Source organism: Papio anubis, chromosome 1 (genome assembly GCF_008728515.1).
Source record: "Papio anubis isolate 15944 chromosome 1, Panubis1.0, whole genome shotgun sequence".
In the NCBI taxonomy this organism is placed as follows: Eukaryota; Metazoa; Chordata; class Mammalia; order Primates; family Cercopithecidae; genus Papio; species Papio anubis.
The window spans coordinates 212,153,813-212,297,991 of record NC_044976.1 but is presented as its reverse complement, the minus strand read 5'-3'; the positions used below and the strand labels follow the sequence as shown (position 1 = coordinate 212,297,991).

Sequence of the window (144,179 nt, the reverse complement as noted above, 5' to 3'; positions counted from 1 at the left end):
AATTCATTCAGTTATCGCACAGTCTCTCAGCCTGCTACACACTTACACGAGAAAGGGGAATGCGTGTCTTCCACTAGTAGCTCCATGGAGTGTTCTCCGTTCGGAGAATCCTCTTTGTAAAAGCATCCATTGCATTTGGAGATGGTGTCTCCCCTTGGAAAATGCAGTAGAGTTTGAAATAGACATGATCTTGCAGATATTATTAGCATGGGGCATGAGTAGGCACTAATGGCTTTTTTACACGCAATGCTGTCTTAGGTATCAGAAAGCAAGAATTATACACGGTGCTAAAACCTAAAACCTTAAATCTGAAACCTTAGGTGAACTTGGTGTATAAGATCACAGAGTAATCTCCTAAATCACTGATCACTGATAACCTCCTAAATGGCATATCCATTGACCAGCACTTCCTACAAATCCCAGAAGAGTAAGTTCTTCATGCCATATTTAGTTTACCACATTTAGTCATATGATTATCTGAGTTTTCCAACTTTAAGTTGTTGTTCATTCCTCACTGACCTGAGGTGATGTTAAAATTTGCTGCAGTATGAGTGTAGAGATACCTATACATCTATAAATCTATATCGATGTCTAGTACTTTGATTTGTGATTACAAACATCTCAAATAAATTAACATCTCCACCTCAATGAATTCATGCTCATTCTCCTTGTACTCCAACTTCTCTGCTTGTCTTTCTCTACATTTTTATTCCTGTGTAGTATTGTCATGTTATATATACTCCTGGTGTGACCTTGCATGGTGTCAAACTTCTACATTTTTGCATCAATATCCTAAGCTTCGGACCCTTATATTCAACTTCCGGTTGAACAGCTTCATTAGTATGTTTCACAGCTTCCAGAACCAGGCATGTACCAAACTAGATTTGTTACCTCTCCCTTTCCCTGACCCAAACCTATTTTGTGTTTCCAGTTTCAGTTGATCATGCCATCACCCACCTTAGTCATCCAAACCAGCGATCCGGAATCTTCTTAAATTCCATCATCTGCCTCACTCCCCACCTTCAGCCAGTCCCTGAGTCTTACTAATTCAGTGCTTTAGCTGGGAACATGATCCTTCACCTGAAGTACCCCATCAGTCTGCTGATTAAGACCTTGGACTCCACTTGTCCTTCTTATTCATTCTCTATCTGGCTGCCCAACTACAGTTCCAAAAGCAAATTGGATGATTTTTCTTCCTTACTTAAAATGCTTTAGTGACACCCCACAAAGATTTAGGATGAAAGCTCTAACTTCTTGGTCCTACCAGAGATGAGCTTTCTGCTGCAAGCATGTTGAACATTCACATCTCCAGCTTTCCCTTCCCCTGGTCTAGCCTCCCCTTTTCCTTCTCCTTTACTTCCCACAGCTTCCCATGCTTCCCTCTGATTCAAAGCAAAGCTCAGGCCTGAACATCCTTGTTCTTTGACCTTCATATGCATAATCTGCTTCAGAGTTCAAGATGTGATTCAGGCATCACTTCTTCTCAGGAGCCTTTCCTGATTCTTCTAATCTGAGTCTGACCATTATTGATCCCTCATTGTGTATCAGAAATTTTATTTAAAATATCTTATTTAGTGCTCATCAAACTCCTATAAGACAGGTTCTACTATTGTCCTTATTTTACTAAAGATGAAAGAGTGCCAAGAGATAAAGTTATTTGCATCTACTAGTAAGTGACAGAGTGGAGATTTGAATCCAGATGTCTGTGGAGGGCAAGTCTTGTGTATGAGTATTAGTGTTTAGCTAACTCTGGCTTGTGAATTGAATTAATTCTTAGGTTTGGTGCTAGACTCAATCTGAAGTAAGAAAATATATTTTGGAATTTAAAAAATACATGTTGGGGTTCTTTAGCCTTCTTCCCAAAACTCTAATTTCCTACAATGTCTCAACCCCCTCCCTCAATTCATATGAGAATAATTACCTCAGGTTTAGTGGGAACTGGTGAATTTTTACATGCTCACGCTTTCTGGCTTAAATCAGATGTAACACTGAGTGAGGGGTCTCTGGAAGCACGTTGCCCTGAGATCTAATACCTCATGCTGGGGCAAGTTGAAGACGGGTTGGATTGGGGTGTAAGCAAGGTTTGTGAAAATATTTGGGAGAGACAAAACCTTCTAGAAAGCCTCAAATCACACTTTCCTTTTTTTTTCTTTTTTTCTTTTTTTTTTTTTGAGACAGAGTCTCATTCTGTCCCCCGGGCTGGAGTGCAGTGGTGCGATCTCAGCTCACTGCAAACTTCACCTCCCAGATTCAAAAGATTATCCTACCTCAGCCTCCTGAGTAGCTGGGATTAAAGGCTCATGCCACCACGCCTGGTTGATTTTTTTGTTATTATATTTTTAGTACAGATGGGGTTTCACCATTTTGGCCAGACTGGTCTTGAACTCCTGACCTCAGGTGATCCACTCGCCTCAGCTTCCAAAAGTGGTGAGATTATGGGAGTGAGCCACCGTGCCTGGCCTCAAATCACACTTTCTGTGTGACTTTTTCCTCAGAGGTGGAAACAATTTGTTTGTTTTATACAGAATCAACCAATACGCTCAAAAAAGCACCGATATAAGTTCAAGATAAGCAAACTTCCATAATATTTAATCAGAATTTTAAAAAATCACCAATGTGTACCTGAGTGAAGCGGTATTGGCTAACCACCAGCAAAATTTTACACTCCAATTATTGTACTTATTTTTTAATCCAAGAAAGCAAATTTGTTTGTTGGATTAAAAAGAGTAAAATAATATTTTTATGTGTTTGATATACCCATTATATGGTAAAAATCACACCAATTTAATGATCGTATTGTTGATAATGATACTGTATTTATTTTTGATAACTGGCTGACTAGAAGAGTCCCATCCACTTACTCCATGTTTAATGATGGATCAAGCCTCACACCATAGAGGCATTTTAACTCCATCTGTAAACCCTGAACGTGTGACCAAATAGACTAGACTAGACTCCAGTCTAGTGCTCCTGATGTCCTGTGGCTGTACAATTACACAGTCTCAATTAGCCTTGCTCTCTTTTATTAAATCCAAATAAGTGCCTCAATATAATTAGTATGCCTAAGGTATTTGGTGGGTGCAAAAGTAATTGCGGTTTTGGCCGCTACTTTTAAAACCATAATTACTTTTCCACTGACCTAATACCTTAAAAAAAAAAAAAAAAGAAGTGGAACTGAAGCTTTTTGTTAATGAGAGAGAGACAGAGAGAGACAGAGACTCAGAGTCATCTGCTCCAACCTACCCCCATGGGTATCACTCCCCACCCAGAGCCTCTGCGACGCCATTTCTTTCCACTTTGCAGCCATTCTTCCAACCATGCCACGTTTTTCCAAAGATTTTGAATTTTTGTTTTGTTTCCCTTTGCTTGGCATTCCACATTCAGGCTGATTTGATCTTTCACCTCACCCCCTCCTCCCCGCCGGGGAAACTTCTCCTGCTCCCCACCAAAGAGGGAGGCCCTCCTGTCTCGAAAGTTTCTCAACTTCACTTTTGTCAGGCAGCTCCCTGTATTCCGATCCTCAGGGCCCTGACTGTTCCCTGTCGGAGACTATAAGCCCCGTCGAGACCAGAAGCTGAACCTTCATCTCTGCCAGCGCCTGGCAGCGGGAGTGTCCAGGATGTGCCTATGGAAGGAGTAAAGAGCCACTGGGCTTTCTCTAGAGTGTGGGTGTATGGTGCCTAACGCAAGGAGCGTTCAGGCCCTAATTCAGTATAAAGCGGAAATCCAAAGCAAGAGGGCTGCTATTATATTTCCTGTTTCACCCATTGGAGGGTTTTTAGGATGTCAGAACTAGGCCGTGCGCGGGGGCTCACGCCTGTAATCCCAGCACTTTGGGAGGCCGGGGCGGGTGGATCACAAGGTCAGGAGATCGAGACCATCCTGGCTAACCCGGTGAAACCCCGTCTCCACTAAAAAATACAAAAAACTAGCCGGGCGCGGTGGCGGGCGCCTGTAGTCCCAGCTACTCGGGAGGCTGAGGCAGGAGAATGGCGTGAACCCGGGAGGCGGAGCTTGCAGTGAGCTCAGATCCGACCACTGCACTCCAGCCCAGGTGACAGAGCGAGACTCCATCTCAAAAAACCAACCAACCAAACAAACAAACAAAAAAACAACAAAAAAAGATGTCAGAACTAGAGGAAAGGTAAAAAGTGGTATTTATTATCTGGTAATGTAATCTCTACAATGAAAAGAAACTATTTGACTCTTTGCTTCTTTGATTGAGTTATAACCTCTATTTAAATTTAAGGTTTTAGGGTGTGTGTATGTAGAGGAAATACTGTTTAAAAAAAAAATAGAATCTCAGTGTAAATACTTTTACATTTACTCAAAATGGATCATGGACTTAAATGTAAAACTATGAAACTTTTTTAAAAAAGGAGAAAAATCTTCAGGATCTAGGGCTAGGCAAAGAGATCTTAGACTTGACAACAAAAGCACGATCCATAAAAGGAAAAGTAGATAAATTGGGTCTCATTAAAACTGAAAGCTTGTTATCTGTGGAACATATGTGAAAAAGATGAAAAGACAGGTTGCAGACCGAGAGAAAATACTTTGCAAATCACATATCCATCAAAGGACTAGTATTTAGAATATAGAAAGAACCTCAAAACTCAACCTTAAGAAAAACCCAGTTAGAAAATGGGCAAGACACATAAACAGCTATTTCACCAAAGAGAATATACAGATAGAAAATAAGCACATAAAAAGAAGTTCAACATCAACAGACATCACGATAATGCAAATTAAACCACAATGAGTTGTCAATACACAGCTATTGGAATGACTAAGATTAAAAAATAGTGACAAAACCAAACCTAGCAGGGATGCAGAAAAAAATGGAGCTTTTGCATTCCTGGGAAGAATGATACAGACACTTTGGAAAACAGTTTCACAGCTCTTACCCAGCTAAAGATGCAATTACCATATGGCCCAGCAATTGTATTCTTAAGTATTTAACTCAGAGAAATAAAAACTTAGGTTCACACAAAAACCTGTACACAAATGTTCACAGCAGCTTTATTCATAATATCTAAAAACTGGAAATAGCTCAGAGGTCCTTCTATGGGTAAATGGTTAAACAACCTGTGGTACATCCATGGAATAACCCAGTAATGAAACTCAGCAATAAAAAGGAACAAACTGTTGATACACACAAGGATGGATGAATCTTTAGAGAATTATGTTGAATGAAAAAGTGAATCTGCAAATGTTTCATACTGTGTGATTCCATTTATGTAAAGCAGTCTTGAAATAACAAACCTTAGAAAGGTTAGGGGTGGGGAGGGGAGTTAGGAGGGACTTGGGTTGGGTTATAAAAGTGCAACACGAGGGATACTTGTCATGTTGGAACTTATCAGTATCTTGACTGTGCCGGTGGATGTATGAGCATACGTGTGATAAAAGTAGATAGTACCTGATTCACACACACGTGCGCGCACACGCACACACACACACAGAGTCATGAGTACAGTAGGTTTCCAGTAACATTGTTTCATTCAATGTCATTTTGTTATAACATTGATAAAAAAACAGATTGCTGGCGAGGGCCTGTCTGTGTTGAGTTTGCAGGTTCTCCGCATGCCTGTGTGGGTTTTCTCTGTGTGCCTTGGTTTCCTCCTACGTTCCAAAGCTGTGCTTGTTAGGTTCATTGGTATGTCTACATGGTTCCAGTGGTGTGAGTCAGTGTGGGTGTGTGTGAGTGCACCCTGGGATGCATCCCATCCAGGGTTGGTTCCTGCCCTGTGACCTGAGCTCCCTGGATGGGCTCCAGCCACCAATAACCCTTAACTGAAATAAGCAGGTTGGAAAATGAATGAATGCATACAAATTATCATAAAATAAAATTTCATAAAGTCTGTGATAATCATCCAAATGCATGACAATAAATTATGCCTGACAAAAGCGGCCATATAGGTAATTGCTTTTGGCCTGCAAGGTGGTGGGAGGTGCCCCAGAAAATGTTTGCTTTACAAACATTTATTCTTTGAACTCACCACCAGACAGCCACCATCATTCACAAATCCACCAAAAATTGGGTAACCAATTGTCTTACTTGTTTTTATTAATCTGTCTTAAATGTGTGTATAGTTCACATTTTTTTCCAGTGCTTAATACTAATTAGGAGTGTTTTAGGTCTTTATTTAGAAGTTTGATCATGTTTTTGGGACAAGAAATGTACCGTAGGAATTTAACTCTTGTTTGTATCAATTAGCCTAAGGTAAAATTGGTTTTATTATACTTTGTTTCACTTAAAGTTGCAGTTTTCAAGAAACTGTATGCCATGTTAAGTGAGGAGTTACTGTACAAGTAAGACTGGGACAGCTGGAAGGTCAGTGGGTTGTATCAATGCCAATATGGTTGTGATGTTATACTATAGCTCTGCAAAATTTTACCCTTGGAGGAAACTAGTTAAAGCATATGGGGGCCGGGTGCGGTGGCTCACGCCTGAATCCTGGCACTTTGGGAGGCTGAGGCAGGTGGATCACCTGAGGTCAGGAGTTTGAGATTAGCCTGGCCAACATAGCGAAACCCCAAACCCCGTCTCTACTAAAAATATAAAAATTAGCCGGGCGTGGTGGCGGGTGCCTGTAATCCCAGCTACTCCGTAGACTGAAGCACAAGAATCGCTTGAACCCGGGAGGTGGAGGTTGCAGTGAGCAGAGATCCCGCCACTGCACTCCAGCCTGGGTGACAGAGCGAGAGTCCATCTCAAAAAAAACCCTTTTAAAATAAAAATAAAAAATAAAAATAAAATAAAATAAAGTGCATATGGGATCTCTATGTATTATTTCTTCTAACTGTATGCAGATCTATTCTATAATTATCTCAGTAAAAATTTCAGTCAAGAAGGCAGGGGCTTATTTATACTCCTGGTCTTTTCCCTTCGGCAACTTCTGTTTTTTCAAAGAGAAATCCTGTCAAGGAAACTTTCAGAGAAGACTGTTTATCACAACTAAATTGGAAATCACGGCAGCTGAGGAGAATGGCACCAGTCAAAATTTGACGGAGCTAAAATACAGTACTAAGGGAATGAGGTCATCTTTCTTGTTAAAACGTCCGTTATTCGGCCGGGCGCGGTGGCTCACGCCTGACATCCCAGCACTTTGGGAGGCCAAGGTGGGCGGATCACGAGGTCAGGAGATCGAGACCATCCTGGCTAACACGGTGAAACCCCGTCTCTACTAAAAATACAAAAAACTAGCCGGGCGAGGCGGCGGGCGCCTGTAGTCCCAGCTACTCGGGAGGCTGAGGCAGGAGAATGGCGGGAACCGGGAGGCGGAGCTTGCAGTGAGCTGAGATGGCGCCGCTCACTCCAGCCTGGGCGACAGAGCGAGACTCCGTCTCAAAAACAAACAAACAAACAAAATCCTTTATCCGTGGCTTTAGATCAGTAGTACAGACTTAATCTGTTTTACGTTTGTGTTACAGGCAGGACAATTCACGGTTTTAGAAAGATTTTTAAAAGATAATTAGTTGTTCATGAGAAAAGTAGAACAATCACTGAAAGCTTAGGTTTTGTTTGAGAGAAATGTGCCACATATAGAAACACAGAACAATGAATTACCCCCCAAACTCATATTTTCCTCCAAGTTCTTTTTCTTTTCCTGATTCTATTTCCCACCTGCCCAAGTTAGACGTAATTGTGAATTTAGTGTGTATCTGGTCCATGTTTTTCTCATTTGACAATCTACAAACACACACACATAAACACAATACTGTTTTCTAAAAAAATACACGAATATTAGACCACATGTTATATTCTCCAGTTTTCATTCTTTACTAAAGATTCTGTTTTAGATATTTATTTCTGTGACATATTTGGATTCAGTTTGGTTTAACAACTATAGAATACTTCATATGAATGTACTACAGTTTATTCTTCTGTTGATGAGCATGTATTTGATCTCCAATTTTTTCCTATGCAAGTATAAAAGAAGAACTTTGTACCTGCAGCAATCCTTTCTTAGGTGATATCAAACCAAATGCTGTTTCACTGGCCGAGCAAGGTGGCTCACGCCTGTAATCCCAGCACTTAGGGAGGCCGAGGTGGGGGGATCATTTGGGGTTAGGAGTTTGAGACCAGCCTGGCCAACATGGTGAAACCCCACCTCTACTAAAAATACAAAAATTAGCCAGGCATGATGGCGCAAACCTGTAGTCCCAACTACTCTAGAGGCTGAGGCAGGAGAATCGCTTGAACCTGGGAGGCAGAAGTTGCAGTGAGCCAAGATTGCACCACTGCACTCCAGCCTGAGCAAGACTCCATCTCAAAAAGAAAAAAAAAAAAAAAAAAAAGAAAAAAGGAAAAGAAAAAGAAGTAATAAATGAACATTGGCACTGGTTTTAAATCTATTAATCAGTGATAGGTCTGTAGCTATGATATTAAATAAACAGCAGCATTGTTTTTAAATCTCTTTATTAAATCAATGACAACTCACTTCGGTGAATACAGCCTCTGAAAGCTGCCAATCAGTGACAGCCTCATGCTTTGAAAGTCCAGGAATCGGCATCAGATTCACTCCAGTTAATATGCTTCTAAGGCTGATGTCTATTCCCACATCTGTAACTAACAAAAGGCATGCTTCTGTAGCCAACATAATCCATGCTTCTTAGACTAACACCAACCCAGTCCTGCTTCTGTAACCATTACTACTCAACGCGAACTCGTCCCAAAGAACTTTCCCTATGAGATGAGAAGTTTGTTGGATGAGCTATTTGACCACCCTAGCTGTCTGCTTCTTGGTTTCAGATACTGAATGATGTTTTTCTCTTTCAACATTTACTACTAATTTATTTTAATGAACTCTGCATGGATATGTAGTCATTGTACCTTATCCATAGTGCAAGCTTCCATCTGTCATTAGCCTCCATGAATCTTCTTTTTGCCTCCCCGCTGCCACCAGAGAAATACTCAATTTGTTGACTTACCTGTCTTTTCTTATCTTGCAAGTAAATAAGTTCTTTTTTTGTCACTATAGTTGTCCTTATCTTGTTTTTTAAATACAAATAATATTGCAATGAACAATCATTTACAAGTCTTCCTATCTAGAAGTAGAACAGTGGAGTGGAGAGCAACATAGCTTTACTAGACATTGCAAGATTGATCTCCAAAATGATATTCCCAATTTATAGCCACACCATTAAAAGGGATGTTCTTACCAACATTTTGTATTCTTAGACTAAAATTGTTGCCAATCAAATGAGTATGAAATGGTAGCTTAATGTTCTCACTTTTTTTTTTCCTGATTACCCAAGTGTGGTCGAGCTCCTTTGGCTGTTTACTAGCAATTTAGTTTTTTTTTTTCCTATGTGATTTACCTGTTCTTCAAAACCATTCTTCTATTGTATCATTCATTTTCTTAGAAGTTTGTAAGAGTTCTTTGTGAATTTTAGATACTAATCTTTGCCATATATACTGCAACTATTGTCACTTGTCTCAATTTTATTTTCCTTAAATCACAGCTGACAATTTAAATTGCTGTATGTTCAATTCCAACAGTGCTGTCCTTGTAATTTGTGCTTTCTGGTCTTGTTAAGAAACCCTTCCCTATTTTGGAGCTATAAAAACATTCTTCTATATTTCTGAGTGACAAGTTTTTTCCACATTTTGTTTCTTTTCCTTTTTTTTTGAGATGTAGTTTCTCACTGTCGCCCAGGGTGAAGTGCAATGGCACGATCTCGGCTCATCGCAACCTCTGTCTCCCGGGTTCACGCCATTCTCCTGCCTCAGCCTCCTGAGTAGCTGGGATTACAGGTGCCCGCAACCACGCCCGGCTAATTTTTTGTATTTTTAGTAGAGATGGGGTTTCACTATGTGGGTCAGTCTGGTCTCGAACTCCTGATCTTGTGATCTGCCTGCCTCAGGCTCCCAAAGTGTTGGGATTACAGGCGTGAGCCACTGTGCCCGGCCCCACATTTTGTTTAAAAATATCAATCTAGAGTTTATGTTTGTGTAGGGTGTGATATTATGATATTTAAATTAATGTTTTTATATTGAAATATAATTTTTCTGTGAATTAACTGCAGCTCTGCACAACAGGAATGAATCTTACAAAGTTGATGTTGAATCAAAGGAGCAGGTCACAGAAAGTAACGGACAGAATTTGCTAATAGATTGGATTTTAAAGAACTAACAAATTAAGAGAAAAAAGAAAACATTTTGAGGGCCATATTATGCATATTACATCATATCTAAAATGGACTGTAATATGGTTATTTTAGTAACACAATCCCTGTTTATTATAATTCTTCAATTAAGGTAATGCATTACCATTTATAAAGCACTTTCACAAGAATGATAGTATTTCAAAACAAGGCTAACAGCAGTGATTCCCAAACCATGGGCCAGCAGCATCAACATCACTTGGGAGCTTGTCAGAAGTACAGAATCAAAAGCTCCAACCCAAACCTAAAGAAGCATAATCTGAAGCTTAACAAAAGTCCCCTGGGGTTGTTATACACATTAAAGTCTGAGAAGCTCTGGACTGGGGAATTTATTTGTAAGAAGCTCTCAGATGCTCTTAACAGTGAACCGGGCTTCGGGACAACTGTCCCATAGCATCTTTCTTCCAGGAGGTCCAAATATTTGGCATACATGCCATTAATCTTAATCTTCAAAACAACTTCTTCTGCCTACTTCTCTCCTTTGTAGAAAATAAGGGGGCCATATCTACACACACACAAAGAAACTGGTGACGCTGAGATGCTCAGATGAAGAGTGACCAGGTTTCTATGGTCAACTCTTGCCTTCCACTAAGTCAGCTCTCATGGTTTTGGTGGAGGGAATACCCTTAACTGGGGAAGTACATATGGAAGTCAACTTCTTTGCCAGCTGACCCACACAAAAAATCCCCAACCAAGTGTTTCAAAATGGTTAGGATGCCTCTTGATATAACATTTATAGGGTGGATTTTATTGATAAAATATATGTAGTAATAAATCTGTGTAATTTGCAACCTCTATAAAGGTCTAAATACCCACCTCTTTAGCCAGAGAGAATTTTCATTCTTGCTTTCTCTGGTAGGAAAGATTTTTGATTGACAAATGCCTTGGGGCTGGACTAAATAGAAAAAAACAAACAGCTAATGAGTATCCTTCTGCTTAGGTTTGCTTATTCATTTTGCTACAGATCAATCCTGAACTAGACTATTCTAATGTATCATTCACTGTGTTGGAAAATCATTAATTGAACAAATAAGGGCACCTCCTTATTACTAATTATTCTTCTGCCTAAAGAAGAGACCCATTATTTTCTCATCATTCCCAGGGCTGCATGTCAAAGAACATCCCATTTAACCAATTTTAAGCTATTAGCCAGAACTGATTTGCTAAAATGATGAAGCTAATGATATGTTGGGGTTGATGACTTACTGCCCATAGGAGATAGCACTTGCTTGATAATGAGGAAATGGAAATTCACTCCCTGGGCTATCACTGTGCCTAATTAATATCACATTATTTAGTGAATTGCACCTTAGAAAACAAATGCTGAATGAAAACTTGTAGTGAAATGCAAAAACCAACATTAGGTAATTAAAGAACCACTCTATTCTTATTTCTATTTTTATGATTGTCTAACCAACTCTGAATATGGGCCTTTATCCCTGTATCTAAAGCGTTTGTTAGCACATTTAGTAAGTGTCTGCTTAGTTTCTCTTATCTACCACAACCACTTAATTTCTTCTCCAAGTTTAAAGAAAATGTTTTCATCAATTAGGCAAGAAATCAAATTATTCAATGTTACCATTTTTAGAGCTTGTGCATCTTTTTTGTTTTTGACAGAGGAGAGAAATAAATGCCACATTTATAGTTTTAAAACAAAGGCTTATAGCTTCTTGCGGTCATGAGTCTGTTGGCCTAGCTCATGCAGAAAAATACAAGAAGAATTCACAAATATTGTTATGAATTGAGTTATGCCTTGGCTGCCTGAAAAGCACCTTCCTCCTTTACTGTTTACATAAATGTCTAGGAAATGAAGTGGGTGAATGCATGACTTAATTTGATGAATAAGAGATATAATGTTTCATGATTAGTAATGCATTCTTCTTATTAAAATTGCCCTAAAATGATCTTATTCTCTATCACCTCAGACAGTGTAATAAGACAGGAAACAATCAATACTTTAATATGTGAGATATAAAAGTGTGGCCATAACCTCCTGACTTACCTTTTACTGGATTATTTTTCATTCCTCAATTTAAAGTGTTTGAAGGGAAAGTGTACAAGGTAAAAAGTAAAATAGTCCTTACAACCCTTATATCTCTTCCTGGAAGAGAGAATTTAGACTCCCCTGGATCAGCAATGATTCATAAGCATCCCATAGCAACACAGATTATTACTGAGTAGAGAAGCTTAGCCTTTGGCCTGCCTTTGTGATGTACAGCCAGTGATAAGACCACTTAATGGCACTCTGGTAACATAGAGTAAAACAGCATCAGGCATTTGTACCTGCTGCCACATGGCTTTTGGGTTTGGTGCAATATTCTCTCATAGCTACACTGGAGGTTGCAACCTTGGTTTCTCTTCCAAGAGACTTAATTTAGAGATGAACCCAGAGAGACTCCTGAGTCTAATCATGTGACAGTGAGGGGCAAGGGTTGACCCAGTTATGTTTTAGGACAATATTTCCAAGGTAAGGTTCTCAAACCTCCTGCCTCAGAGTCCACAAAACTTTGAGAATGGCAGGTCTAACAGGCTCCCCATCAGACCCTAATGCATGTTAAATTTTGAGAAGCGTTGCTTCAGGAAGTAAAGTGAATAGTCAGAGATCACCAATGGCCCAGGAGAGATGGCTACCCCCACCAAGGATGTATGAAACTTACGGGCATTAGCTGCTTGACTGACAGACTCTGGATTCTGGTCACTGCCTTCTGATGATCCCATGCTATTCTTTTGGGGGTTGCAGCAGGTGCAGTTTTTGGGGCTTGGATATTTGGCAAGTTCTATGGACTGAATATTTGTGTCCCCCCAGAATTTGTATGTTGAAGCTCTAATCCCCAGTGGGATAGTATGTGTAGATGGAAACTTTGGGAGGCAATTAGGTCAGAGGGTGAACCCTCCTGGATGGGATTAGTGTACTTATTGGAAGAGATATGAGACAGATGATCTCTTTCACTGCCACATGAAGACACAACGGGAAGACAGCCTCTGTCAACCAGGAAGAGGGCTCTTGCTAGAAATCTGATCATTCCGGCACCCTGATCTCAGGCTTCCAGCTTCCAGACCTGTGAGAAATAAATTTCTGCTGTTTAAGTCTATGGTATTCTATTATAGCAGACTGAGCTGACTAAAACAGTAAGTAAACAACAAAACTGGGCAAAAGGAAAAAAAAAATCTTCGGTATGTAAGAGTGTATAGATGCAGGTAAATAAATCAATTATCTACCTATCTATTGATCTATTATCTATCAATCAATCATCTCTATCTTTCTAATATTTTTAGATAGATAGCTGTCTCTTCCTTGTAACTCTGAAAACCGAACTGTTCAGGTTAGCTTTAGATTTTAAGGCAGCTTAAGGCTCAGTGTTTTGTGATTCTCTTCACTTTCTCTCTGTAGCCTTAGAACTAGAATTGTTCTAGTCTGCTTCATCTTACGACCTAAGAAGAGTAGCTGTCTCCTCCCTGATCGATGTAAAATGACTGGAACAGACAGAAGTACAGCCCTCCTCTCTGGAGCAACTTTCTGTGTTTAGTAGAGTCTTCTCTTCTGTGGCTATGTGTCTGGAATCAGCTGTGAAATGACGAGTCTGGACTAGAGGAGACAAACTATTTTGTGAAGTTGTCACCCTGTCTGAACTTCTCAAAGGCCTTTGACTTTGGAGTCTCGTGTCTTTCTATGATCCTATCCATGTGACTGCTTTAGGTTGTCACAGAATGAGTGATTCAACATAAGACTTTCAGCAATCTGGACTCTTTTGGTATCATTTACATAGAAATACATTTAAACTCTTTAGCCACAACCATTACTGGGCCTATCAGTGGACTTGAAGCTCTAATCCCCAGTGGGATAGTATGTGTAGATGGAAACTTTGGGAGGCAATTAGGTCAGTGGCCTAATTAGGTCAATTAGACAATCAGTGGCCCTGCCCACTATTAATCAATGAGTCAACAATGCCCTCTGTGAATTGGCTCCTAAGTTGTTTGTTTCTTCACCTGAGGTTGAGACTAATTATCTCAAAAGCTTTCTGGTGCCAAACTCAAATTGTAATACATCAAATTGTTTTAAACATAACACACAACAAGCAGATTTTTAGCTGGATAGACTCTGCCTCTTTTGCACACCCCATGAAACCGATCTTCTGCTTGCCATTGATAAACTAGATCCTGTGGCCATGAGACCCCAAGCTGCTACTGCCCTTAGGAGCTCTCTGACTCAGAAACTGCCTGCTGCACTGCTAAGCAACACCATCTAGTAAGTCCCCTCTCCCGTCCCCTTTCCCCTGGGAATTCACTTGCCCTCCTCCCTGGCTGGTGGCCCCTTCGCTGTGAGTCTCAGGACAGTCTCATGCCGTGGGAGACTTTCACTCTCTTGCAATTCTGCCCAATAAAGCTTGTCATGCATTGCTCTCACATCCTTCTCCTTGATCAGTCTGGAAATCCCTTGAACCCTACACCTGGCTAGCAGGATTTGTGTTATAGGGCAACATGATCTATCCTGGGGAGCTAGGAAAAGCTTTTGTAAAGAATAGACATTTGAGCGTGATCAGGCTTTCATAAAGAATAGACATTTGAGCTGTGATCAGGCTTTCTTAAAGAATAGATATTTGAGTTGTGATCTAAGGGATGGGTAGGACTTAATCAGGTTTGGGGAGAGGAAATATTCCAGGCAGAAGATGATTTTATCCAAAGACCATGAGCTGAGAATGGCTTCTTTGCAGGAAGGTGAAGTGTGAATAGGGAAAATGTCAAAAGTCAAGGTCAGTGAGATATCTGGATTATGCAGGATCTTGTCAACAAGCGAAGAACTGTATGTGTGTGCATCTTATACTTTGAAATGAGGAGGAGGTAGCAGCATTTACCTGTTGCCTCTGGAAACCATCTGGGGGCCCAGAGTCCTGGGAGCTTGTCTGGATTGACATCGGAGAGATTATTGAAATTTGAACCTAGAGAGACATATCAAGTTCTTTGGTGAAAGGGCACAAAACCAAGTAGAGGTTGTTGTGAATTCATGGCCCATAGGGCCTAGCTGTCCCTAAGATGCATTTTGTTGAGTTATATGATATTATTAAAAAATAAATTTGAATAGCTTGCTGTCATTAAAGAATTGGGACATTTCTTATAAAATATGAATATCTGGCTTCCTTTGAAAAATTAGAAATTTAGAAATTCTAGCATGAAACCAATTTGCTGGAGATGAATAATGGCAGTCACCTTACCTGGTGCCTGCTGAATTCATTTCTCTCTAATCTCCCCGTCTCCCTTAGAACCTTACGCATGCCATCTTCTTGGCCTGGTAGGCATTTGAGTTTATTATCTCAGAATTAGAGGGCCATCATTTCCTTCTACTATTGAGGGCAGGGACCATGGTCTTAAAAAAAAATTTTAAAAACTATTTTTAGTAGAGACAGGGTTTTGCCATGTTGGCCAGGCTGGTCTTGAACTCCTGGCCTTAGAGGATCCACCCACCTCGCCTCAGCTTCTGAAAGGGCTGGGATTACAGGCATGAGCCAACGCACCCGGCAGGGAACCATGGTTTTTTGCTGTCATATTTTTGGTGTCTAGCACTGTCCTTGGCACATTATAGAATTCATTAAAACGTGTATGAAATCTAGGAAGTGAGCTAAAGATTATGTGAGTTAACAGGAGGCCTCTAATTCTCTAGCAGGCATTGGATCAAGGCCAAATTGGTGGTGCTGTCAGGCTCATCTGTAGAGCTATTCAGTTAGGACTTGAAACTCTCAGTTCTCCCACTTAGCATTAAGGTGACCTGGAAAGAAGGTCATCTTAACTGTTTTAACTGAAGATTTCAGTGCTGTAGTCAATTTACTTGTAACCTGGTAAAGAAATCTGACAGTTTTGCTGGGAAGTTACCAACATTAGTAGGGAAGGAAGGATACAGTAAGTTTAAACAGGCTCCTTGCTCCAGATATCTTCTTAGGAAGAACCAAGATGGAATTACAACAAAAGGGAATTAAAATGTAACTAACATCAGCTTATGTTTTGAGTCTGTGGAAGCAGCATCATTGGAAGTATTTAAACATACAGAACCTAATGCTGCAGTGTAAATTATACAATACAGAATGAGTATATTGGCTTTTTATGCATCTTCTTCTGTCATGTTATGTTTATGTAAATTTCCTATCCCACAGCAAAGCCAAAATATGCATTAGCTTGCTTTACAAAATGGATTGGCTTAATCTGATTTTATTTGTGAAATGTGTTCATTATGAAATTTATGGTTTTACAAAGTATAAAGAAGAAATAAAAAATGACCACACAAACCATAGTCTAATGTAAGTGGTTAAGACTCTGGAGTCAAATTTTCTGGGTTTAAATGCTGGTTCTACAATGAGATCACTTGGACACAGGAAGGGGAACATCACTCACCGGGCCCTATTGTGGGGACGGGGGAGGGGGGAAGGATAGCGTTAGGAGATATACCTAATGTAAATGACGAGTTAATGGGTACAGCACACCAACACAGCACATGTATACATATGTAACAAACCTGCACGTTGTGCACATGAACCCTAGAACTTAAAGTACAATAAAAAAAAAAATCCTGGTTCTACCATCTGATAATTGTGTGACCTTGTGCAAATCAATTAATTTGGACCTCAGTTGAGTCATCTGTAAAATGGGTATCATGGTATGTATCTCATGGAGTTGTTATAAAGATTATCTGAATTAATATCTGTAAAGTACTTATAAAAAATAGTGTCTGCCATATAGTAAATAACACATTTTTGTGAAAAAATTAGGTAGAAAAATAACAGGTAAAATTTTTGTTTACATAATTCCAGACTTCTGTGTATAAACAGATAGAATTTACATGATCACATTCTTAAATGAATATGTTTGTTCCAAATAAAATTTTGTTACCTATATATTTTTGTAAGTTTATTTATAACAGCTTTAATAGACAGTAATTTTATGATAATTTAAAACATTTTATATTATGAAATATTTTACTAAGGAATGTTTTAAATGCACATGTAAAGAATAAAAGAAAATGTAACAAAGTTAAAATTGTTTTCATAAATGCTTTACATATCTTTGGTTAGGTTTATTTCAAATTTTTTCTTGCTTTTGTGTATGACAAACTAAAAATTACATTTCCTGACTATTGATGTAGTATAGAAATGCAGTGCAGTTAACATTGATCTTTAAATTTTTAGGTTTTGTTATTAACAGTTGACTTCTGTAGTGCTGTTTAGGACTTTCTATATAAACCATAATTTAATCTGTAAAAAAATTAGTTTTGTTTATTTCTGATCTTAATATCTTTTATTTGTTTTCTTATTGTACTACTAGGTCCGTTAGCATTTTGTTGAAGAGGACGTCTTTGTCTTTTGCTTCATTTATTTATTTATTTTTGAGACAGAGTCTCACTCTGTTGCCCAGGCTGGAATGCAGTGGTATGATCCCTGCTCACTGAAACCTCTGCCCCTCAGGCTCGAGTGATTCTCTTGCCTCAGCCTCCTGAGTAGCTGGGATTACAGGTGCCCACCACCATGCCCAGCTAATTTTTGTATTTTAAGTAGAGATGGGCTTGTACCATGTAGGTCAGGCTGGTCTTGAACTCCTGACCTCAAGTGATATGCCCTCCTCGGCCTCCCAAAGTGCTGGGATTACAGGTGTGAGCCACCGCACTCAGCCTCTGCTTACGTTTTTTAATTAGTGGGACTGCTTTCAACATTTTAGCATTAAGCTGATCTTTGTTCTAGGTTTTTGGTAGATGTCCTTTATTAGGTTTAGGAATTCCCATAGATTCCTAATTTGATAAGAGTTTGTTTTCTTCTATTCCCGGCATGCGTGAATGCATGTGGAATTTGTCATATGCACAAATTTCTTTATCTGTGAGATAATCATGCCATTTTTCTCTGTCTGTTAATGTGATGGATTATATTTTTTCAAATATTAATTCTAGCTTGCATTCTAGTCAAGTAACCACACTTGATCATCATGTACTATGATTTTTGCATGTCTTTATTGTCATGTAAACACATGCAAAGATCATAATACAAAATAAAAACTAATTTTTCTTTTATATACAAATCTTGTTTTAATTAGGAATTAAGGATACATACCTGCATTGTAAAATAAATGTAAGGGAAGTCTCTCTTCATAGGTTTCTCTGAATTGTTTTTAAAGTCTGGGCACACATGTTTCTATAACCTGTTTTGTTTAACTACTTTGCACCTCTCCCATATTTGGGTATATGTTTTTAAATTTTCTTTTTAATGGAAGCATAATTACTCATTGATGGGATATCAATCTCATCGATCCCCAGTGTGAGAGATGAGATATTTCAGCTGATTTTTTTAATATTATAAACAGAAGTTCACCATTCCATGCTCTTGCTCCTCTGTTTTAGATGGTAATTTCTAAAGAATGAATCTATTTGACTTTGACCTCTCTCAACTTAGTAAATAATGTACCTTGATCCCTCTGACAGATCACTCTGATTCTGAATGTTATCAAGGCAGAATGAGTGCAGAAGTGCAATTTCTGAATTTATAATGAAAAGCCTCTGCATGAGGGAAAACCATTTATAACCTAGTATTCAAGTCCTAGCTTAGCCTATAGTCAGAGTCATTTATAACAGCCCAACCACCTCCCTGCCCTGCCAGTTGTAAGTGCTGTCATTGATGGTCTTCTGCTTACTTTCCATTTTCTAGGTTGTGTTAAATTATAGTATCATTGGTATACCTAGTTAAAGTATTTTCAGTGTTCTTCTCCTTTTCTTTTTAAATCTATATCTACAGATCTATGTATGTATGTATGTATGTATGTATGTATGTATCTATCTACCTATCTATCTATCTAACCATCCATCCATCCATCCATCCATCCATCCATCCATCCATCCTATTTTGTGTAACAGAGTAGTGGAGAAGGATGTGAAGGAGTGGAAAAAAAGCGAAATATTTCCATGTATCCTGAAATCCTATTGACAAAAGAGTTATTAAGCATAAGGAGCACCCAGTTTTAAAATGAAAAAAAAAAAAAACTTTTGGAAACTTAAAAGCTATCAGTTATTTCCACATGGGGGTAAATTAATTGCTAAGTGAATTCAGGTCCATCTGTTTTGGCCCTTACCCTAGTGTCACTGGCAGACACCAAATCATCCTTCAACATCCAGTTCAAATGCCATCTCTTCTGGGATACCACCTCTGCGCATGGAAAGACCGGGTGTTTGGTGGAGAGGAAGAAGAAATATTTGGGGAGCATGTGTACTACCTAGGGGGGGCCTGACACCATTGATGGACTCAGGTGCCTACACTGTTGAGGCCCGGTGAGAGGAGAGGAGAGAAATACAGGGGAGGAAGGGAAATCTAAAATTACAAACTTGAGCTACTCCAAAAACTTTTCTGGCATCCGCCCTGAACATGCCACTAAATCTTTGAAATCTTATGCTGCCCTTGGTAATAGCAACTAACGCCACCAAAGAGGGCTGTCAATTGAGTGTCTCTCTAAATGGTCATGGAACACAGGAAAGATTCCAATTTAGGGAAGAGGGACAGAGTAAGTGGCTCTGAAAATGATGTGGATTGAAGACTGGAGTACATTTGGTAGGACTAAAGCACTCCAGAAAATTCACTCACACTCCACTCAGAAGAGGAGCAGACTCCACTCTCCATGCTCTTCAAAGTCAAGGAAAGGCTCTGGAGGACTTGCAAGTTAATAAATATAACACACACAACTAATCAAAGAAGCTGTCCTTTTTCCTTAGTTAGAAAAATCTCTTGAACCTCAAGCCTAATGTAGTGTTTGAACTCTCAAGGTTTTTGCCATCTCGTTATAATTTGGGTTTGCCAAAGTGATGTTGGAAAGCATAATTACAGGAGGGAGGGCAGGCAAGAAAAGTTCTCTACTTTTTATTGTTGAAGGTCTCAATATCTGTGAGTGATGCCAGAAAAACAGGTAGTCATAATGTTAGAAATTGTGATTTTAAACCACATTGTTATGTTATGTTTTCCCAACATTAATGGGGCTCAGATCACTGCTAATCTTGTGTCCCCAGCCCTCAGATTATCTTAGTGCTCAAAGGGCAGGTATTAAATAGCCCCTGAAAAATCCAATCATGTTGGATTTTATACTCTTGGGTATAAAACTCAAGAAATTTACGAGCTTTTCTCATACTTGTAAGTTAAGCAAAATAAACTAGCTTTCCCTTTTATTTTTCAGAGTTGAAGAGTAAGTCAAACTGAACACATTTAGAGAGCAGTATAGTGGAATAAACTCTGCTGTGGAGAACTGTTGGGCTAAAAACAACAACAAACAGAAAACAAAAAAGAAACCCACAATTTTTAATTCATTGCGGGGCTTACAAGAAATTAAAGACATCTCTAAAGTTCCCTACTTTCCCCAACAAAAAAATGAGTTAACCAGAGAAAGAAGATATAAGCCATAAACAAAAATAAACAGTTTTTATAAAAAGATATGGGGTCTCACTATATTGCCTAGGCTGCAATACAGTCACTATTCACAGGAACAATCATAGCACAAGCTCCTGAGCTTAAGTGGTCCTCCTGCCTCCACCTCTGGGGTAGCTGAGACCACAGGTGCATGTCACCATGCCCGGCTTAAATGATGAATTATTTTAGGGATAATTTCAATGTCATCCCTGTGACTAGGAGTCTAATCTTTGGGCCAGCAGCAAAACAGGGGAGCTAAAATAGAGAATTCCACATTAACCCTGAAACCTCAGAAGGAAGCTGAAGTGATCATAACTCAGTGATGCTCTCCTAGAGCCTGGGCAGAAGAAAACACAGATCCTTTTGGAGAGAAGGCGTCTAAGGTTTCCATGGACAAAATCAACCAAATATTACCTCACAGTCATTCATCAACAAACATACAGGCAAACAGCATAAGAGGGATATAAAACATTTAGGTCTCAAAGACTTTGGATATTGGAACTAACAAACACAGAATATAAATTATGTATAAAATATCTAAAGAAATACAAGATTGCATTATGAAAATAAGCAAGAAACAAAAGGCTTTACAAAATGAGGAGGTAGATTGGAAAAATAACAAAATAAAAATTTTAAAAATATTGTTGAAGTAAGACATTCAATTACTATATTAGATACAGCCAAAAAACAATCAGTGAAATAAAAGACAGCTCTGAAGGACTTACCCAGAATGCAGCAGGGAGAGAAAAAGAAATACAAATATGAAATAGAGGTTGGCCAAGCACATGGGCTCATGCCTATAATCCCAGCACTTTGGGAGGCCAAGGCTGGTGGATCACTTGAGGTCAGGATTTTGAGACCAGCCTGGCCAACATGGTGAAACCCCATCTCTACTAAAAATGCACACACACAAAAATTAGCCAGGCATGGTGGCACGTGCCTGTAGTCCCAACTCCTCAGGAGGTTGAGGCACAGGAATCACTTGAACCCAGTAGGTGGAAGCTGCAGTGAGCCAAGATCATGTCAGTGCACTCCAGCCTCAGCAACAGAGGGAAACATTGTCTAAAAAAAGAGGTTAAGAGTTATGGAGGACAGAGTGAGAATATCTAACAGGCATCTCATCAAAGGAGGAAATAGCAAGAATGACAGAAGGGCAAAATCTGAAACGTCAATAGCTGAAAAATTTCCAGAACAATATGCACACAGGAGAATAAATAAAGAAAAGCTCGTGATTTATAATGAAACACCAAAGACAAAGAGAGGAACATAAAAGCAGATGGGGAGAAAAGACAGATAATGGAAATAGACTGCTAGAAGTGTTCTGTACAGTAACAATGGAATCTTGAAAAGAATGGATTAATATCTTCAGTGTGCTAAGTGAAAATAACTACTAATCTCAAATTACATGCCCGGGAAATCTCTTTTAGGACCTAGTGCAAAATGAAAACATTTTCAAAAATAGAAAAATGTATTGAGTTTACCACTGACAGACCCTCACTAAAGGAAATTCCAAATGATGCTTTAGGAAGAAATCAAAGAAATCAAAATTCTGAGGAAGAATTTTCTGAGATCCAAGGAGTATGGGTGCAAAGGAATTGTCAAACCTATAAGTAAATCTATACTAGCATTGTCCATATAATTTATAGAGTTTAAAAATGGAGTGAACCAATATTCCTAAAAAGAGCAGGGGAGGATATGATAATTAAAATTCAACAGGAAAGATATGAAAATTAAAAAGTTCTAAAACATTATTGTGGAAGGTGGTTAGATATTAACTTTGATCTTGCTACAAGGAAGTATTGTAAACGTTTTAAATAAAAACCATTAAAATAATAAAAACATATAAAGATACAAAATGGACATATGCTGACCAAGTAGCTGCTTTACTAGCATGGGAAGAAAATCCCCCTTTCCCAAAAGAAGCCTTCATATAGTTGTGATTTTCTATTTTTCCTCCTTAATCCCATAAAGGGAAAGGGACAAAAATTTACAAAGTGAAAGGCCAGCCCTGCTTTAATAAAGCTGAGAGATGCAGAGAGTGAGATGTGAGAAAATAATTATCTATGCAAAAAATTATACTACATTTTACAGAAAAAAATAACCATGGAATTACTTCCTAAACCATGAATTAACATTGTAAGAAGTTAACTTCTATAAACTAACTTCTATCGATCAACTTCTACAAGGGCATTCTATAATGTGCTTTATATATATAATATATATAATTATATATAATATATAATATATAATTTTATTTTATATAATATATAGTATATATTTAATATATAATATATATTTATATAATATTTAATATATAATATATATTTATATAATATTTAATATATAATATATATTTATATAATATATAATATAGTATATATTAAGCAGTTATATATACAGTTATATAATAATTATATTATTAATATAATTATATATAATACATTTTATATATACCTAAGATTTGCTTTCTTTTTAACAGTTGTGAAATATAGATTGCAAAAAGTACATAAAAGCATATATGTGGGGTTTAAAGACCAACAATAAAACAAATATCATGTGCCTGCAAACAATGTTAGAAAATGAATTATCATACTGTAGGAGCTCTCTGTGTGCATTCTTCAATTGCACTATACTTCATATCCACCAGAGGTAGTAATTAGCTGAATTTTGTTCCCTGGTTTTTTCCACTGTTGTTACTATACATTTTTATGTCCCTATACAATATATTGATTAATTCTGACTGAATTATAGAATTGCAATCAAACCTATGTAGTTTTTCTATAACTGCTTAATATGATGTTTTAAAAATTACCCATATTGTTATTTGTGCTTATAATCCATTCATTTTCATTGCTGTATGTTGTTCAGTTTATGTATATAAAAGTTTTTTATTTATTTCAACCTACAATTGGTGAGCATTTGAACCAATTGTCTTTTATTGCTGCAAATAATACTATTAACTAAAATACTTGTGCATGTTTCCTTAATGAACATGTGCAAAAATCTTTCTGATGTATGTATGAAACTGCTGTGTCATAGGGTGTATACGTGTACAACTCAATGTCTTACTGTTATCAGGATTCATTTATTAGTCATGCTACATGTTCATTGCAAGTCAGTTTGGCAGGATTCTTAATGCTGTCTTCACATAAAGACTTTTATTCCATAACTTTCACAATCTGGAAAGTTACTTGCCAACGTGGAAGCTAAAGGAAAAGTGGAAAATTACACCTTGCTTCTTAAATTTTACTATCCAGAAATAAAATATATCACTTCTTCTCACATTACATTGGCTTCAAGCAAGTTTCATGGTTACATCTGGTTTCATGGGAGCAGGGAGTTCTATTCCTATTGTTTGATTGGATGGAAGACAACTGGAAATATTGGTGGGGATCTCTAATATCTACCATAGCCTACCATTCTAGACACCAAATATTTGGCTCAATCTCCTTCACTCATACAGAATACATAAAAATCCTTCCTAAGGGAATCAACGCAAAAGTCTTGTCCAGTCATGGCACAGAGTTCAAAATTCATGATTTCTGGGTGACAGGCAACAGTGCCTATATGAGGGGTTATATTGGGGAGCAGAAGGTGGAAGGTGTTATCGGCTGAATTGTGTCCAGTAAAAAGATATGTTGAAATCCTAATCCCTGGTGCCTGTGAATGTGACCTTGTTTGGAAATAAGTTCTGTGCAGATGTAATCAAGTTGTGATGAGGCCATACTGAATTAGGGTGGTCCTAATCCAATGACTGGTGTCCGTATAAGAAGAGTAGAAGAGAGAGATACGAGGGAAGAATGTCATGTGACAATAAAAGCAGAGATTAAAGTGCTGGGGCTGCAAGCCAAGGAATGCTGAGGCTCACTGGAAAACCACCAGAGCCAGGGAGGGAGAAGGGAGGATTCTCCCTCTAAGCTTCAGAGAGCATGTGGCCCTGCTGACCCTTGATTTCAGCTGTCTGGTGTCCAGAACAGTGAGACAATACATATCTGTTGTTTTGAGTCACTCAGTTTGTGGTACTTTGTCACAGCAGCCCTAAGAAACTAACACAGGTGGGTAATAAACATTTGTTTCTATGTCAGGTCAGAGGTAATTCCTATGAACTGAAAAGATAAGCTCTCACCCCCTTCCCTGCTGCCAACACACATTTACCCACCGTGCAGTACTGGAGCAGAGACGTGACAAGGCAAGTGTGCTCTGCACAAGGAAGGAAGAACTGAGTATGTAATGACCCGTGGGGTGGAATGTGGTAGACATGACTGCTTAATTGCTATCCAGCTTCCCTTTCCTTTCAGTGCGTTAGGATTGTTTTTCATGTCTCTTTGAAGTGAGTCATAGTCATGGAACTGGTTTTAGCAAATGGGTTTGGGTGGAAATCACTGGTCCACGACTTTCCAGCCATCATGAAAACACTTTTTAAGATAAAGCCTTCATCATACTGAGTCCCAAAGTGACTCTGATAAACAGAGCTCCCTTATCTACCCGCATGAGCTGTGCAAAATGAGTGGGAAATCTTTGTTGCGTTAAGCCACTGAGATTTGGGGTTGTTAGTCACCACAGCATAACCTAGCTGATTCAGAGAGATGAAATGAGCTTGCAACTCAATGGTCTATTCTTGTAAATACAGTGGATCCTTGAACAACATGGGTTAGAACTGTGTGGGTCCACTAGCACATAGATTTTGTTCTGCCTCCGCCACCCCTGAGACAGCAAGACCAGCCACACCTCTTCCTCCTTGGCCTACTGAATGTGAAGATGATGAAGATGAAGACCTTTATGATGATCCACTTCTTCTTAATGACTAGTAAATATATTTTCTCTTCCCTCTGATTTTCTTAATAACATATTCTTTTCTTCAGCTTACTTTTTGTTAGAGTACAGTATACAATACACATAAATATAAAATGTGTATTAGTTGACTATGTTATGAGTAAGGCTTCTAGTCAACAGTAGGTGATCAGTAGCTGAGCTTTCAGGGAGTCAAAAGTTATCCATGGATTTTCAACTGCACAGGCAGTGGGTGTCCCTAACCTCTTGTTCAGGGTCAACTGTATTGCATTTTATTACAATAAAATAAATTATTATCTGAATCTGATTTCTGTTATCTAAATCATAATATTACACCATGTATTCTTCAGACTGAACTTCTTTGGTCCAAGAATGTAATGACTTCCCATCTAACTTTCTGTTCACTTCACTGGGCTCTAGTGTTATCATTATCAATTGCACCCATTCATATATTTATTGAATGCCCACTCTATGTCAGGCACTGTTTTAGACATTGTCATTTAAAGATTAAGAAGACATAGTCTCTGACTTTAAGTAATTCACTGTCTAAAGAAGTGGACAAACATGCAAGCACTTTGCATCATTACGGAATGAGAAGTTCTACATACATCTTTTTACTGTCTATCTTCCTGGGTCAATGGGTCCTGCCTGCTGTGAGCTGCCTTTGGGGGCAGATTCCTAATGTAAGAAGTCATTGTTGGGTGCAAATGGTCAGAGTCTTGGGTGGAGAACAAGTGAGGTCATAACTCATGATTCATTATAGAGACCCAATGTTAGGAAAAAAGACTGCTGTGAGAATCAAACCAAACATTCTGAGTCTTGGACAGGCAAAATCACCCTAGGAGGCACAGCCAGGTCTGAGCTAACGCTAACACAGTGGGCAGGGCAAGTTAAGTGTGGTCCAGCGAGCCACGCTGGAGAGAGGGACTGGGGACCAGCAGAGATTACTGAAGGAACCAAGGTGGGCTTGACACTTTCCCAAAGTGTTACAAAAGCTAAGAGGAAGTGAATTACTGTTTAAGGATGACTAGGGATTTCCCAGTAATCAAACAAACAGGATGTATTTCCAGATGGATAAGTGATATGGTTAGGCTGTGTCCCCAACCAAATCTCATCTTGAGTTGTAATTCTCATAATCCCCACATGTCGTGGGAGGAGCTGGTGGGAGGTAATTGAATCATGGTGGTTTCTCTCATGCTGTTGTTGTGATAGTGAGTGAATTCTCATGAGATCTGATGGTTTTATAATCGTCTGGCATCTCCCCTGCTTGTACTCATTCTCTTTCCTGCTGCCCTGTGAAGAGGTGCCTTCTGTCATGATTGTAAGTTTCCTGAGGTCTTCACAGCCATGTGGAATGTGAGTCAGTGAAACCTCTTTTCTTTATAAATTACCCAACCTCAGGTATTTCTTCATAGCAGTGTGAGAACGGGCTAATTCAATAAGGAATGTCAAAAACCATGGTGGGCAGGGGAAAGGAACATGAAATACTCCCTAAGACTGAAGTAGAGTTCGTGGGGATGGCATAGGGAGAGCTGGAGATCCAGATAACTGCAAAAAACATTGTACAAGAGGGCAAAGAGCTTGGACTTGATTTTAGAGACAATAGGAAGCCAAATGAAGTTTTTAAGCAGGTATGATCTGAGTTGTTCTTTTAGCTGGAGTAATTTCTCAGCCTCCTGGAGAAGCAGCTGGTATCTGTTCACAGGGGGTCTGTGGCAGGACAGCCGGGCAGAGGAACCCTGAAGCATCCAGGAGGGGACAGTCAGGCTGGAGCAGGCAGTGGCGCCAGCACTGGGGAAGAAAGACCAGAAAATAAATACATTGAAGATTTGATGCCTGACTGAGTGCAGGGATAAGGAAAACATTGGTAAATTATGCAGATTACCACTTCAAAAAATGATGATAAAAACCAAGGACTGGAAGTCAAATACCTCAGCTCCAACTCTAGCACAGCAATGAACTGACGGTTTGACACCAAGAAAATCACTTTACCTCTCTGAGTTTATTTATCAAAGGAAGGGGTTAGCTGGAAAAATCAAAATGTTCCTTCCAGATTGGAAATCCTATTATTTTAAGTCTTTTTCCCTTCATGATACTTAGTTCTAAAACCAGTGAGATGTGAAGCCCCTGCTATTTTTCTCTAAAGTAAACTTTATATATATATATACATATCACATTGTCTTGAAGACCCTAAGGGTCTAACATTTATTGAAAATGTTATGAGACAAACGATGAAGCCAATGACTTGCCTATGGAATTTGACCTTGATAAAACAGTGCCTCATAAACAGGCTTAAGGAGAGCAGATGAGGGGAGTTCAGAGATAAGCCAGGAAATACGAATTGGGCAAGACTGTTAAAAATTGAAAACAGTGTTTCTCGGTTGCTGTATTTGTGAGAAGCTTGTGAGTTACAGAAATATTGAACTCCAATTCTTGAACCAAACAGGTAATGAAACGAATTGGTTTTTAAGATGTTTGGTCATGCATATCTTCCTCACCATTGAGAGAACTTCTAAAAGGTTCTAGTTCTTTCTAGTGCATAGTTTATAAAAATCTTTAAATACAGGCTTCATGATCTGAGGTGAGTTCCACAGTACAGTACGGTAAGAATGGCCACAAGCTGCACATTTAATGGGAGTGATTAGCAATTAAAAAATGTAGCCCCTTCTCTTCATCACGTTGCCGGCTGATCTCCTGATGAATGTTTTATGTTAATATGTGAATGTTCTTTTTGGTCTGCCTCATTTTAGTGAAGCAGCTTGAAAATTTTTCATCCCACATTTCAAATATTTTGTTCCAAGGATACTGAATAATGAAATGTGCTCCTCAGCATCTTAAATAATAAATCCATTTATTCATGAAGCAATTAATTTTGTAAACTTTATGTAATTTAGGTTTTTCTGATTTAATGTGAGATTTTTCCAAGAAAGAGGAAGGATAGAGAGTAAATGGAATCTGACCTTTTGCTTTTTATTTTCCTAAGTGTACTGTTAAGCCCAAATACGTCTGTCACACAGACTCTTAAAATAACAAAATAAAACTGACAAATTGAGTGTTTCACCCGTAGGCCTTTAGGCTTCAGGCTTTAATATTCTTATAATCAACAATGGCCTTATGTCAGTGATCGAAGACAAATAGATATTGACTTTTGGAGAAATAGCGTTTTACCTTCAGTGTGCAAGAACACATTCTAAAGCTACGATACAGCCTTCAGGGATGTTAGGGAGAAATAGGCAAAAATTTGGAGCACATCTCCTGTGGCTCTGAGGAAAGGCAGAGAGAGAGATAGCCTGTAATTACCATTAAAAGTCACTGGGGCTCTGTCGTGGGCATACTTTTGACTTCAGCTGGAGTTTGTTTAGGGATAGGTAAGAGGACCTATGTTATGCAGTTGGGGATGGGATAATGGTAGCTGGCAAAAGTGAGGGAAGTGAGCACATTATTTACATCCATTCATTCATTCAATAAATGTTTGTTGAACCTAGTATTTTCTAGGCATTGCTGGGGATAGAGCACTAAACAATACAGACAAAAACCTTTGCCTTCAAGGAGCTTATATTTTAGTGAGAGAAGCTAGGCAATAAAGAAACAAGCAAAAGTTACAGTATGTCAGAATGTGATAAGTGTTTATGGAGAAGAATAAAGCTGGAGAATGGGATAGAGTGTGCTGGTGGGCATAAAAGTACTATTTTAAACAGCAGTGGAGGAGGTCTTCCCGATAAAATGATATTTAAGAAGAGAAGGAGGTGAGAGAGAGAGCCAGCCATCGAGGAAGAGGGCATGTGCAAGGAAAAAGGCCTCCCAAGTAAGACAAAACACAACATGAGCAAAGAAAGGCCCGGAGACAGGAGTGCACTGGCTTGTTAAAGGAACCAGATGGTTAGAGGGAGCGACCCTCGGGGAACAGCAGGAGAGCTGTGTGCCGGATGTAAGAACTGTCCAGGGTGCGACTTAGGGCCTTGTAGATTCCCACTCTGCCTAAGACCGAAGCCGCTGCAGAGTGCTGAGTTGAAGGGTTAAGGTGCTCTGACGTGGAGTTCCAGATAATCACTCTGGTTGCTATATGGAGAGTAAACTACAGGCGAAGGCGGGGGCAAGGGCAAGGGTGAAGCAGGCATGCGGATCAGTGGAATTTTCAATAATCCAGATGAGAGACGATGGTGGCTTGAACCCGGGCGACAGCAGTGGCAGTGAAGCGTGGTTGGATGCTGAGTATATTTTGAAGTGAGGACCCACAGGACTTACTGATATGGATATGTTTGACAAGATAGAGGAGTCATAAGTGAAAAAAGTAATTCTGTGAGCAGCTAGAAGGATGACGTTGCAAGATTGAGGAGACTGGGGGAAGTGTGAAGGAAAAGGTTAGGAGTTTCTGGACATGTTGAATACAAAATGACTTCAAAGCATGGAGGAAAAGCTAACACAACCTGAGCCCCCTCAGTTTTAATGTGTATTGTTTAGGAATACAGATAGGTGGGATAAAACGGCAGGGAATGATAAACACAAAATATAAGGTAGTGGCTTTATCACTGTGAGAAGAAAAGGCAGAGTGATGGGGTAGAGAAGGAACACACAGGTTAATGCAATGAAATTGGTGGTGTTCCAAGTTTTAAGTGGAGTAGAAGCTTCATTGGTGTTCATTTTATTATTATGCTTCATCATTCACAGGTATCCTCTTGCATTAATCAAATGTTACATGGTAAGAATTTAAGAAGGGAATGAGAGCAGTTAAAAACATGGAGTGTGGACAGCTATTTTGAGGGGTGTTTCTGTGAAAGGAAGTAGAATTTTTTTTTTTTTTAAGATGGAGTCTCACTCTGTTGCCCAGGCTGGCGTACAGTGGTGCAACCTTGGCTCACTGCAACCTCTGCCTCCCAGGTTCAAGTGATTCTCCTGCCTCAGCCTCCTGAGTAGCTGGGATTACAGATGTCCATCACCACACCTGGCTAATTTTTGTATTTTTAGTAGAGACGGGGTTTCATCATATTGCCCAGGCTGGTCTCGAACTCCTGACCTTGTGATCTGCCCGCCTCAACCTCCCAAAGTGCTGGGATTACAGGCGTGAGCCACTGCACCTGGCAGGGAAGTAGAAATATTGAGTTGAAGTGGGGTCAAGAAAGGGTGTTTTAAAATCGGAACAAATGAGAGGATGTGCATCTGCTGATGGGAATGACCCAGTAGTGAAGGTGACATTGATGGCACAGGAGGGAAAGTGTTTTCTTGCTACAGAGACATCACTGAGTAGGAGACAGGGTGTAGGGGGTTTCCGTTCTCTTCTTGCTCATTTGAAGGAGTTCCCTTTCTATTCTAGACACCATTACTGGGTTTAGAAATTGAAAATATCTTCTCCCACGGTCACCATCTTTAGCATCCTCCATTAAACAGAAATTCCTATTTTGGATGTTATCAATTTATTTCATATTTTGTTCAAGGTATGGTTTCTGAATTTTGTTTAAATAAGTTTCTCCCTGCTCGTAAGTCATGGGGGTAGTCTTTTATGTTTTATTATATCAACATTATAGCTTTACTTTTCAATTTTAGGCCTTTAATTCTTCTAGCGTCTCCCCTTATTTGTAGCATTAGGCAGTGATCCAACTTCAAATTCTCAAAATGGTAAACCAGTTTTTCCAATACAGTCTACCAAACAATCTACCTTTTCCCTAGTGGTTTATGGAAAAACAATTGCTTGCAAGGTTGTTGTTTTTTCCCCCTGAGTATTTGTTTTCTCCAAATTTCCTTTTTATTCTTGGTACGTTTTGACTCCTGCTATTTTCTTATTACAAATTATGCCTCAGCATCTGGTGAGCCTCCCTGTGCGTTCGTATGTTTTAAAATTGTCACGCTAAAAAGCTGATACAGGTGGGGTGGTTGCCCATTTGCAGGCACGTTGTAGGATGGGCTGGGAGGTGGGGAGTCTGTTTCTTTAGGGAATTCTCAATCTCAGTATCTTAATTTTTGCATTTAAGAGAAGACTCTTCTAATGTCTTGTCTGAAAGATACCCATTTAGCTCCTTGCTGTTAGAAAGGGTGAGGAAAGCCTTGGGGTAAGGGATCGTGTTGAGGGAGATTTTCAAGGTAGAATATACAGATTGTTTGCTGAAACCGCCTGTGTTCATTGGCACAGCCCTGGCTTACACCATGCCTGGGTGATTCTAATCCAAGAGCCTCTGTTTGATGCTATCAGAGAATAACATCCACTCTTCTGTCTGGGTTCAGATAGGGGCAGCAGTTTGGCTAACGGGGCTTGAGTGAAATATCTGTGGTTCTAGGTTTTTGCTGAAACATGTGTGCCCAGTCTTCTTTAGGCAAAGACTTCTAGGCATACTCCGAGCCTCTGATTCCTGAGACTCAGGAGCCCACGTGACATCAGTCCTGTGGCTTCCTGGCTTGGACCTCTGCCGGCCGGGATTCAGCTTCCCTATGACCATGAGAAAGGCATTTGCCATTCCGTTGTCTATTTCCCAGATTCCAGAATTGTGATGCACTTGCTGCTGCTTCTTTTCTGTCTTTTGTGAGGCTGGAGACTTTCCACTCCCTCCTGTTCATCTTTCTTGGGAGAAGGTGCCATTTCTTCTCTCCTCGAAGACTAGGCATCTGACATGGAGTACCACCAGCCTCTTCAGCTGAGCACCCTGAGCGACTTGATATTTACATGATGTTCCACCTGATAAGAGGAACTAAATTCACCTGTTGATGAAGAAAAACAGAACAAAAACCCCTAGTGCCCAGAAACTTACCATGATAGGGCTCCCCACTCCCTTCCACTCTGCCTCCTCTCTCCATCTCTTTCCCAGTCCCTCAAAGGTCTTTTTAGTTTGATGCAAACTGAGCCAACTCCTCTTTGAATTGAGACTTGGTGAAGGTGGCAAATGTTATTATGTCCAAATGACCTTTTCTTAAAGGGGACACAAACCCCTGGATGTTCTAAAATAGAGAAACCAGGGAGTCCAGCCACGCAGCACCAAGCTGTGTGACACGCTGTTTTGTAGAACTCTAACAGACCTGCCGGCAAATGCAGCTGGTTAGAAAACAAAAGGGCTTTGTCTCCCTTGTGTGCAATTGCACCCAGCATCCTGGCCAGGAAACAGGTGGCTGTACGTTCAGTGCTTTCTTTTGAGAAAGGAGAAACAAGATATTTAGATCTCTGCTGAGAGGCAGCTGTTCTCCTCTGGCTTTGTGCTGAGACTTCAGCACTTTCTTCCTAGGACTAGAAGATGCTTTCCAGGTTTGTATCATTTTTCTTCCAAAGAGCTTCAAAACATGTGCAAACACAGATTTCCATCCCATCCCCACCCCCAGTTGGTAAATGTAGAACCAGAGAGACATCGAAATGAAGCAACCTGCCCACTCTAGCGCCACAAGTCAGAGACAGGACCCGGAACAAAGTGTAAGTCATTTGTCTTTGTTGACTATTACAGATACCCTCATTCTGCTGGGATGATAATATAAGCGAGCAGATAATTTTCAAGATGTTTTAACTGTCGGTTGGAATTGTCAATGTTTGTTTATTAAAATTTTTGACTTAAGGCCATGATGATGATTTCCAGGGTATTTTTTTTAATTAAAAAAATTAAAAACATAAACAAGGCACTGAACATTTCATTGGCAAAACTGAACCTGAACAAGCTCAAAAACAGTTGGAGTATCACCCGGGTGCAGTGGCTTATGCCTGTAATCCCAGCACTCTGGGAGGCCAAGGCGTGTGGATCACGAGGTCAGGAGTTCGAGACCAGCCTGGCCAATATGGTGAAACCCTGTCTCTACTAACAAATACAAAAATCAGCCAGGCATAGTAGTGCATGTCTGTAGTCCCAGCTACTTGGGAGGGTGAGGCAAGAAAATCACTTGAACCCGGGAGGTGGAGGTTGCAGTGAGCTGAGATCATGCCACTGCACTCCAGCCTGGGCGACAGAGACTCCATCTCAAAAAAGGAAAAAAAAAAAACAAAAAAAAACGTTGGAGTATAATCTGTCATAAAGTGGCAATTTGGATGATGAATTAATAATGAACTAATAATATTAAAGTCCTTGGATGGAAATGAGATCCATTGCAGGTGTGCAGAGAAGGCTGGGCAGGTGAATTAATCTATGATGTATGATCTCACACAGAATTCTAGATAGTCAATTTGATTCCTATGGTTCCAACAAAACGAAACACCTAACCACTATATCAAAGATGCCTTAAAAATGTGACAGATGCAGTACAGTCACTGTAGATTGCCCCCAGATGATCATATTTTGCAAAAGGAGAGATGCAAGCACAGAACACTCACAACTGGGACAGTCACTGCCTAATGAGGACCCATAGTATTGATGATGATGTATTCCAATCTCATGGCTCCTATTTCTGGTTTTTCTAAACCACTATTTATTAGGTTAGGTTTTTATTCCGCTAGCCAAAGATATCCTTTGAAGCTGTGATGCTGAAACGACTGTCTTTCTCTGGATCAGCAAATACCAAGAGAAAATGGGAGCTGATATAATTACTGACATGTGATAGACTGGACTATTAGTCACAACAACATTCCCCACCCCTGTAGCGTCGCTACACGTTCACAATCTTAGCCCCATAAAGGGTGGAGTGTATTTCTCCATCCCTTGGCTTTGGGCTCAACCATGTTGTTGGCTTTGATCAATGGAATGTTTAGGCTGGCTCACTCTCTCTCTGCCACTGTCGTGGGGAGAGGATGCACAGATAGCCCAGTGGACCCGGGATATTGAGATGCACGTGGTAAAGGGGTGTCCCAGCCAATCCTAGACGTGCCCAAGAAACACATGGTTATTTTTATAAGCCGCTGAGCTTTGGAGGTTGTGTGTCTCATAGAACTATTGTGGCTATAAATGACAGATACATTAACATTTTATTTGCCAAAGAAGAACAACAAAGGACAGAAAACCTTACTGTTGCTATCATTTCATAACAGACAGGACATTTTGTTACTAAAAAACAGAATGAACATAATGTAGAATAAAAGTCACTCCTTTAAATTGAAATAGTTAACTATGAAAAACACATCACTGAATTCTCATTTCCCTCCCTTTTCAATGGGAACCTAGGAAAAGGCGGTCATTGGTTTGTAGCTGTCTGGGGAATAACTCTAAGGAATCTTCTCCACACAGGAGAAGAATCTAGGGACAGGTCAACGATCTGTCTGGTCTCCCCAGCCACAGACGAATCAACGTTCCTGCGGATTTATTCTCTTGTGTCTCAGGATACTATTTTGGTGTTGTATATCTTTTTTTTTTTTTTTTTTTGAGACAGAGTCTCGCTCTGTCACCCAGGCTGGAGTGCAGTGGCCGGATCTCTGCTCGCTGCAAGCTCCGCCTCCCGGGTTTACGCCATTCTCCTGCCTCAGCCTCCCGAGTAGCTGGGACTACAGGCGCCGCCACCACGCCCGGCTAATTTTTTGTACTTTTTAGTAGAGACGGGGTTTCACCGTGTTAGCCAGGATGGTCTCGATCTCCTGACCTTGTGATCCGCCCGTCTCGGCCTCCCAAAGTGCTAGGATTACAGGCTTGAGCCACCGCGCCCGGCCCTTTTTTTTTTTTTTTTTGAGACGGAGTTTCACTCTTGGTGCCCAGGCTGGAGTGCAATGGTGTGATCTCGGCTTACTGCAACCTCCGCCTCTGGGTTCAAACGATTCTCCTGCCCCAGCCTCCCGAGTAGCTGAGATTACAGGCATGTGCCACCACACCCAGCTAATTTTGTATTTTTAGTAGAGATGGGATTTCTCCGTGTTGGCCAGGCTGGTCTCGAACTCCCGACCTCAGGTGATCTGCCCACCTCGGCCTCCCAAAGTGCTGGGATTATAGGCGTGAGCCATCGTGCCCAGCCAGTGTTGCGTATCTTTAATAAAAATCTTCTTTCTTTAACTCTTCAAGAGGCAAGCAACACCCCTTGCATTTAAAGTATGCTCTTTCTGAGAGGCCAAGATGGCTGAAATAGCCTGGCGGAGGTCATGGGGCTGGGGGGATGTGTCTCACAATGGAGCAAATCCTTTGCTTGCTTTGTCTGGTGATTCTGACAGCAGATGCCCATGGTGCCTCCGACCATGGGTCCTTGACGAAAGCTGCCTGGTTAGCATGGCTGAGACAGGGTGAGGTTGGATTTCTTTTCTCTACGGGACTTTGTTTTCTTATTTTGAGCACCACTGCTCACAAAGAAAGCGAAGAGATTGCATATCGAATTGTGGATTGCAGATTATAAATTGCAGCCCAAGCAAAGGAATTGGACTCATCTTCTTGTTACAAAGCATGAAAGTGGCTGTTCACACAGGAAATTATAGTCTAGGGACAATAAAAACAAAGGCCATTCAAGTGGATGACCTTCCTCAGGCTGTGGAAAGCTAATTGAGATCTTTAGGCTAGAGCAAACCCCAAATCTGTGGGTTTCCACCAGTTCTGCTGTTCATAGCCTGTAACTTTGGCCAGGTTTGAGTGAATTATCAATTCCATGGCAGATCGAGCAGTGATTAGGTGTGGCTATGGCGGGCTCTGCATTGCAAAGTTCTCAGACATTTTGTTTTCGAAATTTAAAAAAATCGCACAACTATATATAACTATATAAATGAACCAATGTAAAAATGGTGAAAACTGAATGAGATCTGTAGTCTTGTTATCAATACTGTACCAACATCAGTTTCCTGGTTTTTACATTATCTTAGGGTTGCCAGGTTCAGCAAATAAAAATACAGCACACCTAGTTAAATTTAGCTTTAAATAAACAACAAGTAATATCAGGACACATTTCTACTAAATAGTTATTTGTTATCTGAAATTCAAATTTAACTGTATATCTTATATTTTATCTGGCAATCCTAATTATACTACGGTTATTTGCAATGTCACTATTAGGGGAAGTTGGATGAAGAAGGCATGAGATTCCATGTACTATTTTTGCAACTTCCTATAAGTCTATAATTATTTCAAAATAAAAAGTTCTAAAACATCATATCCTCCTGTATTCATCCCACATATAAAAATATAGGCATCCTCAGATAACCTGGAAATGAAATGGACTGTCTGCCTTACTGGTTTATATGTTATTTATTGAGCTACAAGGGGTTTGAAGAGGCTGGGTACTCGTCTCTTAGCTGTGGAAAAAAACAGTGAAGACAATTGGCAAAGATAGATTGTGTGTGGCAAGCTTCTCTTCAGATCCTGTTAAAGTCTTGAATGCACCTCCTCTGCTGGCAGTTGGGCAGCAAATAGCATTTTCACCCTGATGTGTTGTAAGTGAACTCTCTTTGATGTCCTGCATCTCAAGTGACAAACTGTCATGGCTTCCAAAGTGATTTGGCTGAACTTCCTGGCCAAAGACTAGGCTAAACTGAAATTACCAGCTCAATTTCTTTTATCTTTTATTATTATTATTATTATTATTATTATTATTATACTTTAAGTTCAAGGGTACATGTGCACAACGTGCAGGTTTGTTACATATGTATACATGTGCCATGTTGGTGTGCTGCACCCATTAGCTCGTCATTTACATTAGGTATATCTCCTAATGCTATCCCTCCCCCCGTCCTCTCCACACAATAGGCCCCAGTGTGTGATGTTCCCCTTCCTGAGTCCAAGTGTTCTCATTTTTCAATTCCCACCTAGGAGTGAGAACATGCGGTGTTTGGTTTTCTGTTCTTGCGATAGTTTGCTGAGAATGCTGGTTTCCAGCTGCATCCATGTCCCTACAAAGGACACAAACTCATCCTTTTTTATGGCTAGCAGCTCGATTTCTATTTCTTTTTCTAGAGGAATGGCCTTCAGGACTACTAAATACATTAGGATGTACTGAGCATCAATATGATTGGATTCCTGAATTCAAAGGGCCCAATGCCAAGGTGACATTCACAGGAAATGTACACTCTTCACCTGCTTCAGTAGCTGGCCCTGTGTTCTTGGTGTTCTTTTAGGCCAATGCGGTCTGAGGTTCCCTCTTGCCCCTCTGTTGTGATACCAAGACAAAGAACCTGGGTTCTTGGCTCCTTTATCATAGAACCATTTGCCAGTCATGGCAGTCTAAATGTTAGCACTCAAAATGTAAGTGGAAAAATGAGTCAGATTTGGAAAAAGAGGACCGAACCTCCTTGCCCAAAGCAGCACTGTTTGAATTCCCTACTCCACATTTTCCTGTCCTAGTATTCAGAGATGATATTCAAATATTCAGCGACATGACTATCTAATGCCTGATACACCTCTAATATTTCTTTCCCGTATTTTTAATCTGTATTCTCTGTGATTACCTCTTTGTAGGACAATTTTCTAGTATTTTTACAGAGAGAATACAAAGATAGTCTAGTCTTTCCTGTGGCAAGTCTAATTTTAAAGTTTTAAAGTTGTATTAATAATTTAGAAAATGTTCTTTCAGATTCACAGCTCATTCTTGGCAATGTTTTGCAAATTTTTTAGAATTATTAAAATGTTTTTTAGAATTATATAGAATTCTTTTCATATATGAGCAGTAAGATTTCAGAGACTTTCCATTTCTTTTTCAATGACTTCTTAAATGATCTGAATTGGTGACACTCAACTGACCAGGTATCAAAGTATCTGTGTCAAGATATGGGTGAGTTGCCCCAGAGGCCTTAGTTGTATCCCAGGGAATGAACCACACCAGAAAAGGTTTAGCAGGAAAACTTACCTATACCAGAAAGTGATTGCAAAGAGCATAAATATATTCTACCCAAAGCAAATTGGATATATTCCCAGTTTAACTTTTTTATAATGTTTGTCAAATGTATGTGAACATGATTATCATTTTTATTTGTACTTTGAGTCTTATTGAGACTAAAGCTATCTTCATCGGCTTTTGGCCTTTTCCTTTTCTTTTCTTTTCTTTTGTGAATTGCCATTTTAGATTTTTTTTTTGAGATGGAGTCTTGCTCTGTCACCCAGGCTGGAGTGCAGGGGCATGATCTCAGCTTACTGCAGCCTCCATCTCTGGGGTTCAAGCGATTCTCCTGCCTCGGCCTCCCGAGTAGCTGGGATTACAGGCATGCACCACCACCACGCCCAGCTAATTCTTGTACTTTTAGTAGAGATGGGGTTTCACCATGCTGGCCAGGGTGGTCTTGAACTCCTAATCTCAAGTGATCTATTCACCTTGGCCTCCCAAAGTGCTGTGATTACAGGTGTGAGCCACCACACTCAGCTGCCATTTTAGATCTTTTGTCCATTTTTCTCTTTACATTTTATCTTTTTTCTATTAATTTGTATGACTTTAAAAATATATATCTAAGATAGTAGACTTCATGTTTTGCATGTGTCACAGATTTTTTTCTGTGAATTAACCTTGTTTATGATGCTCTTTGCTATATAGGAAGTTTAAATTTTTATAATTAAATCTACAACTCTTATCTTTTACAAGCTCTGTTTTTAATCTTATTTTTAGTAAATCCTTTTTCATTGCAAGACCTAACAATATTGACCAAATAATAGTAGTAATAATGGGAGTAATAACAATAATTACAACTGTTATATCTATTTATTTAGTACATGTTATTTGCCAGAGATCTCACCAGACATTGAAATTATGGAATTATATTTCATTCAATTATTAGTCCAGCAACCTGGGTGACCTTATCTTGCAAATGAGGAAATTGAGGCTCATAGAGGTTTATATCAGTTTAACTTTGCCCAAGGTCACTGTTATCTGCTTGACTTGGCAGGACTGAGGGACAGGTGCTGAGTCCGGAGGGCGGGCGAGACAGGTGGGCTGGAAAGCCAACTGGGATGGGAGAGCATATGTAGCTCCTTTCCCTGTGGTAGTAGAAATTCCTAGTCATTACTCTGGAGAAGAAGTGCATTTTATTGACTAATCTTCCAAACAAGCTTTAGGCTCATTTTGTCAATTTCAAGTGAAAAATCCTTTTGGAAATTTGACATTAAAAATAAAATCTTCACACCCAAGATCATGCAATGTCTCATTTATTTAGGTTTTCTCTCACACTCTAAAGTAATATTTTATAGTTTTTTAAATATGTTCTTGCACATCTCATAAGGAGAGTATATTATGAATGGGATATTTTTTTAAAAAATTATATTTCTAATTGGTTATTTCTAATATATTGTAAAACTTCTGATTTTTATATGTAGACCTATCTGGCCACCTTACTTGATTCTCTTCTTTGTTCTAAAACAATTTTCCAGTTGATCATCTTGTAGTTCTTTGGTAGACTGACCCAGGTTTATAACATTTATATTATCTTGCCACTTATTTTGACAGGAAGTGTAATTTATCTATTGTGTGTAGAATTGATCTGGTTTTCTGGCTTGCTAGTTAGCAGCAAAAACATTTAAAAGTTAACATTAAACAGTCAGTGTCAGTCATGCACGGTGGCTCACACCTGAAATTCCAGCACTTTGGGAGGCCGAGGTGGGTGGATCACTTGAGGTCAGGAGTGCGAGACCGACCTGGCAAATATGGTGAAACCCCATCCCTCTCTACTAAAAATACAAAAATTAGCCAAGCGTGCTGGCTGGCTCCTGTAATCCCAGCTACTTGGGAGGCTGAGGCAGGAGAATCGCTTGAACGCGGGAGGTGGAGGTTGCAGTGAGCCGAGCTCGTGCCATTGCACTCCAGCCTGGGTGACAGAGTAAGACTGTGTCTCAAAAACAAACAAACAAACAACAACAACAACACAACAGTCAGTGTCATTTATTTCAATCTAACAATTGAAGTAGTCTCTTTAGTGTGTTCTCAGTCTCTCCAGGGAAAGAAAAAAAAAAAAAGCACAGTTGTTTTGGAGAGCTGGCCCGTTCCCTTTTAATTTCACCAAGATAGGGTCAGGGTATATGAGGAAAATTGCCCTGTCTTAGTGGCGGTGATGAGAAGGAGGATTTAGATGGGTGTAATGCTCTTATTCTGTCTTCTCTGTGGTGACGTCTTTGCTCTGATGGACTTCAGTACTGTAGTTTCTGGATGCTGAATTTACAGCTCTTTTTTTTTTTTCTTCACTTTATTAATGCTTCTGGATGCAGTGGTCATACTCACCCCTCCCCACAGGCCCCAGTCCCTCTGCCCCTGACCTCTCAACATGCGATTCCCTCAGTTCTTTCTGGCTGCACCCCTGAGTCTCAGCCTCATTCTCTGCCTGACCCTCTGGCTTGATAGTCCCTCCCAGCCTCTGCTCTCAGCTCTCAGGTTCCCAGCCTCTGAATCTAGTGTCCTACCGGATAGGAATTGATGGTGGCCTGTGAAAACTAACTGTCAATGCCTCACTCTGCATGTATCTCCAATTCACTTTAATGTGTTTTAATCCCATTATGGTTTTGGGTAATGATATGGTTTGGATCTGTGTCATTTCTATCTCATGTTCAATTATAATCCCTAATATTGGAGGCGGGGTCTGGTGGGGAGTGATTCGATAATGGGAGCAGATTTCTCTTGAATGGTTTAGTACTAGCTCTTGGTACTAGCCTCATGACAGCGAGTTATCGCGAGATCTGGGTGTTTAAAAGTGTGTGGCGCCTCCCCCTCTTCTTCCTCTTGCTCCTTCCTGCTTTAGCCCTAAAACATGCCAGCTCCACCTTCATCTTGTGCCATGATTGTAGGTTTCCTGAAGCCTCCCCAGAAGCTGAACAGACAGTGGCTCCAGGCTTTCTATAAAGCCTGTAGAACCATGAGCCAATTAAACCTCTCTTCTTTATAAATTACCCAGTCTCAGGCATTTCTTTATAGCAATGTGAGAATGGCCTCATACAGGTAACCTATGAATTGGACTCCGCCTAGAGCCCCAGATGGGAAATAGGAGACATAAGACCTCTCTGTCCTCAATTTTATCCTCATTTATCTTATATATCTGTCTCTTTTCTTGCTCAAAAGGGAAAATTGGGATGACATTTGCCAGCTTCGCTTTCTTGCATCCCTTTCTTCTGAAACCCCCGAAAAAGAAAAACTTCCTTTGAAACTTACCTTTCACCATTTTTTTTTCCATCATGGCTTTGCAGTCATAGAAAGACTTGGTATCTTTTCTGGTTCCCTCCAAAATTAATCTTATTTGCAAATAAAATATTACTGCATTTTTTTCTTTTTGTAAAATCAAATGATAATCTCTATCCCTATCTGCCCCTCAACAATTAGGGTAAAGATCATGTACTAAATGATTCTGAAGACATTACTTTAGTTACAAGGTTATTAAAAGAATTGCAGATAATTTTGTTTCTGTCTTGATTTTTCTTACCTCAGTGGCACCTAGAGGCTCTGGCCAGGGCCTCTAGGACAATGTTGAGTAGTAGGACTGATAGAAGGTAGCTGCCTTATCCTGACTTTCATGAAGTTACTTTAAATGTCACCACCAAGTTATGATGTTTTCTGGCAAATATCCTTAAGTTAAGGAAAACGCCTTCTAGTTTTAGTTTACTAAGAGTTTTCTTTTTTAAAGATGAAGCATTAAACGTTAGTGCTTTTTTTTTGCTTCTATTGGTATTGCATAATTTTTCTACCAGGTTAATATACCCAGGTGGGTAAAACGCTATTCTGCCCAGGTAAGTAAATCGCTATTTCTAGCTATTCTAATCATTTGAATTGAATTTCTCTAGTGGCAAATAATGACTAATAGCATTTAATAACAATAAAAGAGGAGTGTGTTGAAAATATAGTGGGGATATTTTGAAGAAACAAAGAGCTGAACAATGGAAGCGCAAGGAGAACCAAGACTGCTTGGAGGAGCCGAGCAGCAGAAACTAGCAGATCGCGTTGCTCCTACGACACCATCATATCATATTCCTCCAATTACCTTTATTACCTTATGATGTTTTCTTCTTCTTTTTTTACTTTTAAAATGGTTTCATTTTATGTCCAAATAATGAACAGAATGTTGTAGCCATAAATTCTACTTTCCAAAAACAATTAGGAGCTTTTTAAAAGAAAACCACATAATAAAGTTTTAAAAGGCACTGGGATTCATCTGCTTCTAGATCATTGCTAGGCTAGAAAAATAAAGTTTGTTCTACCAGGAATCACAGGTTAGAACCGAGGATTCTCTGAAGTGGAAATTCTAGAGTGTAATGCCATTCTGGGCAAAGATTATTCAGTTCTCATCCCCAGCATCCACAACTACCTATCAGAAGGGTTAAACCAGGTCAAAACAGTCCAGCATAATTAGGCTTCATCAAGCAATGTCATTATGCTCTTCTAAGATGCAAATAAACCAAAACAGGAAATTCTAAAATCACAATAATATTTGACGCTGTCATACAAATTGTTAGTTCCTTGTTTTATCCCCCCTTCTGTAACATTAATAAAGGGAATATTTTACTGCAAAGAATATTTTATTTTACACATCACTGGCCATGAATTTTTGCCATTCATTATTATACAAATGCTGCCTACTACCATTATCCAAATGGCATAACCATTTAACATCCACAATTCACTTCTATAGTTATAAGTAGAATTTTCACGTGAAATCTTCACTGATAGATGTACTTATGTAAATCAATGTCCTTTGGAGACTTGGAACTACTAAATTATTGGCTTATTTTTTACATAAGGTCACTTAAATGAAAAGTGATTAAAATATATCTTTCCTACATTACTATCTGCAAAACATCAGATATTACGGATGTTAGATTCCAAGTCTCCAAAGGACATTTTCAAAAGTACATCAAGAAATGGTTATAGAGATGTTTAAGAAGCATCTTCATGTCCACATCCGGTTGTAACTGCTGTACCATTTTCTCTTCCAGCTGCTTCCCTTTGCCTGCAAGAGGGACTCGGATAAGATGGATGTTTTGCTTGACTTCTTTGATATCCTGGACTTTCTGTAGCTCTTTATTTTTCTTCAATCTGTTCATTATAAATTTAACTTGGCGTTTCTGTTTGATCTCTTCAACTCTCTTCATTGCATCAATGGTTTTATTCCATAGCTCTCACTGAATTTGATAGGTTCATTTCTACGTTTTTCAAATTCAAATGAATTATCCACTGTAAGCTCTTTACCAGCTGCTTTCCGGAATGCCTTGGTCTGCCTAACTTTGCAAGGATTGTGCTTCTTTTTTAACTTTGTTATGCCGTTTAGATTTACAAAATCTGTACACCTTGCAATCGTTGCGGACAAACATCATGCCGTGGCCAGGGTAGATGGGCCCCAAACAGAAATAATACTTCTTGATACGCGTGTCGAACCTGTGTGGGTCCCCACCAGCCAAACGCCAAGCTTGAGAAGAAGTGACCACCTTATGATGTTTTCAAGAACTAAATTTCAAGCAGAGAGAATCTTATTCGTCTGGTTTAGGTCACATGTCTACTCCATGGTTGAGCAGAAGTAGTGTGGGCTCTTCCAGAATAGGGGAAGAACAATTCCTTAAAGAAAGTAGCATTACAGAAAGAAGTTTAGGGGTTGGTGGTGAGAAAGAAATGTGTTCGGCAGGAAAAACACTGTCATAGTACATGCTAGAGTGGATGTGCTAATTTTTAAAATATTTTTTGCATCTATATTGTGCATATATATTTGCATCTCAAAGATGGAATTAGTTTATCTTGTGCTTGTTTGAAGTTTTCTATCCCTTTTGGTATATTTTTAACAAAGTTTCATTAATAGAAAAACTTCTTTTCCTAGATTGATTGGTAGAACCTGCCTGATTCTGGTGTATAATTACTATTTGTTTGGTTCTAAATATGTATTTTTGGCTAATTTATTATCTCTTCCATGAATAATGGTGAACTTGGGTTTCCTTGCCTCTTGAGTAAATTTTGACAATTTATACTTTCATAGAAAATGGTTTATTTCATGTAAATTGTCAAATCTATTGCTATACATTTGTATCCAATATTTTCCTGTATTTTAAGCATTTCTTCCTACTAGTAGTTCAGGCATTTTTCCCATTCTTATCCTGCTTATTTATGTTTTCTCTTTTTTTCTGAAACAGCTCTATTTTATTGGACTTTTCAAAGAAACTGCTTGTGCTTTTATCATGTGTTCTTTAATTAAATGTACTCATTTGACTCTTCTATTTCCATTGATTCCTTCCACTTTTTACATGTTATTTCGTTGTTAACTTTCTTGCTTCTTGAGTTGAATGCCAGTGTATACATTTTTATTACATTTTCTGAAAAGTTCATTATGTGGTTATAAATATTCCTGTGAATGCTGCTTTGGCTGCTCCTCATAGGTTTTTCTAAATACAGTTGATCCTTGAACAATGCAAGGATTAGGGGAACTGACCCCTGCACAGTTGAAAATTCACATATAACTTTTTACTCCCCCCAAAGAACTAATAGCCTACTGTTGGCTGGAAGCCTTAGCAATGACATAAATAGTCATCAACACATATTTTGTATGTCATTTGTATTCTATACTGTATTCTTAAGACAAAGTGAGCTAGAGAAAAGAAAATGTTATTAAGAAAACTATAAAGAAAATATATTTCCTATTTATTAAGTGGGAGTGGATCATCATAAAATTCTTCATCCTTGTCCTCATGTTGAGTAGGCTGAGGAGGAGGAGGGATTGATCTTGCTGTCTCAGGGGTGGCAGAGACAGAAGAAAATCTGCGTATAAATGAATCTGTGTAGTTCAAACTTACGTGGTTCAAGGGTCAACTGTAGTTCGTAATTTCTCTTTTTATTTCTTATTTAGGCAGTATTTTAAAATTTCCAAGTAGATTAGTTCCCCCTCTAAGCTTTTTTATTACTGAACTTCAGTGTCATTGCACAGCAGTAAGAGAATGTGACCTGTGTGTTTTCTATTTTTGGTTTGTTTGTTTTTTGAGACTGAGTCTCACTCTGTCACCCAGGTTGGAGTGCAGTGGTGTGATCTCGGCTCACTGCAACCTCTGCCTCCAAGGTTTAGGCAATTCTTCTGCCTTAGCCTCCCTAGTAGCTGGGACTATAGGCATACACCACCACACCCAGCTAATTTTTCTATTTTTAGTAGAGATGGGGTTTCACCATGTTGGCCAGGCTGGTGTTGACCTCCTGACCTCAGGTGATCCACCTGCCTTGACCTCCCAAAGTGCTGGAATTACAGGCATGAGCATATTTTCTGATATTGAGAGGCATAGTGTGGTAAGAGAATATCCAAATAACACAAGCAGGGGCAGATAAAACAAATCCCTAGTTATGATTATGACTGAGAGACTTTAAAGAATATTAATGTCTACTATTAAATGTTATTTTGTGTTGTTTGTATATTTTTATTATTATTATTGTTTTCTTGTTGTACCATTTCACTCTCCCCCCATCCCTGGCCCATTAACTGAAACCTGAAAATCATGCTACACACAGACACACACACACACACACACACACACGCACTAGTTGATGGTACTTTGGACCATAAGGTGATTGCAACAATGGCCTGTGGCGGTGTCTGGTATGTCAATGTGGTGTGAAGAGAAGTTGCACATGCAAGAGGCACACAATAGTGCTCAGATCAGGCACTCAGAGAGAGCTGGGAGTGGTGGTATATTAGTCAAGGTCCACCAGAGAAATAGAACAATAGAATGTTCACATGGAGAGAGATACTTCGTTTAAGGAATTGGCTCGTGTGATTGTTGGGGCCGGCAAGTTCAAAATGTACAGGGCAGGTTGGAGACCCAGGGAAGAGCTGATGTCACAACTTGAGTCTAAAGGCAATGTAGAGGCAGATTTTCTTCTTCTTAAGCAGATATCAGTCTTTTTAATCTCAATGCCTTCAACTGATTGGACAAGGCCCACTCACATTATGGAGAGTAATTGGTTTGACTCAAAGTCTGCTCATATAAATATTTATCTTATAAAAAAATATCTTAACATCATCTACACTGATGTTTGACCAAATATCTGGGTACCATAGTCTAGCCAAGTTGACATAAAAAATTAATCATCACACCACTTGTTGACTTGGCACCTATATACATTTCCTTAAATCATAATCTTCAAATAAAATAACAAAATCATATTTCAGTCTAACAACTGTCCTGCATACAACTGAAAGTGTACTAACCCATTCCCCAAAAAAGGATGCAGGTTACTCAGAGATGCTTGCTGTCCTTGATATCCTTGCTCTCCTTGATATCCTCCTTGATATCCTGTAATTAGAGGTATTTGGAAACAACTTCTACCTCTCAGTTTTCCACCTTCCCAGCATCTTGCAGATATTGGGAAAGATGCTGAGTTTAAGCCACATTTTTCTTGGAAATAAAAGACAAAGTCCCCAGGAGCTGATTTCTGAGCTTCATAGACTTCACCTGTTTCACAGTTTTGACAAGCATTGTCAGCCGTTCTCTGACCCTAATGCCTATGCTGTACATCAAGGCCAGGAAATGGGTGCAGAAATGAGGGGGATCTCAACCCTCTTCAGCATTAGTTTCATTCTTTTGCCATAATTTTTCTTATTTGTAACTGAGTAATTGATCAGTCAATAAATTCTAGAGTTGGGATGACTCTTATAGTCTACCTCTTCCGTTGATCTATAAACCATGGTCTATCCTTACTATTTCACTGAGAAGGTTTTATATGAAGGGGTTTTGCTGTCATAAGGATATCTGGGGGAATTCTTGGTCTACCCCAACCCCTCTGGCTCCTGGCTCTTCCCTTCATCATTCCCTCAAGTATTAGTCCCCAGGGAAGGAGCTTACACCCTCCTGGGACATCCCAATCCATCCTTGAATGACTCTGAATGATCATTTATTTATATGGATCAGACATCACTCCAACTGGTCTATAACTTAACCTATTGCAGGCATTGGTTCTTCCCTGGCTACTCAAACACAGCTGAATCTTAGCATTCATTGATTTAACATTGGCTATTTCACCATGGTCCTCAAAGGTTCATAAAATGACCCAACTCATAATTTTGCTAGGGCATTAACTTGAGAAATGTTTTCTGCCAGGCCAGTGTGTAGAACTGAGTTGCCAACTAGTAAGTGGACCTTCCCAGAATGTTAGCATTCACTTTTGACTGTTTTCTGATTTTCATGGTCATAGTAAGTCTCATGAAAGGAATAAATAGTCTTATGAATGAGTTTGGTCCCATATTTATTACTTGTAAAGGATTGCTTAGGTTTTTCAGCTACATATTATTACATTTTAGGAGAAAGTATATGCTCTAGTGGTATTTATGTATTTGGGATATTTGAAGGGCTTGGGAAACATTCCTAATGAATGCCAATGGTCTATGGTGTAATCTGTTTCCATAGGACATTTCTCCAAACAGTTCTGAGAATTGCTTTAGCATTGCTTTATTACTAGGAAGAACGTGGGAAGGAAGAGATACAATGAAGCTCATAAAGATTTTGACATGTCAAAATCAAATAGCATTTTAAAGGGAAATAAGGGATACCACCTTGATTAGCATTTGTAGGGAGCAAGCCAGTGTGTGCTACAACCAACTTATGCCTCAATTCATTTCATGGAAATCCCCAAGATGAATATCTGTGCACAAAATTTACATGAGGGAAACTCAAAATTTAGTAACTTTTCTTCACAAAATGAAACTATATTATTTTATTTATACTCCCTTTTGTTCAGAACTGATTTGAATTGGTGTATAAGGCAATTGAATTATTTTATAATGTAATATGAGTAAAAACGTGGTGATAATATGGGTGACTATCTAAAGTGTGTTTTACAGGCAAAAAAGAAAAATGCATTCAAAGAAACTACTAATGGATATACCAGGGGTCAGCAAAATATGGCCCGTGGGCCAAATCTGGCCCTATTTACGTACATCTTGCAAGCTAAGAAGAGTTTAAAAAAATGTATTTTTAACTTTTTTTTTTTTTTTTTTTTTTTTGAGAAGGAGTCTCACTCTGTCACCCAGGCTGGAGTGCAGTGGCACGATCTCAGCTCACTGCAATCTCCACCTCCCGGGTTCAGGTGATTCTTCTGCCTCAGCCTCCTGAGTAGCTGAGACTACAGGCATGCGCCACCATGCCCGGCTAATTTTTTGTATTTTTAGTAGAGACGGAGTTGCACCATACTGGGTAGGCTGGTCTTAAACTCCTGACCTCGTGATCCACCAGGCTTGGCCTCCCAAAGTGCCGGGATTACAGGCATGTAATGTCGAGCCACCACGCCCGATCTTTTAAATGGCTTTAAGTGAGAAAAAGAAAAAGAATATTGTGTGCAATTGTTTGAAATTCAAATTTTAAATTCCATAATAAAGTTTTATTGGAATACAGCCATGCTTATTGATACACATCATCTCATATGTAACACTCATGCCATAATGCTAGAGTCAAGAAGTTGTGACAGAGACTGGATGGCATGAAAACCTTGAAATTCTTACTGTGTGGCTCTTCACAAGTCAAAGTTCATTGACACTTGATGTAGATCGTTTCGAAATATCTCCTGCCGGAGGAAAGATTTGAGTAAGGAGGACTTGCATGACAACCTGACCTGCTTTCTTGCAACCCCATGACAGCTTAACTCTAACCGATTCATTGTGATGGGATGGCGGCACCGTGGCAGTCAAGGTTTAGCTGCTTAATTAAAAGAAGGGACAAGGAAGGTGGAGGAGCAGGGTCCACGGTCGTTGGTCCTGAAGCTTCATGAGTGTCTATCAAGGTCCAGCAATATGATGAACTCAGAAGACTTTACCTGGAGTGCTACTGGTAAGCCTACAGAATGAACAGGGGAGAACTAAGAGCCAAAGAGAGAAACATGAATGGGAGACAGCAAGTATGGGATTAGGAAGAAAGGAGAGGAATAATGAAGGGAGCCATTGAGTCTGGTTAGGTTTTCTTAATCACCACTACATTGACTGGGGAAAGGATGGTTAGAGTAAAGAGGAGGAAAATATGCAATGCTTACAAAGATGATTGTATATCAGTCACTATATGTTTAGGCTCGCCTCTTCAAATGATCAAATATCATGCAGTCAAATGAACTGAGCATAATTTTGGAGGTAATAGTAGAGTTTTCAAAATGTTTCGTGATGCTGAGATTAGAGACCCCAAAATGCCCAAACCTTGGCCAGCTAGCAATTGTTGTTCCACCCCCACTCCCACTCCACCTATTTCACTCTGGCTGTAAACCCCCTTGTCTTAGGAGGTACACTCAAGACAGCTGCCAAATGAGAATCAAGGTGCTAAGACTGCACCCAATATTTCTGGTAAAAGCTGGGTTAGGAGATGAAGTTTAAGCTGGGGTCCTAAGTGGGCACCATCTACATTGCTGTACTCCTAAGTGGAAACTTTGGGAACTTACTGCCTTCAAGACGATCCGTGGTGGAGGAGGCTGTTACACACCAGTAGTCAGGTGTGCATTCAGGCCACACCGCCCAAAAGTAGAGAGTAGTTCCAAATTCATTAACAAATAGCCTCATCCGAAAGAAGGAAGGAAGAGATAGTCTCTGGATCTTCCCCATTGGGCCAGGCCTTGTATAATTTACCTACCAAGGTATATAGAAGAGGCAGGCGGTAGAATAGTTCACAGTGACCTCTAATGACCTTGGCCATTAGTGGATAGTGGCAGCATGCGTCAGAGAAAGGACCACATCAATGACTTAGACTCTTGATCAATTAAATTTGCAGCTTTTCCTTTGTTTGTGGGTTTGGAGGAGCTCAAAGTAAAGCAGGGAGAAAGTAGTCAAAATTCTCCTTATAATAACTATTCCTTAGTTTTTTTTAACTTGTAAAATAAAGATGAACTAAGTGATTTGTAAGGCACCTTATTGCTTTAAAATTCTATATTCATAGATTTACAAAAGAAGTCTTTAAAACATTCTACGTCTTACTATTCTGCTAAAGAGTCTCTCCCAAAAATGCTGCTGATAAAAAGTTTGAAACAGACCAATGTGGCCCCAAATTATCTTATCCATCTTACTCTGATGAGTTCCAAAATGGCATACCTCACGTGCATTTAGCGATGCTGACATGTTGCAATATTTGCAATTCAAAATCTCAAGGTATGGCTTTAAAATACATTTTATAAAAGTGTACATTTTCTCAGATTCTCACTTGGAGGATCAAAAAAATAATGGTGGGCCCTATTATCACCTTTTCCCATGGCTTTGGAAATGATCATGTCAATGAAGGTTGTGTTTAGCTGCATAAAAATAGTAACAGATATTTAAATAAGTTAGAAGTGTATTTCTCTTTCACACAGCAGAAATCTTGTGGGTAGACACTTCAGACTGAAATGGTGGCTCAGCTCCCACAGTCATCAGGGATGACTAGTCTGCAGGGACCCTAGTGCTGTTCTGTCATCCTCAGCACATCATTTCATCCTTAAACTCCCCTCATTTTCTTACACAGCTGCTGGTCATCATGCCTGCATTTTAGGACAAAAGGGACCTCTTCCTAGCTGAGTCAGCTCTCTTTAAGCAGATTCCTGGGAATGCTCATGTATCACTTTCACTTATACCTCACTGGTCATGGTGAGATATAAGTGAAATACATATCTCACTTGTATATATTTCACCATTTTATATATATATATATAGTATATATATTTCACTGAAATATATATCTCACTTATATATATTTCACTGTTATATATATATCACTGTTTTTCTCTGGGAGCCAGAGAAAAGCAGATTTTCCATGAATCCATTGTTTTTTTAATGGTAGTCTTATCTTGAAGACAGGGAGAAGGAATACTAGAGAGGAAATAGCGGCCTCTGCCACAGTGATGAAGAAACCAAGTTGCATTGATATCTGCTTCTGGATCAGACACTGAAGATGCTTAGGATGAGTTTTTTCAGTTTAGTAGATACTTTGGAAGCATAGGCTCCTTTGGCATCCCAGGTATCCTCTCTTTAGAGCTCAGGTCATTAGAAAGAGTGGTGGAGAAGACTTCAGTGTGAACTTGGCCTCCACTTATTATGAGGGATGTGTACTTGGGCAAATCACACCCCCTCTGAGTATATTTCATTACTTAAAAATTGAGAATTTTATCTGATACCCGTCCTACTTGTTTTCTAAGATTGATATAAGACTCAAATATGCAATAAATGAATATTTAATGTATGTATTTACTATATTATATATTTTAGTATAATATTTATTTGCTATATCCCATTCTGGGATATAGATGTTCTCCATACAGGATTTAATTTTGTCGAGAGCTTGCATTCACACTCAAGATTTTACTAAGCATTTATTAAGTGTCTACTATGTGAAGGATATTAGGATTCAGTGGTAAATAAGACAGTGTTCTTACCCTCCTGGGATTTCATTCTGTCAGTGAGTCACACATTAACCAACACATTACAGAATGCATTGCTTCATGACAAATATTCTAAGTGGTGTGAAAGCTAAGCATGGGGTCCTGTGAGCACTAAAGGAGGAACTGTGACTTACTGTGGAGGGTCAGGAAAGGCTTCCTTGGAAAGAGACATGGACCTGATTCTGGAGGAGGATTAGGAATTGGGGAAATTGGTGAAAGGTTTCCACAGATGAGACATTACATATGAAAAACCACTAATAAAAGGATTAAAAATACAGTGATTCATTTTAAGAAGGAAGGGTTGTAAAGAATGAGTTTGGAAGAGGAGAAAGAAATGTTCTGAATTTCTCGTTTCTCCTGTTTCCTCGAGTGCCTACATGTGTGTGTTCTTCTTCACACAGAGAAGAAAATTGAGCTAAAAGTCTTAATTTTACTGTAATTATTTTTAATCAAAAAACTGTATTTCTTTAACTTTATTTGATCTTATCCTGCCAAAATCTCACTGAAGTTGGACTAATAGATAATTTGAGAAATAACACCTTGTACCATTTACCCACACAGGTAATGTGGGTAATGTGGGAGGCTGTGATGCTTGCTGTAATTTTGTGAATTTCAATGATACCCAAGACCAGGGTTCTCCTCAATTCTCTCTCTTACTCATGAGACCAGGGCTCAGCAAACACCTTCGTCAAGAGACACATAAGAGCTGCCAGTTGGTCATTTTCATTATCAGCAAACTTACATGGTTGGCTCTCACAAAATTGTCATAGTCAAGAAAAGGTGGGAAGACAGTATTGAAACAGAGTGGGAAGTCAATCAAAATACCAACATCATTTACTCATGATTCTATGGCAGATTTGAGAGAAAATGACTTACCTTGAGCTTTTTTTCCCTGGGGATTAAAAGCTTTTCCAGTGCATGTACAGGCCCTGCAGTGGCTCTTCAAGATCTGTAACACACTTGGTATCAAGTCCTTTCATGTGGCTTTTCTCCAGTCTTCATCTCTAACAAAATGGACAAAAAGTTACTACATCCACTTTTATTTTTATTCTATTTAATTTATTTTTTGTTTTAAATTTTATTATTATTTAAATTGATGAATACAATTATTATATATTGTATACAACATGATAGTTTGAATTATATATACTTATGGAATGACTAAATTTAGCTAATCAACATATGCATTACCTCACATACGTTACCATTTCTGTGGTGAGAACACTTCATATTCACTCTCCTAGCATTTTTCAAAAATACAATATATTGTTAACTGTAGTCATCATGTGGTACAATAGATATCTTGAGATTACTCCTCCTATCTAACTGAAATGTTGTATCCTTGGGTCAACATTCCCCCTCCTTCTCTGCCAACTTCTTCAGACTTTGGTAACCACTATTCTCTGCTTCTAGGAGATCAGCTTTTTTAGATTCCACATGAGTGAGACCACGTGGTATTTGTCTTTCTGTGCCTGGCTTATTTCTCTTGACATAACATCCTCCAGGTTCATTCACGTTGTTGCAAATGACAGAATTTCCTTCTTTTTATGGCTGAATAAATAAGGAAAAAAATAAAGAAGGAAATAAAGAATAAGGAAGGAAAAAATATGTGTATATATACCATGTTTTCTCTATCCAGTCATCCTTTGATGGACACTTAGGTGGACAACATTTCTTGGCTATTATGAATAATGCTTCAATAAACATAGCAGTAGAGAAATAGGCACACTAATTTCATTTTCTTTGGATGTATTTACTATACCTAATAGTGGGATTGCTAGATATGGTAGTTCTATTTTTCATTTTTTGAGGAAGCTCTACACAGTTTTCCATAATGGCTGCATTAATTTACATTCCTACCAATAATGTGTGAGGGTTCCCTTTTCTCTACATCCTCTCCAACACTTGTTATCTTTTGTCTTTTTGATAAAGATGATTAGCGATGTTGAGCATTTTTTCCATAAACCCATTGGATATTTGTATGTCTTATTTTGAGAAATGTGTATTCAGGTTATTTGCCCAATTTTTAATTGGGTTATTTGTTTTATTGCTATTAAGTTGTTTGAGTTCCTTGTAAATTTTGGACACTAACCCTTCATCAGATGTATGCTCTGAAAATATTTTCTCCCATTCCGTAGGTTGTTTCTTCAATCTGTTGATTAATTCCTTTACTGTGTAGAAGCCTTTTAGTTTTATGTTATCTCATTTATCTATTTTTGCTTTTGTTGCCCAGTCTTTTGGGGTTATATTCAAAAAATCACTGCCCAGACCAATATCAAGGAGCTATTCTCCTATGTTTTCTTCTAGTAGTTTCATAGTTCAGATCTTACATTGAAGTCTTTAATCCATTTGAGTTGATATTTGTATATGTTGTGAGATAAGAGTCTAATTTCATTCTTCTGCATATAGATATTTAGTTGTTCCAACACCATTTATTGAAGAGACTGTTCTTTTCCCATTGTGTTCTTGGCACCTTTGTTGAAAATCAACTGACCATCGGTGCAAGGATTTATTTTTGGGCTCTGTATTCTGTTTCATTGGTCTATGTATCTATTTGTAAACCAGTATCATACTGCTTTGGTTACTGTACGTTTGTGATATATTTTGAAGTCAGGTAGTGTGATGCCTCCAGCTTTGTCCTTTTTGCTCAAGATTGCTTTGACTATTTGGGATCTTTTGTGGTTCTACACTGATTTTAGGATTGTTTTTCCTATTTCTGTGAGTCAATCTCCTTACTCATTATTAATGTGTTAATATTGTCCGTTTCTACATAATACAGTCTTGGTAGGTTGTCAAGGAATTTATCCATTTCTTCTATGTTATTCGATTTGTATGTAATTGTTCACAGTAGTCTCTTTTGATCCTTTGTCTTTTGTATCCTTTATTTTTTGTAATGTAGTGTAATGTCTGTTTTATTTTTACATTATTTTTTGTAATGTGTCCCTCCTCTCACCTCCCCCCCTCCCCCCTCCCTCCCTCCCTCCCTCCCTTCCTTCCAACCTTCCTTCCTTCCTTCCTTCCTTCCTTCCTTCCTTCCTTCCTTCCTTCCTTCCTTCCTTCCTTCCTTCCTCTCTTTCTCTCTCTCTCTCTTTTTTTCCTTTTGACATGGAGTCTTGCTGTGTCACCCAGGCTGGAGTGCAGTGTTGCAATCTCGACTCACTGCAACCTCTGCCTTCCAGGTTCAAGCAATTCTCCTGCCTCATCCTCCCGATTAGCTGGGAGCCACCACACAAGGCTAATTTTTGTATTTTTAATAGAGATGGGATTTTGCCATGTTGGCCAGGCAGATCTCAAACTCCTGACCTCAGGTGATCCACCCACCTCGGCCTCCCAAAGTGTTGGGATTACAGGCATGAGCCACTGCACCTGGCCTACTGTTTAATCAAACTTTCAGCCCCTTTATCTTTTTCTTCTCCTTCTTTAACTTCTATGACTGAGAATTGCTCTTTTGATCCTGTTCCATATATACTATATATTTATTCATTCCTTTTCATTCTTTTTTTATCTTTTTTCCTTTGAATGTGTATTTTCAAATAACCTGTCTTTGAGTTCACACATTCTTTATTTTGCTTGATTGATTATGCTGTTGATGGTGTCCATTTCATTTTGATCAGTGTATTTTTTACTTCCAGGATTTCTGTTTGATTTTTAAATTACTATTATTTCAATCTTTCTATTAAATTTCTTATTCTGATCACCCAGGTTTCCTTATTTTGTTGAACTGTGTCTCTACATTTTCTTGATGTTTGCTGAACTTTGTTAGTTATTTTTAATTTTTAATCAGGCATTTGTACATCCTCATTTCTTTAAGGTCAGTCACTGGCACTTTATTTCATCCCTTTGGTGATATCATGTTTCCCTGATTGTTCTTGATCCCTGTGGTCATGTGTCATTGTCTGCAGATTTGAAGAAGTAGGTACTAATTCCAGTCACAGACTGACTTTGTCTCAGAAAATGCAACAGTCAGCCTGTTCCGAGATTCTGGGCAGACTGTATTGTGTGATCCACAGGACTTGGGCTGCTGTGGTAAATGTGGCACTGGGTTATCCCAGAAGCTCAGGGCCACTGTGGTGGGCAGCACTGGGGTGGAACCAAAGCCCAGGTTCCCCGGAGGCCAGTGTAGTGCTGGGGCACACTAGAAGCCTAAGGTCCACCTCAGGCCCACTGTGCACCTGAAGCCCAGGGCTGCTGAGGCCTCCCAAAGCCTGGGACTGCTGAAGTAGGCCCAGTGGTGGTATGGGCCTGGAATCAAGTCTGTTATGCAAGCCTGAAGCCTGGGGCTGCATGGTCCTGATTGGCACCAGGGCAGGTCTGCAGGCTTAGTCTGTGGGTACTGGCCTGGAGTGTGTGGCTATCGGTGTCTTCCTGGTGCTGAGTTTTACTGTCATGGACCCAGTGTTGGGGTCCAAGGCAAAGTTCTGTGCTCACTTTCCTCTTTTTTTCCCCAAGTGGACAGTGTTTCTCTCCACACTGTGCTGACCAGGGTTGGGGAAGAGTGATGCAAGTAATGTGAAACTGTCCTTTCTATTCTCCTCAATGTGTATTTTTTAATTATTATTTTGCTGCAACCAGGAACTGTGATCTTTCATCTGGTTTCCTTAGCTCTTATGGATCTATTTTCCCTTGTGGATACTTGTTCAAATTGATGTTTCTGCAGGGGGACAGTTACTGAAGTTGATCTATTCTGCCATCTTGCTCTACCCCTTCACATATATCTGATTCTAATTTTTCAAAGAAAAAGGTATTACCTTCTTAGTACTACCTTTCAGTTCTTTTAACAAATCTATATATCTCACTTTAACCTTTCAGAGGGAAAGGTGGTACCTTCTAAGTGCTGTCTCATCTCGGTAACATAGAGGTCTATATCTGTGACATATTAGAGAATGACCAATAACAGTGCCTCAACTAACAAAGATATTTGAATCTGTAACATAACAAGATGGCTAGAGTTGGTGGTTCCAAGGGTGGTTCAGAAGCTCAAGGTCATCGTTGAGGACTCACTGACATTTCTTCAAACACTGTGCTCTAAGATCCCAGTGTGTTGGGTCTTCCTCATACTTGCTCCTTGATGGTTATAAGAGAGAAAGCTCAGTTGCTGACATCAAACCCTGACAGCACATGGAAGGCAGAGCCTTCACTAGCAGACTCTTCTTGCAGGCTTGTCTTTCTTATTAAAAGAAAATATTTCTCAGAAACCTCTTGGCCGATTTCCAGTTATGTCCTCTTTGATGAGACCTGTGTCATATGGCCACTCTTAGCTGCAGGGAAGACTGAAAACAAGTGTCTGTCAAATGTCATTGTTGTTACTGTCATTGTTTGATCTGAACAAATGGTTCTGATCACTACAATTTAGTCCCTGGGTTCCAATCAGACCTTTATTTTTCTGCCCAACTGTTTCGGTGGCAAAATAAAAAGGGAGAAGAAAATAAAAAATTTGTATACTCTTTCAAAAAGTGTCCCTGATTGTTTATTTCAAATAGCTTTTCCTTCTATAACCTAACCATCTAAGACAGTGATGGGGAAATATTTTGGACTTAAGAACCCTTTATGCTTTTAAAAATTATCAAGAACTCAAAGAGCCTTTGTTTATATGTGTTTCATCAGTCAGTGTTTAATTTTGAATAGTTACCAAATTTGAGTATTATTTTCACAGATTTTTCAAATACTCTGCTGTTAGGCGCAAATACGTTTAGAATTTACCATATTTGAAATTAAAATGAAAAAGTTTAAAAAGTATTTATTATTTTAAAAATAGCAATAATAAGCATACTCCATGTTAAACAAAAATTAAAAGTTTTAATAAGTAACCATTTTGCAAAAAGAAAAAATTAGTAAGAATTGGTATTGTCTTACAGTTTGGAAACTTCTTTAATGTCTGGGTTAATAGAAGTCAGCCAAATTCTCATGTCTGCCTCTGCATTTAATCTATTGCAATATGCTAGTTTCATTTAAATTGTGAAGCTGTGCAGTAGGAAAAGGAAGGATTATTTTAGTAGCTTTTTCATTTTTGTGAATATTCTTCTTTGATACCATATAGAAACTTGAGAAGTGGTAATTTCTTAAAGGTTAGTTGCAATGTGGAATCTGAAACCATACTAATGAACCTTTTATGCTGTTACTGAAAATTTACTATTGTAGCTGAAATTTGCGTGGATCTTTCACCCATGCATTATTCTGTAACCTCATGTATTGGTAGATTGGGAAACAGTGGCTCACTCAGCTATGCAGATCTTCCAAATATGTGTTATATCTCACTAGTCTCAAAACAGGCTTTTTTTTTTTTTCTTTTCAAGTATTTGGAAACTGTCATGCTCATGATGATGGAAACAAGTTTTACAAAATTCTAATTTTTAGTCAAGAACTTTAATTTTATCACTGGCAACAAATACTGTCAGTTGTTTTCCTCGAAGTCCCTGTCTCACTTTGCTTATTTTCAAGAAAATGTCTGTCAAATATCCAAGTCTGGAAAACCATGGTTCTTGTGTTGTCTGTCAGCTGTTCTTTCAAATCAAAATAGTATTCAAGGAGAAAAGTGACTAGATCAGCTCACAGCTCCAGCAATTGCTATGGTGCTTTTTGTTGAGACAACTGTGGAACTTCAGTACATAGCTGTACTTTATGGGTTGTTTTCATTCATCACACTGAATATTAGAAAGAGGTACTCATGAACAAATCAAATGAACACTTTTTATTGCTTCTTTGTGGATATTTGTGAGGGAAACAACTTTCTTTTTCTTTTCGTGCATAGGAGTGAAGAATACAATGACTGCCAATTCAGTTTGGTGCTATGGTCTTGATTCATGCAAACACACCAGCAGTTTTACCCACCATCGCTGTTGCACTATCAATACAAAGGCCAGTACAGTGGAAAAGGTAAATAGTGTTTTTTCTCTTATTATAAAATAGTTTCAACCTTACAAGCCTCCTGAAGAATTGTGGGGATCACCAGCTGCTTGTGGACCATGCTTCAAAAACTGCTGTTCTAAGTGTTTAGTTGTTGCAGTCTTTTTAAAAAGTTTAGTCTCACTCCTATTCTTTTCAAATAATGAGATGCTTTTGGTGATGTATATTTGTCAAGTACAAAATTCCAACTTTTTATAATTTGGTTCCATAAAAGTTAAGGTACCTCACTCTTTCTTCAAGGAAGTAATATCTTAGATTATACTGGAGTTTGATTATAAAACACATGTAAAGAAAACACAAGGTAGATGTCATTAAACTTACCATTACAAGTACCATTTTACAGTGAGGAAGCTGAGGCACAGAGAGGTGAAGAACTTGCTCAAAGACACGCAGCTAGTAGGAGTGGGGCCAAGACTTAAACCCATGTATTCTGACTTTGGTGCTCACACACTTAGCCACTACTGTCCTGTTCAGTGTGTTGGTGCAAGGAACAGCAACATGAATTGTACTTTGAAGGGGAAATCCTAACATGTACTTGACCACTTAAATACTACGATTTTACTGGACATGTAAGCTCCTAAATTTTTAGAAAATTATCTCATACCTTTTGGCATGTGATTTACTAGGGTATTTTAGGTTCCTGCTACTTTTTATTTTCCAGGTTTTATGATACCACTGATGTAATAAAATGTTAAGATCCCTAAGTACCAAATCAAGTCTCAGTAGAGGGTAAACAGAACTCTGAGTCTAGGTAGTGAAGGTGTACTTACAGCCTTACTAGGTAAAAACAGCTTCTGGATATTTGCCTATTGGTGTATGAACTCTCCAACTATAAATGTGGATTTCTCTATTTCTACTTTCAGTTATGTCGGTTTTTGCTTTATGTATTTTGATACTCTGTTGTTAGGTGCATATATATTTCGAATTAATAAATGTTCTTAGGGAAACAACTCCATTATTATGTAATATCATTCTTTACCTCTAATAATATTCCTTCCCCTGAAGTCTATTTTTTTCTTATATTTCAGCTTTATTTGATTAGACTTTGCATGGCATGTCTTTTTCTATCTTTTTACTTTAGCCAATCTATATCTTTATAGTTTAAGTGAGTTTCTTATAGACAGCATACGGTTAAGTCATGCTTTCTATAAAAACATCCAACATAATAATCTTTTGATTGGTGTTTTTAGACTATTTATATTTAGTATAATTATTTTGTCATTAGATATACCATCTTGCTATGTTTTTATAAAAATATATTTTTTTCTTTTTGGCCTTTTTGGGGTTAAGGGAACATTCTTTATGATACGTTATGATTGCATTTAAAATAAAGTAAAGTATTATTTATATTTCTCCTTAAAGATTTTTCAGTGTTTGCCATAGGCTTTATAATCTACACCTTTATCAGCATCTGTCTTCAAATATTGTTGTGCTGCTTCATGCGTAGTTAAGGACCTTATAATAGTGTATTCCCAATTTCTCTCTCCCATCCATGTGTTTTTTCATATATTTTGCTTTTTTGTATTTTATAAAAACACAGCACATTGCTACTATTATTGCTTTAAATGTTATTTTTGGAGAAATAAAAATATGGAAAATAAAATTTATTTGAATCTTAATTTACCTCATTTCTGACACGACTTCTTTGTGTGAATCCAAATTTTTTTTTCTTGGTATCATCTGCTTTAGAACCTTTTAAAAACTTTTTTGTAGTGCAGATTTGATGGCAGTGAATTTTCTCAGGTTTTGTCTGAGAAAAATCTTTATTTCTCCTTTAGTTTTGAAATATATAGGTTCCTGCATATAGAATTGTGGCTTTCAAATTCCAGTATTTTATACCATTGTAGGATGACTATAGTTAATAATACATAGCTTCAAATGGCTAGACAGAGGATATTGAATATTCCCAACAAAAAGAAATAATGAATGTTTGAGATGATGGATATGGTAATTACATGTATCTGGTCACTACACATTGTATATATCCAGACATCACCATGTACTCCATAAATATGCACGATTATTATATATGAATTAAAAATATATTTTTTATTATACTTTAAGTTCTAGGGTACATGTGCACAACATGCAGGTTTGTTAAATATGTATACATGTGCCATGTTGGCGTGCTGCACCCATTAACTCGTCGTTTACATTAGGTATATCTCCTAATGCTATCCGTCCCCCTTCCCCATAATAGGAAAATAAAATTTAAGAAAGAATTCTGAGTTGGGAGGTTTTTTCCTTTTCTTTAAGTGCTGTAAAGATGTTGCTCCGTTGTCTTGTGGGTTTCATGGTTTCTGACAAGGTCCCTTGTAATTCTTCTCTTTGTTTTTCTTTAGATAACGTGTTTTTTCTTTGGTTGCCTTGAAGATTTTCTCTCTTATTTTTTTTTAGCACTTTGAATATAGAGTGGTTTTAAACATATATATAATCTTTTTGTATGCTCTGAGCTTCTTAGATCTGTGATTTGGTATCTGTCATTATTTTTAGTTTTGTTAACAATTCTATCCAAATAATTCTCACCAATCTTCAGTTGTGTCTTCCTCAAGTAAGCAAATGTGTATTTTTCATCTCTCCCTTGAAGCACATGTCTTTTTTTTTTTTTTTTTTTTAATAGTTCATACTGTTTGGTTGCCTTGCAACCTCAGATTCCTTATAGATTGTCATAAACTTACTGTTTGTCAGACTTTGTGTGTGTGTGTTTTTAAAGATGAGAGTGATGTTTGTATTAGGCTGTTTTTGCATTGCTATGAAGAAATACTCGAGGCTGGGTAATTCATATAGAAAAGAGGTTTAATTGGCTCATGGTTCTGCAGGCTGTACAGGAAGCATGGTGCTGCCATCTGCTTCTGGTGAGGCCTCCTCAAGGAGCCAGCATGTCACATGGTGAGAGTGGGAGCAAGAGAGAGTGGGGAGAGGTGCCACTCACTTTCAGACAACAAGATCTTTCTCATGTGAACTAGTGCAAGAACTCACTATCACCAAGGGGATGCTGCTAAACCATTCATGAAGGATCTGCCTCCAAGATCCAATTACCTCCCAGCAGGTCCCACCTCCAACACTGAGAATTATATTTCAGCATGAGATTTGGAAGGGACAAACATGCAAACCATATGAATGTTCTTTCCAGATCTCTACATACCAAGCAGAGCTCCTAACTTTTTCTCCATGGAACTAATTTTGCAGAGAAAAAAATAATGCATCAGGCTGATGCATGCAGATTTCATGGATCTTACCAGGCACATTTTCCATATAAACAACTGTCCTTAGTAAAATTATAATGACTTTTTGAAATTTCAGTAAATGCTGAACAAGAGATTCTTTTTAGAGTTGGGGAACTATCCTCCAAGATCTAGTATGTTCAGTTTTAGTGGCCAATACAGTGTCTGATTTTTTCTGTAGCCAGAATACAAGGGTTGTGCAGCCAAGGGATAAACATTACAGTGGTACTTCATACTATTTTTTTTTTTTTCTGAGATGGTCTTGCTTTGTTGCTCAGGATGGAGTACAGTGGCATGATCTCAGCTCACTGCAACCTCCGCCTCCCGGGTTCAAGCAATTCTCTTGCCTCAGCCTCCCAAGTAGCTGGGATTACAGGCGTGCACCACCACACCCGACTAATTTTTGTGTTTTTAGTAGAGACAGGGTTTCACCATGTTGGCCAGGCTGGTCTCAAACTCCTGACCTTGTGATCCACCTGCCTCGGCCTCCAAAAGGCACTTCATACTATTCTTGAAAAACTTTTACTTCCTTTTCCTGAGCACCTTGGGAGTTTGCTGGTTTAGAGATCTTAGTTTCTAAGGGATAAATGTTGTCACCGTGTATTATCACAAACATTCCATTAAATTCAATGTTGAAAACTGCTACCTGTCCATATAGGGCTCCTATGATGCACCAGGAATATAGAATATATGAGGTTGCCATGTTAATTGCACTAATTCATTGTGATTATCAAGGAGAAATAGGGTTGCCCCTACACAATGGCAGCAAGCAGAACATGACAGGAGAAGAGGCGATCCTCTGGGCGATTCTTAGTGTTGCTAAGTACGGAGGAAAAGTTAATTGATGTCTAACAAAACCCAGGAAGGACCATCAAGGGGCTCAGAAATTCTGGAAATAAAGTGTTAGTTCTCCCTACCAGATATAAAACCCTGACCTTCTTTGCTGTTGGCTGAGGGCAATGGGAACTTAGAATAGAAAATAGGGGAAGAAAAGCATTAAACCAATTACAGCCTGGGAGACAGCTGCAGAAATAGGGATATAACATTTATTTATACTTTATCTCTTGCTTGGCCATGTATATATTCAAAATTTTTATCTAGTTTTATTATTTTTTTCTATTCCCTTTCCCCACTTTTATGTTGTTGTTGTTGTTGTTGTTGCTTTGAGATGGAGTTTTGCTCTTGTTGCCCAGGCTGGAGTGCAGTGGCATGATCTTGGCTCACTGCAACCTCCGCCTCCCAGGTTCAAGTGATTCTCCTGCCTCAACCTCCTGAGTAGCTGGGATTATAGGTGCCCACTACCACACCCAGCTAATTTTTGTATTTTAAGTAGAAATGGGGTTTCGCCATGCTGGCCAGTCTGGTCTCGAACTCCTGACCTCAGGTGATCCATCCGCCTCAGCCTCCCAAAGTGCTGGGATTATAGGCATGAGCCACAGCATTCAACCCCCACTTTTAAAATATAGGATATGTTGTGATAATTTACTTTATAATTTCATTAATAAGTTACACGATATCAAGATGAATCACAGAAAAACAATATGTTTTGTCGGTTAGTGGGGCTCGTGAACACAGGCTTAGGGATTGTTAGTGGGAGTGATTCTTAGTCTCTGATCCTCCAGGTTTGTGGTTAAAAGGTTGGTGGCAGAGAGCGTAATGCTCACCATATTTCTATGTCCTCCCCTTCATTTCCAAATCTTCTTGCACTTGAGTCCATCCTGTATGACTAACCCTAGCTAATGATCAGTGTATGAAAATGACATGGGTCATTTATGGACCGAGGCAGTTTAGAGCCATGTGCCCCTTTCAGTGCTTTCTTCCTCTGCCACTGAAATCTTGGAGGCCATGTGTCCAAGCTGGTGCAGTTACAAGATGAAGGCTGCACAATCTGGATATTAATTTGGTAAGTGATAAATCTTTATTGTGTTCAATTGCTGAGTTTTGGATTTATTTGTTATCACATATAACCTATGTAACCTGTTCTGGTATGACTAATATAAGATTACAGGATTGATGGCTATATATATACACAGAAAAAGAGTTATATTTTATGGTATAATTAGAATCATACTTTGCTTGATATTCTTGGTATTTAAATAGGAAGTTGTGAGCAAACCTCTTATGCATTTCTTATTTGCTACCATGTGAACCCAGAAATCTCCACGTCTCTGTGCTATAGATTTATATATATCCATGGACAGAGAGATTTATATATATCCAGAGTCGGGGGGAAGAGAGAGAAGACAGTAGTTAGTTTGCTTGAATCAATGATTGGAAATCAGAATAAGATAGCATAACAAATCCTTCCATTGCTATCACTGAGGCACTTGGTTTCTTAAGCAAAATGCAAAGTCATGTTACACCTTGAATCAGCTTGATTCGGAGCCTGAATCAAATCCGAATAACCCATCGGAAGGCTGAGACTCATGTGACCTGTGTGTCAGTGTGCTCTAAAATGCCTAGGAAAAACAAGTATTTAACATTAATAGTCCGTTTTGTTATGATTTTCTCTATGCAAAATAGAATGTTGGTTGAGACACAATGATTTTTTGTACTTATTTTTTTTTTCTGTAAGGATATGTAGGACTTTTATCTTCCCTGTCTGTTTTTTCTCTAAGAAGTTTAAAACAGGACATACAAATTTTATGTGTGTATTTCTGTTGAAAGGTCAGAAGACTGGTACAGGTCTAAAATATTTTGCTGGTTACCTCATTTGTGAAATGAGAACAGCTGGACCAGGTAATCTCTGAGGTTCTTTTCTGCTCTAAAATTCCGTGATCCTGCAGTTGAAAAAAATGCAATTTTTGGAGAGTGTATCCAAGGTTAATTTAATTTGTGGTGACCTTCACGATCTTTAGATTTTTCCAAGTGAGGTAATAGAACATGTTATTCTCTGGAGCAGAGAAGCAGCCGTGAGGGTACAGGAGAGAGGAGTCTGGTGTAACCACCATTTCTCTTCACTATTGGTACCTGGATGCAGACGTACCACATGGCAGCAGGGATACTTTTGAGGTTCACTAGAGCTGGCTCCCAGGGTGATAGGGACTCTGTTGAAAAGCCTGTTTGTCTAGAAACACTTCTTCCCAGCCCTATTCCAAGGTCCCAGTGTCCTCCAATATGCAGGGCTATGCTCCATTACAATGGGGCATGCTGTGTTAGGCTGCTAACTTGATCGCAACAACCACCACCACCACCAAGAACCTGTTATTCGGTGCTACCCTAAATAAAATGGGAAAGTCAGGGAAATCAGTTGTTTACCAGCAGGCACTAACCCCTGTCATTTTCTTCACTTTTACTATCTGAGGACTGTCCCTTCAGTTGGGGAAAAGATCTGGCAAACTCATCCTCCTCTCGTTGTGAGGAACTTAGCGTATTGTCTCTCACAAGATAATTATGTTTTCTAACAGACCTAATGGGAAAAGATAGACTCCAACACAAACAAATGAAGATGTAATGCAACTAATTTCATACATCAGGAGGGGAAAAGATGGGCATAGGGCTTCTTAGCAGTCCTTGTCTTTTGAAGTAGGAAGACTCTTTCTGACCTGCCTAAGTCTGACTCAGTCATGCCATTTGGGTCTAATCGCATGTAACTTACTCTCTGAGCAAATTCCTTAGACCAGTCCCTACTTCCAGGCACTTTCTGACATCTCTGAAGACTGCATGTAAGCCAGATGCATCACTAAGCAGATCAACTCTTATGGATGAGATTTTGTGATCCTGGGTTAATGTCTTTTCCCTGCTTTGCCTCATGTTTTAATGATCAACAATCATCTTCACCCCTGGCAAAGAGACAGATAAAATCAGTCCTCTATCTTAATAGCTGTCTTCATTACCTTGGCAAAATCCATCAACCAGGATCTGAACCTCATCTAAAACCTGGGCACTCTCTTCCTGAGACGTCCATCCCAGACAGAGCAGGCCTCATAATTAAGTCTCTGAGCCCTGGATGGTTGGATCTGTGTGAAGTCCCTTTTCACAGTTGAACATGAAGGACCTTATCGTAATATACAAATCCTAAAACCTAGCAATAAAACTGCACCATCTCTCAATCTTAACCTATCTGGGTGAAACCAGAGAAGAATGTAATTTTAGGTTAGTCTTCTGATGCAGGCTCTTTGATATAAACAGATAGTAAATAGGAAGCATTTTAGTGGGAAAAAACAAAACAAACCAAACAGAGGCTTGAGATTTGGAGCCAGAAATTCATGGTTTGCATCCTGTCAATTTAGTGGTTATGTGGCCTGGAATAATTAACAAGCTGTCTGAACATCTATGTATTTACCAGCTAAAACAAGAGTCATAAGAAGGACAGCAAATGGAATAATGCCGATCTCATATTGTGCTTGTGTGAATTAATTGCAAGGAGTAGAAAAATGCCTGCCGCGGTGCCTGTTTCTGACAGTACAAGTCAGCTTCCTTTCTTGTGCCCTAATACCTTGCCCTGTGTTTTTTCTTTGAGAAAATATAGGACCAAAGTTTTATCCCTCAGCAGACAGCATTTACAAGTGCAGTCTTGATGGATTAACAAGATATTTACTAAGCCCCCGTTTTTTTTGTTGTTGTTGTTGTAAATTTATGATGTACAGGTGCAATTTGATCCATACATAGATTATGTAGTGCTCAAGTCAGGACTTTTAGTGTATCCATCACCCAAATAACGTACAATGTACCCATTAAGTAATTTCTTATCATCTACTCCCCTCCCACCTCCTCACTCTTCCAAGTCTCCATTGTCTATCATCCCAAGCTCTAAGTGAAGGTATACACATTTTGTGGCACTCACTTATGAGTGAGAACATGCAGTATTTGACTTTCAGTGTCTGGCTGGTTTCACTCAAGATGATGGCCTACATTTCCATCCATGTTGCTGCACATAATTTTGTTCTTTTTTATGACTGAATAGTAGTCCATTGTGCAAATATACCACATTTTCTTTGTCCAATCATCCATTGATGACCACTTGGATTGATTCCATATCTCTGCTATTGAGCACACAGAATGTTAAAAGTGGTTTTCTAGGATACAAAGAAACATGAGCTTGAACTCATGATATTTAGAAATTACAGCTTAAATATTTAAGCTGCTTCATTTCATAGGAAAAGACTGTACATGAAAATTTTCTAAATTAAAGGTATGAGTAGCACATGATTTTAAAGCCCCCTGGTGGTCTGCCCCTGTTTCAATGTGGTAGGATAAAGCAGAAACGTTTCATTCTTCTGCATTCGGACAAAAACATCTTTTTTTCTCCATGATAAAAATTTCCAAAGTTGGATGGGCTTCTGTGTATGTAGAATCAATTGACATATGGTGACAACCATTTCGCTGGAAACATGAGTAACTTACACTTTCTTCCTACTGATTCTGTACATTGCATAACCTCCAGTGGCTGCCAACACCTCCACATCGCTCAGCCCATGACTGTCTTCGAGTCTTGTTGGCTGTCAGAGTGCTCAAGTTATGGCCTATTTTTCAGGTGAACTAGCACAATTATGATAATTATGCCATCTAAGTTCAATATACATGGAAGATTTGGGGTTAAGTTTAGTTAACTTTTCCTCAGGAAACATTAAAATATCAAAAATTAGGTTTATGCTGGATTTAGTATCCTCGAAATGGGTAGGTATTTTTTTTTAAATGGCTATGTGTTTGATTAAGAATGATGTGAGATTTAGAAAGCCTGTCTGCCCATCCACAGAGGGTGTACGAAACATGTGGGAGGAAATGGAAATTCAATAGTCCCTGCAAAAGCCATTGGCTTCTGCGACTCGAGTGCTCCTCCTCGTGTGGGCTGCTGTGGAGCCTTCCCGCAACACATGGCACATCCATCTTGGAGAAAGATCATTCTTTAAATGAAGTATTTTGTAAGCAACTTTTAAATTTTAGGATGAAAAAGGTTTCCTTTCTGAGAAAGTCACTCTTAAGTTTTTAACCCTTAAACGACATTGGCATTTTAACAGAAATATTGGATTTCCTTTTGGAGCAGCCACTGTCTTTGATCAAAGGATGAAATGCTAACGGATTGACCATTTTTTAACCACAACCTTGGTTAAAAAAAACATTCAAGACCGTGTGTGGTGTCTCACACCTGTAATCCCAGCACTTTGCAAGGCCGAGGTGGGCAGATCATGAGGTCAGGAGTTCAAGACCAGCCTGGCCAACATGGTGAAACTCCATCTCTACTAAAAATACAAAAATTAGCCAGGCGTGGTGGCATGCACTTGTAGTCCCAGCTACTCAGGAGGCTGAGGCAGAAGAATCGCTTGAACCCAGGAGGCAGAGGTTGCAGTGAGCCAAGACTGCACCACTGCACTCCAGCCTGGGCGACAGAGCAAGACTCTGTTTCAACAACAACAACAAAAAAACACAAAAACCAAACAAACAAAAATAAAACGGATAAACTCGAAATTAGTTTTCTTTTGTATTGTGAAATATTTGATACAAAAGGAAGATGATATGGATATGCATATAGGTGAAAATTCACCAAGCCATCCACTTAACATTTGTATAGTCTACTATAAATTATACCTAAAAGTAAATAACAAGCAACGTAATACACATTGCAATTATAAAGCATGATAGTTTAACAGAAAATTCTGTTCCCATCACACAACTTGAGAGAGAAAACATTACTAATAATGTGGAAGGCCCTTTCTTTTCTGGCATAAATGAATCCCTTTCTCTGCCTTTCCAGAGGTAGCTGCCTCCTGAATTTTATGTTTATTGTTCACTTCCATTTCTTTATATTTTCTAACATATATTATTATGCCAAACAGCATCATTTATTTTGCCTGATTTTGATCTGTATGTAATGGCATCAAGCACATCATATATAAGTTGATTGTATTACAGTCAGAGTGTAGTTCCAGAGTCCTTGTCTCATACTTACAGTATAAGTCCCTTGAGGGCAGGATCATGTTCTTCTTCTTCTCCACATTATCTACAGTACATGCCCAACACAGGGTAGGTGGTCATACTTTTTTTTTTTTTTGAGATGGAGTCTCGCTCTGTCGTCCAGGCTAGAGTGCAGTGGTGTGGTCTCGGCTCACACCTCTGCCTCCTGAGTTCAAGTGATTCTCCTGCCTCAGTCTCCCGAGTAGTTGGGATTACCGGCATATGCCACCATGCCCAGCTAATTTTGTATTTTTAGGAGAGACAGGGTTTCTCCATCTTGGTCAGGCTGGTCTCGAACTCCCAACCTCAGGTGATTCGCTCACCTTGGCCTCCCAAAGTGCTGGATTACAGGCATGAGTCACTGTGTCCGGCCACTTTTTTAAATAAATAAATCTCCAGTATACCTCCCCCTGGTCCCAGTAGAAAGGGTTTCAGAGAATGGGAAGTCCTGGCCTCTGGAGGTTTAGTCTCCCTCTCCTCCTCTTCTAATGGTACAGGATTTTCCATTCAAAACTGGCTTGGTAATAGGGTTGCCAGATTTAGCAAATAAAAATACAGGATGTCTATTAAATTTGAATTTTGATAAACAACTAATTTTTATTTTAAGTACATCTCATGCAGTATCTGGGAGCATACTGATACTAAAGAATTCTGTTATTTATTTGCAATTCAAATTTAACTCATCATCCTGTATAATAAAAAAACTCTACATGGGGATCTCTTGGAAAGAACATATTGCTCCTTCTGAAGCGATTCTGATCCATCGCTTCCAGTTACTCCCTGTCCTTTTTTCTTTCGCACAGAATATGAAAATGGTAACCCTGAGCAAAATTTGTCCTGTCTTCTTACACTGCCACTCTCTTCAATCAATAGCTGAGTCCATTCTTCTGTTTTGATTGATTAAAAACACATACCACAAGTGACTACGAATTATAGATGTGTTTTATAATTACCTAGCTAGTTCTACTCAGTTATCCAAAAATGACTTTGTGCTTTCACAGTGTTAGTAATATTCATTATCAGATACATTTTTCTATTCTAAAGCCTTAAAATGATAAATTACTTACCAAAGAACATCTAAAAGTAAAAAAGAAAACATAGAGACATGAAAATGTAAAGGAGATAAAATGATGATCTTTGCTTCCTTTATTCAGAGACAACCATTGTTAAGATTGGTTTTTAATCTACTTTTGATCATTTAAAAATGTACATTTATACACTCTAATTCATATTTTTTGAACATTTGTCTCACTTAGACAAAGCCTGAGATTTAACCAAACTTTTAAGTTGTTTCCAATTTTATATAGTTACAAATAGCTTCAATAAACACCTCATTTAAAATCCACTTCTGGTATTCATGTATGTGACAGTCATTATTCTATGCTCTGGGGCTGTTACAGTAAATACAACAAGGTCGCTACTCTCATACAATTAACAAGGAAGACAGAAAATTACCAGATATATAAGGAAATATATAACATATGAGTTAATGATAAGTGTTGTGAAAGAAAATGAGAGAATAAATTTGGAAGGAAGATAAGGTGCTGGCATTTAAAAAGAAAGATGAAGGGAGGTCAATCCCAGGAGATGGCGTTTAAGCAGATACCTGGGTGAGTGGCGAGTGAACAGTAAGGCATGTGGGGACAAGCATTCAGCAAGTGCACATCCCACGAGGCAGGAGGATGCTCCGTATTCTTTCCTATTCAAGGCACAGGGGAAAGATCAGTATTGTCATACTGTGGGGAGTTGGGGAAGAGTGGTGCAAGGTGAGGTCAGAAGGTAGGGAGGAGCAGGGTGTGGGTTTTATTTCTAATCACAGTGGGAAGCCATTTGTACCTTATGCCTGGGAATGACCCTTTAAGAATGTCATTCTGGCTTCTATATGAGAGGATATGAGTAGAAACAGGACTGCCAGTAAGGATGCTACTGCAGCAGCCTGAGAATGGTGGCCTGGGTTGAATTTGTAGTGATGGAGATGTGAGAAATTGGTTCAAGATACATTTGGAATTGATATTGATAGGATAGATTGATGTGGGAAGTGAAGAAAAAGTGGAATCAAGGATTTTAATTTTAGATTTTTTGGCCACGTGTGAATAGTAGAGACATTCTCTGAGATACAAAAGACTAGAAAACTAGGAGTTGTGTGTGTGCATGTGCATGTGCCAGTGTGTGCGTGTGTGTGCCTATGTGTGCATGTGTGTTTATGTGTGTACGTGGGTGCATGTATGTGCACATGTGTGTGCATGTGTGTGTGCCTGTGTGCATGCATGTGGTTGTGTGTGCCCGTGTGTACCGGTGTGCATATGTGTACATGCATGCATGCATGCGTGTGTCTTGTGTACGTGTGTGCGTGTGTGTGCATGTGTGTCTGTGTGCATGTGTGTATCTGTGTGTGTACCAGCATGTACGTGTGTGTGCATGTATGTGTGCATGTTGGGCGTGGTAGTGGGGAAGAATCAGTAGCTGTTTTTAACATGTCAAGTTTGAGATGTCATTGAAAGATGCTCGGTAAGCTTTCTAGTGGACAGTGGGATTCCCAATACTGTAGCTCAAAGGACAGGACAGAGCACAGTTCCATACTGGGGCCTGAGGCAGAAGGAAAAACCAATAATATCTATCTGTCTTTTCTAAAATGCAGGTATTTTGTTAATGATGCATTTTTGGGTTTTCATTGTCTTTCTACAAATATTGCATTGAAATATTATTTATCAATTATATAATAGTGATTATTAAATTTTTTGATACCCCTGAAATTTTAAGTTTGAGCCTAGTGCCTCACTTGCCTAACCCTGGCCCAGGCCCTTTTAGGACTCAATGCTATATATTGACAGTATTTAAAACCATGAGCCTATATGAGATCCTTTAGAGAGGGAGTGTGGATAGAGAAGTCAGGAAGAGAATGTGCAGCCAAGGAGACAGAGAAGAAACAGCCAGTGAGTTGGGAAGAAAACAGGGATAGAGAACGTGCATTTATCATTATTAACAGTAATCACTACCACCGTAGCAAATGCATTGATTTATCATCCCATTAAACATTACAACAACTATACAGAGATAAGTACTTTATTATCCTTATTTTGTAGATGAGGAAATAGAAACTTAGGTTAAGTTGCCTGATTTCATTATGATCCCAGAACCCACTATATATGCTCCTGACCACTGTATTCTCTCACACCCTTTTGTTTATACCCATGAACCCCCCCCCCCCACTTTATTATGGTGTTTTCTTTAATTTTTGACACAATAATAGTAAAAGTAGAAAAATGCTTACTAAGTTGAATTAGATGAGAAGATGGACAATTGTTTGGTGGACTCTAAGTCGTCGAGTTACAGCTAACAATAAGAATACTTGCTGGATTAAAAAATCTGGAATATATTTTGTTCACCTTTCATCTATTTAAAAAACCCTTCTCTTTCATAAATGGCATTCTGTTTATGCTTCTTGGTCTTGCTGAATTCCAGCTCAAACACATTCTTTTCTTGAAGTCTTAGATAAACCATTTATTTATACTTCTTTGTTTTTCACATGTTAATGTACCATGCTGATGTTAAATTTGCTGTGATGTGCTTGGGATTAATTTGTGAGAGTGTTACTAAACTGAACAATAAACTCATAATACTTAGCATTTGTTCAACATTTACTATGAGTCTGGTTCTAGGCTAAGAGCGTATTATGTATTACCTCATTAAATTCTTCTTTTTTTTCTTTTTCTTTCTTTTTTTTTTGAGACAAAGTCTCACTCTGCCATCAGACTGGAGTGCAGTGGTGCAACCTTGGCTCACTGCAACCTCTGCCTTCTGGGTTCAAGCGATTCTCCTACCTCAGCCTCCCAAGTAGCTGGGACTACAGGCGCGCGCCCTCACATCTGGCTAATTTTTGTATCGTTAGTAGAGATGGGGTTTCACCATATTGGCCAGGCTGGTCTCAAACTCCTGACCTCGTGATCCACCTGCCTCTGACTCCCAAAGTGCTGGGATTACAGGCATGAGCCACCACGCCCAGCCTATCTCATTAAATTCTTAATACAAACTTATGGGCTGAATACGATGATTATCAACCTTCTTTTGATAAGAAAATGAGACATAAAGTTAATGTCTATTATAAAGCAAGTTATAAAGCAAGGAAGTTTCAGGGACTGAAATGAACTTAGAAACTAAGAGTTCTTCACCACTTACTGTTGCCTTCCTTGTTCAGTCCCCTATTATCACTGAAAAAGTTTGGGCACTGGCCACAGTTAGAGAAAATGTGAGTGTGGTCCCATCTCCAAATGGCTTATTCACTTTTCTTTTGTGTCTCTCATGTTATCTCATCCTTCTGGAATTTTGTACGCCTATTCATAGTAGCCCCAAATGGCCAATATTGATAACTCCAGGGTTAATGCATTCCTGCAGTGGCAACACCTGTGTATTTCTTTCAAGCCCTGCTGGCATGCTGCTTTCCTCTTTTAGACACTATTAAGTCAGCACTCTGCACCAAACAATTTTCTCAAATTGACCTGGCCCTTCTGATAAACTGGCAGTTCTTTTTTAAGTGTATCGTTAGAGTCAGGAAAAAAAAATTATTTTCCAACCTCAACTCTGGCAGAGAGCGAAAAGCTGCCTATATTCTGTTTTCTCAATGTCCTGTATAGGCATTCACACCCAATAATAAGCCCAGTGTAAGGCAGAACAGCCACAGGCATGGCACAGGTTTCATGACATCTGAATATGGAGGGAGGAAATTACTTCATAGAGAGGAAAATATTTTTTTTTTTTGAGATGAAATTTTTTTTTTTTTTTTTTTTTTCTTTTTTTTTTTTTTTTTTTTAATTTATTTATTATTATTATACTGTAAGTTGTAGAATTTACATGTGCATAGCGATGCAGGTTTGTTATATGTATACTTACATTATGTTGGTGTGCTGCCATCAACTCGTCATTTACATCAGGTATAACGGTAATCCCTCCCCTCCCCTCCCATGAGGCCCGATTGTGTGATGTTCCCCTTCCGAGTCCAGTGATCTCATTGTTTAGTTCCACCTATGAGTGAGAACTGTCACGGTGTTTGGTTTTCTGTTCTTGTGATAGTTTGCTAAGAATGATGGATTCCAGCTGCATCCATGTCCTAAAGGACACAAACTCATCCTTTTTATGGCTGCATAGTATTCCATGGTGTATATGTGCCACATTTTTCTTATCCAATCTGTCACCTGATGGACATTTGGGTTGATTCAAGTCTTTACTGTGTGAATAGTGCTGCAATAAACATCGTGTGCATGTCTTTAGAACAGCATAATTTATAATCCTTTGGGTATATACCCAGTAATGGGATGGCTGGGTCATATGGTACATCTAGTTCTAGATCATGAGGAATGCATGTAACCATAATGGTTGAACTAGTTTACAATCCCGCAACAGTGTAAAAGTGTTCCTATTTCTCCCACATCCTCTCCAGCACCTGTCCTGACTTTTTAATGATGCGCCATTCTAACTGGTGAGATGGTATCTCATTGTGGTTTTTGATTTGCATTTCTCCTGATGGCCAGTGATGATGGAGCATTACCTCAAAATAATAAGAGCTGTTATGACAAACCCACATCATACTGGTGGGCAAAAACTGGAAAAATTCCCTTTGAAAACTGGCACAAGACAGGGATGCCTCTCTCACCACTCCTATTCAACATGGTGTTGGAAGTTCTGGCTAGAGCAATTAGGCAAAGAGAAAGAAATCAGGGGGTATTCAGTTAGGAAAAGAAAGAAGTCAAATTGTCTGTTTGCGAGATGACATGATTGTATATTTAGAAAACCCCATTGTCTCAGCCCAAAATCTCCTTAGCTGATAAAAAGCTGGCAGCAAAGAATCTCAGGATACAAAATTAATGTGCGAAAATCACAAGCATTCTTATACACCAGTAACAGACAAACAGAGAGCCAAATCATGAATGAACTTCCATTCACAATTGCTTCAAAGAGAATCAAGCCCTAGGAATCCAACTTACAAAGGGATGTGAGACCTCTTCAAGGAGAACTACAAAACCACTGCTCAGTGAAATAAAGGAGACCTGGGCTCAGGAAGAACATGAATGCTCATGGATAGGAAGAATCAATAAATTGAAATGGCCATACTGCCCAAAGGTAATTTATGGGTCATGCCATCCCAAATGTTAAGCCTGTGAGTTTCTTCGTTGGAAAAACTGCTTTAAAGTTCATGTGGAACAAAAAAAGAGCCCGCATCTCAAGACAATCCTAAGTCAAAAGAGCTCGCTGGAGGCATCAAGCTACCTGACTTCAAACTATGCCTACAGAGCTACAGTAACAAAAACAGCATGGTACTGGTACCAAAACAGAATATAGACAATGGGGCAGAACAGGTCCTCAGAAATAATACCACACATCATACAGCCATCTGATCTTTGACAAACCTGAGAAACAAGAAATGGGAAAAGGATTCCTATTTAATAAATGGTGCTGGGAAGAATTGGCTAGCCATAAGTGAAAGCTGAAACTGGATCCTTTCCTTACTCATATCTGAAATTAATTCAAGGATGGATTAAGGAGACTTAAATGTTAGACCTAATACCATAAAAATCCTGAGGAAAACCTAGGTAGTACCATTCAGGACATAGGCATGGGCAAAGACTGTGTCTAAAACACCAAAAGCAACATTGTAAAACCAAAATTGACAAATGGGATCTCATTAAACTAAGAGCTTCTGCACAGCAAAAGAAACTACCATCAGAGTGAACAGGCAACCTACAGAATGGGAGAAAATTTTACCAATCTACTCATCTGACAAAGGGCTAATATCCAGAACCTACAAAGAACTCAAACAAATTTACAAGAAAAAAAAACAAACAACCCCATCAAAAGTGGGCAAGGATATGAATAGACATTTCTCAAAAGGCATTCATACAATAACAAACACATGAGAGAATATTGATCTTTAACCGACACTAAAATTTCAGCCTGAACAAAATCCCAATGCCCATTGAGATATTTTCACTCCTGTGTAATATTTTTGAAGTGGTGTCTACGTGGTAATTTTCCTCTCCATCCAATGTGTCTGGGCAAATCGTTTAATATATTTTTCTTATCCATTGTTCTGATTTTTTCTCTCCATTCCTGAAGAGATGTATGTGCTCCAGTATCCTTATTTCCAGAGAAGTCCATCCCCAAGGGTTTGCCTTGAAATTAATGAGCCGGCCAGCAAATATGTCCCTTTCCTCAAGTCCCACCTCTTCTCTGAATGCTTTTTCAGCATCTGAGCCCTATGTGATGATACTCTTTTATGGGCACTCCCGTATTTACCTCTCATTGGTTCCCAAATGCCTTTCTTGGGACAGATGGTATCACAATCACTGTGGTCACTCATGAGAAACATAGATCATCAGGCCATACCCCAGATCTGCAGAATCATATACTCTAAGGTTTGGTTCAAGAATCTCTGTTTTAAATAGTCTCTCAAGGCAAGCTGCCTTGACTTCAAGCATCCTCCTCTCTGACTGCTACCCCTTAACTACTCTGCTCACATCCTCTAGAATCCCTGCCCCAGACATCTTTCAAGCACAGAGACCTCCAGCCCACTGACCCACTGATTCTTCCCCTCCCCTCTCACCCTTCATCTCCTCACTTTGCTTCTTACCCATATTAACTATCATGACTTAGCAACATAGATTCTCTAGTCCCTGGTCTCTTTCTCCTTTCTTGTAACTTGCTTAGAAACATTCCAGCTCTGGGTTTGTCTAACCATCTCCCTACTCTGTTGCCTGCACCTGCACTCTAAATATGTCAGAAGAAAACCACAAAACCAGGCCAACTGGTCAAATTTAAATATATCATCATAAATTCACATGGATGGCCCATGCTGATGGAAAAATCCCACCATCCCTCCTCCCTGTCACTATTTCACACTTTTTTTTCCTTTCTCCTTAAGTCTCTAAGCCTCTTCTTCAATTCTCAGAATAGAAGCATTCAGATGAGAAATCCTTCATCTTGCCACCAAAGGTACCGGCAGCCCACCTTGCACCTGCACCCTAGAGCTTTGTTTTCCCACACGCTGTGCTGGGAGCTGCATTCTGCTTCTATGGAAAGCCAGCACCTGCTCTTTTACTTTGGGCCCTGTTTACCCTCCCATCTTCAATAATTTTATCTCTACAATTTCCTTTAGTTTCTCTCCTGTATCATAAGTTTTTTCTCTTTTCCTGATTCTGCCATCAGACAGACATGTCTTCCATATCTTCCATTAAAAAATACTTCTTTGTGCCTGGCACAGTGGCTCATGCCTGTAATCCCTGCACTTTGAGAGGCCGAGGTGGGCGGATCACCTGAGGTCAGGAGTTTGATACCAGCCAGGCCAACATGGTGAAACCCCGTCTCTACTAAAAATACAAAAACACTAGCCAGGAGTATTGGCACATGCCTGTAATTCCAGCTACTTGGGAGTCTGAGGCAGGAGAATTGCTTGAACCAGGGAGGCAGAGGTTGCAGTGAGCCAAGATCACGCCACTGCACTGCAGCCTGGGTGACAGAGACTCTGCCTCAAAAAAACAAACAAAGCTTCTTTGGTCTCGTGTTTTACTCACTCACTACCCCATTTTTTCTGCTTATCTTACAGAAAAACTTTTTGTGAGATTTGACTGAATTGCTGTCTCACTTTTTATATTCCTGTCTCATGCCACTTCAATAGAACTGTTGACTCCAACCACTCTATCCTTGAAACATCATTGACAAAGGTCTCCAATTAGTTTCATCTTAATAGACTGCAAGACCACATCTCTGTTCTTTTACTTACTGCACATGTCATTGACGTGGCTGCAGGGGCCTTTGAAAACAGTATGCTGAGAATAGATAGGGCTCAAGGACAGTATCTCCAACTGAACTTTTAATGAACTCTGTAGGCCCAAGAAGGCGGTAAATAAGAAAAATATGGTAGAAACAAGGTACTGAGTAGAAGGTTACATGTGGGAAAAGAAAAGTTTGTTTTGCATTGCATTCTTTCTGCTGGCGTGAGGTTTATGGAGTATAATAAAGTGAGGCGGAGGCCTCCGGGAGGGCCATGTTCTCTGTGTGTCTTGTCTTTGTGTGTGTTCTTTCATTCTCCACTACCCCCGTATGCCCCCAACAAGTGGCGCAGCGAAGCAGGGTCAGCACGGTGAGTAGGGGAGAACAAGAAGGGGAACCCCTAGAGCCGGGTAAGGCTCAGATATTGTTAAGGGGAACCTTCTTAAGCTTTCATTATGGGAATCGCATCTCTTGGCCCTTGTGAATATTTATGGCTGATGTTTCCAAGGACTGTTGCTGTCTATGGAGTAGAAGTGAAAGAAAAGACTTTGAAGCATTGTTTGCCCATGTTGAACAACATTGTTACTGCCTCAGTATCAGACTAAGTGCAGCCGAAACTTGCAGAATGGTTGGTAGTAAAAACTCTGCTTACAGCCTCCAGTTAGGGGATATTATGCCTCTAAAATTGTGTGGGACCTTGTGTAACTCTATCAATTGTGACATTAGAGTTACTTGAGACTGATCTCGAGTGTGGTAATGTAGCCACAGGAGGAAAGGTATCTGAGGATTTGAAAATAAAATAAAATAAAATAAATCTGAAATGGAGCCCATTTGTGCCAGGGTAGCAAAAGGGGAGAAGAGAAAGCCAGCCTTTCCTTCTTCTAAGGGAAATTCTGACATGCAGTGTATTATGGAAATGCTTCAACAAATATTACAGATATATTCTTCTAATTCACCTTTGCGAAGCTTTCCTGTTTCTTTTCTTTCTCTGCCCTGTTAAAAGAGGATTTTCCAGAGCCTCTAATCCCCCTCAAGCTTCTTTATCTTTGCCTTTACTTGGCAAAGTTGAAGCCTGTTCACATCAGACATACTTTTCTAAATTTATACTAAACACCTGTTTAATATGTTAAAACCAGTGTATATGTATATCTTATTGTTTGTTAAAATATTATGAGTATTTCCAATAGTCAATAAATAAACACATTAATATTAACTATTAATATTAATATAGTATTAATAACCCCAGCTAGGAAATTGTTATGTTATAGGCAGTATAGGTTCCACCAATTTACACTCCAAACAGAAGTTGAGTATTCGAGTTGCTTAACACATTAACTATCTCTTTGATATTTTCTGTGTTTTTAAATTTAACCATTGTATTGTGTATGTAATGATTCTCAATTTGGTATTAATATACATATTTCCTAGTGAGTAATGATGTTAGACATATAGGTTTATTGTCATTTCTTTGTTCTGCTACTTTTGGTTGGGTTATTTTATTCTTTTCTTATTAATATGTTGAGATTCTTTATATTTGGGATATGAGTACATATATATTATATATACTTTTTAATTTAAAAAAAATTTAAGGAGCTGGATCTGCTTCCACTATTTGTGCTTTGCTCCTAATGCTTAGTTTTCTAATGGTGGGTACAATGTCCAATTTAATGCCTTACAAATAATTTAAAAGAAATGAAAGCTGCCATTTCTAACTATGGATCTCAATCTCCTTTTATCCTTGGTCTTCTTTGATGTTTTTCATCAGAAAATTTGATGATTCCTTTATAGACTGGAAGACTTTGGGGAAGGCTTTCTCTTGATCGTTCTCAGTGGTTACAATTGCACAGCTGGTAAAATGAACAAGGCACATGTATAGGCTAGGAAAATATTATGTGTGATCCCCCTGGACCCACTGAGGAACAACTCACAGGCACGGGCCAATATGCTACCTAATGCTCAGGCTGGTTTAGATGATGTTGCCTTTACCTCAAATCAAGACTTTGTTTTAAGGGCCTAAAATAAGGTGGTAGATAACAGGAAAATCTTCCCTTTCCTCCAGGAAGATGTTAATAAGCACAAAATGAACAATATTCAGATTTCTCAGGCCCTTCAGGATGCTGTCTTGAAAATTGGGGTGCTGACCTTGCTTCAAAAAATTTTGTTACAACTTTGTCTTTTAAAAATGCTATGCTGACTGTCAAAAATTGTTAAATCGTTAAAGGCCATTGGGGCCAATTCTAGATAAATATATTAAACTTGTGTTAGTGTTGAGGGGCTATTTATAATGCTCACTATTTGCTGGAGCTTTTGTCTAAAGCCTTAAAGGAAATAAACAAGGGTGTTTGCTTTCAGTGTGGTAAACCTAGACATTTCAAAAAGAATGTCAAAAAATTGAACACTTTTATCCCTCAAGGCAGAAAGCTGCCTCAGAGGTGTACAAATGTTGTGGTAGCTACTCCACATTGACAAATAAATGTCATTTCAAACTGGATAAAAAGTGGAAATTTACTGTCTCCCCTCTCCTGGGAATAGGAGCCGGGGCCCACAGGCTTGGGGCCCCAACAATTTATGCTCACCAGGTCTGAAAGTGTAGTTGGTTTATCAGCTTTACAAAATGAGAAATATAAGAAAGGAAAAGAAACCATTGTAAACTAACTAGGTTTCTTGTAATAAATCACTAAACCAGTCAAAAGGACCAAAAAATACAAGATCAGCATGACTCTGAAGGATGTGAGATTATGGTTCTGCACTCTGTTACATTAAAGAGCTAAAATTAATAGACGTAATATTAACAATAATAACAGTAATACAATAGCCATAGTATACTGAGTACTTACTATGTGTCTATCACTTCTGTGAAAAAATCTTCACTTGCATTTAGTTCTTCCAACATCCCTTTTTAAGACTGACAATTTTTATAATTATTACCATTTTGTAGACAGGAAAACAGAGTTAAGACAGTTTTATAAATGTATCCAAGGTCATATAGCTATTATATTTTGAAAATATGACTTTCTGTCCCTCAGAGCTACATGCTTAACCCTTTCCTCTAGACTGCTCTAGAGCAAAGTACAAAATGGTAGTCATCCCTCCTGGAATAATCGGAGGAAAGAAAAATCAATAACTAAGTAAAGTTGTATCTCAGCACCAGATCCAATCCCCCAATTTCAAGTATCCATTTAGCCTTGGATAGCATCACTGTGTTTTGAAACCAAAACTGCTGAGTATTTTGTGGTCCACCATTTTTACAAAGCAGATACTCTATTGAATAGTGTTACTTAACTGAATTTCTGTACCTGTAATCACCTTATTTGTTTACAAATATTTGTTATTGACTAAATCTGCATACAATACCCAGTGAGCAATGGTCAACATTAAGGAATAAATTCAAGTCCTCCTTAAGGATCTCACACCTACCCAGTTTTCAGCTTTCTTATGTGGCAACTAGCAGAGCCACCGCTGCTGACTTAGTTATTACTCAGCCTTATACTTTTGTCTCCTAATAGAGGAGTATATAAATTAGCTATTAGAGAGTGTGGCCCTTTGGCCAAAAGGACACACATGATGTTACCACAAAATTCCCATTATGGTTCAAGTCTCACAATTTATATGCCTAGAGGCAAGGGAACGATTCTCATTAGGGTTTGGTAGCACAGAAAACTGGTTTTGGGAAACTCTTAGTTTCTTAATCAAAAGCCCTTATGTTCATTGCACACACGAAATAGTTTTAAAGGGTTAATTGATACGTGGTGAATATGTCTATTATTTGTTTAAATTAGAGGCCTATACAATAGGAAAAAAAAAAGACAAGTTGCAGTTATACTCACTGGCTTGGGTGCTGCTTCTGTGGGTTATCAAGACGCAGGAACCTTTTAACCTGTGTTATCCTAAAAGGTTAACAAGGTCAAGTGTTTTTTATTTTTATATTGTTCCTATCAATATTAATTTTGGGAACAAGATCTTTCACAACAATTTGCCAAGCTTTTTAAACATTCCTCATATTTCCTCAGCTGCCAAAAATATGATGTTCAGTACAAGCAATCCTTAAACTCATAGCCACCACTCCTATTTATGTGAAACAGTGACCATTATTTAAAGAAATACTTAGGACTCTAAAAGAGTAAGTCAAAAAAGAAAATGTAATGAGAGGAATATAAAGCCACGATTTTGCATGGAATTCCTGTCTTTGTCTTGTCTTAAAACTATAAATGTTTACATTAAACCTAGGGAAAGTTTACAGCCTGGTCTTCCTAATCCTGCCCTTATCCCACAAAGTTAAAAATTAATGGTCATAGATCTCAAAAATTGTTTTTCTCTATTCAGTTACAACATCTTTTTTCTATTCTAGAAGGAGAGATAGTCACTTGGACAGCTTCCACGTCATTAATCCCTTTGGCTTTACAGGAATCCCAGCTTGTGGAAGAGCAACTTCGTGCTGCTCATTTACATTATATCCTTCCGATGTTCCCTCTTTCCCTTTGTTTATTTCATAATTTTACATTCTCCGGCCAGGAATGATTCATCAGGACCAATCAGCGGCTAAAATGGATCTTTTTGTCCAATAAAACATCTAAACACTTGGCTACTTATATCTATCGCTTAGCTGAACTGATCATCAAAGGACGTATCAACTGTCACAACTTTGGGGAGGAGATCCTTCCTACTCATTCTCACCACTCATAGTCAGATCATTTATCTTCTTGCAACTTGATTCTTGGCAAGAAGCTTCATCAATCTTGAGTTACAGTTTATCCTTATCCCTCGTGCAACAGGGAGAATTGTTTGCTTGCCCTGATGATCTTAATTTTGATTTCCCCTACTACTGGCGTTGTAACATTGTTAGTGATTCCTCAATACAATCGCTTTATGTTACTTATATTTCAGGCCACTTTACCCTCTTGTGCTACTTCTTCTTCTTCAGAAATTCCTTTTCTTTTACATTCTTACTTTGAGCCAACGCCGAAGCTCCTTTATTCATCACTCATCTTCATTCTCATTCTCAACTGCCCGACCATTAGTTCATGGAAATTCACTGATTCACTTAATTCACACTTGTGGTATTGCAGAACAAGAACATGCTCTACATCACACTAATTTGGCCTTCAACGACGGTTTCCTCTCGATGAACTCAGAATAAGTCCTCTTTCTCTTATTCGAGCTTGTCCTTTCTGTGCCTCTTTGAGCATTCCATCCTTCCATCCTGGAGTTAACCCGAGGTACTCGTTAATCAAATTTGGCAAATGGATGTTATACATATTCCTTTCTTTTGGACGCATTAAAGTATGTTCATCATACCATTGATACTTTTTTCTCATTTTCAATGGGCCACCCGCTGCCATCTTGGAGAGCTGATTCTGTTATTACACATCTCTTAGCTTGTTTTGCCATTATGGGTATTCCTTTATACTAAAACTGATAATGCCCCTGCCTATGTCTCTCTATAAATTACAAGTTTTCTTACAGCAATACAATATTCAACATATCACTGGATCCCGGCAACAGTCAAGGCCGCTTACATCATTGAGCACTAAATTTAACTTAAAACTCAACTATTAAAACAAAAAGGGGAATGAGCCCCCAAAACCAGATTTTTTTGAAGGTTAAATCCCTTTCTACCTTAATTTTTTGATTTTGAAGGTTCTTTACCTTAATTATTTTTAACTCAATGGAGACAATTGTAAGACTCTGCTGTCGAACTCATCTTTCCTCAACCCTCGGGTGATAGTCCCTGCTGACAGTTTAAAGGTTTGCATCCCAATGAAGAAGGTAAGCATGTTCAAGGGCAAGTTCTAAAACAGGGACGGGCTATGCTCTTGTCCTTACAGGAGTGGACCTGAGTGGTTTCCTACAAGATGATTGAAACCCTGTTGAAAAGAAAACTGGATTCAGCATGCATGTCTTCTCTCCTTTGTTAGATGTGCCTTGGCTGGGGACTTATTTCTTTTAGTGAGGCTTTGTATGAATATTGACTTATATTCCCTTTCCACCCTTTGTATCAGGAGTCGCTTCTGGGAGAGGCGGAAATTAAGGTTTTCACCAATGACAATACTTGAATGCCATCCCCCTATATAGACAAGGACAATATAGAACGAAACGGAAATTATAAACAACACATACCAATTTGGAGTGGAAGAACTTCCAATATGCATGGGAAATAGTTCTCATTGTCTCCAAAAATCCAGATGAAGCCTGGGCTATTCGCTATAATCATGTTATGTGGCTAAGCAATACTGTTATTATAATCATACTGTATATAGTAATGAAACTATTCCTAGTTCTTTACCTTTTGTCCCATTCCAGAGGTTTCTCCTAATATTGAGGTGCTGGAGTAACTATGTCGTCGGGGAAATAAAACCCGATTTTATTTAGAATACAATGGGATGCAAATAACTGATTGAAGTGTGTACCTGTGATTCTCGTAAATAAAATTTAGTCACATATCTTGAAAATGGCACTGCAAATAAAAGCATTGCTGCTAACAATAATGAAACCTTGGTATGGTGTGAAGGGAGGCCTAACTACAGAGTCATCTTTTGAAGTTGTTAGCTGCAGGCTTATGCCATTAGCACTTTTGTGGGGGGAATATTCTTAATCTTCTAACCCAACTAATTCCTTTCATATTCAGTTATATCGAATACCAATATATTATTGCTTAGAAGTCCTGTAAGCCCCACTCTATTATTAGCAGAGAATTTGATATGGGATAATAATGGGTAAATTGTTAATTGTACAAATACTGCACATTTTTGTCTTGCCTCAATCATTCTTGGTGGCACAACTTTGTTGGGGATATTTATATCCTCAGGCTCATATGAAATTTGGCTACCCGTTAATCTTACGCTTTAATTTCATGTAAAGCACTGGCCTCCTTGTTCCATATTTGGACTTCTTCAGCTGAACCCGCTTGTGCCCTTTGGACTTATAATTGCCTCGTGATGAGTCTCCTTTGTTGCCATTGCCTCCACTGCTGTAGCAGGGCTCGCTTCTTCATCAAAGCATACAAAATGCTGAATTTGTGCAGCAATGGCATGAACAATCTCACCGGGTTATGGTCAACAACGAAACATTGATTCTCAACTTGCTGAAAGATTGGACAACATGGAGCAAGCTGCTGACATGGCTTGGAGATCAGCTCACTGTACTCAGTACTCGGGTAACATTACAATGTGGGTTGGAGTTCCACTCAATTTTGTGTAACTTCTGTGCCTTTTAACATCTCTCAAAAATTGGACTGTAATCCGAAAATTATTAGTAGGCCATAAAAATATTAGTTTGGACATCCAAGAGCTCACTCAGAACATTTCCAAAGCATTTCAACAACAATTACATGTGTTGTCCAACCCTTCAGGAGCTGGGCCAGCCTTGCTGCCTTTAACTCATGGACCCAGATGAAGACACATGGATTTCTACACCCTCTGGAAGTATATTGCTTTGGGCACTTGGTTTGGTTCACTTCTTTGGTGACGATGTCCCCCTCCGCCGCCACCCGCCAAAAACAAAAGAAAAACACAGGAATAAATATGGCTACCTTTTAGGATTGAGGCAAACAAAATTAAAAGGGGAAATGCAGGGCCTTTGAAAACAGTATGCTGGAGAATAGATAGGGCTCAAGGACAGTATCTCCAACTGAACTTTTAATGAACTCCCGTGATGCCAAGAAGGCGGTAAATAAGAAAAAATATAGAAACAAGTGTACTATGAAGGTTACATGTGGGAAAAGAAAGTTTGTTTTGCATTGCATTCTTTCTGCTGATGTGAGGTTTATGGAGTATAAATAAAGTGAGGCGGAGGCTCTGAGTGCGGCCGCCATGTTCTCTGTGTGTCTTTGTCTTTGTGTGTGTTCTTTCATTCTCCACCACCCCCGGTGCGGCCCCCAACATGTGGCTGATACAGTTGGTCATTCTCATCTTCCTTAAAATACTTCCTTTTTTAGACTTCTCAGTTTTCTGGTTTCCCTCCCATGTTACAGATTTCTCCCCATTAATCTTTTGTCATAAATTGAGGAATCATCTTTGATTTCATTCTTTTCTTTATATCCAATATCTAAACTATCAGTACCTTTGGTCAGCATTAAACATTCATCCTAAATCTAACGACTTCTCACCATCCATATTGCTACAGTCCTAGGTGAAGTCACTACCATCTCTTATCTGGACTACTAAAATAGACCTGTTTACTCACTCCAAGCCTTGACCCCTTCAAACCATTCTCCACAAAACAACCACAGTAACCTTGTTTAAAGCATAAATATAATACTATCATTTTCCTACCTAGTTAGAATTCTACTTGGCTTTCTATTTAAATTTTAATTAAATTTAAATTTAAAAACTATTTATTTAAATAGTTAAACTATTAACTAGTTTAGCAAACATCCTACTATGTTCTGTAGGGCTGTCTGTTTACTCATCATTCAGTAAAATCTACTGAGTAGCTAATATGAGCCAGATGTAGTTTTAGATGTTGAATAAACATTACTGAACAAAATTAAATTTTTTCCCTTATGTGGTTCTATATGGAAGACAAATAACTTATAAAAGCTTTTTTTTCTTTTTGAGATGGAGTTTAGCTCTTGTCTCCCAGGCTGGAGTGTAATGGCACGATCTCAGCTCAACGCAACCTCCGCCTTGTGTGTTCAAGCGATTTTCCTGCCTCAGCCTCCTGAGTAGTTGGGATTACAGGCGCCCACCACCACACCCAGCTAATTTTTGTATTTTTCGTAGAGATGGGGTTTCACCACGTTGGCCAGGCTGGTCTTGAACTCCTAACCTTGTGATCCGCCTGCCTTGGCCTCCACTTACAAAGTGCTAGGATTACAGGCATGAGCCACTGTGCCCAGCCTACAAAAACTTTTAATAAGTAATATATATGGGATATTGAATGGTGATATGTGCTCTAAAAAGAAGGAAAGCAGGAAAGACAGCAGGGACTTTGGGGCATAATGGTGGTGCAATTTAAAATAAGGTGACGCAGGAAGACCTTCCTGAGAAGGTGGATGGCAACACTTGGAAAAGCCTCGAAGGAGAAGAGGGGAGAATGGGAATGTCTTGGGGAAGAAAGCTGCAGAAGGAGGCACATCCAGTGGAAGGGTCCCATATGGGGTGAGCCTGTGTTGAGTCAAGACATGGCAGGGAGGCCCGTGATCTCCCACAGTGGGAGCAAGGGAGGTGATTGGAGGACAGAAAGTGGGAGTGGTAACTGAGCAGGCGAGGGTTGGAAGATAGAAAATGTGGGACATTGTCAGCCATGTTGAAAGTCTTGGCTTTAACCTGAGTGAGATCAAAAGCTATTAGAACGTTTTGAACAGAAATGACTAATGTTTAACAGGATCACTCTCAGACCTTACATTAATAGAAGGGGCAAGGTCTAGGTACCACTTAGAAGGCTATTGCAGTAATCCCCTTGAGAAGTGATGATGGCTTCCATCAAGATAGTATCAGTGGAGGTGGAGAGAAATGCTCAGATGCTGGGCACATTTTGAAAGTGGAGTCATAGGGTTTTCTGACAGATTGAATGGAAGGTATAAGAAGAAGGGAAGAGTCAAGGGTGACTCTAACATTTTTAGTCTGAGTGATTGGAAGAGCTGAGTCATCATTAACTATATTGGGGAAGATAGAGAAAGAGCCATTTATTTGGGGAGAGCAGAAATTGTATTTCAGCCATGTTATATTAGGGATACATAGCTACATGATCTAGCTTCTGTCCAACTCCCTGATGAGACCACAGCCCTGGTGACAACTTCCTTGCAGCCTTGTGGGGCCTGCAATAGGAGATACAGCTAAGCAGTGTCCTGATTCCTGACCTACAGAAACTATGAGATAAATTGTTTTGTTCTAAGCCACCTAGAATTATGGTATCATTATACAAAAGAGATAACTAATATAGTGAGTGTGTTGTGTGATTGGTTTGATTTACCAAAGGATTTAATTGTTTTAAAGAGTGATCTCTCCAGTACATTGAAAATTTGATTTTATTTATCAAAATTAAATTTAAAATTTATAAAAATAATACATGGTATAAGATGAGATACACTTGTTTTAGTATCTAAACTTCAGGATTTAGAGAGCTTTTGAAAATATTTTTTCTTTGGAAATCTCCATTGTGTTCATTTTTTTCATGATACTTTTTAGAAAGAATATGCAGTTCTTTAAGTCTGATTCTTTAATCCTGCACATCTCATACTAGTTCACCTAAGGGTAACTAAAAGTACCAGGATAGATGTGGTATATAGTCCTGGAAAATTAATTTTACCTGACAATTTGGGGAAATGCAGATCTGAATTCTTATGACATTAAGATATTTTGAAACATGCATGTGCAAGTAAATTGAGAAGATGGTAACTTATACATGTTAGATAATTCATGAGGAATGAGTGGAAATGTTGGCTGTTTTGAATTATTAGGAAATCTGGTGCTCTTAACCCTCCTGGTAACCAAAGGGGTATGAGGACGAATGATACTTGGCTGGTGTGGGCTGCTATGTGGCACGCTAGAACAGGGACTGCAGTATCAACATTCACAGACACTGGCAGAGGTAGAGTTTGGTTTTTGCTTTTTTTTTGTTGAATGCACTTTTCACTATATAATCAAGTGACTTTTAAAGCATATAATTAGACCAGAAAGCCATTGGCCAACTTTAATCAGCCCAACTCTCTTGTCTTGACTATAATAAGCTGTTTAGTTGACAAGCTTGCAACTGTACTTCAATCTATTTCTTATTGCACTGATTTTGTCCAAATCATAATGTCCTCTTACCAGCAAATTTTGCTTTTTTTTCTTCTTCACAAATTGGTGTCATTCTTTACCTTTTAAAAGGGAAATAACATTCAAAATTCTATTTTCAAATGAAGACAGTAAGTTATGGCTAAAAACAGGGAGTTGGAAGCCTTCACTTGAACCCAGAGGTAATGCCGAAGATCAGACTGGATCAGAGGTCATCAAAGGCGCCACAGCTCACCGGACAGTGCAGATGGGAGCACCTCTCAACCACGCCTGCAAAATCAGTCATCATGGTGGCAGCTGATGCCAAAGTGGAGGGTGTGCTTTGATGCTTATTTAAAATGCTGTTTTAAATTTTGGTGAAAGACTAAGACACATGAGAAAGTCTATATCATTAGCTACATAACACCCATAATGTAAAAATGAGTAATGTTAATTTTGAATAAAATGCTTGTAAACTGAAGAGAGATGAGTCTCCATGAGGACCATACAATGAGAAGTACCGTGAAATAAACAACTTTTAAAAGCGTATTCAGCTTAACTTCCTATAAGGTTAGTTACAGCAATTCTCTCTTAGGCTCCTCTCATTAAAATGAGACCATGGGATGAAATCTTGAATCTGTTTTGGGTCTCAAATGGCTGCTAAGCTGAAAGAAGACAATTGTTAAAGAACCCTTTCATATGACGCACTTTACATGCTCAACAGACATATTTAAACAGCTGGTTGAGAGACTGGCGGTGACCTGGTTCCTTCTATTACAGATGGCTGGAGGCAAGGGCATGAATAATATGCTTGCTTTATTCATCTCAGGTTATCAGATCTATAATGATGTTGTCTGTGAAGATGCTAACTTAAAAAGAACTTTTGGCAACATAACTGGTGAAGACATTCTCAACAAGATGTATGAGATATTTAGCAGGCACTGTATCAATTACAAAAAAAAAAAAATGTACGGCCATGTGCACAGATGGAGCTAAATCTGGAAAGGCACAGCTGAGAAGAGGAATACCTCACACCAAGGCTGTGAGCACATCCAGGAAAAGACCAGCCGCCGCCAGATCTCTTCCCAAGACACCTCACCTCAGGAAGTTTGTCACTATCTCAATGTGTCTGACTGGGGGTGCCGGGACACACAATGATGACTTTTCTTTAAAAATTGCTTAAAATTCTCATTTTTAAAAAACATTTGTCAGAAAACCAGAAATGTCTTTGAAAGCTGACTGGAATGCACAGATGTAATCTGGCTTAGCCAAAGGAAAGTGTTCGTCAGAATTTATTTTTCCTAAATGGACATCAGGAGTGTAATATTGATGACTCATCAGCGTGCTTCATGTCACATTATCATCTTTAATTTACCATAAACCATTTTTATGTTGTTTATTTAAATAAATATATATTGAAGTACATGTATCTTTATTTACATCTATATATTTCCTTTTTTTTTTTTTTTTTTTTGAGACGGACTCACTTGGCCACCCAGGCTGGAGGATAGTGACTCAATCTCAGCTCACTGCAACCTCCACCTCCCGGGTTCAAGAAATCCTCCCACCTCAGCCTCCCAAGGAGCTGGGATGACAGGCGTGCGCTATCATGCCTGGCTAATTTTTGTGTTTTTAGTAGAGATGGGGTCTCACCATGTTGGCCAGGCTGGTCTCAAACTCCTGACCTCGAGTGATCTGCCGGCTGTGGCCTCCCAAAGTTCTGGGATCACAGACGTGAGCCACCGCGCCCAGTCTGTTTTTTGTTTGGAGATGAGGTCTTGCGATGGTGCCCAGGATGATCTCCAACTCCTGGGCTCAAGCCACCTTCCCACCTCAGCCAGAAAATGTATTTTAATAATGTGATGAACAGCTGTGAACTCACTATCCAACCCAAGAATGCAACAAGAATAACCCATAGCTACCAATCAGCTTTTCTCGATCCCATTACTCTGCCTCCCCTTCAGCATCAAAAATTTTGTTGATTCTCTGCTTTAACAAAGCACACATTTAACAAATGCATAAATATGCATATCTAAAGCACAGCATTTGGTTTTGGTTGTAAAATTTATAAAACTTGTTTTATATGTAGTCTTCTCAGTACTTCCTTTATTCACTCAATGTTGCACTGAGCATCTTCTATTTCTTTCAGGTAGCTGTAGCTCATTTTCACTATGATATGATATTTTGTTGTGTGAACATACTGTGATTTATTATTCATTTTCCTCTCAATATGCTTTTCGGACTAGGTATTTGGCTATTATAAATGTTCTTGACCGGGCGTGGTAGCTCACACCTGTAATCCCAGCACTTTGGGAGGCCGAGACGGGTGGATCACGAGGTCAGGAGATTGAGACCATCCTGGCTAACACGGTGAAACCCAGTCTCTACTAAAAATACAAAAAATTAGCCGGGTCTAGTAGCGGGTACCTGCAGTCCCAGCTACTCGGGAGGCTGAGGCAGGAGAATGGTGTGAACCTGGGAGGCAGAGAATGCAGTGAGCCAAGATCTCGCCACTGCACTCCAGCCTGGGTGACAGAGCGAGACTCTGTCTCTCAACAAACAAAAAAACAAACAAACAAATAAATAAATAAATGTTCTTATACATGTCACCTGGTGTTCATGTGAAAGGTTTTCTTCTGGGTTAAACTGGGGTTGCGGGGTGTTAAGGTGTTTAGCCGAACAAAACAATGACAAACCGTTTTCAAAAGTGATTGTGTCAGTTTACCTCCCCACCAGCCATGTGGATCATGTTGATCCATGTCCTCTTCAAATCTTTGTATAAGGAAACTCATTAATTTTTTGCCAGCCTGCTGGATGCAACCTGACATCTCACTGTGGTTTCAATTTTTGTTTCTCTGATTTCTGATGAGACTGAATATCTCTTCATATATTTTTTTGGTCACGGGTTCCAAAAATTATCAATTTATTGCCTCTAAGTTCCAAATTCATTCTTCATTGCCTACTTTGTGACAATGGAGTCAGAATTTACTTTTCTTACATTTTTTAAATGCTTATTAATTTATTTTTTTCCTAAACAATTTACTTTTCCTGGACCCTGTAAACTTTCTGTTCTGTCTTACCAGTATTTCTGTACTCCAAGATCAGAAAATATTCACTTCTGAATATTGGTAAATATTCTTTACCAATATTGTGTTTCAATTTTTTTCTCTCCCATATGATTAACATTTTTTTCCTAATTTCTTTTATTTAAATGTTTCTCTTATATATATGGGAGAAATACATATTCATATATGTGTATATATATTATGTATATATACACACACAAAGTTCTATATTCATGGTAATACTTCTGAGTTTTTAATGTGTTTCATTGGTCAATTTGTTTATTTCTGTAGTTTTATTATATTTTATAGCTTTTAAAATATTTTCACCAAGGAGTAACATTCATCTGCTGCACAAGATGCAGTAATCTAAAATGTACAGTTTAATGACTTTAACATTTGCTTTCACTCATGTAACCACCACTCATATTAAGTTATGAAACATTTCTATTAATTCATAAGGCTTCTTTTAGCCCCTTCCAGGTTTATATTCCTTCTCTCAGATATAACTACTATCCTGACAGTTTTCATCATAGATAAAATTTTCTGTTTTTAAATTTCATATAAATGGGAGCATACAATATATTCCCTTTTAAGTCTGCCTTCACTCACTCATTGTTGTAACATGCAGCCGTAGCTTATTATCTTTTATTGAGTAATGTAGTTCATTGTACAAATATTCCACAATTTGTTTATTTGTTCTCCTGTTGCTAGACATTTTGGCTGTTTTCAGTTTGGGACTGGTGTGATAAAAAGGCTGCAGTGAGTGATAATGTACATTTCTATTAGAGGACACATGCACACATTTCTCTTTGATACATACCTAGGAGTGGAATTGCTGTATCTAAGACTATTTGACAGTTTCTACTAATGTTAAATGTACATTTATGGAAATGTTTCTACTAATGTTTAACAGTAGAAACTGTCAAACGGTCCTATAGAAATAGTCTTATAGTCAAATATAAAATGTTTCGCTAATGTCTAACATTAGTAGAAACTGTCAAATAGTCTTCCAAAGTGGTTGTATCATTTTATACTTATATATGGAATGTACGAGGGGTCCAGTTTCTGCAAATCCTCAGTAATACTTGATATTGTATATCTTTTAAATTTTAGTTATTCTGGTGCTTAGGTAGTAGTATCTGATAGTGATAGCTACTTACTAAGTCCTGATATTTGGCAAGACAGATCCGTAACTTGGCTTCTTTATTCTTCTCCTACAAAACAGTCATGATTATTTTGGACCTCTGCTCTTCTGTATACATTTGAGATTTGGCATATTTAATCCCACAAAAAGACTTGTGGAATTTTTACTGTAGTTACGTTGACTCTATACATTATTTTATGAACAAAATATATTTATATGATACCTTGTCTTTCTTTTCATGAACATGTGGTATCTCTCCATTTGTTAAAATTTTTTTCAATAAAGTTTTATAATTGTATACATATGGGTCTTCCATTTATATTACTTTATCTTCTTAGGTACTTTGTAATTTTTGTTGCTATTGTGAATGATGATGCCCTTTTTAAAAAGTAATTTGCCGGTTGACTGTTACTAGCTCATGAACTTTGCATTTTTATATTAATCATATATCCAGTCACTTTGCTAAGGCATCCTATTATTTCTAATAATATGCCTGTAAATTATTTTGGGCTTTCGGTGTAGACCATCATGTCTGTAAGTAATTAAATAATTTAAGCTTTACTTCCTCTCTTCCCATCCTTAAGCTTTTAATTCTAAATTTTAAATTAATTTCTGGTCTTATTTTACTAGTTAGGACTTCTCATTCAAGACTGAAATGTGATAGTGGGCATTTTGTTCTTGTTTCTAATTTTAAACAGAAGACTCTAAAATTTCCCTGTTGAGTATATACTTTATCATAGAGTTTTGCAGATATACTTTATCTTATTAGATCAGTAATTGTCAGTTTTTCATTATTGTCCCCCTAAAGAACCTTCATAGACTTTTCCCCCCAATTGCCCCCTTCATGACATTTTAATGCCACTAATATAGTTTACCTCTTTCTTTATATACTATATCTGTGCTTTATATATTAAAAGAGCAAGGTTTTTTCACTCCAGTATCCCAAAACGACTCTTTTTTTTGCACTTACAGATGATGTCATCCCTTCAATTCTCGCCTTACAGGCATTTCTTTTTACTTCTAGCATATTAAGATTTCTTTAAACTTTAATTGATGTTAAAGTGTATCAAATGTATTTCCAGTATGTTATAAATTTCATTTGTTTTTCTACTTTAACATGGTAAATACATTGCATAGATTTTCTAACAATAATGCTCAAGTTCATGGGTGTAACAACTTCTTTATATACCACTGGATTTAGTTTATTAATATATATTTGTGAGTTAAACATGCCAGTGACTTTCTTTTCTAGGCTACCTCTGTCTTTTTTTTTAATTTTTAATTTTTTTTATTTTTTATTTTTTTCTGAGATAGAGTCTCACTCTGTTGCCCAGGCTGGAATGCAGTGCTGGGATCTCGGCTCACTGCACCCTCCGCCTCTCAGGTTCAAGACATTCTACCACCTCAGCCTCCTGAGTAGCTGGGACTACAGGCGCCCACCACCACGCCGAGCTAATTTTTTGTATTTTTAGTAGAGAAGACATTTCACCGTGTTAGCCAGGATGGTCTCCAACTCCTGACCTCAAGTGATCTACCTGCTTCTGCCTCCCAAATCTGTCTAGTTTTGATATCAAAGTAATGAAATGAGTTGGAGAGTATCCCTTCTTTTAAAAAATTAAAGCTTTTGTTTGAGATCATTGTAGATTCACATGTAAGACATAAAACAGAGAGGTCTCCTATACTCTTTGTCCAGTTTCCCTCAATGATAACATCTTGCAAAACTATGCTACAGTATCACAACCAGAATTTTGACATTGATACAGTCAAAATACAGAACATTTCCGTCACCAAGGGGATTCCTTAGGTTGCCCTTTCATAACCAAATCTACCACTCTCCCACCCCCTTCCCCTAACCCTAACCTCTGGCTACCACTAATCTTTATTCCATATTTATGATTTTGTCATTTTGAGAGTGTTATATGTAATTCGCTGGACATTCATTCAGATCATTGAATCTATCAATATTTCTTTCCTTTTTATTGCTGAAGAGTATCCACAGTTTGTATGTATTACCATTTGTTTAATTAGTCATCCATTGAAAGACATTTGGATTGTCTCCAGTTTTCCACTATTAGGAATAAACGTGTTGTAAACATTTGTTTTCAGCCTTTTGTGTGAGCATAAGTTTTCATTTCTCTAGGATAAATATTCAGGAGTGCAATTGCTGGGTCATGTAGCAGTTACCTTCTAAGTTTTTATTTTTTTTAAATTTGTTTTAAATTTTGAGGCAGAATCTCACTCTGTCCCGCAGGCTGGAGTGCAGTGGTGCAATCTCGGCTCACTGCAATCTCCACCTCCCGGGTTCAAGCAATTCTCCCACCTCAGCCTCCCGAGTAGCTGGGATTACAGCCACACGCCGTCATGCCCTGCTGACTTTTGTATTTTTGTAGAGACGGGGTTTCACCATGTTGGCCAGGCTGGTCTTGAACTCCTGACCTCAGGTGATCTGGCTGCCTCAGCCTCCCAAAGTGCTGGGATTACATGCGTGAGCCACCACGCCCAGCCTAAGTTTTTAAAGCAACTGCTCAAATGTTTTCTAGAGTAACATTTTGTACTCCCATGAGCAATGAATGAGTGATATGTAGTTTCTCCACACCCTTGACAGCATTTTTGGCTGTAAATTTTGCATTTTGTAAATATTTATTTTACTAAATAATATATAGCAAATTTTATTGATAATACATTAGTAATATTTTATTTATAATATGTAAATAAATATTTTATGTATTTTAGCTATTGTGATAGGTATGTAGCAATATCTCATGGTAATTTTAATTTGATTTTCCTAATAGTTACTAATGTTAAATATATTGTTATATGTTTCTTTACCATCTGTTTAGTCTTGTCAGCAAAATGTCTGTTCACGTCTTTTGCTCATTTCCTATTAGAATTGTCTATGTTTTTACTAGTAGTATGACAGTTCTTTAGATATTCTCAACATTAGTCCTTTGTTGGATATGTGATTTGGAAATGTTTTCTTCCCTTGTTTAGTTGTCTATCTTTTTAACAAGATCTTTAATGTAGCAAAAGTTTTGCTGGAGTATAATTTATCAATTTTTTTCTTTTTTGGGGTCATGCTCTTTGATATCAAGTCTAAGTATGCTTTGCCTAGCTCTACATTCTGAATAATTTCTCATACAGTTTTTTTCTAAAAGTCTTAGAGTTTTACATTTTACAGTCCATCATCTATTTTGAGTTACTTTTTGTGTAAGTTGTGATGTTTAGATTAAGTTTCATTTTCTTTACTCATGAATGTCCAAATGCTCCAGCAGTGTTGAAAAGGTTGTCTTCCCTTCCATTGAAAGACTTTATTTCTGGGTTCTGCATTTAGTTCCATTGACGCAAGTGTCCATTCCTCTGCCAATGTCACACCCTGAATTAGTGTAGCTATCTAACAAGACTTGAAATTGTACAGTATTTATTCTCATTTTCTTCTCATTTTTCAAAATTGTCTTAGCTATTTTAGTTTCCTTAACTTTTCAATATATACTTTAGAATAATCTCACTATACCTGTAACATATTTTGCTGGAATGTGATTGGTTTATTTTATTTATTTATTTATTTATTTTGCCACATTTGGGAAGTATTTCTTCTTTATTTTTTGAGCACTTTTCCAGCCCTGCTCCCCATCTCCTCTCTTTGCTGGACACTGCTGACACAAATGTCAGATCTTTTGTTGTAGTCCCACAGGTCACTTGGGCTCTATTCCTTTTTTTTTTTTTTTTTTTTTTGTTGAGACGGAGTCTCGCTCTGTCGCCCAGTCTGGAGTGCAGTGGCGCGATCTCGGCTCACCACAACCTCTGCCTCCTGGGTTCAAGTGATTCTCCTGCCCCAGCCTCCCAAGTAGCTAAGATTACAGGCATGCACCACCATGCCCAGCTAATTTTGTATTTTTAGTAGAGATGAGGTTTCTCCATGTTGGTCAGGCTGGTCTCAAACTCCCAACCTCAGATGGTCCGCCTGCCTTGGCCTCCCAAAGTGCTGGGATTACAGGCATGAGCCACCATGCCCAGCCTCTATTCATTGTCTTTTTCAGTCTATTTTCATTTTTTTGTTCAGATTGGGTAATATCTATTATTCTGTCTTCAAGTTCACTGACTGTTTGCTGTCTTCCCTCCATTCTGCTGTTGAATTCATCCATTGAGTCTTGTGTTTTAGCTATAGTATTTTTAAATTTTAAAATATCCATGGGTTCTTCTTTATATCTTATGTTTCTTTTGTTTCTTGCATTCTTGTAATCACTGGTTGAAGCAGTTGTATGATGATGGCTTTAAAATCCTTGTCAGATCATTCTCACATTTCTATCATCTCAGTGTTGACATCTATTGATGGTCTTTTGAGATTTAGTTGAGATCTTCCTGGTCCTTGATGTGATAAATTATTTCCCATTGAAACCTGGATATTTGAGTATTATACAATGAAATATTATTTAAACTTTCTGTTTTAGCTGTTTTCTGCTCTGGCCGGGAAAGGAGGGACACTTCTTTCGGACTACAGATGCAGGTAAAAGTTCAAATTCCCGTTCAGGATTCACTGAGTCACTAAGGGTGGTGTTCAGTGTTTCTGTAGGGTGGGATGGTTGTTCCACCCTCCCACTAGGTCCTATCTGACACCACTCCAGTGAGGTGGGGGCTGGTATCACCTCATGACTCTTAGGTGGTAATCCAGGCTCCTCACAGTCTCCACTGACATCATGAGGGGGGATTTTGTTACCAGCTGGAGAGGATGAAAGTCTTGGCTGCATACTGGGCCTCCTCTGACACCACCTGGAGGGAGAACTGGAGAGCCTATTTACAGCCTCAAAAGAGTGGAAGTCTAGGCTAGCCACCCAAACTTTGCTGGAATGGGTAGGGAGAGGGCCACAGTTGTTCCTGTGGTTTTGGCTGAAATAGAGCAGTTATCCTCTAAAGCGTATTTGGTTTGCTATATTGCACCCTTCCTGCTTTTTTAAAGAGCACAAGCTTTTGTTGAGGCGATTTTTTCTGTGTCCATTGGCATTTTCAGGTTTCCAGCTTTTTCAGCTCCAAATATTGTCAATAAAAGGCAAAAAGATACCCAGGGACTCCTCACCACTATGCTGTTCTTTTGGTACTGATATCCCTCACTGTCTCAGAACCTTCTAGTTTGTTTTGTCTGTAAAATTCTAGTTGTACTTAGCAGAAAAAAAATACAGAAAAACACATCATCTCCATCTTCTTTTTAAAAATTGATTTCTACTTTTCCAGAAAATAGGAGAGGTAGGAACATATCCCAAATCATTTTATGAGACCAGTATTACCCTGATAGCAAAACCAAAGACATCACAAGAAAAGAAAGAGACCAATATTCATTATGAATATAGATGAAAAATCCTCAGCAAAATACTAACAAACTACATCCAACAATATAAAAAATTGATTATGCACCATGACCAAGTGGAATTTATCCTAGCAATGTAAGGCTGTTGCAACATCTGAAAATCAATCCCTGTAATATACCATATTAATAGCAGAAAGGGCAAAAGCCACATGCTCATCTCAATAGGCACAGAAAAAGCGTTGGACAAAATCCAATACACTTTCACATTAAAATTATCAAAATAGTAGGAATAGAAGGGAACTTTCTTGTCTGATAGAGGGTATCTCTGAAAAAGCTGCTGCTAACATACTTAATGGTGAAGAACTGACCACTCTCCCTGTAATATCAGGAATAAGACAAGGATGTTTACTATTGCCACTTCTAGTGCACACTTAACAGAGTTTCTAACAAGCACATTTTGGCAATAAAATGAAATAAAAAACTCCAAAATTCGAAAGAAAAAAGTAAAACTGTATTTTTAGAAGACATGATCTCATATATAGAAAACCCTAAACAATCCACTAAAAACTATTCATATAACAAGTAAGTTCAGCAAAGTTGCAGGGATTCAAGTTTAATGTATAAAAGTAAATTCTATTTCTATGTACTGGAAATAAATAATCCAAAAATGAAATTAGAAAATAATTCCTTGTATAATAGTATCAAAATAATAAAATATACAGGAATAAATTCAGCAAAAAAGAGAAATACTTAAACACTAGATATAAAACATGAAAAGAAGTTGAAGAAGACCTAAACAAATGGAAAGACATCTCATGTTTATGGATTGGAAGACTTAATATTATGAAAAAGGAAAAGTTCCTCGAGTTGATATATAGATTGAACATAATTCCTATCAAAATCCTAGCTGTCTTTTTTTTTTTTTTGGCAGAAATTGACAAGCTGATCCTAAAAATCATATGAAAATGTAAAGAATCCAGCAATCTCTTAGAAAAGAAGCCAAAACGATATTGAAGAAGAAAAATAAAGTGGGAAAACTCACACTTCCTGATATCATAATGTAATACAAAGCTACAGTAATTAAGGCTATCTGATTATCTGGTATAAAGATGGACATATACATCAATGGAACAGAGTTTAGAATTCAGGAATAAACCCATGTATCTATGGATAATTAATTATCAACAAACACAACAAGACAATTGGGGAAGCAATAGGTTTTTCAACAAATGGTGTTAGGACAATTGGATCACCACATTTAAAGAATGAATGTATTAACACCATACACAAAACTGACTTACACTTGATCAAAAACTAAATATAAGAGCTAAAGCTATAAAACCATTAAAAGAAAAAAATGTGTAAATCTTTGTGACCTTGGATTGGGCAACAGTTTCTTGAATATGACATGAATGATACAAGCAAACAGAGAAAAAAATAGTTAAATTGAACTTCATCAAAATTAAGTACTTTTTGTATTTCCAAAGACACTAATGAGAAATTGAAAAGATTTTCTACAGAATGGGAGAAAATATTTGGAAATCATGTATCTGACAAGAGTTTAGTGTATGGTCTACATAAAAACTCTTACAACTCATAGATAAAAAGACAAAGAACCCAATTAAAGTATGGGCAAAGGATTTGAATAGATATGTCTCCAACGAAGGCACAAAAATAGCTGATTAGCACATAAAAAATGTTCGGTATCATTAGTCATTAGAGAGATGCAAATCAAAACCCCAATGAGTTACACCTCACACTCACTACGATGCCTGAAATTTAAAAAGTCTGACAATGGGAAGTGTTGGCGAGGATGTAGAGAAATTAGAACCTTTCTACATTGTTGGTGGGAATGTAAAATGATTCAGCCACTGTAGAAAACAGTTTGGCAGGTCCTCAAAAAGTTAAAGTTACCAAATGACCCAGCAATTTCACTTCCTAGGTATATAGCCAAGAGAACTGAAAACATCTCCACACAAAAACCTGTACACCAACATTCAAAGCATCATTATTCATAATAGTCAAAAAGTGGGGACAACCCAAATTTCCATCAGCAGATGAATGGCAAACAAAATGTGGTAGGTCTCTACAATAGAATATTACTCAGCTATACAAAGGAATGTGGAACTAATATATGCTGTAAGATGAATGAACCTTGAAAACATAAGGCTAAGTGAAAGAAGCCAGACACAAAAGGCCACATACTGTATGATTCTATTCATGTAACATGTGCAGAATGGGAAACTCATAAACAGAAAGTAGGTTAGTGGTTGTCAGGGACTTGGAGAGGGGAAAACAGGGAGTGGCTGCTAATGATATAGGTTTTGGGGATGATGAAAACATTCTGGAATTAGATCGTGGTGATGGTTGTAAAATTTTTGAATATGCTAAACACTACTGAATTGTACACTTTGATGAGGTGACTTCTATGGTATATTAACTATATCTCAAAATATCATGAGGGAAAAAAGTTGGTCTCTATAGTTTTAACCTTTTACATATTGGCATACTCTCATGTCCGTTGGTTTCCATCCTTCCCCTTGGTTTGAAGAAATTGTCTAGACTTTTAATTTGGGATTTTTATGGATTCATTTTGCTTTTTACTTTTTGAAGTCTTCATCCTATTCCCCATATGCGTATTTTGCTAGATATAATGCCAGGAAAGAACTCAGGATTAGCCCTAATGTGTAAGTTTGTGCTATCTCAGGTTACTTTAAGGAGAGGAATCTCTAGGGGTGAAAGCCACATGCACCAAAACCCAGTTATCACCCCCATTTACTCTCACCGCATCATGCAACTCTTCAAGTCAGAGCTTCAAATTTTTTTTTTTTTTGAGATTTTGAGACAGAGTTTCGCTCTTGTTGCCCAGGCTGGAGTGCAATGGCATGATCTCGGCTCACCACAACCTCTGCCTCCCAGGTTCAAAAAATTCTCCTGCCTCAACCTCCAGAGTAGCTGGGATTACAGGCATGCACCACCACATCCGGCTAATTTTGTATTTTTAGTAGAGACGAGGTTTCTTCATGTTGGTCAGGCTGGTCTTGAGCTCCCAACCTCAGGTGATCCGCCACCTTGGCCTCCCAAAGTGCTGGGATTCCAGGCGTGAGTCACCGCGCCCAGTCAGAACTGCATCGTTAAAGTCCCAATGAGCTGTGCATTGCAAGGGCAGTCTCCCTAGGTTGAACTCTGGGAGCGTCAAGTAGAGCGGGTGAAGAAGTGAATGCTCAAAACCTATCAGACCCAACCTATTATTAACTCTTAATCCTAAGGGGCTTTTAAAGGAGTGAAGAAAATGCTGTGACTTGTGCCAAACTCTCAAAATCTTTTAACATCAAGTCATTTTTTTTTTTTTTTTTTTGAGATGGAAGTTTGCTGTGTCACCCAGCCTGGAGTGCAGTGGTGTGATCTCAGCTCACTGCAAGCTCCGCCTCCCAGGCTCACGCCATTCTCCTGCCTCAGCCTCCCGAGTAGCTGGGACTACAGGCGCCCGCCACCTCGCCCGGCTAATTTTTGTATTTTTAGTAGAGACGGGGTTTCACCGTGTTAGCCAGGATGGTCTCGATCTCCTGACCTCGTGATCTACCCGCCCCGGCCTCCCAAAGTGAGTCAGAGATATTTTTACCATTATGCAGATGTCGGGCTCTTGAATGCAGTCCCATTACTTGAGTTCGATTGATCCAGTATCTCGGAATTTTTTGCTACTAAACAATGAGCCTTGAAGAAACCTGCTTGTTTTCCCTACTGGTAATTGAAAATACTATTATCGTGTGAAGCAACATGGATATATTATGAAATACGGTGCAAAAATTGTGAATTTAGAAGATAGAACATCTAAATTGCAGTAAGCCATTTTAGTCTAAACTGACACTAGACCTGTTAAGGTCATTTCCTCTTGGCTTGAAAATATATTTTTAGTAGAACTATTTGACAAGTGGGGTCCTAGTTCAACAACCTACCATTCCTAGCTTGACATTGTAGCTGAAGCTGAGTGTTATCATGTGTTAGCAAGATGTTAAGCTCCTGTACACTAATTCCTGAAAACACCATTGTATTTTTGGAACCGCACTGTGGTTTAGCTTGATTTAACTTGATGTTCTTTCTCAGTGAGTAATTTTTATGGTTCCTGTTAAAAAACTAAACAAAACAAAAAAAAACCAAGTTGTCTCATTTGCTATGGCCACTTGATTGTAGTTCCTGATGCAATCTCTAGCACAAAAGTCTCATTGAAGAATTTATTTTGGTTTCTATATGTGGGTCAATCACAAAATGTAGTTTACAGTGTGAATTTTGAAGAATTCCAGTCCTTCTAATAGTGCTTGGAAATATGAGTACAAATATTTGGCTTTAATGCATTGAAAGGTGTTGTAGGAGGCAAACAACATAGAAATTAGGGTTTTGACATATTTTTCAAGGAAGGGGCTAGAAGGAGGAGGTGCAGTGGCAGGCGTCTCTGGAGAACACCACTGACTAAAATAATAATAAAAAAATTGTTCTCCAAGTTTCCCATCTGTTACATACTGGATTTTCCAGGATATTTCCTGTAAATATCAAGTTTAATGAAACATACATCCTGAATACATTGAAGGGGAAGTAACAATCACCAGCTCCTGCCTGGTTAAATGTTGACTCTAGTAAATGAGTTGCCTGCACAGTGGCTCAATTTTATAATTTCTCATGGTGGCTAGTTCCTCATTTCCATCTTTGAAATGCTTTATGAAAATCCTGGAAAGAACATTTAGTTTTTAAATTGAGAAGATTAGCGATAATCTCATTAGCAATCTGGATGGTAATTTTCATTTAGTTGGTGCCTTCTCTATGAATCTTGGGAAATTCTGAGAATTCATTGTCACTAAACTTTTTGCTAAAAATATCCTTCCTAAATGGAAAAGTCTGTGTCATGCATGCTAGTGTGAATGTGGGCTCTTGAAGGAACTGGCAGCCTGGATAGATACCCTGAGAGTGATGAGGTGGTATGTATCAGTCAGTGTTTACCACAGTAATGCTGCATAACAAACCACCCCCAAAGTCTGAACCATACAATGAAAGCATTTATTTCTAGCCATATGAGTCAGCTTGTCTAGGCTCAACTAGATTTGGCTCCAGGCCTTGAGTTCAATTTAGTTCTGTTTCAAGCATCTTATTTTTCTGAGTCAAGCAGGCAACTCTGCAAGGCATGTTCTCATGTTAATGTCAGGGTGCAAGAGGACAAGCCTAATCATGCCAGTGCATTATATCATACCCCATTGGCCAAGGCAGACATGTGGCTAAACCCAAAGGTTAGCCAAATTCTGCCTATAGTGGGAGGAACTGCAAAAACCACAGGACAAAATGTATGGATAGTAGAAAGGTCAAAGAATTGGAGTGAAAAATTCCATCGACCACATGCAGCTTCCCTTGGAATGCATCCAGTGATAATCAAATAAATTTTAAAATTGCTTATCACGAAGTTATAGCATGTACACACCCTCTTGTCCTTCATGCAGTGATAAAATCTACTGGCTATGGTGTAGTAGTAATTTTTAACTATTCCATCCTTTTTACTTTTTAAAGCAGGAGAACTTTGTTTTAAAACAATTTTATATAGACCACAATTTATGAAATGAATAACGGTGAAGCTGTACCAGTGGGAGGGCCAAGAGAGGGGGGAGTTGGTGATATGGTGGTCAGGCAAAATACAGGATGCCCAGTTGAATTTGAATTTCAGTCAATGAATAATTTTCTAGTACAGGTGTGTCCCATGATGTCCTTTTTTTTTTCTTTTCCCTACTCCTTCTCCTCCTCCTTCTGCTAAATCTGGCAGCCGTAAATGGGAGCAACACATAACTTGTCCATTCCCCCTCCTCCTTTTCTGTTTTTTTAAGACAGAGTCTCACTCTGTTGCCCAGGCTGGAGTGCAGTGGCATGATCTCAGCTCACGGCAACCTCCGCCTCCTGGGTTCAGGTGATTCTCCTGCCTCAGCCTCCCAAGCAGCTGGGATTACAGGTGCGTGCCACCATGCCTGGCTTATTTTTGTGTTTTTAGTAGAGATGGGGTTTCACCATGTTGGCCAGGCTGGTCTTAGACTTTTGACCCCAGGTGATCCACCTGCCTTGGCCTCCCAAAGTGCTGGAGTTATAGGCGTGAGCCACTGCACCTGGCCACACCTCCTCCTTTACTACCTCCTCTTGTCACATGCACCCGATGCCCCTGACCTGCCCAGATACGGCCATGCGCCTCTCCTTCTCTGGACTGTGGAGACTGCAGGTTTCTAGATCCTAACTTGTCTTCCTCTGGCTCTCCCATGGAAAACACAGTTCAGAAATTTATTTCTTCCTTCTGGTCCTATCCTGTAGTTTCTTCAGAAAAACTGACCCTGGACTGAAGACTGACTCCGGAATAGCAAACCAGAGACTGTTGGAGACTCTGCCAGGGCTAGATCATGGAGTACGCTCTGCAAAAGAAGCCACATAAAATCGTTTGCAAGAAGAGTTCTTATGCTTAAAAAAACAATTACAGGAAGGAATGATTGAAAATTTCATGCCATAATGGTTTCTGATCAGTGTAGTGATTGATTTCTCATGGAGCACCTGAAAGATTCATTTTTGCTCAAGGTAGAGGCATAACAGACAGAGGCTTCTGCTGCCCCAGCACCCCAATCCCCCTCCACTGGACTCCGCTCTGCAGCAGTCCTGCCGTCACGGAGTTCATATACTGAGGTTCTTGATGACCTTGTTGGATCGTCGAGTTCTTTGTGGACCAGGCAAGCACTTGAGGTAGCTCTCCTTGCCCTTTAGAAGCTTGGTTTCTCTGACTCTCTGTCCACACTATCTATGCAGAACCATGAGCGCCCTACATTTGGACAGGGAAAGTCAGCACTGTTAAAACTGATGTGATTGATTCTGTTCCTTCAACACAGGGATTTAAATTCTGGGAAGTCCAGGGAAAACCTCAGGCCATACTGAAATGGAAGTCACTTTAGATTTATGTCTTTGCAAAGCATAAACAGATGGGTACATAAAAGCCTATAGATTGTTGTATTAAAACATGACTCCTTCAACGCATGCAAGGCTTCCTGAAGAGTTGAATGAGTGGGGCCTATTTAATCTGCTCTCATGCTGACATCAGCAGTGAGCTCAAAAGTTCTGAGAAAATGCAGTTAAGTGCTTGAGCTTTTGTGGATTTAATTTTCCATATTCAAAGGAAGTCCAGAATGTAGAAGTCTCAGGAAGACATGGGTGAAGGCCTTGCTGTAGTTAGTTCTGGTGCTGGGGGACAGAGAAGGAAGAAGGGAAGCTCTGACTGCCCTCGCTTGTTTGGCAGGAGCAGGCTGAAGCCACAGGCACCGGGCTGTTCTTTGGCTTGCTGTGTATCCATCCAAATGCTAAATAATGCAGTGACTTTATTCCTTTACTTCAAACAGCAACTGCGAAGGAAAAAAGCAAAAATCCTTTTCATGTCTCAGAAATGACAGAAAGCTCTATCAGCTGTGGAAATAAAAGCCTGCACAATAAATGGAAATACTTGAGCAGAGTAAGACTTTAATGAGAAACTAGAAAACTCAATCCACAGTGAAAATAAATAGTGTGACAACTGCCACTTTAAATGCTTATTGGAAAAAAAAAAAAAACAAACCCAAAATGGTTGTTCATCTTAGTGTCTTGCCTTTTAGGATCAGTTCTTATTTTATTCACTTTAGGAGCCACAGCAACGCGGTGTTGTTATCAAGTGGCAAAGGTGGGGTCTTTGTTTTGCAGAAGATCACAAAGCACCAGGGGCCATCGGCTGGCAATTTGTATAACCTTGTTAGGTGGCCCTGATATTTTCTGCGAGAAAAGAAGTTGTAGACATGCCTGAAAAGGGCTTTGCGCACATGAAACGCTTTGGAGAGAGGCAAAGCTCACTTACCATTGCGTGTTCATCAGCGTGGTGTCCTCTCTGGATGAAGACAAAAGCTCAAAGCTCTGCTGCCTGGAAACCAAACAGTCCTCAGTAGCAGAATACAATTTCATTTCATGACTTAGGTGAAAGATGCTCGGGAGATTCTGTTGTAAAAGTAGTTTGGAACTGCAGTTACAACATTCAGGTTGTGAACATTTTATCCTCTTGCAACCTATTTGACACATTGGATGCTTCTAATTATTATAAGCACCGCAAGGCTAATGTAGGACAAATTGTGCTCTCTGCAAGGTGACAAATCTGACAAATGCACAATGGTCATGGGGAAGGAATGAGAGAGAGAGAACAAGAGAGAGGGAGATATCATGGACATTTTTATGGATTGCTTATCATAGCACTGCTCCTGGCAGCTTAGCAATGCTCTTGTGTAGCTTTTATAGGCAGAATAGACACGCTTTCATATTCGATCACTCACCGGAGAGACCAATGATGAATAGGTGTTTGTCAAAGTGGGAGACAGAACTAATCTAATCTGCTCACTTTCTGCACATACATTATTTAATATAAATTTGCCCGTAGGTACTTTTACACGACCCCCACATTTTGCCAGAATTTGTTTTGCCCAAAGGCCCCTAGCTAAAAAATGAACAAGCTTGGACCTGAATGCAGATCTATCTGAATAGAAAACCCTCTCTCAATTCCACTACATGGTCACCAAGGAAAGAATGGCCTTAATCTCCATGTACACAAACGTTTACCAGAGCGTCTGTAAAACATGGTAAATCGCCTTTTATAAGCCCAGTTTTAAAAAATGTTTTCCAGTGCAATGACACAGTCATGGTTTAGTTGTGACCACATGTGTATACTTCCGGTGGTGCTTTACTCATTCTCTTTTGACCCTGAATCAAAGAAATATTTCCTTTAAAATTAATAGTTTTGCAGAATCTTACCAAATAATGGAATACTGTGATATCCACTGGGAAAAGCCCCATGTGAGGTATCTGGGGACTCAGGTTCTGGGCCTGCTTTGCCATTACCTAACATGCAACTTTTAACAACTGATTCCTCTGCTCTAACTTCCTTGTTGTAAAATGAGGGCAATAAGTGGAGTCCAGTGAAGAACCCCCGCCCCTAGGTCAGCATCTCCAGGAGTGGATGAGGAGCCAAGGCCGGGGCAGAGGGCAGGGGCAGGGCCTGTGCTGGGGTCCCACGGGTTTACGGGATGCAGCCTGTTTTAGGAAGGCCTTTCAGATGCTCATGGGCCTTCCCTGCTGGCTAAAGTCAGGCTGTTCTCTGAGCAAACTTTAGGGCAATGCTTCTAACTAGAGCCACGTAAAGCGTCATGAGAGGGAGCATTCTGTCCATTCGGCTCCTGGTGTGATAATTCCCCTGTGTAATGTATCTGCCTGATGATAAGTGTTCCTATTAGTGACTCTCTGAAGGTCCAGTTTGATCAAAGTTGCCCTGAATTTTTGTGATTGTATTTGTACTAATCGTTGGGGAAGAAAAGAGAGGTTCAAATTCTACCAGGTGTCACAGATATCACTGGGGTTATAACTGAGTGTGTGTGTGTGTGTGTGTGTGTATGTATATTTTCCAGAGTAAATTTTCAAGTAAAAAGAAAAGAGTCTTGTGTTTGTGAGTGTATGTGTCCGAGTGTGTGTGCGTGTGTGTGTGTGTGTATGTATATTTTCTGGAGTAAATTTTCAAGTAAAAAGAAAAGAGTCTTGTGTGTGTTTGTGAGTGTATGTGTCTGAGTGTGTGCATTTGTGTGTGCATGTGTGTGCATGTGTCACACAGAGAGACAAGAAAAGAGAGAGAAAAAGACATAAAATGAGCAAGCCTTGGTAGAGGCCTCTCTCTGCCCTGGATTCAAACAAAAGATTTCCCGAAATCCCTGGAAACCATTTGGAGTAAAGCAGAGGCCAGGCTGCTCTCTAAGGATGCTCCGTACTTGCCGATTTGTCTCCAAATATACGAGTAGAGCGATGGGATGTGTGGTTTAACATCTGACTGTGTGAGGCCATCCAAAGCAGTGCTGTCTGGTAGAACGTTCTGGGAGGACTGAAACGTCCCGTGCGGTAACCACCAGCCAAATGTGGCTACTGAGCTCTTGAGATGTGGCTAGTATGACTGAAGAATTGAAGTGTTAAAAAATTTCATTTATGTTAACCGAAGTTTAAATCTAAATGGCCACAAAGATCTAGCGACTACCGTATAAAACAGCACAAAGGAAAAGGGACATGTATAGATAACTGAAAGTGCTGCTAGTTGAGGCCTCCTTGCCCTTATCCAACCAGGCGAACTTGCAGTTTCCGTCTACCCTCTGTTTTCTCAGGTGGACTGTAAGAGGACATCTAGTCTGAAACCCATTCAATTGCAGAAGCCTAAAAGTAGAGTAGAAGACTGAAGACTGGAGAAGAAAAATTTGATAAATCTTTGTTGCATCTCATCTTTTCTTTTTGTTTTCTTTCTTTTTTGTTTTTTTTGAGATGGAGTCTCGCTCTGTCACCCAGGCTGAAGTTCAGTGGTATAATCTGGGCTCACTGCAAGCTCCGCCTCCTGGGTTCAAGCGATAGTCCTGCCTCAGCCTCCCTGTAATCCCTCCCAAGTAGCTGGGATCACAGGCGTGCATCACCACGCCCAACTAATTTTTGTATTTTTAGTAGAGACGGGGTTTCACCATGTTGGCCAGGCTGGTCTCGAACTCCTGTCCTCAGGTGATCCACCCACCTTGGCCTCCCAAAGTACTGGGATTACAGGCGTGAGCCACCATGCCTGGCCTGAGACTGGGTAATTTATAAAGAAAAAGAGGTTTAATGGACTTACAGTTCCATGTGGCCAAGGAGGCCTCACAGTCATGGCAGAAGGCAAAAGGCACATCTTACATGGTGGCAGATGAGAGAATGAGAGCCAAGTGAGAAGGAAAACCCCTCATAAAACCATCAGATCTCCTGAGACTTATTCACGACCATGAGAACAATATTGAGGAAACTGACTCCGTGATTCAGTTATCTCCCACTAGGTCCCTCCCACAACATGTGGGAATTATGGGAGCTACAATTCGAGATGAAATTTGACTGGGGACACAGTGAAACCATATCATCACCTGTCTGCTTCCCAAAAAGGATCCACTTTCTGGCCTTTGGTTATCCACATGCTGGCCCCGCAGCCTGGAACACTTCTTACTATTTCCATCCTTCTCTTTAATGCTCCAGCCCCTGTCCTCCCATAGCAGTGTAGCAGCCACACCCGCTGTCACTTTCCTGGGGCCCTAGGAGGTTGTGGAGCACAGTGGTTCAGAGCACAGGTTCTGCAGTGAGACGACTGTAAGCCCATTACTATCATCTACCTTCGCCAGTCCAGTGGTTTTTCCTTTGTGCTCTGGTGGTTCACTGGCTGTGACCTTTTAATAACTCCTCCAAATTACATTGTAGTAACCTGTTTTCCTTTCTGTCGCCTCCACTAGCCCAGGTATTATTAGACTGCAAATCATAAAATCAACTTAGAGGTTGTGATTAGCATTTAAAAAAATGAGTAAAGTAGAATGGAAGATACCAGAATTCATTTTATGGCTCTTTTATTGTTTTGTGAAATCATAATTGTTTTATTTTACACACATAAATACATATACATATATTTGTGTGTGTGCGTGAGTCATAATGTAAAATTATTTATTATTGTGAATTGGGATTCTAAAAGACTTTCAAAAGCACTGCATTAGGCTAAAATTTCTGGAACATGGGGACAGAGGCATATTCACGGCTTGTATCTCTAGTACAATAATGGTGGAAGCACTAACACAATGTGTACACCACTGACCTGAGTGAATTCATGCTGAGGTGGGCAGGGTGAGGGAGGCAGGATGAAGGCCAGGGGAAGGCCGGCAGCCTGCCAGCAGGGGTCACGGGACCGGGAGCTTTGCCAGTGAGCCCAGCCCAGGTAAGCACTATTTCCAGAGGCTTCAGGACTAACGGTGAAGATCATGTTGGTGTTGATCGAGGAGGGTCAGTGGAAACAGATGGGCTGAGCAGTGTTCAAAGTGAGTGCTGAGGGTGAAGTCAAAGTTAGAATCAAGCTAGATTGGGGGCTCAGAGATTCACGTTTGCCTCAACGAAGACAAAGCCATGATTTGAGTGTCAGGACTCAGGTTCTGCCTTGTCACTTCTGACCATACCTTGTCCTAGAGGTACCTGGTGGCTTCTCTCCATATGACCCTCTCTCCTATCCCTTTCTTCTCTTCGGTACCCTCATTTGTAGACTCCTTCTCAGTGCCTCTCTCTTGTCAAGCCAATTCTGAGTTAGGCCCCCAGGTAGGAAAAAGTCTTCAGTTATTTTCTGAATCCCGTTATTTGTCAGTTACAGGACCCATTTCCTAAAGCCCAGGGTCACGTTTCCCCAGGTCAGTCTGAGTCCTGCTTCCTGTCTTAGTGTGCTAGCCCTGTGCCAATCCCTCCCTCCCCATCTTTCGTTGGCCAAGGGAGGTCTTTCACTAGAATCTCAAAGTATGGCAGGCAAGCAGGGGGAGAATTCAGCCCCAGAAGCTGGCAGACAGACATCCTTTCCAGGGTAGCAGAGCACAGCCACACATTCCCACCTCTACCAAGAGAATCCTCTGCACAACAGAACGTTGTGAACTTTTCGTATGCATCGTTCCTTTGCTGCTCATATCGTTATAAAATTTACACACAGATGGCCATGGCTGGTGATTCCAAGAGAGGGGCTTTTTACGGCAAGCATGTTTATACTCAGTATTTGTTCTTTTGATGCAGCACTTATTTAGGAGGGAATCCCAGGTGTTGTCTTTTAGGTGAATGAACTGCCTGACGCTGGTCAAGAATGCTAACATGTGGGCTCTTCCTGGGACAATGGCTGAGCTGGCTCTGGTGATAAGGCTGTAAACAAGCAGCCACTTCTCTGGTAGTGAATGCAGAAGAAATGAAATAAAGACCAAGCTGAAGTTCCTGAAATCTTTTCAAGATATCACTATCTTTTTTTTTTTTCTTTTTCTTGAGACGAAGTCTTGCTCTGTCGCCCAGGCTAGGGTGCAACGGCGCAATTTCGGCTCTCTGCAACCTCCGCCTCCTAGGTTCAAGTGATTCTCCTGCCTCAGCCTCCCAAGCAGCTGGGATTACAGGCGCCCACCACCACGCCCGACTAATTTTTGTATTTTTAGTAGAGGCAGGGTTTCAGCATGTTGGCTAGGCTGGTCTCGAACTCCTGACCTCAGGTGATCTGCCCGCCTCGGCCTCCCAGAGTGCTGGGATGACAGGCATGAGCCACTGCGCCTGGCCGATATCATCATCCTTTTTAAGCTCTTACTCTGCATGGGAGCTATGATATACATGATCCAAATGACAGGCAATCCTCACATCGTCAGCATTGGGACTTGGAATGTTTGCTGCTCTTTTGGATGTGGGTTTGTCTGTCTTCTGCATCCACAAAGGAAAAGCTAGGAACTAATATTTCCTGGGTATCTGCTATGTTCCAAGTGTTGTAGTTAGTTGGCAAGTAACATAACTCAATTCCCTTGCTTCTCCTCTTTCTTCATGCAGTCAACTTTTCAAGTCCTTTCCTGTCCTCCAGGCTGTAATAGACAACAATACCTGTGAATCAGATGCAGAAACATAATGTAAAGCACAGCAGACCAGTCCTAGATAAGTGGAAGTTAAATATTTGCTTAAAGGACTTTTTCTCTTCTAATTGCTGATCACAATGGATCTCAAACTTTTTAAAAGTATAGAACACTTTTTGTCAATAAATAAATGATGAAATTAAAATTTTAGCAAAGCAGAGATGCTATTCTGGTCGAAGGGGTTTCTGAGTGCAGCCTGGATCCCCAACCCCCACGACCTCCAGGAACATTCTCACGGGTCCTGAGAGATTTGGGGATATTCTGTGGATCAAAAAAAAAATTAGTAGCAGCCACCTCTACCAAGGGAATTCTCTGCATAACAGAATGTTATTAACTTTTCATATGTATCATCATTTTGACACTCATATTATTATAAGATTTATCATTGTTATTATTAGTTTCAGTATTAATATCAGCATTATCATTCCCCTTCTGCAGAAGAGCACACAAAGGCTGAAAAAGTTTAAACATCTTCCATAGGTAGTAGAGCCTGATTTTAACTCTAATTAATTTGACTCTGAAGCCAACATTCTTAACCATCATTTATCCCTTCATTCAACAAATATTTACTGGGTACTGTCTATAGGTTGAGCATGCTCTGTGTAGACAAAACAAGCAAAAATTTCTCCCTTTGTGGAGCTGACAGTTTAGTTTGGGAAAGTGAATGGGTAGGATATAGACCATAAATCAAACAAGTCAGTAAGAAATAGTATGTTAAGCCGGGTGCAGTGGCTCATGCCTATAATCCCAGCACTTTGGGAGGCCGAGGCGGGTGGATCACCTGAGGTTGGGAGTTCGAGACCAGCCTGGCTAACATGGTGGAACCCCGTCTTTACTAAAAATACAAAAATTAGCTGGGTGTGGTGGTGCGCACCTGTAATCCCAGCTACTTGGGTGGCTGGGCTGGGAGAATCACTTGAATTCTGGAGGTGGTGTTTGCAGTGAGCCGAGATTGTACTATTGCACTCCAGCCTGGGCAACAGAGTGAGACTCCATCTCAAAAGAAAAGAAACAGTACGTTAGATAGTGATAAGTGCTCTGAAGGACAATAAGGTAGAAAAGGATAATAGAGAAGATTGGGTAGGTTTAAAAATATAAATAGAGGCATCAGAGGCCTCATTAAGAAGGTGAGTAGTATGTCATTTTAGCTAACTTCGAAAAGTAAAACAACCTTGGGTCAAATAAAGGAAGATACCCTTAAACCTTATTCAATACTACTAGGTAAATGGTAAGGTGAACACAGTCTTGAAAAGCCTTTCAGTGGGTCAAACTGACAGGCAATAGTTACATTAACCGTTAAATAAGACTTAAGATGCATTAAAAAAATGTATTCCCCATATCTGGCATCTTTGTCTAGAGAATAGAAATTCTTTGCTGTGGGAGAAAATTCACCCCCAGACACGCACTCAGGGTGTTTTGCAGAAGCTGTGGACGTCAGGCATTCCATTTGTCAGCAGCAATCACCCAGGGTGTGCTCGTTTTCACCGTGACTGCTGGTTTTGATGAGGAAGGATTTCCTTGCTGATTTCATCTGAACGTTGGTGCATTCTGTTCCTTCACAGTTTGCTTGGCAGCTGTTCTATTGCAAATCCAGGCGAGATCTGATAAATTTAGCGCTGATTAAAAACTGAATCCTTGAGCTATAAGACGGGTTAAGGTACAATTGCTTAGCACAACTGTTTTCTCTTCCTCTTAGGGAAATAGCTTACTAGGGAAACCTGGTGCAAAACATACAATTTGATCTCAAACTTCTTAATTGCCTATTAACTTAGGCAATTACTTGCTCTCTGAAAAAGTCTACGCTTTTTGTGAGACCTAGTTGTTGTCTGCAAGTCACCTGTAATAAAACCACAGTAACAGACCACAAAGTCTTCAGCAAAAGAGAAGGAAGACCGAATTTGCACCTGACTGTTAGGCTGGCTGTGAAGTTACAGTTTTGTAAGCGACAAGGGTAGAAGCAATCAATTAGAAAGCCTCATGGACTTGACGACTGAATTATTACACAGAGCAGGCGTTGCGTGTGGGCAAAACAGAGCTTCCCACACACTCCAGTTCAACAAGCTCTTATTGAACAACTGCCATGTGCCAGGCTTTGGACAAGGTGCTGAGTTTGCAGTGATTCGTAGTGGTGGTAGGGTAATTATAGGGTGGCTAAGCCACACTATAAGTGAGTCAAAATGTTGACTTCGGTGGACGGACAAGAATGCCACCTGTCCGCCACTGGGATCATTTCTTTGAACTAGAATATTTTCTCCTGAAAGTCCTCATCTAATGCAAATGTATTGCCTGGAAAAGGGTAAGGCGTTAACCATTATGTGTGTTGGCAGAGCTTAGACTTCCCACGGAATGGGCAATTCACTTATTTAGAGAATACTTATTGAGTGCCTACTATGGGGCAGGCACTGTTTGAGTGAAGCAGACATTAAATTCCTGCTCTCAAAATTTACAAATTTGATGAAAAGAGAGAGAAGAACCGATGAACACATACTTAATATTTATTTATTTTTGGAGTCAGGGTCTTGCTCCGTTGCCCAGGCTGGAGTGCAGTGGGTGGAGTAATTGTAACTTACTGCAGCCTCCAACTCCTGGGCTCAAGCAATCCTCCCACCTCGGACTCCCAATTAACTAGAACTACAGGCATGGATCACCATACCTGGTTAATTTTTTAATCTTTTTCTAGAGATAGGGTCTGTCTCTGTTGCCCAGGCTGGTCTCAAACTCCTGGGCTAAAGCGATCCTCCCACCTCAGCCTCCCAAAGTGCTGGGATTATAGGCATGAGCCACCACACCCAGCCAAATATATATTTAGATGGTGTGTCAGATAGTGAAAAATACAGCTGGGTAAAGGAATAGGAAGAGAGATGAGGCTGGGGCATGACTACTTCTACATTGGGTTTTCAGGAAAGAGCTCTTTAAGAAAGTAGCATTTGGACAGACTGAAAAGAAGTAAGGGAGAGAGTCAAGCATCTAAGCAGAAGGGCCAGGGAGTGCCAAGGCTGAGAGGAGGAGGGGCTCTTGATGTGACCCAGGAATATGTCACGGAGTCCAGTGTGGCTGGAGCAGAGAGGTCCAGGGAGTCATAGCAACAGAGGAAGTTTGAGAGGTAGCGTAGGGGAGATCACATAGGAAAATACACCAGTAGATATAGACGCGAGGGTAGACCCTGGTGCAACTAGCCGGTAGGCACTGGATAGAGGACGTGAGAGAGGTGGGCAAATGAAAAGGAAAAGCAACACTGGAAGAGAGAAATCACAGTGTCCAAGCAGCACTTTATCCTCTCTCAGACTTTTCTGTTGAGGACTGGTCCCTCGCTGTGCATCATGATTTCCCTTCATGTCATACACTCAACCTTGCCTATGGGATTGACTCACAGCTGGCCCCAAATCCATCTGCTTTTGCTAATGTTTTCCTTGCCTCCTTCTCCTGGGCCAGCTTCTTGGAAAACTAACTAAACTGGACCGAGAATCAGCAGACGTGGTTTCTAGCCCCATCTCTGCCACTGGCAGACATGTGGCTTGGGGCATGTCCTCATTTTATGAGTGAGGGATCTCAGGACCGGAGAGAGGAAGTTCAACCTCAGCTTCTTAGAATGCATAAGCACCTGGTCCCAACACAATTTTGACTCTATTCATACTTTTAGTCTTACTCTAGTTTTCTGTATTGATGCACATGCTCTTTGACGTTCTAGTCAAGTAAATGCCCAGTAGAGGCTTCAGTGGAAACTTAAAGTATCACAGTTTGCGGATGAGGCACTTGGTTTCACTAGAAACACATGCCCTCAAATCCATGATTTCCTGTTTTAGCTCTCTACAAATCACCTGAAAACTTGCTTAAATGCAGACTTCTAGAAAACATCCACAGATTTTGGATTCAATAAGTTTGGGGTGAGGCACAGGATGCTATCATTTTAATAAGGGCCCCAGAAAATCCTGAGTCAGATGGAGATGGGCCATTGTTTGAGAAAGGCTGAGATGCATGGCAGTAATCACTGTAATGTTGTAATTGTAATTATTGTAATGTTGTGGTGGTGTACGTGGTGGTGGCAGCGGTGATAATGCTAGTGCTTACAGATAGTAGAAGTGGAGGTGGTCATAGCAGTGGTGATGTCAGTGGTAGTAGTGGTGATGGTGATAGTGGCTGCATTGCTATTGATGGTTCTGGTGGTAGTAGGAATGATGGTATTGGTTGCAGATAGTAAAAGCAGTAATAGTGGTGTTGGTGATAGTGGTAGTGATGGTGGCTGTGGTAGCAGAGTTGGCAATGATCTTTTTCAGGTGCAGTGGCATCGTTGCTATTGCTTAGTTTCCCTGGAGATCCATTAGACCTGATGAGAAAGAGTGCACAACATCCAGTGTAGCTCAGCTTCTGTTTCTCCAGATACCTGGACCTCTAATGGCGTCACCTTTTCCTGAAAAACAACTATGTAGAGCTGATATTATAAACTGACTGCCGGGGTTGTTCTTCCAAATGACTTCAGGCATTATTCCTTATCTCCAGCTAAATAGCTCATGTTTTCTGAGTGCTTATTATGTGCTAAGCATTCTACTTGGATTTTCTCATGAAGTACTTAACATGGCCTTATAAAATAGATGCTATTATTATACCTGATTGAAAGGTGGGGAAACTGAAGGTTAGGAGATTTAAATGATAGCCAGGAAGTGGTCGAGTCATACTTAAGCAAAGCAAACTTTTGATGAATTCTGGAGTTAGGTTGTCTGGGCTATTCAATTAGTTTCTATGTGTCTGACACATGGCAGAAACTTATTAAATGCTTGAATGAATACATAAAGCAAGATGACAGTTTAAGAATGAACCAGGTAATTCAAAGTACTGAATCCATATTAAATTTATTTTAGTCTACACAGAAGTGAAGTAACACTAAAATCCGAGCATTTACCAGGTGATGGCAAGTATTCATTTCCATCATCTAGCCCGTTACCTGGCACATAGTCAATGCCCTATGTAAATGCTTATCACAGCAATCAATCAATGAAATGTTTTTCTCATAGAGTTTGGTGAATAACTCATGACAGTATACTCACAGAGGATTCAAAGAGTATTTGACTTGTATATATTGTTTTAAACAGTTGGAACCTGATAATGCGGTTTTCTAAAATACAGTGAAAGGGCTTGTCCTAAAGGGCATGTCAGGATATGTGTGAGTAAGGATGAATTTGTCCTGTGAAGACAACCTTGCATTAGCTCTAGCAGAATGAGCCATTGCCTACCTGGGCTGGGGAAGGCGGCTCCTCAGTACCTCCTTCACCTTCTCCGTGGCACTTTAAATCCCTCTGTGAAGAGGTCAGTTGTAATTCTCAGTAAGATTGAAGGTTTCAAAAGCAACTGACCCCTGGGGAGGAATGGATTTGGCTTAAGTTTGCTCTGAAAGGAAGGTGGCCGGGGTCTGGCTCTCCTGAGATTACACCGGGATTGGTGAGGGTGAATGGGGGACGGGCGGGGAGGTGTCTAAAAGAACATTGTAGGGATAAAGGGCTGCTGTGGTTTCACCAACTTTGAGTGCTTGCATAGGTTCTTCCTGGGTTCTGACATCTTTTCCCCTCTCATATTTTTGACTGCTCCTCCCTCTCCCTATTAAATGCCATTTTTGCTCCAAGAGAAGTGTAAATCTGTTCAGGACTGAACAGCGTCCTGTCTTGTCTTTGGGGAGACAGGACCCGTGTGGCTTCCACTACCCTATACCTGATGAATGGACGAGCCCATAGACTGAGGACTCTACCCCTGGCTGTGTGAGGCTCTCAAATTCATGCCCTCTGGTCTTACAGCAGTAAGACTGCCCAGGTTCTCAGCTTTCTCTATGCATTTCTTTGTAGCTTCCCCCTTGAGTCCAGAAACTCCTTTTAGCTGGAAATTTTAAAAGCAAGCAAGAAATAAAGCTTTTCTGCAGGAACAGGGGCCTCAGAGAAAAGCAATTACAGTCTTTGGTTATGAAAGAGCATTCTTAAGAGAATTATGTTCTAATATTCCAGCCCCGTGTCCCTCTGCCTTTCCTACAAGAAGGTTTTCTCATCAATAGCAGAAGAATGAGACAGGCCCGAGCCGGCCTGAGAGGACTAGCTCTAGCTAAACTCCACGGTCTAGATAAATGGATGGTGCTATGTTTTCAGCTTTGATTTGGTCTGATAGAGCATTTTAAAGAAATGTTCCACTAACTCCAAAGCGTTTCGGTCTGCAAGCCGTTTGAGAAAATGTAAGCTGGACTTCATACACAGTCATCATTTTTCTCCAGGGTGATATTCTTGAGAGCCTTCGCAGTGCTAACAGTTTGCCAGTCACACAATAAATTTCCCAAGGACCTGGCAGGGATGTCCAGTTACAGAACTCAGCAGGGAACTTTGTACATTGTTGCCAATTCTCAGTGTGGGTTAAAAGAGAAGCCCTGATTGGAAAGGGTGGTGTCATGTTAGTGGATAGCTTGAGATGGCTACTTTGCTTTTTTGTGGGAGAAGTAACAGTAATGAACTTGACTTGCCTCATTGTCTCACAGATGAGTGTTTACACCAGTGCAAATGTCATTTTCTACCAATGTGTTAATTCTGGCCCTATTTCAGCTCTCTGTAGGGTGAGAGGGTAAAAGTGTGAACAAAGCAAAATCCCTTCCTTTAGGGCCATCATTTGTTAGTAGGAAAGACAGAAATATAAGCAAATAATTACCATAGTTTAAATGCAATAATAGAGCCATGATGTGGATGTTAGCTGGTCCTCTGGTGAACAAGGGAAGATTGACTTAACCACTTCTCACTTCTCCAGTTTCATCCACATGGATCCCCAAAGTCTTCCTCTACTATACTTCTGCTTCAGAGTCTCAAATTCTCCTCCTGATTTCACATCAAGGAGTCCCACCACAGTCTTTGTGGCTTGGGAGCCAGCGGACACCTACGCCTTCAGGAATGCTGTTCGTATTAAGATAAGTTCTTCACTTGAATTCTAAAGTAGATACCAGGAAAGGAAAGAATGTGATTCACTCCTCTTGTGGATCATGAAAGACTTCACACAGAATAATGATTGATCCGGATCTTGAAGACTCAGTAAGAGCTTTGTAAATGTCAAATGCTGTGCCTGAGAAGCGCACGATACCATCCTCCGCAGAAGCGGCAATGCTTTGCCACCCTTCCCTCAGATGGGTTGTTAAGACCGGCAGTCCTTAATACTCTGGTTCTCAGCCACAAATGAACTTGCCTTTCTCTAAGCACCCTGCTACTCTGTAACTTGACAACAAACATTCCTTGAGTGCTACTGTAAGAATGGAGATGTCTTGGAGGGGTGTGTGTGTGCGCGCGTGTGTGTGCCTGTGTGTAAAGTAAGATGACAGAGTCTGTATTATATTAATCGAGATTCTGTATTTTAAGGGACAGGTCAGGTGAAAGTAAATTAGTGTGAGTGCTCTACTATCCAGTAGAATGTAGGCCAACAAAATTGATCATGTTTTCTTTATTACAAAACACACAAAGAGAGGAAGAGTTTCAATAAAAGTCTTGCAGTGCTCCTAAGTGTTAGGCTAACGCAGCCCTAAAATCCCAGCTGGGCATAAATAAGACAAGAGCCTGCAGTGGTCACATCGCCAATGGCAAATCAGAGGGCCCTGGCTCACATGTTAAAAACACGATTTCCATCAATCACTTCCTAATCTACACTTAGGCAGTTCGTGAATAGAAAGGAGTTGGGCATGTTTCTCTTTTCCTCTTCTCTCAGTGGTTTTAGAGGTGAAGATAATGAGGGCTGAGAGGGGAAGGCCATATGCAGAGCACTGTATTGGATATCTGTCTGCTTTAAAGGTTTCTAACCCATGAGCTATACTCCGTCTTCTACTCTGAGCAGATCTCTCAGAGGCACACAGCGGGGACTCTATGCTGAGGACCCTGTCCATGCCCAAAGTACCCAGTAGGACCATTAACTTCATTGATCCCTCTTATGATGATCAAAGGAGGTCATAGGGAGGAAGGGGCCAGGAGAGAGACATTACAAAGCTCTGTTTCTGAGTGGTGTACTGTCTGTTTCTTTCCTCCAGAGAGGTGGTAAGTAGAGACATGATCACTGCTTGAGTTAACAGTATGTACTGAGCTCCCAACTGAGAGGTCAAGAGCTCTGGCGTAGGAGTCCCACAGACTGGGTTTGAATCCCAGCTCTTCTGCAGCTTACCAGGCACGGGGCGAAGGCAAGATGCCCAGCCCGTGCCTCAGTTTTTCCTCTGAGAAATTATAAACCTACCTCAAAGCAATACTCTAAAGAACAAGAAAGTTAATGTACTGCAAGCCCACAATGTAGTAAACACACAGCAATCAATAGCAGTAGTGTGACACTTTAAGCGACATGAAATAATCAATGAATATTTTTTCCAAAAAGATCATATTCAAAGCAGCAAATTAATTCGTTTCTCTTAGAAAACAAGATATTTAGCTCACCTATTTTGAATTTTAGTGGTTCTAATGGGAAAAGTCAGATTATAAAACTTTATTGAAAAACTGAATGGAAAAACATTGGCCAGGTGCTGTGGCTCACACCTGTAATCCCAGCACTTTGGGAGGCCAAGGTGGGCAGATCACCTGAGGTCAGGAGTTTGAGACCAGCCTGCCAAACATGGTAAAACCCCATCTGTACCAAAAATACAAAAATTAGCCGGGCGTGGTGGCACGTGCTTGTAATCCCAGCTACTCAGGAGGCTGAGGCAGGAGAGTCGCTTGAGCCCAGGAGGTGGAGCTTGCAGTGAGCCGAGATCACGCAACTGCACTCGAGCCTGGGCAACAGAGCAAGACTCCATCTCAAAAATAATAAATAGAATAATATTTAGACGTTTTCTACAATTTAGTATGGAGAGAAGCTAAAACGGAAGAAAAATGTTAAAACCGATGAGAGTGTGAGCAAAGAAAGGGAAGAGATTTTAGTAAGGCAGCAAGAAGGTGGAAAGGACAGGGGAAAAGAAGAAAAGAGAGATGCGTTACGGCGTTGAAGGGTGTGTTAGCTAGAGGGCTTGCTTCTGAATATCAGGGCTCATTCTTTCTGCCTTTTCAAATATTTATTAACTCATTAACCACTGTTCACAATACTTAGTTGCCTTTGAAATAATGATAGGGCATGAAAGTAGACAACCAGTTGATGAAAATGCAGAGCAAGAGATGAGGTTTAAACTGGAAAGAGAGAATAGGAAATCATAAACACAGAGGGGGAAGACAAAATACCAAGGACAAATTCTTCTAAAGGAGAGAGGCAAAAAGGGCCAGGAAGTAACCTTTGGAAAAAGTGTGTAGTTGAGCACAGGGAAAAGACGGAGGAGGATGGGCTGAGCAGGGCAATGCGCAGAAAGATGAGGCAGAATAGAATTTTATGAAAGAGGAGGTGGCTGACAGTATCAAATATCATAAAGGTCAAATGGGATAAGGGCTATAAACATTCAAATCTGCCTTGAATAAGATTGACCTTTGGTGTGGTAATAGTGAGATGATCTTTCTGGAGAGGAGTTCGGTAACATGTTTTAGTATCTTTAAAATGTTTACATCCTTTGACCCAGCATTTCTACTTCTAGGAACTTATCTCTAGAAAATAGTCAAAGATTTAGTTTAGAAAAGTAAAACATGAGAGTTTTAAAAATATTTAAATATTTTTAAGAGCAAAATATAACAAACGTCTTTAGTGAACAAGAGAAAATGAATTAAACAAACTGAATATCCATAGGGTCAAATACTACATAATTCTGAAAAATCATGTTTTTAAGTAAACCTTTCAAAATGGAAATGTAACATTCACACAGAAAAGTGTTCAAATCCTAAGTGTGCTGTTCTATGAATTTTTACCAAGTGATCACACTCCGTAACCACCACCCAGATCAAGAAATAGAACAATTGTCAGCATCTCAGGAATTTCTTTGGTGAGCCCCTCTGATCATTACCCCTCCAAAGGTAATCATTATTTTGTCATCTATCATCATCATAGGCTAGTTTTAGCATATTTGGGAACTATATATATAGATGGAATTGTCCAGTATATACTCTATGGTGTGTGTTCTTTTGCTCAAATAAACTGTGTTCATGAACTCTTTACATGCGGTAGCATGTAACAACAGCTTATTTTCATTGCTATATTTACCCCGTTATACAAGTATATCACAAAGTATTTATCTATTTTATTGTTGATGAAATTTGGGCTGCCTCAAACGATCCTCCCGCCCTGCAAAGGACATGATCTTGTTTCTTTTTATAGCTGATTAATATTCCATGATGTATATGTACTATGTTTTCTTTATTCAGTTTATCATTGATGACATTTGGGTTGATTCCATGTCTTTGTTTTTGTGAATAATGCTGCAATAAACATAGGTGTGCATGTGTCTTTATAGTAGCATGATTTATATTCCTTTGGGTATATACCCAGTAATGGGATTGCTGGGTCAAATAGTATTTCTGGTTCTAGATCCTTGAGGAATTGCCACACTGTCTTCCACAATGGTTGAACTAATTTACATTCCCATCAACAGTGTAAAAGCGTTCCTATTTATTCACAACCTCTCCAGCATTTGTTGTTTCTTGACTTTTAATAATCACCATTCTGAGCGGCATGAGATGGTATCTTATTGTGGTTTTGATTTGCATTTCTCTAATAATCAGTAATGTTGAGCTTTTTTTTCATATGTTCGTTGGCCACATGAATGTCTTCTTTTGAGAAGTGTCTGTTCATGTCCTTTGCCCACTTTTGAATGAGGTTTTTTTTTCTTGTACATTTAAGTTCCTTGTAGATTCTTGATATTAGACCTATGTCAGATGGATAGATTGTAAAATTTTCTCCCATTCTGTAGGTTGTCTGTTCACTCTGGTGATAGTTTCTTTTGTTGTGCAGAAGCTCTTTAGTTTAATTAGGTCCCATTTGTCAAATTTTGCTTTTGTTGCAATTGCTTTTGATGTGTTTGTTATGAAATCTTGGCCCGTGCTTATGTCCTGAATAGTATTGCCTAGATTTTCTTCTAGGGTTTTTATAGTTTTGGGTGTTACATTTAAGTCTTTATTCCATCTTGAGTTAATTTTTATATAAGGTATAAGGAAGAGATCCAGTTTCTGGGACTAGCCAGTTCTCCCAGCACCATTTATTCGATAGGGAATCCTTTGCCCATTGCTGTTTTTGTAAGGTTTGTTGAAGATCAGATGGTTATAGATGTGAGAGATCTCTATTCTGTTCCATTGTGTCTGCTTTGGTACCAGTACCATGCTGTTTTGGTTGCTGTAGCCTTGTAGTATAGTTTGAAGTTGGGTAGTGTGATGCCTCCAGCTTTGCCCTTTTTGCTTAGGATTGTCTTGGCTATACAGGCCATTTTTCGGTTCTATATGCATTTTAAAGTAGATTTTTCTAATTCTATGAAGAATGTCAATGGTAGTTTGATGGGAATAGCATTGAATCTATAAATTACTTTGGGCAATATGGCCATTTTCCTATCTACAAGCATGGAAAGCTTTTCCATTTGTTCATGTTCTCTTAATTTCTTGAGCAGTGGTTAGTAGTCTTCCTTGAAGAGGTCCTTCACATCCCTTGTTAGCTGTATTCCTAGGTATTTTATTCTCTTTGTAGCAATTGTGAATGGGAGTTCTTCATGATTTGGCTCTCTGCTTGCCTATTGTAGGTGTATAAGAATGTTTGTGATTTTTGCACATTGATTTTGTGTCCTGAGACTTTGCTGAAGTTGCTTATCAGCTTAAGGAGCTTTTGGGCTGGGGTTTTCTAGACATAGGATCATGTCATCTGGAAACAGAGACAATTTGACTTTCTCTCTTCCTATTTAAACATGCTTTATTTCTTTCTCTTGCCTGATTGCCCTGGCCAGCACTCCTAATACTTTGCTGAATAGGAGTGATGAGAGAGGATATCCTTGTCTTGTGCTGGTTTTCAAGAGAAACGCTTCCAGCTTTTGCCCATTCAGTATGATACTGGCTCTGGGTTTGTCATATACGGCTCTTACTATTTTGAGATATATTCCTTCCATACTTTATTACTAGTTTATTGAGAGTTTTTAACATAAAGTGATGTTGAATTTTGTCGAAGGCTAAAATACAGGATCACAACCCATTTTTATTTAGTTTTTGTTTGTCAGAAAATGTTTTAATTGAACCTAAATTTATTAAGAATATTTTCTCTAAACAGTAAATTTGAAGAAAGCAGTCTTTCTGTCAGTACCGTAATTTGACTTTCTCTCTTCCTATTTAAACATGCTTTATTCTTTTAAATTTAAAATCAAGATTTCTTCTTGATTCGATTTTTTAAAGAATCCAGTCTCAATATTATTGTTGTTGTTTGTACAAATATGTTGTTTTTTTTCTGGCTGATTCTAAATTTTCCTTTATTGTTCAGTTTCAGTAGTGCTGCTATAAAGCACCTTGGTCTGGCTTCCTTTAGGCCACTGCGCCCGGCCCCTTTCTTTTTTCTTAACCCCTGAAGATTTTCATCTCCCTGCTTGGCCTGTATGCTGTGAAGTGCTTATGGATTAATAAATACCTTAAGGGGAAATATAGGGGAAATATTGATCTTACAGCAATGCATTTCCCTTCTCTCTGGGATACTGGCCCCTCAAGGCCTGGTTGCTTTGGTTGTTCTCCAATGCCTTTTTATAGGTGTATTTCTGATATTTTATCCAGCCTCTATAATTACTGTCTGCCAAAGATTAATTTTATTACTACTCTATTACAGCCTGAAGAAGTTCCTAAAAAATAATGTTTACAAAGTTTCATCATATAGAAATGTACTCCCCATGTACTACTAAATTTAAAAAATTGCATTAAATAATGTAGTCACAATTTTGATTCCTAAACATATGAAACAAATTGTATAGATATTATATATATAGTATAAAGTTGGAATTATGCACATACAAACATACGAAAGATATATACTATAGTGGTTGATTCTAGGAAATGAGATTCTACTGTTCCTTAATAACTTTTACTATTTTCCAAATTTTCACAATGTTTTACTTTAGCCGTATAAAAAAGGCCTTTTATTTTAAAAATAAGTGCTTTAGTAAAGTCTATTTAATAGCTTAAGAGAAAGTTAAGTTGCTAGACATTTTTATTCTCAGAAGAAGGCCTAGGGCCAGAGAAGGTTTAGTTTGGATTGGGCTAAAGACAATTGGCTGACTCCTGAGGGAGAGGTCAGCTTTCAGTATCTTATGCCACTGGCACAGGTGCAGACTGTATGTGTAAGCAGTGTGGAAGGATAACAAGGATCATATTGGCCTTTTCAGCAAGTTTGGTGTGCGCTTTGGGAGTCAGATGAAATGGAACTTGCTTTAAGTGGACTTTATTGAGCCATGCTGTTATCTTGGCTTCCCTTGTCTGGGGCACAGACCCTTGCATAGTTTTCCTTCCTGTAAATATACTACCCCCTCAGGGATGGGTTGGCGTATTTGAGGAAATAACTGTGATCTAATCTGTATATTTTTTTTCTCTTTTCCAGAGAAAAGAAGGACTATTATCACAATATCTGAAGCATGAGAACTTTTTGGAATTGTCTAACATCTCAAAAGTATTCAATTCACAAAAATGATTCTCATTCTGAAGTATTCCCCTAGTAGAACAGTGCCTTGTGGCTTGCTTATTCTGGTGCTCTCTGCTCCCATTATTCTAAATTAAATTGGTACTAGTATTATGGAATTACTCCATGGCTTCTCCGCCACTGACTTTAATTTATCTTCGTAGGCAAATGTAGCACAGCATGAAATAGTGATAGTGATTAAGTGCCCAGGCCCTGGGACAAACAGTTTAGGTTCCAACCCCAGTGCATGTGTTTATTCATTAAAAAGTTTTTTTTTTTTTTTAGTTTTTGTGATGAGTTGCAATCAGCTTTTGAAGAAGTATGACTTGTTAGTGGTATTATCTTAGACAATTAACTCAATCTTTATCTGGCTCAGTTAGAACAATAGCAAGAGAAGTTTAAATTTGACTCACGATTTATAGTTTGTAATTTCATATATCTTACATCATTTGATCCTTAGAAGGTAGTTAAGTTGTCAGGACAGGTCTTATTATAGCGATTGTTTCATAAAGAAGAAGGTGTTTTTTTAGAACTTTTAATGATATCCAATTCTCCCTACTAGTTTTACAGACAATAAAACTGGATTTAAGTAACATTTTCGTAGTCATAAAGTTAATAGTACTGATGGAAGTAAATCCAGATATTAATTGATTTCAGATAAAACATACTCCTATGCTATTTTTTTAAGCATCACAAATAGAAAGACGTTAAAACAGAAATAATCAAGTTCATTTTTATTTTGATTTTGAATTTGAATAGTCAAATTTCCTATAACCTGATGTGAATGTAGAGGAAAAAAGTGTCTGGGAGGTCAAACATTTTAGCCTTTCCCCTTCACTCTTCCTGCCCTCATTTTATCTGAATCAGAAACTTGGGTCCCTAGTTCAGTGTAATTCTTACCATATAGCTCAGTTTATAGGAATACTTCATTGAAGACTTCAGAAGTAGATTTTATTGTGCATATTTGGGTTGTGCAACATGATGGTACAGGATACATGTAGATGTAAAATGATTGCTATAGTGAAGAAGATTAACATATTTTTGTCTCACATAGTTACTTTTTTGTGGCAAGAGCAGCTAAGATCTACTTACTTCATAAAAATCCCTAATATACTCGGGCGTGGTGGCTCACGCCTGTAATCCCAGCACTTTGGGAGGCTGAGGTGGGTGGATCACAGGGTCAGCAGTTGAAGACCAGCCTGGTCAAGATGGTGAAACCCCATCTCTACTGAAAATACAAAAAAGTAGCCAGGTGGGGTAGCAGGCACCTGTAATCCCAGCTGCTCGGGAGGCTGAGTCAGGAGAATCGCTTGAACCTGGGGGGCGGAGGTTGCAGTGAGCTGAGATGGCGCCACTGCACTCCAGCTTGGGGGACAGAGTGAGACTCCATCTCAAAAAAAAAAAAAATCCCTAATACAATAAAATTGTATTAACTTTAGTCCTCATGTTGTATGTCAGTTCTCTAGACTTGTTCATCCTACATATGTGCTACCTTATATGCTTTGACCTCCACCTTCCTATTCCCCCCCATTGTAACCACGGTTTCATTCTCTATTTCTATATATTTAACCTTTTAAGAAAAGATTCTAAATATTTGTGAGATCATGCAACTTTTCCTATCTGTGTCTAGCTTCTATCACTTAGCATGATGTCCTCTGTGCCCAAAATGTGGTGGCAAATGTCAGCATCCCCCTTTTTAAAGGCTGAGCAATATTCCATGTGTATATTCCATATATTCCATTGTATATATTCCAATATACCACCTTTCCTTTATCCTTTCGTTCATTAAAAGGCACTTAGGTTGTTTACATATCTTGGCTATTGTGAATAATGCTGCGTAAACCTGAGAGTTCAGATATCTTTAGGAGGTGGTGATTTCCTCTCCCTTGGGTGCATATCCAGAAAAGGGATTACTGGGTCATATAGTAGTTCTGTTTTTAATTTCTGTAGGAATCTCCATAATGTCTTTCATAATGGCTATACCAGTCTACATTCCCACCAAGAGTGTACAAGTCTTCCCTTTCCTCCACAACCTCATCAACATTTGTTAACCTCTTATCTTTTCGATCATAGCCATCCAATAGCCTCTCATTCAATAGGGTGTGAGGTGGCTGCAGACTGTTATTGACTATGGCAAGCAATCGACTTAGTTTTGACAATAACCCTAAGGAGAAGTAAGAATGAGAAGAACTCCAAGTCCCTTCCGAAACAACTGAACTGTAAGTTACCTCATTTTGACCAATTTAAAATTGAGCTAAGTGTCATGTTCTGAATAGATCTCTTCACTTTGCTTTTCAGATGTCAGTTATTATGGATGCCTGTAATTTAAGGAATTGGTATGTATCTGGGCATTATTGATAGAATCCAGGTAAGATTATGTTGTTTTCACAGAAGCAAATGTTAGAACAGTAAATTTGAAGTTTAATTTTAGGTTGGCAAATTCATACAAGGAGATCTCTCATGTGGTCATGTTACCTTTGAGGGGATCTTCCAGCTTAAGTTTCGTTTCCACCCAGAATTTATTCATTTCCTTTCTGACCTGCAATGCAAGGTGCATGAGTCAGAGGTATACGCTTAATTAGATGACTGTTTTCACAAAGGACTGTCAGGGGAAATATCAACAGATAAATTAACTTTAAATATTGGATGAGGCATAAAATTGCTCATTTAAAAGAATAGTTTTAAATAATGTTTGCTAAATAAACACTGATCTTTTGGATCACATGACTTCTACCACCATTTTATTTCTGAATTCAAATGGTTAAAAATCAAAGGGCAAAATTCTAAGGACTAGTGGAAAATAATGAAAAAGAGCTTTTGAATGAAATTTGAGAGAAAATGGGAAATCAAGGAGCTGATAGATTGTTCTGAGGGTGGGAAACCAGTCATGATTAGATGCTTAAGATCTACAGATTGGGAGCTTGTCAATAGTGTTTTAAAGGAAGACAGAGAAGTTCATAGGAAGAGCATTCATTTATACACGGGAAATTCAGGGGAAGCCTATTCTTTTCCTTAGGTGTGCATGTATATGTAAATGTACATGCACAGTGCATATGTAATATGCATCAGAATTAACATTCATTCAGTTCTCACTATGCCTCAGGCTCTGTTAACCCCTATGTATGTGTTTTCCTATTTAGTTCCCATGACTGCCGTGTGGTATGGCTACTTTTATTTTCATTTTACAGTACAGTTAAGCAGTTAAGAAATAAGGTCAATGTCACACAGCTAGAAAGTGGCAACATTTGGATTGTGTATGTGTGTGTGCGTGAACATATATTTCCAAAAATTTGGCCTCTTAAATCCTTAACATCATATAAAATTGGGAGAATTCACCTGGGATGTTCTCAAAGAGAGTGAGATATGGGCTCAAGAAAAATAAGGATCCAGTGCAAGTAAAATGACAAGGAGCAGCTGATGGTATCAGGAAGGCTTCTCGTGTCAATGTCTAAGCAGAGGTTTAACATGTGGTCACAGGAGGAAAGAGACAAAAAAGAAAGGTGCAAATGTTTGAATGTCTACACTCTTTTTAAAATTAAAATCAGGTTAATCAAAAATAATTTATTCATATTTTAGGTTATTTCTATTTATAATGCTAAAAAGAGAGCATAAATGTGTATATTATCAGAAAGCAATTAAGATCTAAATCTCATATATACCTTAGAGAGATTTCAGGGCCCCTCTCCGTGATTTTCCACTTATCTCCAGAAATAATCACAAAAGTCTCAAAACAAATCTAAAGACCAAAAAGAAAATACACATTTACCATATAGCAAATGTGATAAAGTAGAAAAAGTCTTGTATTTGGAGTCTGGACCTGATTCGCCATTTATAGTGTGTGACTGGAACATTCTTCTGAACTTCTTGCTAACTGGAACCTCCAATAACACCATTTTGTCTATGGTTTTCTCCACTGGAGGCTGTTTTTATTTTCATACCTTAAACATTTTTCTAAGTTTTAGTCCTCCTGTGATGGTTAATATTCAGTGTCAACTTGATTGGATTGAAGGATTCAAAGTGTTATTGCTGGGTGCGTCTGTGAGGATGTTGCTAAAGGAGATTAACATTTGAGTCAGTGGACTGGGAGAGGTAGACCCACCCTCAATCTGCTGCCAGTCTAAGTAGCTGCCAGTACAGCTAGAATAACGCAGGCAGAGGAATGCGGAAGGACTAGACTGGCTGAGTCTTCCGGCCTCCATCTTTCTCCCGTGCCGAATGCTTCCTGCCCTCAAACATCAGACTCCAAATTCTTCAGCTTTTGGACTCTTGGGCTTACCCCAGTGCTTTGCTAGGGGCTCTGGGGCCTTCCACCACAGACTGAAGGCTGCACTGTCAGCTTCCCTACTTTTGAGGCTTTGGGACTCCGACTGAGCCACTACTGGCTTCCTTGCTCCTCAGCTTGCAGATGGCTTATGGTGAAACTTCACCTTGTGATCGTGTGAGTCCATTCTCCTTAATAGACTCCCTTTCGTATATATATCTATGCTGTTAGTCCTGTTCCTCTAGAGAACCCAGACTAATACACCTCCTTTCTCCAAAACCCTCAGTTTCCTCGTGACTCATGCAGCCTCTTGTTAAGATCATCTTCTGGTTTCCTGATCATTCCTTTTCATCTGAAGAGAATGACTTCAGTTCTTGGCTCACAGTGACCCACTCCATCCCTATGTCTGCTGTCAGTCCTGGTGAATTTGACACCCACACAGGGTGACCCCAGTCTACCAGCCCCTTGATTTTCCCACCTCCATTTACTTTTTTCTCTCCATTTCCCAACTCAGCACCTACTCCCTCGGACTGTGTCATCATCGTTAAGTGCACTAACTCTGTCCTGAGCGTCCCGTTTTCTGAGCCTTCCCCCTCTTTGTCCAGCACAGTACTTTGTAATTGCTTCTGCAACAATTGTTTCGCCCCACTGAGCTCATGCTTCCAATCACTTCTCCATTTTTCACCCACCCATCTCTCCTTTTCTATACTTTCCTCTTTACTTCACTTACATTCTTCAATCTCCCGAGTAGCTGGGATTACAGGCACCCACCACCACTCCTGGCTAATGTTTGTATTCTTAGCAGAAACGGGGTTTCACCTTGTTGGCCAGGCTGGTCTCGAACTCCCGACCTCAGGTAATCCACCGGCCTCAGCCTCCCAAAGTGGTGGGATTACAGGCGTGAGTCACCAAGCCCAGCCAGAAGATGTTTAAACTATCTTTCTACCACTAATTATAAAAGGTGTTCACTCATATATACATCTTTATTTCTCCTTCTGATAGTGTGGAAGAAGAGTCTTCCTCTTGGATTCTGGAACTTATCCCTGATTGCCTTCAAAGGGTCTTTGATCAATGATTCCAAATGTCTCTGCATCAACCAGTCCTTGTACTGGGTCATCTCTTTTAGGATATAAATATCAGCCAGTAATCTTGTGGTTTCACATCATTTTTCCCTGATGACCTTCTGAACAGAACTTCCTGAGGTAGTTGACTAGACTATGAGTCCCCATCTGTTTACTTCCTGTTCTTTCTTCAACTCATTCCAGTCTGGTTTCTGTCCCCACTACTCAACTAAAATTGTGCTTTGGAAAGTTTCCAGTGATTCTCATGTTGCTGAATCCAGTGGACACCTTATCTACCCACCCCCCTCAGCAGTATTTTACACAGTTAAGCATTTGCTTATTTTTGAAAAACTACTCTGGTTTTGAGCCATCACACTCGCTTAATTTTCTTCTTGCCATTTTGGCTGAATCTGTCTTTTATGCTGACTCTGCCTCCTTTACCTGACCTCTAACTACTGGATCCTCTCACAGCTCAATCCTGGATACTCTTGGCTACCTATACTTTCTTTCTAGACCCATTGCTTTAAAAACAACCTATGGGGCATGATTCCCAAATTGAAGTTCTATCCCTAACTTCTGTCCAAAGCTCCAGACTCACATGTCTAACTGCCTATGTGATATCAGCATTTGGATGTTTAGTAGGCATCTCAAACTTACTATTTCCAAAACGGCGTAATTAATTCAGCCTGGACTCCACTAACTTGTATTCCCTCTTCCCTCACCTGTTTTCCCCAACCTCAGCAAATGTCACTATTACATAACCAATGGCTCAAGCCCTAAACATACCAACAGACAGAATTACCCTTCATTTCTCGCCTTTCCTTCTCACATTTGATTCATCACCTATGACTCTCTAACATTCTCTAGATCTTACTTATTGATCTCAAGAGGTTTGGGTTTGTTTTGTGCCTTGCTCAAAGAGTGTCTAACGTAGTAGACATGCAATAAACGTTTGCTGTGTGAACATCCCTGCTCGTCAGCATGTCGTAGCCTGAAGGCTGTAAGATTTGACCACATTTGTGCACTCAAGGCAAAGAGCCAGGCAAACAACATGTACAATGATAGTTCTGTTAAATTTCAAAATTATTGATGTCTTAATAGCATTTTTTCCTTATTTGTCTTTTTATGAAAGAAATGGAGCAAGGAGCTAACAAGGGTGGTAAATAAGGAAAAAAGCCCATAACACAATAGCTTAGTTTTTCATCCAAAGACTTTTAAGTATTATGGAGCTCTAGCTCTAACACCTCTGTTATAGATAAGTAATCAAGGTTCAGAGTGGTTAAGTAATTTTCCAAGGTCACAACTAGTTAGTGGTACAACCGAGATGACAACCAGATTTTTTTTTTTTAATTTCTGGACTGCAGTGTTGGTACGTGGAGTCATTCATATATTCCGGACTACAGAATCTGGCCTGTGTCTTTTTTTTTGACACATCTAATCAGGTGAATTTGTACACAGTGTGTTGTCACATCACTTTGTAAATGACTATTGACTCTTAGAATCCGTTCCTAGAGAAAGAATCAATCCACATACAAAGTGCCATATGTGTGCGAAAGAATTTGACCTCACAGTAGGTAGAGATTCAAGAGAGGGAGTTTTCAGATTAACGGCACGCTTCAGAGACTGGCCGAGGATTAATAGGCATGTGGTTGAACTGTGGGAGCTTCTGGAAATAAAGTCATTTAAGACATTTCCCTGTTGAGTTTGACAGTGGCTCATATATACTTTAGGGGAGTAAAACATAAATGTCTTCCTGATTCATCCATGTGTAGTCACTGTATATTTGTATCAGAATTTTATTCAAAAATCAGATTTTAGTAAAAATGAGTACATGTTGAAAAATGAAGGCTTCTGTATAGGCATTCCGTTCTAAATTTATGAATCTAGAAACAGAATTTTAAAATGCTGGTGATCTCTCCTGTCCTTTCGATATGAACCCCTACAGTAGGACAGGTTGTTGAAAACTGTTCTACTGGAAGGAATCCAAGAGCCTATTGATTGGGTCTCACTCTTTATGTATCAGAATCTTTAGTTTAAAACCATAAGGAAACAAATAAGTGGACATATAGCCGAAGCTTCCACCTTAATAAACATGTACAGAAGCAAAAATATGTTATTTAAAAATATGCTGACCGCACAGAAAGACAGTTTTATGGCTAAACTATTTAATATAACAAATTGACAGTGGAGAATTGAAGTTTACTAGGGTTTTCTAGCAGTCATCTATCATTTATGTAGAAACACTTGACTACATCCTGACGGCTGGGCTCAGGAAGACACCAGATGAGACATGAAAGAGATGCTTGTTCTGTGTTGACCAGCAATTCAACAACGTGTCAAGATCACCCATCATATTATTAATAGTACAGAGACATTCTTTTCCTCTGGAAAAATTCGTATTTCAGCATAACTTTCACTTTTCCAAGAAAAAGGTTTCTGATCCTTTAGACTAGAGCCTTTTAGAAACTTGTGCTTCCCATAGAATTTTGTCTTTATCTCTTCAAACTACTTGTCATACTATATTGAAATTATTTATTTTCTTTCCTGACTTGCCTATTGAGGGTAAATATGGACTCTTATTTTGTATCATGCCATCAGCATTGTATATAATAAGTATTCAGGCCAGGTGCCGTGACTCATGCCTGTAGTCCCAGCACTTTCGGAGGCCGAGGTGGGTGGATCACCTGAGGTCAGGAGCTCGAGACCAGCCTGGCCAACATGGTGAAACCCCATCTCTACTAAAAATACAAAAATTAGCCGGGTGTGGTGGTGGGTGTCTGTAATCCCAGCTACTTGTGAGGCTGAGACAGGAGAATCGCTTGAACCTGGGAGGCGGAGGTTGCAGTGAGCCAAGATCGCACCATTGCACTCCAGCCTGGGCGACAAGAGTGAAACTCCATCTCAAAAAAATGTAACAATAATAAGTATTCAAAAATATTTGTGGATGAAATAAATGAATGAATGGAATATATATGTGTGTATATATACATATATATGCACGCATAGACATAGACACACATGTATCAGAACACACAATACTGAGAGAGGAATGTGATGGTGGCTAGAGAAACAAGGCATGCTCGGGGAGTGCTGACGAAGGTGTTAATAGTGACGTCTGGGTGGTCTAGGAAGGTTGGGGAAAGGAAGCGGGGCCCTTGCTGGGCCTTGAGAGATGAGTGGCAGGATTTTGATAATGATTAGGCAAAAGGAGAAAAGCACCAGGCTAGGGACAGAAATGGGATAAAAGTCAACCCCGAAGCTTAGTCCTGGGTTGTAGCGATTGGGTCATACCTTAGGAATGTTAACCTTTACTCGAATCTTCCTTCTGATCTTCCTTGTCTTGTCTCATCTTTGCAAACATCACGGGCTCTCTCTTGAATGTTTCCAGAAGCCTTTCTTTCCCAGGCCGTCACAACCGTACTCTTCTGCTTCAAGTGCATTATCCTTTCTGTGGATTTTGCCCCAAAGAGGATTTCATTCATCTCATCACCTCAGTGGCATCACCTCATTTTGAAACAATTTAAAATATTTTCTCCATCTACACTAGTTGGGTTTTCTTTGCTCTATTACCCACTTCCAGTAATTGCATTCCTCAAAGGAAAGACAACCTTGATAGCATAGAAAAATGCTAGGAATTAAAACTGCATGATCACTGTATTCCTTCCTCTCTTCGTGTTACTGAGTAGAGAGAGAAGAGATCTCAAAATAAATGCCTGATAATAAATAACTGCACTAGTAGCTGCACTGCCACCCTGGAGCGTATGAAAGAGACAGAATGCCTTGGAGAGTTTTCTGTGCCATACCTGGTGGGTGCCTGCCTCACCAGTGGAAAGTGGAAAATGAAATCTTGGCAAGGGACCTGGTTTTCAGTGCAAGACGTTATTGTCTACAGCCCTGAGATAAAGCAGGAGAAGTTGGTGAAGAGAGGGTTTGGAGTGAATGGTCATATGGAAGAAGTGAATGGGATCCCGTCCCCTGCGTTATGAGAAACTCTTAACCTCTTAGGGAGGTGAGTCAGTGTAATAAATCAGGGTGGAATCCTACGCTGTTAGTTGCCAGGGCTATATTTCAGAGTGTATTAATTAGTGCACTCTTATTTATTCTCCCTTCCCATAGGCTAAGCTTAATATAGTAACTCACATGAGTTATATAAAACCATTAATGAGACTGTATTCTTGCTATTTTTTAAGCATCAGCAAGTTGAGGGGGAAATGCAAATATGAAGATCTGAATATGTTCTGTTTCTGCTCCTCATCACAGCCAGGGTCCCAGAAGGAGCTGAAAATGAAGAAAGTTTGGTGATAAACTAAAATAACTCTCTCTCTTTAACCATCCTGTAAACTCCATGCAAGACAAAGGTAGGGAGGGGGAGGAAGTTTGTGTCTAGACCCTGGCATTACTTGGGACTAGGATCTTGGGTAGTAAACTGGACTTACCTTTCTGTGGCTTTCTTCTATGATTATCTCTTCCCTTCAAAGAGGTATATGAGCACAAGATTCAGCAAAACTTTAGAAACTAAGGTCTGGCCGGGCGTGGTGGCTCACACCTGTAATCCCAACACTTGGGAGGCCAAGGTGGGCGAATCATGAGGTCGGTAGATCGAGACCATCCTGGCTAACACGGTGAAAGCCCGTCTCTACTAAAACTACAAAAAATTAGCCAGGTGTGGTGGCGGGTGCCTCTAGTCCCAGCTACTCGGGAGGCTGAGGCAGGAGGGAGAATGGTGTGAACCCAGGAGGTGGAGCTTGTGGTGAGCCAAGATGGTGACACTGCACTCCAGCCTGGGCAATACAGCGAGACTCCATCTCCAAAAAAAAAAAAAAAAAAGAAAAGAAAAGAAAAGAAACTAAGGTCTAATACAAATCACATGGGGCTGTTACTTAGATTGCATTTACTCAGCAGCCCAAACCATTCAAAATCTGAAATAAGATTGGTTGACACAAACCCAGTTTTTGTATGAAAGCCAACACATCTTGGCAATTAGGTTCAGAGGAAGCAAATACACTTTGAAATTTTTTTTTGCAAAAGTGCTAGCTCATTTATTAATGCATTGATTTAAGCCAAAACGTAAATAATTCTAAGGGTATGGGGCTTGAGGTAAAGAAAATTTTTCTATTTTAAAATTTCCATTAATTCAGTAATGTCTTCCTTTGATTGTTCTTGTTTGGTGCTTACTCTTTGTCTGTGAGTGTTTTTGTGGTGTGTGTGTGTGTGTGTGTGTGTGTGTCTAAACAGAGCAGAAATGACTTGCCAGTGGGGAAATGAGCAGGCCGATAGCATTCGGCAGGCACGTGAGGAAAGGAACACTCTGGTACTCACTTCGAATCCACTGATCTTGAACTTGGCCTGCCCCTCCAGGACCCTAGTCACTTTCACGTTACCCCTTGCAGGGAGCTACCAGGTTTGTGCCAAACAATGTCACTATTTGCCCAGCTAAGGTGTGTATGGCAGGTGGATTTCGTCTGAAGATGTCCTGTTGCTGCGGTCCAGCGAGTACAAATCAATGAGTGATGCTGCTCCGCTGCACATGGAGGCCCTCCTGCCTGATGAACGCCTAGGCTTAGAATTTTTTTCTGAGGTGGAGTGTGTCCAGATGGCAGCTTCTGAAGAACCAAGTCCAGCACCTGAATCAGCTCTGGGTTTTTTTTTTTTTTTTTTTTTGCTCAGAATGCTTGGTGCCAGGGCCTTTCTGTCAGATGCTAAGACGAGGGAGCTCAGCAACTGCTGGCTGTGAGCCCACCTGCAGGTCCAGCCCGCTGGGCTTCGTGCTGGGACACAAAAGAGAACAAAAAGAGAATTGGGCTTTTGGTAACTCCAGGGAAAATATTCTGCTGGCCTCAGGCTTGGGAGAAGATGTACAGGCTATTTTAAGGGGTTCAACAGAGCCCATAGAGTCCGAATTGAGTAACTGGACCCACAGCTGTTATTTCTGAATAAGCTTGTGGTTTCATAATTACGTCCCCCTCACACTGGGCTCTGAGAATACCCTCGGGTGGGTCTGAACAGATTGAAGTGCTTTAGCTACCACAGAAGTGGGAAGCTTAACCCCACTGGTGAACACAGACGAATGGATCCCATCATTCACTCAGCAAGGACGCTGAGCACGGCTGCACGCCAGGCTCTGTGCTCTGGGATCCTCCAGGACTGTGCTGACAACAGAGAAGCCGTAGAATTATGAAACAAGACAGCCTGTGCTTTGACTAGGTAAACAGCGGGACTGTCTCAGGAAGTTCAGAGGAAGGGCCTTTAGTCTAAGACGTCCTTGAAACAAGCCTTCCCAAAAGATGAGACCTGTAGGCTGTGACCGGAAAAAGATAAGAGCCAACTGGAGGGGAGAGAGAGAGCAGAGGAGAAGCCTTTGACTCGCAAGGCAAACCTAAGCTTGCCTTATGCTAAGAGTATGCTTCTTCCTTTCCCTCGTTCCACTGCCTCTGAAGGCTGCCGATATGAGTTGACAGTATCAGAGACGTGTAGTGGGTTAGCTTTAGGGGCACAGTTTTGTCAGTAAGGCGGAGTCTCATTAGTCTTGTGATTCTATTGCAACCTTGAGTATTTCCGCATCTCAGACATAAATGCTACAGCTATTTCTGTTCTGTGCCAGGTAACTCTCCGGGTCCAAGGGAACTTAGAAGAAAGTCTTGGGCTATGAGACATTCCTGGTTTGGGTGAAACTATGAAGAAAATAGTGTTTCAGGAGATCAGAACTTAAATCCTGGCTCTGATAATTACTAGCACTAATTTCCCAGTGTGCTTCTTACCATCCGTGAAACGGACTTCATATACTGTGTCTCTCACAGTAATGAGATCAAAATGAAATGATCTATTTCATAGTGCTTTGTAAACTGTAAAGAGGCATACAAAAGTGCAATTATTATACCTAATCATGTGAATATATCTAACGCCACAGAGCTGAACACTTAAAAATAATTAAAACGGTAAATTTTATGTTATTTATATTTTACTACAATAAAAGTTTATTTAAAAAAAGAGTATAATTTTTATCGTCTTTTATAGGATTGAGCACTGAGTAGGAAAGGAAGTGTTCCTACTGAAGTCTCCAAACTTTTGTGATTGCAAACCTCTAGTGGTAAAATATATATATATATATATATATAATATATGTATATATGCACATTTGTTTCTAAATTATTGACATTGCTGTTCTTCTGATATGTGATATGCATTATAAAACACTATTGTAAAGGATGAGATAAAAAATAAAATATTTAAATATCTAATTTATTGATTATTGATTTTATTTATTATTAATTACATTTTTTTTTGAAACAGTCTTGCTCTGTCACCCAGACTGGAGTGCAGTGGCACGGTCTCAGCTCACTGCAACCTCCGCCTCACAGGTTCAAGCAATTCTCCTGCCTCAGCCTCCCGAGTAGCTGGGATTACAGGCATGCGCCACCACTCCCAGATAATTTTTGTGTTTTTAGTAGAGATGGGATTTCACCATGTTGGCCAGGCTGGTCTCAAACTCCTGACCTCTAGTGAGCTGCCCACACTGGCTTCCCAAAGTGCTGGGATTACAGGGTGAACCATTGCACCTGGCCTAATTACACTTTTAAGGAAAGGAATGTGATTTCAGTTTGCTATTAACATCTTGTTTAGAACATTTTGTTATACAGCAATCTGAAGATGTTTTGTAAGTTCACTTTATTTCATTGTTCAGTATTCAGTATTAACAGCAGGAGAAGGCATCTCACAAATTTCTAGATTCAAATGGAAGCCAGATATTGTTGGATGAATGTACTAAATTGTAATACTTATTTTCAGTGAAATTCTCTGATTGAACCTATGTTTCTCTTGAAATTATCTTAGTAAATTTCCAACTTCCTGATGTCACTCAATTGTTCAGACGAGCAAATCACAAAGTGTTGCATTCTAATATTTTAACAAATCAATTCAAAACTCACTAAATGGCCTCATTTGGAATATTGCTTTTAACAGGTCAGACAATTTGGATTTCAAGTGTGTGGAAATGAGAGGTATTGTAATAGACATGCATTGTTTTGGTAATAAAATTTTAACAACAGAAATGTTTTCAAATATTGGTTTTTCAATTTTTTTTTAAATGCTAGCACAAGTTTTTTCTCTTGAAAATTAGTTTTTCTCTCTCATTTCTCAAAAATCATCTTTATCATGAAGGGACAATTTAACTGCATTTGTTTTGTACGAGTTTTTCTCAGATAACAATTTTAGAACACTAAACTTGTCATTACCAAATGGCCAAATATTTAATATTCTTGGGTTTTGGTAGAAGAAAAATATGTCAATTCATATATAAAATGTTAGCAAGGCTTAATTTTGGGTAATTTTTGGATATTACCTAAATATACAAAAGTTCCATCATTTCTTCCTGTGCCCTAATGAATCGTAAGGGTTGTGCACAGCCTATTTTACAGCCACGGCACTAATAGTTGAGAAAAGTACAACTTTCCCTACCTGTTGGGAAGCCAGGAGATTTCTACGAATAAGACAGCATGCAACGGCCAGGTTTGGATCCTCTTTTCTCCCTTTGATGAGGACAGTATGTCATAAAAGATGATGGGTACTCAACCTTCTCTCTCCAGCCTGCGTTTCTCTCACCTGTCACTGAAACACCCAAACTCCAGTCCGCAATGAGGTCATTTCCTTCTTACTTGTCTACCACCCTTACTCCCATCCTATCCCCTCCCCTTCCCTGCGCCTTGCCCCTCAACCCCCAAATCTACTTAGGTTCCCAAGATCTCAATGCTTTGGAAATAGCTTCCCAAACTTTCATTTACTCTTCACATTCCTTTCTAATTAGCAGCACAAGTCACACAATTTTGTGAGTCTAAGTTTTCTCATCTGTAGAGAGGATCAAACTATATTTCAAATGCCTCTTCTGTCTTTAAGACTGACTAAACAAGTATAATCAACAAGGAGAAAAACAACAACAAACAAGAATCTGACTAAATACTCTGACTCTCCCTGAGCTAAGATGTATGAGTTCGTAATTAACTTGAATGCTCGCATTAGTTTCTCTATATTCTCAATATAAGTATTTAATGCATGTAAGTTAATGTTATAATTATTTGCCGAAAATATTTATTGGCATTTAGTAGTCTCAACAACTTTCATCATGCATTCTTAGATTTGGAACAGTTTAATATGTGTTACTCGTGCAGAATGGCGTTTCAATAAATTCAAACCCATTATTATTGACCTTGCATATCATTGATTTGACATTTAATATTTATAAATTGAAATTGCAATTATTTGAATGCATAGAACTATCACAGCTGCTAACATGAATTCTCCTTAGGTTCTGGCAGGAAAAGAGTTTAATAACAATAGCAAAGTATGATAACAAAATGTCAATAATAACAATTTGCCTTGGCTTAGATTCATACCCTTTGGAGTAGAAGTGGGTGCATTCATTGTAGATATGATTGGTTGTATTGACAGAAAATGAAGTGTGCTTCTGGAAAGCATAACAAAAAAATAACATATATTTGTTGGGTATCTACTGCAAGGCACCAAACTAGAAAATATTTCTTATATCAGTTTAGGTACTTGGAATATTCTATTAATGTTTCAGTAGAGATACAGTTAATCTACAGTATAAGCTTCAGTACTAACCCGGAGAGCCAAGCCTCTCTAGGTAGACTTGAACTTCTCCGAGTGAAAATTTGCATCCAACTTTCTAAATGGTCTTCCAGGATCATGACAATTCAGGATCAGGTCAGAGGCCTCCAGCTGCTGTGTCTGGAATTACAGAAATCAGACGATATACCTCCTGGGAAGTGGCATGGATTGGATGTGATCAGACTTAACCACCTTCTTTTGTTTCAGCACGGAAATCCCTGCATCCAGGGGAGCTCCTCTACCTCTGACAAACCGAAATGCTCAGTCACTGCAGGCCTAACTGGGTTTCTGGGAATGAGAAGAAGGTAAACATTGATTTTGTTGAATAGTTAGCAGCTTCTGCTAAACCAGCTTAGATTTCGCCATCTAGCATTACAACTCTTCCTTGTGAACTAGTTCTTTTCTTGCCCACCATCATATTCACTTGGCAAAACTCCAAACTTAGATGAGCCCAACAACTGCATATTTCTACCTGGGTACCTAGAGGTTGCTGAAGACAATCACATAACTTTTCTCACTCTTCTTACATATCTCAAATGGGCATTTATATTCCCATCTAGTTCTCTTGTAGCTTCACTTTCTTACTGTTTCAGAAGCCTGTTGCACACCTCTATCTTACCTTCCAATCTTCAAAACCCATTTTCAGCCCACTGCCAGTTGATAACCAAGCACGAATTCATTGAAGAAAAATAGATGCAACCATGGGTCAATAATCTCATCATCGAACTGCAAAACCCAACAGCTCTATACCGAACTTTGCCTTCTCTCTTATTGCAATGCAAATTGCATCTTTGTTCCCATGAGGGGTTAACCCTTATACTTTTGCTAGGATTCCATCTTTTCTTTTGTCCTGCAATTTGTTTTTTTTTTGTTTGTTTGTTTTTGTTTTTGTTTTTGCTTCTATGTTGTTTCATCATTTTTTCGCTTTCTACTGGCTCATTCTTAACATTCCAATACTAATAAACGTATAAACAAATGCTCCTCCTTTAAGCCTCTTCAGCTAAAGCCATTTCTCTGTTTCCATTAAGGGAAGAATAACTAACTCTACACATTTTTATCTTCTCATCTTTCATCATCTTCTCAACTCACCCCTTTAACATCTGCTTCCACACATCCGCTGAAACAGCTCCTGCTGAGATTACCGGTAAGATCTCAGTAAGAAACTGAGATCACTTTCTTCTTGCCAAATTCAATAGTCCAATTTTTTTCTCGTTTTATTTGACTTCTCGATCGCACTTGACATAATTATACCCACTATCATCTCAGGACATCTTTCTTTTAAATGTTTTTTTCATTCATCTTTTTTAGTTTTGTTTTCCTGTAGATTTTCTAAACGCCATACCTTTTTGGATTTCTCCCTATCTTGGTGCTGCCCCTTCTGAGTTTTCGTTACTGCCTGTCCCCTCTAAGGAAAAAATGTTCTGGAGTTCTGGATTGGTTCTTCCCTATCTACACTTTGTCCGTAAGTAATCACACCATGCTCTGTGGCCTTGAACGCCTTCCATAGGCAGTTGATCCCAAATATGTATGTTTAAGCCGTGATCTCCAACTAAGCTTAAAAAAAAAATCTCCAATTGTATGTTTAATAAATACTTCAAAGCTAATAGTTAAATAAAATATGTTTTAGTGTTTCCCTACAAACTAGATCCTTTTTGTGAATGGCAACATCTTCCATCCAGTTGCTCAAGTTCAAAACTAGGAATAAGCCGCGACCCCACTACTTCTTTTACCCCTACCTTCATCTAATAAGTCCTATCAGCTCTGTCTTGAAATATAGTCTAATCCCAAGAGCTCATCATCTCTTATCATCTCTATTGCCCCAGCCCAGGTTTGAACCACTATCCTCTCTTGCCTGAACCATGACAATAGCCCTAAACTCAATTTTCGGACACACTCTCGATCCCCTTACAGTCCATTCCCCACATAGCTTTCTGGGATATATATATATACACACATATATATATATATATATATATATATATATATATGTATGTATCTTTAATATAAACTAAAATGCAATACAAATATCATTTGCCTAAAAACTTCCAATGGCTCCCTTACACATAACTTCAATGAACACTCCATACGTATTTCTGTCTCAAGGCTTTTGTGGTCCTGGCATATAGAATTCTTTATTCCCAAATTAGCTTGTGTGTTTACCTTCACATTATATAGATTTCAGCTCAAATGTCACTTTTTGAGAGAAGACTTCATGGACCATCAACAGTTTATTGTGCTTTTAATTACATTTTGTTGATGAGCGCTAATGTTGAGCATTTTTTCACGTACTTTTTGGCCATTTGTGTATGTTCTTTGGTAAAGTGTTCAATTTTTTTCCATTTTTATTGGTTAGTCTTATTATTGAGTTGTAGAACTTCTTTATATCATCCTGATGCAAATCTTTGTCAGACATGTATTGCAAATATTTTCTCCAGCCTGTGCTTGCCCTTTCTTTTCTTTTCTTTTTTCTTTTTTTCTTATTTATTTTATTTATTCAGGAGAAAGAGTCTCCGCTCCAGGCTGGAGTGCAGGGCGGGATCCCAGCTCACTGCAACCTCTACCTCCTGGGTTCAAACGATTCTCCTGCCTCAACCTCCTGAGTAGCTGGGATTACAGGCACACGCCACCACACTTGGCTTATTTTTGTATTTTTAGTAGAGATGGGGTTTCACCCTGTTGGCCAGGCTGGCCTCGAACTCCTGGCCTCAGGTGATCCTCCTACCTCAGCCTCCCAAAGTGCTGGGATTACAGGCATAAGCCACTATGCTCGGCCTCTTTCATTATTTAAATAATAATTTTTAAGGAAGAGAAGTATTTTATTTTTATGAAATCCAATTAATCTTCTTTTATAGGTTAGATTATATATAGGGAATTTTTTCTGTATTAAAAAACCCTTGCAGAAAATCATTCTTGCCAAAATCATGGTCAAGATTATAAAGATTTTTCTCTTCTAGAAGTTTTGTAATTTTATCCTTAACATTTATATTTATGTAAGGTAAATTTACGTAAAAGTAAATTTATGTTTATGGCATGAGGTATGGGGCAAAGATTTATTCTATTTTTGCATACAAATGTCCAATTATTCCAGTCCAATTTCTGGAAAATCCTATTCTTTGATTTTTTTCTTTTCTTTATGGTTTTTTTTTTTTTTATTTTGAGATAAGCTCTCACTCTGTTGCCCAGGCTGGAGTGTAGTGGCTCTATCATGGCTCACCGCAGCCTCAACATCCTGGGTTCAAGTGATCCTGCCATCTCAGTCTCCCAGGTAGCTGGGACTACAGGTGTACACCACCACTCCTAGTTACCTTTTTTTTATTTTTTGTAGATACAGGGTCTTGCTATGTTGCCCAGGTTGGTCTCAAACTCCTGGGCTCAAGTGATCCTCCCACACCTTGGTCTCCATTCCTTCTTACCACCAAATTATCTTAGCAGCATTGTCAAAAATCCATTTCTGTCTCAGCACTGTCCAATAGAACTTTCTGCAGTGGTGGGTATGTTCTGTATCTGTGCTGTCTACTACAGTGCCACTAGACGCTTGAAATGTATTCACTTAAAGTGTAGCAGGAACTAAAGTTTTAAATTTATTTGCATTTAATAAATTTACATTTACATAGCCACATAAGGCTAGGATCCACTATACTGAACAGCACAGTTTTGGAATCTTTCTTCTATTGCATTGATTTCTATGATTATATCAATACTAACCTGCTTTAATTACTGTAGTTTATAATAAATCTTCAAATCAGATAGTAAAATCCCCCAACGTTGTTTTTTTTAATTCCTCAAATTGTTTTGCTTATTTTAGGTTATTTGCATAGCCACATAAATTTTAGAAGCAGCTCGTCAGTTGCTACAAAAACTGCCAGCTGAGATTATAATTGGGATTACATTGAATTTATACATAAATTCTGGAAGATTTGGCATTTTCATCCATGAACGTGATATGTCAAGAGATATTTATCTCTTCTTTAATTTCCTTTGGCAGTATTTTGTAGTTTTGTATATAGTTCTTTTAAAAAATTTGTAAGTATTTTTTATTTTTAAGCTTTTGGAAATGGTATTATGTCGATTTGATTTTTGAAACGTTTATTGCTAGTATAAGAAATACAATTGATTTTTCTATTTGACCTTCTATCTTGTGATCTTGTTAAGTTCACTTATTGCCTATAGCAGCTTTTTCACTGATTGCTTAAGATTTTCTATATATATAACTATGTCTTCAGCAAAAAAGACAGTTTTCCTTCTTTTTTAATCTTCCTGCTTTTTACTTCTTTTTCTTGCCTTACGCTTGATCATAGGGGAAAAACATTCCGTTTTTATATATGGTTATATATAATGAGAGCTGTGTGTTTTCATTTCTTTGTTTGCTTTGTTTTTGTACATCTCTTCTTTCGGTTGAGGAAGTTTCCTTGAATTCCTGGTTTGCTGAGAGCTTTTTATCATGAATAGTGGTTGGATTTTTGTCAAGCCCATTTTCTGTATCCATTGAGATAATCATTTGACTTCTCCTCTTAGTTTATTAGCCTTCCTGGTCTATTAATGTGATAGACTGCAATGCTCAATTTTCTAATGTTAAACCAAGTTGCATTATTGGAGTAAACTTCTTTTGGTGATTATATCTTTTATATATATATATTGCATTTTGCAAATGTTTTATTGAGGGTTTTTACCTCTATTTTTATAAGACATATTAACCCATAATTTCCTTGTCTTGTGATATCTTTGCCTGGCTTGATATCAGGGCAATG

At 39.2% G+C, this 144,179-nt stretch overlaps 2 long non-coding RNA genes and 1 pseudogene across 2 annotated transcripts; 1 reads left to right on the top strand and 2 right to left on the bottom strand.

The window, feature by feature from the left end:
- Positions 1-8,351: 8,351 nt before the first annotated feature.
- On the bottom strand, positions 8,352-15,544 carry LOC103880453. The gene is made up of 3 exons (XR_641492.3): positions 12,170-15,544; positions 10,984-11,062; positions 8,352-8,563 (listed from the first exon to the last, which is right to left on the bottom strand). It is a non-coding gene; the product is annotated as an uncharacterized LOC103880453 (long non-coding RNA).
- Positions 15,545-42,795: 27,251 nt separating this feature from the next.
- LOC100997986 lies at positions 42,796-43,558 on the bottom strand (annotated as a pseudogene).
- Positions 43,559-57,254: 13,696 nt separating this feature from the next.
- On the top strand, positions 57,255-121,147 carry LOC108583465. The gene is made up of 3 exons (XR_001898155.3): positions 57,255-58,340; positions 96,603-96,658; positions 120,775-121,147. It is a non-coding gene; the product is annotated as an uncharacterized LOC108583465 (long non-coding RNA).
- Positions 121,148-144,179: the final 23,032 nt, after the last annotated feature.